The sequence below is a fragment of the Symphodus melops genome, assembly GCF_947650265.1.
Source record: "Symphodus melops genome assembly, chromosome: 7".
In the NCBI taxonomy this organism is placed as follows: Eukaryota; Metazoa; Chordata; class Actinopteri; order Labriformes; family Labridae; genus Symphodus; species Symphodus melops.
The window spans coordinates 18,583,391-18,727,569 of NC_136697.1; the positions used below are offsets into that span (position 1 = coordinate 18,583,391).

Consider the following 144,179-nt stretch of genomic DNA (forward strand, 5'->3'; position numbering starts at 1 on the left):
ACACAAAGACTTAGACAATAGAAACAACAAACACGGTGAGCGGCATTAAATTATTATTTATTTGGTTTTTTTTTTCTCCTTTAGTCAATAAGTGTTTAGGTCATTTCTGTTTCATTCTCTATGTTTTGTTGTACATTGTTTATTTTATCTGTATAGTTTTATTGGAACTTAAGAGTTGTGTGTAAAATAATGTACTTACCAAAAACGTATTTCATATTATCATGTTTTTGGCTTCTAATGTAACACTAACACCTCAATTTGTCTAGATGGAGAATTTGTACTTTTAGTACATTTTGATGATGGTATGCAGGAGCACCAGCAATTTCAGGAATTATTGGATGACCAAACATAAGCCTCAGTGTTCAGAAGACACAGTGCAGGTTACTGTAGCTGGGGTGGTTTGGTTGGCAGATCTCAGTGCTCAGCCCTGTGCAGATATTCTACATCTAATTATCATCAGCATGTGGATGGGAGGTCCCCTCCTTCACTGCACCAGCTGTCATATTTGGATAAGGTATCTGATGATTGGTTTTTCCTATTTGAATTCAGAATAACTGTGTAGCCTGCCTTCCTCTTAGGTAAGTTAGAACAGTATTCGCCCAGTCAAAAAAAAACAAAAAACAACAACTGGGTGAAAACCAACTGTTAATACACTTTATGGATACGTTTTGTAGACTGCTCTTGAAAATATCTGTATAATTGATTTCTTAATTGTGAACTAGTTATGGTCTGTATGGCAGTTTTGGAGAAATCCCACCAGAATCCCAAAGCTTCCAAAGCATCTAAATGTATTACATTAAAAAGACAGAAAACCACTGGAGAGTGTTTGGTATATTTACTGAGAAAGTTTTATTCAAGTGGCAAGTTGTTGTAGATTAAAACCTTGGTCTGGTAAACAATGGCACATTTGTGAAAAGACAATATCCGTTTTGTCATTATGATCATATGAACTATGAAATATGCTAGTAAGTACGTGCTACTTGCATACATTCACTCATGAACTTTACTAATAATCCTAACTATCAGTACAGATTTTTTTTCTCAGATCAAAAAGTAATGCCTCATGTTGTGTTTTAGAGAAAATGCATGCTAGCCTTCCAGTGAAGAGATATTTTCATTGTTGAATGTGACGTTCAACTGCTTTTACTATTGTATCTCCTTATTTTCCTTTTTTTTGAATTTTCACCCCAACAAACAACATGTCATGTTCTTCCCAGCTGACCAGCTGCTCTCAATATTCTTGTTTTGTTTTGTTTTTTGCCGTGAACAGGCCCTACAAGTACTTGGGCTTTAACTGAGTTTATTTATTTAATGCAACTGTACTTAACCAAAATCATAAGGGAAATATACATTTCACTCCATTACAAAGAAACAGTTACTGAATGTTTTACAGATTTTGATTTAGTACACACAAAAATGAAAAAAGTGTAGAGATATATACATTTATAAATGTAATTAAAAAAATCTTAATATTAGCTCCAATTCAACCATCTAAAATGGTAAAATTACATTCAAACAATAATGTAAGAAATGCAATGCTATTCATTTGAATACTTTTGGTTTTTTAGTTCATCTTGCTTGTAATATTTATTTTTGGAAAAATAAGTATTTGGCACAGTAAAACTCTGAGAAAATTATATAAACAGTTCCTTTTCCGATCTGTGAACTACACAGGATGCCAAGCTTGACGTTGTGATGGAGTGACATTTTTCTACACAAGAGGGCAGCAGATCTCTGTTATATAATGCGAAACCTGTTCCACTTCTGTGTGTGCTGTTATGTCCGTGCAATGACCACAGTCAAAGGGACTTGATTTAATTGTGGTCAGTTTTTCCTTTCTGTTCGGTGTTATATTGCATTTGGCTGCTGTTGATTGTCTACTTTTTGATTTTTTTCAAACAAGCCTTAATCTTGTAAACACATTTTTTTTAATAAACGTGCAAGTGCAGCAAGCCCTGTTCGAGCTGTGGTATATCTGATGGTAAAAGTATTGTGTGTATTCATTGATAGCCAATATTTTTTTCTCCCATCAAAGAATAATGGCTCATGTTGTGTTTTAGAGAAAATGCATGCTAGCCTTCCAGTGAAGAGATATTTTCATTATTGTATGTGACGCTCATCTGCTTTTACTCTTTTATCTCCTTATTTCCCTTTTCTTTGAATTTTCACCCCAACAAACAACATGTCATGTTCTTCCCAGCTGACCAGCTGCTCTCCATATTGGCTTTCTTATGTTTGCCGCGAACAGGCCCGACTGTGCTTCAAAGGGAATGATTTATGCACTTACGAAAAATGAATGAAAAAACATAACGTTCCTGTTTCCTGATTTGGTCTTTTAAGAGCTTTAACTTTGCTGTAATATTTCAGCCTGACACCTTCATCTAGATTTAACAATTACAATGAGGATAATTGAGATTCCCCTCCACCCCCTAAACAAGACATTTCCACTTGTTTACAAGACTGATCAGAGTAAAATTTGTAGCAATTTTAAATGTTAAGACTATATTTATCCAAGAAATTGAAATATTGTGTAAAGTGGCTGTATATCAGACACACCCTGCTGCACATTCACACAGGAGCTGCTGAGTACAACCGCAGATTTCCTCTGTTGGCTACTGACCAACTCCACTCCAGTGGTTGGGGCTTGAGTGCTTTCCTCCACAGCACATCAGCTGGATTTATAGGGAATGGGGTGTGCGATATTTGCAGCTCTCCAGCTTCTGGTTGTCACTGGATCCCTAAATTTCCGTCTCTTGTACAGATTCAAACCAAAAACATTGCAATTGCAAGCAGACATGAATCATTTAAGGATAACTGAGACCTGAAGTGTAATATTTAAATTCTTTCTGCTTATTTATTTGTTTGTTTGTGGGTGTGGCATGTATGACCAGTTTGACAATGCTTATTTTAAGATGTTAAACGTGATTTATTGCAGCTAATAAAAAGTGCATAAACTGCATGAACTTTTGTGTGTTAAAATCAAAGTTATGTCAAGGATATGTGCTGTTAAACGTAGAAACAAAAGGTTACAGGTCATAAACAGACAGAGATAATATGGTTATCTCCTTCTTATCAGCCATCAGCTCCTATTAGGATGTTACCATGTGGTTCCAGGACATTATCCATTTCCTCCTCTGTATATCAAAGCCTCAAGGTCCACCTCCCTCCCTCAGCCTAATTCATTCCAGATGAGCACAATGGGACATTTGATTTAGTGTGCAAGACACATGTATACAGCTGTGTCAGCCTGCCTCAAACAGCTGGCGTAGAGCTGCAGTACAACTTTTAATCATGCATTTGTTTATGTAATTAAGCTTTAAAAAAACAGCACACGGCTGTGTTGCATTGTCCTCAGCTGTGGACCAATCAGATATTTCAGCATGATGTAGGTCCTGTCTTTGTTGTAGATCACACTGCTAGCAAATACTCATGGTTTTAATGATATGCAGGTGATACAAATCATGTGCAAACTGCACAAGGTCTTCCAAATGCGTGTCAACACACATGACAGCTCTCCCACTGAATATATTCCAGTTCAATATGTACTTTGGATCAGGGACAAGAGGTTCAAATAACATGTTGCAAAAGCCCAAAGACTGAATGTTACCAAGATGTAGTGATATTTTATACTGCTTTTAAACAGTGTTTAAATATTAGGGAGGAACAGAAAAATGAGAGACTTAAAGTATGCAGAACATGCCTTATTTTCACTTCCTGTGTATGTTTTGTTGTATTGGTGCTTGTTCATGAAGCTCAGTGTGCCCTTTTGCAGCTCCAAACAGAGTAAGCTGCAGGCATCAAGAGGTATCACATATATACAAAAAGTCTGTCTGGGAATGTTGATCTAAAAACCAGGAGGGCTTGTCTTTATTCAGTCTCTATTCATTAAACCAGGTCTCCTTTGTGGCCTTATGCAAGGGGAATATCCACACTTTTTTTTTTTTGTCCTTTTGGCAAGCTTAGTGGTGCACTACATCGTAAACGCCGGTAATATCACAAGCACAAGATAATGTATTCTTCCTAACAGAGGATGGTCTCAAAGTGCTCAGACAGTTGCACAGGCAGCTAATTTGGGATAGATGCACAATATCCCTTTGAAGTTGTGCTTTAGTGCTGGTTCTCTGAAAATCTCCGTTTGAAAACAGCGCATAGCTGCTTTCTGTTATACACTGTGTTTGTTGCTGAAGGGAAGGTAATGTTGCGTTTGATGAAGAGGAGGGTTAATTTATTAACAAATAAGGGCATGCATGAGGAAGTTTAAAGTATGGCAAGAAAAGTGGTCCAGGTCACCTTGGCAGAATCCTACTTGTGTATTCCATTTCAAAGAATGTCTCTGTAGACTTTTTACTAGTAGATAAGGTGATTCATGCTTACTGTGCCAGGGGTGAAAACATTGACCAGACAGAGAGCAACACAGTCAGTGTCATTTTCTGCTGCAGTGTTTCAAAGATGGCAGAGATTATGGAAGGATAACACTGCACAACATGGCTGCCCCAAACCAGATCAAAGCAAAGACAATCAAAGCCAGAGTGAAAGCTACAGCAGTAAGCTCTTTTAAATGTCTGCCTCCCGCCTGCCCGCCCCAACCCGAGCTAGAGTGTTACCCACAACTCAACTGTTTCCATCCCAAGTCTTTCCACTTCTGGGATCGACATAAGCCCCCTTGTGCCTGAATACTGGACAGTGAGTAGGCCGGACATAAATCCTTCAAAGCAATGCAAACAGAGCAGTCAATGACCTATGATAATATTAAACCTGAGCCGGCGTGCTGTAAAGCCTATATAATGCCAGTGCTGATAAGACATGACACTGGTCATAATCATTTATGTTTCTAGGTTCCGGCTAAAGAAGATCGTCATGACAAACCACATGTCATGACTCATGTATGGTTTTTACATGAAAGGGTTGAACCACAGGGCGCTCACACTGCACGGTCATAGCAGACTCGGAGTTTTGACCCACTTTCTCACGTAGGTTGAAGCGCAGCCTGTGGAAACAAATGACACCTCACCGTACATCTGAGAAGTCAAGCCACCTTGACTTTTCAGCCTCCGACCCTTTGACCCCTTTAACGTGCACCCATATGTTTTTGGATTGATGAATGCATTTTTTCTACCTCCCAGACAGCCGCTCGTTTCAGTTCAATGCAGTATGGTATGAAAATCAACATCAGAGAAGGGCTTGAAAAGGGTAATCCATCATATCGGACATTTAGTCATCATTATTCTACCTCGATGTTGATGGTAACGCACATGAAAGGCTTGGATTGTTTTTAAAAAAAATGTTTTTTTTAAGTGCTGATAGGAAAATCCAACAGCTGGTAAACTGCAAATACACTAAGCTAAATCCATATTTTCATCAAGCGGCAGGGCTTGAAAAAACTTTAAACACTGAATATTTCATCTTTAGAGGATCTAACTCAAGATTTAATTTCATTGTCTTGGTTCTCCTGAAGAAAAACGTGTTGTTTGGTGAAGTCTGCTTCAATTAACCCCTCTTAAAGAACTAAACAAAAGAAAAATGTAATCACAGGCAAAATAATTGTACCAATGTTGCTAGATTTTATTGAAAAGTGCTGAAACCAGTGCTGGAGGAGAAGTGAAGCAGATTTTAGCATGCTTTTTAAAAGTGCAGCAGTATAGTAAGGGTGATTGAATATTGAACCCTTGCTCGACAGGTTATGTCCATGTTGCTCTGTGTTGACCCTATCCTGTTAGCACAAAATAAATAAAATAGGTTTTTTGGGTTGAATTGGTGTCAGAGTCAATTTGTGCTCTCGTAGTCATAAATCACTTAAATCATGATGAGTCTTTTTATTCTAGGCATGCATAATATTGCTACTTTGAAGAAAAATGTACCCCTTAAAATTGCCTAAATGCCTATGACTTGGATAAAACATACTGCATTTGTATTTTTCTTATGCAGCTGAATTCCTTTAACTAATGGGGTGCAGGATCACATGAACAGATTATTTGTACATTTGAAACGCAAGGAATACCATTATTTTTATTGAAACTTGAATGCACAACCTTGAATACTTCTTTATGCCAATCCATAGTTTCATTTGTATTGCCACGCTTGGTAACTGTTAACTCAATGATTCAAAAAGAATGTCTATTAATATGAACAACTATTGATTATCTATCTAAGGCATTTTCAAGCTGAGCTAACATTAAACAGTGGCTCACAATAAGGTCAGAGACACAACAATAGATACAACAACATATACAATGCTGCATATGGGAAATGTTTGGCAGAAACACAGAAAATGCACAATTTCAGGTAATTGGGCAGTGTGGAGAAAAACATAGGGATAGTACTGTGGAGATATCCAAAGCTTCTGCCTGTGACTCTGCTGTCTCATATATTTGATTTTGCCTCAGGGACAGAGGTGAAGGGCTGACAGTAGCACCTCCAGGGGACAGGTTTACTTGAGCGAGTATGGATCAAATGTTTCACCTGGACCTGCAGCAGTAGGGCACAAACTTGCATCAATTAAGAGCATCGTAATGATTACGACTGAGATCAAACACCCGACGTGGCACTGCATGTCAATTCCACAGACAGCCGCTTTCACAGTGTCTGTAAAGTGTGGATGAGAGCAGGAATGAGCAGGCTGAAGGGGGAAACTCTCATTCTGATGATGTTTCGTCAATCTGTTTGAAGTTCTTTTTTTGGTCCTTTTTTTCCTTTTTGGCTGCACTCTTGCTTGGTTTGCAAAAGCCTTTCTGTCTTCATGACTCATAGGTATGTTTTGATGCCCTTACTATCCCTGAGCCTGGATAAAAGTTAGCTGATGGCTTTTTATGATGTTATCAGAAGTGTTTTATAGTATAAATGTACAATAAAATTAAACAAAGCTGCAAGGTAAGTGGTTTGCTGGCTGGTTTGTGAACAAATGTGCAGAGATAGGTCACTTTGAAAATGACCATCTGGATGTCTTTTTAGGTTCATCTAGTGAAGCTCTTTGATTTTTACTATGTTATATATCAGTAGTGCATGAGCCTGTCAGCCATTTGCTGTTTGTTTTAGCAGTGCCTTTGTATCATTGTTATTATTAGTCTCAACAAAAAAGTTTCTGTTTATGACAGCTCAGTTTATAACTTCTTGAATAGTTCTGTTTTCCCACTCCGTAAGGAGCCTTTTTGGCATCAGCACAGCAGACTGTGGTGATGTGTTTCAAGCAAATAAAACAAGTTCTGCATCTGCTCTAAATATTTAGCCACTGCAAACCTGCAGTTCATGCACGATGTCAGACTTAATACAACATGACTTAGTCTGGACTGAAACTCCTTTCACGTTAATACGATTTTCAAACAGCCCTAAATTTCGCCTCGGACTTTGGAGATACATTTGGCGTTTGGTACCCGTGTTCAGCAAGGGAATGGAGTTGTTAAATTTCTTAAAATAAGAGCAGAGAAATCTGAACAGGCTTCTCACACATACTGCTTAAAACATTGACGATTCGAGGGCTTCTTTCTGATCTTTTAGTATTCATCTTGACTCCAACTTTCCTTTTATAAAGCTGGAACGTTTGAATGGTTTTCTTCACTCATCTCATTTTTTTTTTACCTCCCATGAAAGCTCTGCTTCCTATGTTCTTCATCGCCCAGGTCTGCCTGCTACAGCTGCAATTAAGACCGAGAAAGCTCAGACCTGAAAGGCACATAAAACATAGCTGTATTCAGAATTCAGCTGTATTCAGAGTGCAAGCGACCTGCTCTGTTCCAGACTTAATTCATATTCCCTTTGTTCCACTCCAATCACACACAGGCCCAGAAGCAGGTGAAGGACTGGTCGGCCTAGTGGCAATATAACAGGTATTAAAGAGACCATTTCCAGTGTCACCATGTGGTAACTGGAGGCTTCAAAGAGCCAACAATTTGCTATGAAATTAAACCAGGGATCAGTCTGGCCCACATGATACCGTATCTCCAGCACTGCAATATGAAGGTTTATGATGCAGACATTAAGCAAACCCACAACAGAGACCCCTAAACAACATTATTTTCTTGAAGATACAAGCCCACTGTGGAAATCATGTGAGAGACTTATGTTCACTGGTACTGTATATAAATCATGATGTGTTTCCGGAGCATGTGGTGCCGACTGGAGTGTGCTACATCATCTGTTTTGCGTTTTTCTTTCTTTCTTTTTTTTTTTTCTGTAAACATGGCAGAAATTATGCCTCCTAACTTCACAAATGAACTGATTTTGTTTGTGAAGCCTGTTTGGTATTCCAGTCATTCCCAGCTGAGCCATCTGGTGGCGGTCTTTGCTCTCTCCCTGTGGAACATTACTCTTAGTGATCTTGTTGTCCTATCACTTGCTACCTCATTAAAATGAGTGATGATAATAAATCCCACCGGCCACGTGCAATGAAATCATATTGATCTGCAGGCACACATGCATATATGCATACTTTAACAATCAACAAACAAGCCCCTAAAGAGGCAAAAAAAAAAAAAAAAAAACACTGGTTAAATATATTTCATTTCACATTTTAACTCGGTCCAAAGCCTCTGTTGGCGCTCGGAATACTACAGACACATATCGAAGGTTTTTTAGAACAAGGAATGTTTGATCAGCCAAGGTCACTGTGTGCATCCACTGTTGTTGAAGAGGCTTGTGGGAGAACAGAGGGAACATTTCTCATCTGTATTCTCTTCACATCGCTTGGGTTAGGATCATGCAGATATGGGATATTTCTCCCAGAATTAAAACACAGATGTCATGCTAACAGACACACATCCACCAAACACAGTTAAAAAATATTTATGGCTCTACAGTCAGCACATCTTAATGCCACACAAGCAGCAATCACCCATTGGGAACAATGGGGAAAAAAAATAGTCCTCAATTTGAACTCTTTGGCGATAATCCATTCCCACCCATGAGCCACAATTTATCTGCCTCCCCACCTCTGCTCTCACACACACTTCAAACATTAAATTGTTTCACCGAGAGCAACCAAAAAGTGCTAAATTCACTTGATCTTAATCTCACAGAGGCCTCTGTCATTTCTGGTTGATAGCATGACTGCCAAACGCATTGAGTGAAGAGACTCTTACTTTCAACAGATTCTTCTCATTAAACATTGGAATACTAACTCTATAATGTTGAATGCACAGAGAACACACAGTCTATCGCGTCTGAATTTTTCATGTAGTGTTAGATGTGAAAAGTGTGAATCTTAAATGCAGTTGATTAATAATTTCATAGTGAGGTGAAACATTAAATCCAGCATTTACATTATATATGCAATATCAAATTGCCTTTTCACTATATAGACACACACACACACACACACACACACACACACACACACACACACACACACACACACAGATAAGATGACAGGTTGAATATCAGCGGTTTCCCTCACACAGAGACTTTTTAATGCATTTCCCTTTATTTAATGTTGTTATGATAAATTCATGTTTGCAGAGCATCACGTTTCTGCAGATAAATTTGACAGTGTGACATGTTCATACATTTTGTTGTGTGGTGGAAATCCCAGTTCCATCCTGAAGTGGCAATTGACTACAGATACGAAGCTGCTGAGAGCCTTTCCGCTGTTTTACATACAGAACAGAGGCTTTGATGTCCCCCAATGAATTGTGCTGCAACAACTGTGTCTCCACAGAGGAAATAACATCGACACATCGCAGGTACAAGCCAATATGACAACTGTGTTTCATTCAGTATTTGATTATGCTAATTTACCAAACAAATATGAACGAGAAATGAAAACAGAGACCAAAGAGAAGTTTAATATGTCAGTTCTTTATCCTTTCAGCTCATGTAGAAGCAGCAATATATTCCTGGGTTTTTTACTTATACAAAGAAAACAAATATATTGAGTATATACCAGCAAATACCCACTCCTTTTAAAAGGCTGTATGGGAGAGCAGACAGCCTTACACACACAGTTAAGTTAAACACAAGGGTTGAATGTTTTAAGACTGGCAAAGTCGAAAGATACAGAAGGATGTATCTGTAACTGAATCTTTAAACGATAAGAACCTCCATAATGATCACAAAATGCAGATAGTACTGTATCCTTGGTGAACTATCACATGATTTATAAGACATTGTAATTTAGATTTCTTTCAATTCACTACTACTACTTTTTTCAAACAATTAGACTTTATTGTTCTTAAGTACAGATTATCTCCTGAATTCAGACCATTTAAGTATTTGCCATGAATTTATGGTTGCCAAAATAAAACCAAACAAATCTGGTTTATAACTATCCTCTTGCTTTGCTACACAACAAGACCTTAGCTGTTATTGTTTCTCTGTAATCATCCCTTTTGTTTACGAGGTCCTATATTACTGCAGAATAACTGAATCATCAAGTTCTCGGAAATTGGATAGCATTATATTACAAGCAAGGGAAAAGTAGTAGTTTTGTGTTGTGAGGCTCTGAAACTTTTCTCTAAGGATTATATGTTTTGGGTGAGCAAAGTCAAGAGAATCATTTAATGATCTGTTCATTTCTCTGTTCAGTGCAATTACACAAAGTGGCAGCCTCTGGGGCTGACGAATTATGCCAAAGCTCTAGTGACAACTGTACTGGGGGGGGACTGTTATTAGTTATTTAACTCACCTGTTTAAAATGTTACGGCATTCAACATATTTAGGCGTGTACTCCCTATGAGTGACAGGTGGGTGCTGCTCGCTGTCTGTGCATGAGCTAATTCAGTCACTAAACTTGACATCTTGGCTTTTGTGTATTTTTAAGAACTTTTTACTCAAATGGCAAACAAATGGGCAGGCTTGCTTTGCAGTTAATCATACTAACAGATGATGTGAGAAGACTCCGTGGATGGATGAATTCTAAGGAATTAACTCGTTATCACTATTACGCAGGCTTTTGGTGACTCACCTTACCTGGTTTGTTGGCTTGTCAAGTGCTTGACATACGTAGATTTATTCATGGCTTTTCCTTGCAGAGAAGGTAGCAGGCCGTAGTGATGTGAAGAATGGTTAGCTAAGAAGCTTCCTTCTTGTATTGTTCACCCTGCTCACTTTAGCGCCTGAGTAGCTGATGTTTGTACAAGCTCTCTTAAGTTTTCTGGTAATGGTGGTAATGTTTTGAATTTGGACTGTAGTACCAATTTAAAACACCACATTTCAACGTTACAGATTGCAAAACAAAAGTGTACATTTAAAGCATATATTCTTTGTAGCGCAGCATCATGTAGAGTAAAATGCTAGGAGATGAGGGTCTTTATCATATTTTTGGCATGACCTGACATTCCTTGGCGAAACACACAGTTCTTATGGTTACCTGTGAGTGAAACCTTTTTTGAGTCTCTACCCATATCATTCCTCTCTGTCCTGTCATTATAATTCCTTACAGCGGAAAAGCAGTCTAAGCCTGTGCCAGCCACCTATACTTAGAGCGGAAGACATTAAACGGAGACATACCTGAAGTGACACAAACTTGGCAGGGCCCAAATAGTTTCCAGATAGTTAATTAACCTTAGTGACTGGTACAGCAGTCATGCGTGGCTGGTCAGTCCCAATCTGTGCTGGGATAAATACTACCAGTCATGTTGACATGTCACAGTCCATACATTTCATGTGTGTACTGCTAGCCTTATACTTTGTTTAGAGCTGAGCTCACAGGGTATTTTTATCAAGTAGGGGAAAAGGCTGTATAGCTGTGAAGTTATGCAAACACACACCAAATGTCTTTTTTTAATATGATTATCTAAAGTAGTTCATGAAATGTTGTTTAGATATCCTGATGGTAAATACTTTATTTTTTTTACTTTTTTATATTTGTAATAAATTGATATAATTCATTATAATATAAACTTATTTAATCACCTTTTTTTATTGTCTCTGGCGAGAAGAGCGATTTTTCTCCCACCAGCTATCTCACTCAATTTACTATATATCTCAAAATATCTAACTCAACCATCCACCGACAATATATCCGCAGGTATTGATACCAAAAGAAGTAAGTGTTAAAAGGTAATATTTTGGTTATTTGTGTACACTTGACACCAATTCTGTTATTTCCATTTTAAGTGTATATCTGAACCTTTATCTTTTACAAAGGGCTAAGGGGTAACTTGTATAATCGGTAGGAAAACTGGATTTGACAGAAAATTTAACATTTTCAATAACCATTTTAATATTATAGTAATAGCAAAAGCAAATACTCAACATGTTGTCTGGTTAAAGGTTATCTTTTTCAGTGTCTCCTTTCCACCAGGAAGTGATATCAATTGAATTAAACACATTTAACCTTCACTTGACACATTTCACTTTTATTTATGCTTTAAGGTTGTTGTTTTTTTTCTCTAGGATGCTTCTATTCCCTTTATCGGTCACTCTTGTACAACTGTTTAGGTGCAGATAGTAGGAGAAGCCATTGTTACGTTTGAAGAATTTTTGCAGCAATGTGCTGCATGAAGTCCAGATGTCACTCTGCTGCGATTTTATAGAGAGAAAATGTCAGGCTAAGAGGTGGCAAACCAAAGTAACCATTAAGTCTACAGTGCAACATAAAAATTCATGTGAGAAACTCTCCAGGTTTTTGAACAAGCCCATGTTTCTGAAAACCAACGAACACAAAGCTACATTTCAACAAGATCTTTTAAAGCATATGTCTCCAAATCAAAACATCTCTATGAGTGGAGTAAGAATGAAACATCTGGTGGATAACACCTCAGAGCTCCCACTGAAAGAGATTGCATGTTTTAAAAAAAAGAAAAAAAAAAGATATAAAATTGGTTGAGTGAACTCCATACTGAAATGAGGGTATGATGACACGTACATGGCTGCAATTGCCAAAATGAATAGAAAACAGGTGGAATTGGTATGCAGCCACCAGAGACATTTCATTTTACTGGTGTTAATTTGTTGCAGGCTGTCTTTCAACCATCGTCTTCTCTTTTAGTTGCCATGAAGAATTTACACATGCTTTCTTAGCAGCAGAGTCTACATATAGCTTGTCACTGTTACAGTTTCTCATGCCAGGCTCATCCTCTTCATTCAGCCACTGAAGAACTTTTCTGCCTTTACCTGAAACAAAGCTATATCAGTGCAGGTTCGGCACACAGCTCTATTTAATTCCTTTAAATAGAGGCCTAAAGACTTTTGGTCTAGACAAACCAAACAACAGCAATATTTGGTAACAATTTGTTGGGCAGACCCAGTCATTTTGAGAAGTTGTATTAGCATGGTATTGATGCCAAAAACAATCATGGCTGACAATTTGGATGTTCCAACTTCTTTCCTATACTCTATAAGCTCTATGAACGTCATACCCCCACGTCCATTGACTGATGTGTCCCTGTCAAAATGAGCTCTGATATTTTGCATTAACAGAGCCGAGGTGATTTAAGAAACCCTAACAGAAGAAGACATGCGGTTTGTATTCTCATGGCTGTCTCAGCTTAAATGTCTCCAGATTTTTCATGGAAGAGATTGTAGGGGGTTGATTTGCTGACGTTATTTACATGGAGGAGGTTTTGCAGTCTCCTAGTATGCCAGAACATCAGGATTTTGGAATTTTTTGGCAGTGACCTACATCTGGATTTCTGCACCAGAGGGTGCCCCACCCCCTGTCAGCTTCTTACAGAGCCGCAAGCCTGACTTTTCTCCCTTTTTCTGAGTCACACTGCAAGCCACACCACTGTGAATGCAACCCATGGATGTTCGCTGTCACACCTATCAGAGCACAGTCCAGTTAAGCCCTAAATCAACACTTCCTAACTGTCTCGTTTACAAATGTGAGGCGAAGAGGAACGAGACAGAAAGCAGCGTCCTTTGGGTCTTATTCTTTATGCTGTATGTGGATCAGAATGTGGAGCACCCAATCTGGTTTTCATCCATCGTGCCCCACCCTGGCTGAAATACAATGGATTGAGAGCAGGCCTGCGACTTCTAACTCACTCTGCAGATTCTATGCTCTGCCGCCAGTCTGGTCAATCTGCAGCCCAGAAAATTCCCTTGATGTGTTGGCCAAAGCAGCTTTGAATCCAATCATAAGGCCATAGGTTTCCTTGTAATAGTTCATCCATGTTCTTTCACTTAGACACAGGGGAATTGCGTTTACGGTCAGCAATGTGGAAAAAGATTGATTTTAGCCATGAATTTCTTCTCCCAAAGATGTATTGTAAGACACACAGTTTAGAAAACCTTCTCAAGAGTTAATCAGGAAACTCCTGGGCATTCCAAGGCTGGAAAATAGTTAAAATCAAATTTTTTCCCTCAGTTGTTGAAAGTTTATCGTAACTTCAACTTACAGTCAAATATACCAATTGGCATACCGCCCAGGGTGTGTAATCAAATCTATATTTGCCTTTGTTACTTCGGGTCTGTTATTGAGGTACAGTTTTCCATAATAGATCCAGAATGCATGCTTTAATTAAAGAAAGCTGTGACGGGTGAGTGAATGACTATGTCAGTCTTTGAAAGCCCAGTTGTTCATCCGTCAAACTTTAAACCGCTGTACTGCAGACTGAAGTGTCACCACAGTGGGTTTTGAATGATTTTCTTGTTGTAGCCACCGTACAAACAAAGGCACCCCTGTAGATTTATGTCTCATCCCTCTCTCTCATATTGGACTCTGAGGGCTTTAAGGCTGTAATTAAATTCCAATCCCCACTCTCACTTCTTCACCGACTGTCCCCGTCTCTGTGGGAGGCTGAGAAGCTGGGTTTTACCGCCTGTTGTGGTTTGTTTGAAAGATCCAGAGTTCTCTGGAAACCCAAGCCCATTACGTTAGAATTCACACATGTGGTGCAGTGAGAGACAAAGAGAAAAAGGCCTTTGCTCATGCACAGAGGCAAGTCTGGTGGGACATCCGGTCTGGTCGATCAGTTGAGACGTGTGCGTGTTTCACCCACGTCGCCATCTCTGCCTGTGAACTGCAAGATTTGAGTATTCTCACGTCAGAGTCAGTGATTGCCATTCCAACACGCTGCTATTTCATGCACATGATACAGCTTGTGGGGCGTTCAGATGCCCATACCAATAACTCCATCTCTGTACCTATCAAAGCTTTTCCTTACCAGACGGCCACCCACTGCCAAAGCACAGATTGCTTGCATCGGGCCATAGCAGGGCCAGCAAACTGGAATCAGCTGCAGCAGCAGGCTGTCAGTTGGGACTCCTGACAGCGATATGAGGGGCTAGACTGAGCGAGTCCAGTCCGGAGGGGACCAGCGGGAGAGGAAGGATGAGTTCTGCACCACTGATCCAGAGTGACAGTGATGGACAGGTTCAGAGAGGAGAGCTGATGGCCAAGGTTTTTCTCCTGTCTGGACAGTGTTTGAAAAGATGGACATGACGGTCGCAAGGCTTCAAAGTCCAGCAGGGCATTTGTGCCAGAGTCTGAGTGTGTGTGCGTGTTTGTGTGAGTGAGTGCAAGCGTGTTGATGTGGGCGTGCATGCATGTCAAACGGTCAAGCAGAGCAATAAATGTGAAGAGTGACACTGAAATCTGAGATAAAAACTTGTTTTGCTCATTTTAGGTTCAGTTTAAGACAGAGTGATGTGTTAAATACACAACAAAGCAATGTACAAAAACAGTATTCAGCATTTGTATTCATCCAATATTTTGGGGAAAATTGATTATTTTAGCTTATACAATGTCATAAAATTATCGAAACTTCCCATAAAAAAGAACTAAATTCCACACTAATATTGTTTGTTAAAGTTTGGCTAACTGAAGACAGAAAATCAGCAAAATCCAACCCAACTTTATTTGATTTAGCACTTTAAAACAGCCACAGCGGATCAAAGTGCTGTACAGCAAAAAACAAACAAACAAAAAAAAGCAGTTTTTAGCGAAAGCAAATTGTCAAAAATTAAAATCTGCAATAAAAATGTATACCCATGAAACACAGTTACTATCAGCCAAATGAAATAAGATACATATATTCTGTTTTGGCTCAGCCTAATCGGGAACTGCAATTACTTTACAAAAACCAATAACAGAAAAACATATTTGAACTTTATAGTTTTGGGAATAAGCTCTCTCTTGTTAAACTTGAATTATTTGTCACAAACATGTTTCTCTGCAGCTCATACTTCATAGAAAGTCAGGGTTCCCTCTGACAAGTAATTACGTCAAGAGCAAATGTTCCCAAAGGCGGCAATTAATGCTGAACTCATAACACACAATGACGCCCCAAGGCCCTGGATCTAATATGAAAGCTGGCACCCCTTGTTGTGCAGTTTACCCAGTTGTCTGCTTTGATGACTCGCATACTTACACAGTTTTTCTTATTAAGTTGCGTGCATCTGTGTGCATACACATCTTTCTCTGTGTCTTGTATTCTGGTCTGATTTCCTCGAGGCAAATTATACGTGCTATCATATCCAAGGACAGTATTAGAACTCATTTTTCCCCTAGAGAACTGATTTCTTTTAGACACATACATTATCCAATGGTAAGACTTCCAGATGCAGCCAGGCTGTATATCCTCTTGATGTTGAAATGAATCTTTTTTGACTATGCCTTCGCCTACAAGATTTGCTGTTCCTCTAGGAAATATATGCCCAGTACATTCAGGACAGATTCCTCTTTCCCCCTCTGGAAATAAGCTATAACACAAACCCTGTCCTCCTCTTTTCTCCTGGATGCCTTCAAGGTCTCCACTATATCTCACACTCCCTATGTCCGAATTTGAACTATGTTTATCACAATTCAACTGAAGTCAGGAGATTCTGTCAAACTCAATACTCAAAAGGGGTTCAGTCAGAAAAATGAAAGTGAAATGACCATAGTGTTCTGGCCCATGAGGAAGATTGACGTGCAGCATTTGGAGTCTGCAGTATGAGGGACTGCTTCCTCTTTTTAGCGTGAGGTTGTCAGAGGCAGCTCCGGGTTTAAGCTTCAGGGGCTTTGTGAGGTTGTTAAAATGTTCCTGTTCACTTTTCCAGCTGCAGCCTTTTAACAGTGCATTAAACGATGGTTCCCCCCTGAAAAGTCACCAGGGAAAACAAGAAATGCTGTTTGAAAATCAAGGGAGGGTCAAGAACAATCCTTATGCACCATTAAATCTTTTTTTTCTTCTTTTTTTGGAAGATGTTGAGGTGCATAAAGAGGAAATCCAGACACATTTTTAGAACATATTATATAGGAAACGATTATCAGTTTAAGATTTTTTAAGTACAAGTTAATGTACAGTATTTTATTTATCATAACATCTCCTATAAATAATTTTTTTCTCATAAGCAGTCCCAAAAAATTAGGGATTGATATTAGTTTTACAGTTTAATGTAGCCATTCGGAGCAAAATAAATGAAACTCAATTAAATGTAACTATAGAGGTGACAGAAATGTATTTAAAAAAAGTTATCAACTGGTAACCATGAATTTCTGTACAACTTTTACATTGAAAATCCTCCAATAGTAGTCAAGACATTTTAGTGTGTGTATGACCTGAAGATAAAAGTCATTCATTGGTTTATATGTCTCTTATTCCATATATATTAATCTTCATTTTGATTTGTAAAAATCCAAGAGAACTAGTACTTCACAAACTGTGTAGTTTCTCACTTTATTCTCCGCAAGGTTGCATTAAGCCAGGGTCACAGCAGAGCATTCACATTCTCAGCACTCTTAAAGCTGTGTTGAGTCCAGATCCTGTCTCAGTGTAAAAAATAAAAGTGATAAGTAGACTAACAGAGGGCACACAGCTCGGGCCCTTCGTGCAGTCAGGAATTTTGTTTAAAGCTAAAGCTGTGTCTTTACCAAATATACCTCCTCATGAGATGAGAGAAAATTGGTTCTGATTAACCACCCCCATGCCTTGCTTTGTGCTTGCTTATGATGTCACTTGTCTGTTTATTGTAGCTTATTATTGTGGTGCACTACTTTCAATTTAAAAGTGTGTACAATAATAAATAAATATTTTGCTATACCTTTTGGCAGGTTGGCACCCCATCTGCACATCCTAATGTCTGACAGAAGATTTTGCCCTTGGCTGGGTCCGGGTGGGCAGGAACAAGTGTTTGACTCTGCTCTCCTCAGACTGAAAATGTGAAAGATGTATGGAAATGTGGGGTGAAAACTTGGAAATTCCTCTGACTGCCTTGAGATTTCCTCGGTCTGATCTCTCAGAACAGAGAACACAAAGCTGCAGCTCTGAGTGACTTTATACAAGATATCATGGATTCTCTACTGTTGCTTTGTGAATGTCTTTTCTTTGCACAAATGGAGCAAGAAGAAAGAGAATTTCTTCTGAACAACACAGAGGAAATTTCCCCTGCGTTTATTATTTATTTTGTCTTAAATCTTTAAAATGTTCAAATCTTTTCTTTCCAGGAAGTCTAACAAATCTGCGCTCACTTTTCACCAGCACTCTGACTCACATTCATACAGTCGTTCACAATTGGAAAATGATCTTTTGAGCAGTTGGAGGAAACACAGTCCAGCTGTGAACCTCATGTCGGTGAGCCACTGAGAGAGCAGCGTCGAGTCCCCAGAAAGTTAGATGTGACACTTCCATTAGGAGTCTGTTTGTTTAGTTTCCTTTTACAAGGCTCGAATACTCACATTTCTCTGCTCAAGACTTTAAGTCACATTAACAAAAGACCATTTTTTGTGAGGGAAAAAAATACGGGCAATCGTTCTGGTATAGGGTGATATCATATGCTTAATTACCCCAAAATACACCCTGGTTGTAACATTGTGAGAAGGTAATTAGCTGCTTGAGCGGCTAGCATTTATGTCACTTCTGACATAAAACTGGAAACACATGCTAACAGTACAAACAAAAAAAAAATCATCAAATTAATCAAAGCTAAAGCCAAACAGCCGGTTAGCTAACTAACAGCATATCACATCATTTCATCATCTTCATCATTTTATTCACTCCATGCTGCTGTGAAAGGCTTGTGTTAGTAAATAAACGTTTAAAGAAAATCAAATATATAGACATATGTAACTGAGGCCTACAAAATTAACATACAACCAGCATATTAGGGACAAATGTTTTTTTTCCACAATATTTTATAAATTGCCCAACAACAATCAATTAATAAAATGGAAACAAACAACAAGAAAAATCTGGTTTATTTGGCTGGCAAAAGACAATTAAATTTCAGCCCATCATTTTATTCCTATGAACTCATGGATTGTTTCTAGCCTGTATACCTTTATGATTACTCAGACCTTGCTTCTGCACTCCTTGTGTAAGAGCAAAGTCTGTTTTAAGCTTAAGCTAGTGAGCTAGAGCACAGACATATAGAAAAAGGTAGTTGGATACAGTTAGCATTAACCTTAAAGTGCCTCTTTTGAGTCATCCTTCACCAGTAGTCAAGATGCAGTTCACTTCATCCAAACTTCAACTGCATTTAAGCTAGCTCGCGAGGTCTGATACATTAGCATTCAGTTGACCCTGCTCTTTTTAGCGCACCTTGCTTAGTAAGTTAAATTGTAAAGTTACTTTCAAATATTTTTAATGACTCAAGTTAAGTTTAAATATCTCAACCATGTTTGTGACTGCCTTGATTTTAAACTTAAACATTAGAGCAGACCACATATCATCCAGAGGAGTTGGAATTATGTAAAGACACAAACAACAAGCTTACTGCTTGTATACTTTTATGACAGAAATCTAACTTTTTCACCCCTTTTTTTTTTAATAATTTTTTTGCACTTTTCTTTTCTGCTGATAGATGTAAAACAAAGAGAAAGATCTGTTTTTTAAAGACGTCTTTCCCCTGGCTGACAGAAGATGTTGAATCAGCTGTGGGGCCTCAATAAAAGTGTGAGGAATCTTTCCAGAGCGATAAAGTAAAACAATTTTTTACACAGTTATGAATATTTAGAAAGTTATAAAATATTTTTTAAACATTGTTTACAGAGAAGGACTTTTCCCAAACAAATGTCAGAATGAAACATTTTGGGGATTTTGTTTCAGCTCTTCGTTTGAGTGTGTTTGTGGGTGTCTTAGAGCTTGTGTGTCTGTCTCAATTCTTAAAACAAATATTATGAAGAAATTTGAAACTTTGTTGATTTAGAACTGTACTAAAGGTCAGTTAGTGACTACAGAAAAGTAATAATAAAACATATCACCATGTGTACAATCTCATCTCATCACAGCCCAATATTTTCAAAAGCTGAACCTTTCTTCAACTTTCTTTTCATGAACACATCACTTTGATTTTCAAAACCAACGGCCCCAAAAAACATTGCTTTGAGAATCTTTTGAATGCAACCTCAAGCATGACATTGATTATCTTAGCTTCATAATTATCTCCACATGGGACTGTAGCACTGTATTTCACAGTGCAATGAGGCTCTGTACATCCTGGGTGAGTGATGTTAACAACTGTAAGTAAATTAGCTGTGAATAAAGGCCTTTTAAATACAGCATCAGTCAAAGACACCCTGCAGTTTAGTGCTATAAACGTTCTCAGCCATCCAACAGTGAAGTTGTGGCAACAGAAGAAAAGTACACAGCCACAGAGAAAGTCTAAAAATGAATTACGGTCAGTCCTGCAAAAAAAAAAAAAATCCATCATAACATTAATTTTCAGGTTTGCTTGTTAAGTATGAAGGAGTGCCTCTATTTTATGTCTTGTCTCTTTTACTCTACATCGTTTTGGCATTTTTAAAGAAATGCAACAGAGGTCAGATGTGTTTGGAGTGATTTGGTTTCAATTCAAATAATGGTTATACAGTTTCAGAGCTAATACAATAAAAGTCACCAAGAATGATCTCTAATTAGCACTTTGGAAAACTGCAAAACATAACACAAAAGAAGTATAGTATTGCAAAATGTATTTTCTGTGCTGCATCATGTTTGAGTCAAGAAAAAGATCTTTCTCTTATTTTATTCAAGGTTTTCTGTCAGATCTAATTTTGGTCTGATGTTACTTTATATTTGATTTGACATATGAAGCCTCACATGGTTTTAAAATGGTACAGTGAAAACAATAATACTTGACGCCAAACTGTTTTTTTTTTTTTTTTTTACATGCAAGCCGTGCCAGAGAGAATTACAATTGTTTCATTTTTTTCCCCCTTCTAGTCTTCCATCTTTGAAATTGCAATCATTACATTTAGTCCCTAATGGCCAAAAATCTGTGGGACCAATCGAGAAAAGTTTGGGAAAAATTCCTCTCTTGAGCTTTGGCTGATACTAGTCACATGCTATATTTGCGTCCCGGAGGAATGCATTGCTATTATTTCAACAGAGACAGCCCAACAAAAACACAGGCCCCTGTTGAATGTTTACTGTATAATGGGCGTGACAGCCTACCTTAGCCCAATTCCGAGGTCTCTGCTGGTGTTTCCTATGAGGTATGACACTTTTACAACAGCCGGGCTTGGACTCGGATTGTTTTTGACATTTTCTGACTGCTACTGCTCTCCATCCGTCTCACAATCTCGCTCCTTTTTTTCTCTCACTTTCTCCTCTGTGGTTTCTCTGACGCTCCGTCTCAAACACTCTCTTTTTCTCTATTTCATTTCCTCACACGCACACAGGCCAGACATTTTATCACGCTTTTCTCAGCCGGACTCAAAGAGGACTCTTGAGTGTATTTTAAGCCCAAAGTCTTAATCTCTCATAATGGGATCCTTTGTGGACGTCAAGCAGGAAAGCCATATTTCTTTTTGAACCCTTTTTTTAGATTGGTGATAGTTGTGGTGATATACCAACGAGCAGTAAAACAATAAACTACAATGCTATTAAGCTAAAGCTGTCTTGTTTTGCAGTAAATTTAAATTGCAATAATCACATTGCATGCAAAGAAGCACAAAAGCTCCTTTAAACAGTGCAGCCGGATTTTTAAGCCAACATTTTGTGGTTTACATTAAAGTCTGTGGAGCTTTTTCTTCACACACACACACACACACACACACACACACACACACACACACACACACACACACACACACACACACACACCTCTAACACAGTCTAGAAATGCTACATGAGTTGTTTGCAGAGACTGGGAATCGTTTTCTAGCTTGTTTTTCATGCTGTTTTTGCATTCAGGAAGTCTCTGTCTTCACTGGAACTTTAAATGCACATGGGGATGCTGAGTCAGCCAAGGAGATACAGTGTTGTTCGTAGGGACAGTGGCAGCGGAGTCGGAGCAATTCAGATGTTCTTTATCTTCCTGTTGCAGTGAAATGTAGAGGGAACGTAAGCTGTACATTTACAGAGGCCCTGAGGAAATATAATACTCCTTCTGCATTGTGGCTGTTCTAATGCAATTATGAATAGTTCCTGCACAAGCTAAAGAAAAGATTACTATCCAAGCATATAAAGACTTGTTTGCAAGAACACCTTTTCATTTCAGTAATAAAGGGATTAATATGAGATGATTATGTAAACAAAATACTCATTATTGTTTGACAAAAGCGTAGACACATTCATGAGGAAAATCATGTATGTCAGTGTACACACATGTATAAGTGTATATATATATGCTGCATGGAGTGTGGACACACACACACCACATTTTTGCCCAGACTCTGTGATCTGATTTTGAATTTGGCATCTTGTTTGATGTCTTTTTGATGATGGACATGAAATAATGTCCAAATCACCAGAGGCTGGAACATCAAACAGATTCAAATGAAAACACGGTAATGTCTTCTTGGACCGAGCGTTATTGCACCTTCATTTGCCACTGCCCCATGGAAAGCTGGGCTTCTAAAAGATGAGTCGATAAATGAAGGACTTTCATCTCCAACAAACTTCGACAAGTTCTCTCTTTTTTTTTTATAGGCAACACAAACACTGCATAGCTAATATTTTGCATCAGAACACAATCAGATAAGAACCAAGGGTAATGTTGGGTAATGTTGAGGACCGGTCCACGTGGAGAGATTATCTTTGAAGAGGATGAATGACCAGAAATCATCACTGGAGAATGAGGAGAACACGAGATCTGCTGCTCGTTGTATCAAGAACTAACTCTATTCTTATAAGAATGGGACGTGATCATCTATGTATTTTACAATTTCAGAATCCAATGTTCTTTAAAATAATAGGGTGAGATAGCTAATACAGAGCACAGGTGACTTAGTGATAATGAACCAATATATATGCATCATGCAAAAGTGATCCTTATGCTGAGCAAAAGGAGCTCAGCACATTCATTCATCACGATTTGGTATGTTATGAAAGAGCAGATGAGGAAACTTCTTCTCCTCAAAGTAACATCACACGAGGCCTGAGGGCTTTGACTCCTGATGTAAGGCAGCTTTTTAGTGTTTATAATAAAGACGCTTTCTCAGATGGTGCTGGCCAAGGCGTGAGCAGGTCATCAACTTTGCATGTCATTTGAATTTATAACTTGAGAAGAAGCCAAGTGTGTGTAAAATTCACACACCCGTTCTGGAGTCTCTCTGGGCTTCTGGACTGCTCTGTGTAAACTGAGAGGATGATGTTCAAACAACAAGGCAGACAGCCATGGTGGACTCACAGCTTTGCTTTGGCCTCCGTGTCAGTCTCCTGACAGCAAACTGGCACCCAGCTACAGCTAATAAAGTGCACCACCCACCCACATCATGTACTGAACTGAACGTGTGTGTGTGGTCAGCTGGATAGCAGCAGGAAATTCCTGTAAAGCTACGGATGAAAGACATATTGAACGCTAAATCTGCTAAATCCATGATGTGTTAAATCTACAATCTTTCTCCTCCTTGTGTGATGGGGTACGTATCGACACATTTAATGATTTAGACGGGCCTGATTATTAATAATTATTGCACATCTTGTTAGACCTGCATAATAACTTTCATGTTGTATTCAAACAGTTACTGTCATAGCTTAAAGCAAGTCATATTGTACACTTTCATCAAAATGAATGAACAGAACAATGTCAGCTCATGATCTGACAAAGAAGTGAAGCTAAAGCCCAAAAGAAAATAACAGTGTTGTCAACTTTTTGTTATTTTCATACACTGCTATGTGCCTCTAAGATTTTTTCAACAATTAAACAGTTATTTACAGATGTGTTCCTGAAAAGATTCAGTGTCTTATTATAGAACTAGTCGAGCTTATTGTCATTAACTTAAAAAAAAAAATCTTTAATTTGATTGCATTTCAAAACTTTAAAACATTTGTAATATCTTAACTCAGTGTATCTTTTTTACATAGTGTCAAAGTGTACATTTGTGTTTGGTCTGCTGAAACACTCCAGGAGTTGAGACTGTATGCTTTATATTGATTATTTCTCAGTGAGCACGCTGAAGGGCTGGACGTGATATAAAACACATCATACTGGGTTTAGTAATCTCTTGATTGTAATCTGGAGCCAGAACTGTTTTCCTGTGATTATATAAATAAACCTTCATAGAACTGTCATTACCTCCAATAATTACACATATGTTAAACAAACTTAAAGTCACAACAACTGCAGACAGCATGGTCCCTTTACAATTCCACCTCTGGATACCATACTGAAGCTGGTTTGATAATGGCACTTTAACAACTTGTAGTTGTTTTTGTTTTCTCATAATAATCTCGTCCCTCCGCTCCTGAAATAGTGGTTCAATGTTCCAGATGACTAAAAACTGTGTCCCGACAGAGCCAAGCATTTATTTTAAGTCAATTCCACAGACATCATCCTGCTGCTTTTAATCCTCACTAGCACACTAAATGTGTGTAATCTACAGCTAAATACCCCCCCCCCCAAAAAAAAAAGAAAAAAAAAAAAGACCACAATTTGTTCCTGTCCAGACACTGTGAACATTGGCTAAAAACACCGGAGCTTTGCTGTTTAAGGAAATGATTCTGTTTCTTAGCCTGACTTTATTGATAAGCAGCTATTAAAGATAAATGTCTTTTATTAGGAAGAGTTTTGAATCAAAAGTTCGAGACAGGCTGGATTAACACTAAAACATTGTTACTTTCAGTCGTGTAATGAACATTTTAGACGGTAGTAGAAATTGTTTAATAACCTCCAGCCTTATCATGCGTTTCTCAGAGTTCATACACAAAATGAAAAAGCAGCCAGACATCTACGAACAAGAAAAAAATTCACATTTATTTGATATCAAACAGGAGTTGAATTAAATATCAGCTGATGATGGGCTCTTACAAAAGAAATAAAATGAACCTAATCAGTGCTGCAACAACTTTTTCACACTTTTCCAACCATGTTCTTTTTTTTCTGAATAGTTCAGTTAATAAATTAATTAGTGTCAAAGGATGAAACAAGTCGGCAAATGCTGCCCTATCGCGTTGACACGAACGTAAGTCTTTAAAACCTGACAATTTCTTTCAAGTAAAATAAATTACACAAGTTTCCAATTCACTCCAAATCTGTGCATGGCCTGGTGTTAACAAAGACTACTGGCGAAAAAACTCATCATTCATGAAAGCAAAAAGCACTTCACAAGCAGAGACGTGAGCATGATTTCATATGGTTGTAATCTTTCAAACTTTTTTTTTTTAATATTCAAACATACTACAAGAGTCAAGTGTGAGAAGGAAAAAGCACATTTCCACCATTTGATTGAACTTATCTGAAGATTGGTTTTACCATCGAAAGGGCATGACTACCGAGTGGATGCCTTTTCTGATTTTTTTTACGGCGTTTTTTTTTTTGTCAACTTTTTACACTAGAGGTACAGCAAAATATATTTTCTTTAGCTGTAACTGGTACAACAGTTAAATGTGCAACAGAGAAAATATAAGGCCTGAGTCTGAATTAGTGGTTTCTTAACTTTACAGTCCTTTCTGTGTAGTGGAGCCACACTAGTTCTAGTTACTTCATGACTAAAAAGACCCTGGTCCTGCAAAGACTCCCATGAGTATGTCAGGAGTTTCATAGTTCTTTGCTTTAAGTATTTTTATTTTTTATCCCTTATTCTTCGACAGCACAGAACAACAGCCAGACTTTTCTCTGACACAGTGTGTGTTATCCTCTGCACCGCTCGAGTCCAACAGCAGAGCTTTCACAGTCCACATTTGTCCGGCCTCGGATTGGACGTGTGTTGTGTGTTAATGAGATCTTTGTGCAAAAAGTCAGTTCTTCATTTCTTTTCCCACCCAACAACATTTCACTTCCCCTTCCAACAGAGAGGGCTCGTGGAGCGCAAGGCCAGACTGGTCGGCTCTCTCAACCTCAACCAGAAAGCACCCATCTATTAAACCCTGTGCAAAACAAAGACTAGCGCTCAGAGGCTGGTTATGAGCTGCATCTGTCCATCGCTGGGCGCCTCTCCCTCCTGTGCACACTCTTCATTATTGGGTGGGATAATGCACCCTTCGCTGGTGCCTCGGTTTATGTGGTAATAGGACATGGGCTGGGGGGTGTCACCCAGCTCGGGCATGCTTTTATGATACGCATCCTCACTCTCACTTTGAGGTGAGGGGGAGAGCTCCTCTTCCTCCTCCTCAGGGGGGAACGAGGAAGCTGAGGGTGATGGGGAGTCTCTTAGATTTGGCATGCTGGTGTACAGGGAGTCTCTGTTATTGTTGGGGGAACTTGAGCCCGTGTCCTCCATGGCAGTTACAGTTTCAGAGCCATGGCCGCCCTGCCCCTCCAGACGCCGGGGGGCCTTCTGGGCACTGTAGAGCAGGGAGTGAGTCCTCTGAGGCAGGAGGGGGGCTTCAAGCGCCTCCTTGTGATGGGGATGCAGGAGCAGCTCCAGGGTTGCGTGGCCTCCTCGTCCACTTCCTCTCTGGGGGGATGAGACCTCAGTGTGGTCTGCCACAATGGCGTCGTCCTCACTGCCGCTCCCGCCCCCACCTCGGTCCACTGTCACTCTGGTCTGTGGAGGCGGGGCTCTGTCCCGCTCCCTCTGGGCGTCACGACCTTTAGGGGCCCCGCGGGGCCTCAAGTTGTTGTGGACAATCTCAGATATGATCATCTTCTCAAAGGCAGCGTCGTCCAGGTTGAGGCCCCCCAGGTCAGCTGGGGCCCTGACGCCCACAGCCTCATAGTCTTCGTCTCGCAGAGAGTAGCTGTTGTTGAAGTTGCCGTTGAGGGGGAGGGTGTCCATGGCGCTGATGTCCCTGCTGTTGCTCAGAGAGTGCTGTCCTGCAAGGAAAGGCAGAGAGAGTCGATGAGCTGTAATCTTTTGCATTGTCATCAAACAAAACAGTCTCCACTACACCATCAACATACAACTGATACTGCTCAGGACACTGCACCCTCGTGCTCTTTGATCTCCAGGTTAATTTCAATTTTATGCAAATACAAGAAACTTTCAAATTCAAAGGAGAACCCAATTAGCTCCCCATCATGTCCATTCTCATCAAGGCTGAATATCATTAAAGCCAATCTAAGATTATCCTGAACAATATTGGAGAAATGGGAACAAAAGATGACTTCAAACTGAAAAACTACAGCACAGCAACACGCGTTATAAAGTAGCTTATGATCAGGTAACAACACAGCAGCACACAGGAAGCAGCAGGATAGGATATGCATCCAAAAAATAAAAACAAGCTGATGAGGAAATGGTGTGACATTAACAACAAATAATATTAATAAAGGAAAAATAAAACATTCCACCTGTTAAAAGAAGGCAAGACAAAAGAGTAATGTTGAACACAGATGGCCGGCCCCCTCTGAGCACCGGGGGCCCCCACAAACACAGCAACAACCCCCACACACTACAACACAGAGGCACGGTGCAATGACTCACTTTGCCAACACTCACATCAAGTGTGTCTGCTCAGGCTATCTGGCCTAAGAACAGCTGATGTGCAAAAAAAGTAAAACAGATGCTTTTTTTCAATTGCAGCAGAAACAATAAAATCACAGAAATAAGACAAAAGTGGAAGCTTGTCACATCCAGTCCGGATTCAGTCAATCCTAATCAGATAATGTCCTTGTAATTATCTATAATTTATCGAGTGTGATGCTTTTTCTCAAATTGTTGCAGGTTTAAAGGAGAGTGACAGTGAAGTTATGAGTTTAATACTTTGAGAGAGCTAAAGGACAAACCAAGGACAACTGAATCCTGGACTCAGCAGGTGAAAGGGTTCAGCGGCAAGCAAAGTCTGTTCTCAAATAGTCTTCAGTAAAAAGAAGGAACATTATTTTTCTTTGAGAGACTTTTAGAAGTGTACATCTATCACTTTTATGTGAAGAAAATGCACAGGCTCCCTCGCACACACACACACGGACACAACAGCCGAGCACTCTCATTTTGTGCGGCCCTGTGACTAAGCTCAAGTAGAATGATGAAAGTGAAGAGGGCTTGTTTGATTTGATATGAGGATTTTATTTACTGGGTACACCATGAGCCCGCAAGTGAAAGGCTTGACATTTTGTCAGATGAGAATGTCGTCACAGGCAGTCTTTGCACACAGAATTATATATTAAAAAAAAAAAAGTAACGGGAAATTGTAGTATTAGCTTTCAAATGAGCATGTCAGAAAGTGGATGATAGCAACTGAGGAAAAAAAGGTCTAAAAACAACATCAAAGACTTTCTCTGGAAGAAAAAAAAAGTGAACAGAGAGCAGAGAGCAAAAGGGCAGAATACGGGAAGGGAGGGGGGAGATTATTATACTTTTCTCTGAATAGACTCTACTTCCAAATTTGCATTTGTTTATGCCCAGGCAGTGATTTTTATTGCAGACAGGTATTGTCTACTGGGAGCAGGGGAAACGATGTGAACAGAATTCAACTGGACACGGCGACAGCTGCACTCTGGGAACTGTTCCAGCAGAGATTCATCCAAGATGTTCTCTGTACAGATTTTTTTACTGCATCAGAACATCTGCAGAGCATTACTTAGTATTAATACACTCACAATAGAGGACACGCTCATCCTCTTCCAGGAGCTAAATGTAATGACTATAGCAGGCACATTTTTGCAAGAGCTCATGTTAAACTTGACAGTCTCTCTTTGCAGATTTCTACTGGGTCACTGATCTTCACACCCCTTTTTAACATTTGTGTGTCATACTGTTGCCTGCCATACAGAAACAAGTTTCCATTTGTTAAATCTGTGAGATTTTGGGACTTTTAGCTACTGTTGTTTGAATATGAGTTAGTGCAGAGGCTCTCTTCAGGGAGAGAAGAAGTCTACTGCAAGTAAAGGAGATGTTTACGTCGTCGATAGAAAGGATCTGCTAATTAAAGCTATCTCCACTTTTAAATCTGTCTCCAGTGCTCCGCTGTTAAAAGGCAATTACCATGCGGGGATTAAGCAGGTAAACATTTTAGGGCAAATAATGCAAAAGCTCTATGTACACACACTGACTTCTGCGTGTGAGCTGTTGCCGAACTCATAAAACACAAACATTATTGTCACAAAATATCCCATTTTTCTGACAGTATTTGGTCCCGAGCCTGCTTCATTATGACTAGATTTAAGCATTAAACAAGACACTGACGACTGCATAGGGTCAAAGATATACGTTACTTCAAATCCTCTCCTCACCCATTTTGGCCATAGAGCTGTTTTTCTATATTCTCTTTTATCATCAAATGCCTGTGAATATCTGAGAGCTATGACTCTGTCCGCATTGCGTCATGAGCTTCTGTTTTTTTCCCCCGCCTTTGATTGGGTTTCTTTTGCTCTGCCAGAGAGGGAACTAGGTCACCATAAACACTGAAATGTTTTAAATCAAACTCACGTCTAATTCAAAGTAAGAAAGTTAGAAAATGTACAGAAATCATCCGCGGGTAGAGGTTAACAACATAAAGGATCAACCGGCATGTGAAGCTCTTTGAACATGGAAGAATTCCCATATGACTGCTCTGAAGATGCGATAGCACTGACAACTCTGAGTTTATCTCCATCTGTGTTTACAAAGGAGAAATCCTGCATAGATAACAACTAAAAAATACAAAGACGGTGTGACGAACAAACTGTTAATCTACATTAATTATTCTCAACATGTGTGCATGCATGCTGTGTGCTTCAAGTCTTCTCATGTTGTTAATAAATCTGCCACACTTACAGGAGAGAGTAGGATGAGAGGTTTAATATCACACTCATATCTCTTCTGTTTGTTTAATATATAGCTACAGTTAGGCACTGGTAAGCTTAGATTTGCTAAAAGACGGGAGAAATAAGCTTCCAAGCAACTCGACAGTTTTCTGAACTTCTTCAATGCAAACACAATTTGAAGAGTTAAAAAAAGATAATGCAGATTGACATGGGGTTGTTTGCCAGACTTTTTCTCGGTTATGACCTGTAATTTTTTAGGTCACAGTTTGTTGCCTGGCAACTACTCAGAGGTATGCAAATAACCTTACAAAAAACCTCTTAAGAAGACAAAAGTATCCGACTTTGTACGGATTAAACAAACAAGATGCAACATTTGTTAAGTGAATTGAAATCATAAAGTAATGTGGAGTCTAGTTCTTGTTAAAAAAGGTAGTTGGTATTAATGTGAAAACAATCAGGTGCTCTTTAAAATAGGGATAGAAATTAAAAGAATAACTCGAAGGCTATTGAAAGACAATAGTGTTTGTTGTCTAATAGTAATCAAAAGCATACTGATTATTAAAAACCTTCATCACATCATAGCTGTGCTATATTAAACAATATAACAAAAAATTATTTTTGATATTTTTACTGATAAGTAAGTTTGAAAATTGTTTGGTAACTAAAGCAGCAAGCATAAATTGAGATTAAGGCTAAGATAGTAGTTTTAGCTTGTTTGAACAAAAACAAAAGCCTTTTTTTATTATTATTATTTATATTATTATTGTTATATAGTAGCCAAGCTTTAAAAGTTGCTAAAGAGCAGATTTAGTTACTTAGAGAGCTAGCATGAATCAAGACCAAGGCTAAGCTAGCTGCTTTCAATTAAACCACAGCAGGTTATTCTTTATTGTCGGGGCCCATAGACTAGCGTTGGCTTAAGTCCTCGAGCGCGGGCTGCCAGAATTTAAATCTGACCTGTGGTTCATTTCCCACATTATCGTTTTGGTAAAAATTAAAAACAAACATCAAGCAGTAGAGTTTCTAAGCTTTTATACTTTGTTAGCGTTTGGTCAGGCTAACTATTGGTTTTTACCTATTTTCGGTTGTTGTACTACGCTAAACTATGTGGATAATTAGCTGCAGGCTAAAATAACAAAAGAACATGAGAGTGATAGCTCCTTTTTCTCTCCACAGAAGTGTGTTTTACAAAGTTCAAACAAACAAACAAACACAAGTCTATATAAAAATAAAAGTGAAGGGTGGATGTGCACCTGGGGAGTGAAAGGCCGGTGGAGAGGGGGTGTTGCACACCACAGTTTCTGCCAGCAGGTTGTTATAGGGGTTAGTGTCGTGGGTTCGGAGGAGAGGGTTAGTTAGGAGGTAGTTGCCAGTCATCCCTGAAATAACAGGAAGAGAAAGAGAGAGAGAGAGAGAGAGACAAAAGAGAAAGAGAGGGGGAAATCAGGAGGGGAAAAACAGTTGAAGAAAAAGAGCTCGAGGTTCTGAAGTTCATGGTCTGTGGTGGTATGCTGGGTCGCTGTCGACATAAACAAACTCTGACATCCGCTGTACAAAATCTGACACCACAAAAGATTTATGACCTGCAATCCGTCTGCCCTCTATTATGGAGCAGCCATAGAAACGACAGTCGAAGCCAGACATTATCCAAACAATCGGCTGATGTTACTGACAAACAATATTATCACGACAAGTGTTGACCAAAGCATAGCAACACAATCAACTCCAGTGTTTATGTAAAAAAAATCAACTAAACAAACTCATCCAGTCGAGACACTAGACAAAACATGCCTAAGTGGCCTGCCATAAATAATGCAGTATCCTTATCGTCAGCATGCTTGTGTATATCCTCAAGAATGTAATAAGTACCTTCAGTTGTTTGGATGGATCGTGGAGGAACTCTGAGTTGGCATGTGTGTCTTTTAAAATAATCTAAACTAATTCAGAGCTACAGCTTAAATCTGCGCTGGCACATTCTGGAGCCACAGCTTCCAGATGCCGGGATCCCACCCAAAATCAGCTCTGACCTCAGCCTGACTTTGCTCATCTCTCCTCACCCACCAACTTCATCCTGATGATCACTCCGGGGTGAAGATGAGTTAGGTGGATGCACAGGCCGCCTCTCCTGTCAGGGTTGTTTAAAATTTGAACTCAAGTCCTCATCAGTATCACTAAAAACTCACAAACGCCCTTTTCTGTCTTCATTTCTTCCTTTCACATGGACCTAATGAAGCAGGAAAGTACTGAAATAACACTTCACAGGCTGCTGTTTTTGTTTTGATTGCTGAACACTAAGAGAAAACATTAAATCAGGCCTCCCTCTTTTCCCGAGCTGCAACCATTGAAGTTTTTATTGTGAATTCAGAGCTCCATGACAAAGAGAATTGTGTATGTGTCTCGTCTGGTGGTGGCGGTGGAAGAAGAAGAAGAAGAAGAAGAGGAAGAAGAAGAAGAGGAAGAAGAAGAAGAAAAGCTTGCTCACCCTGGTTGAGAGTGGAGGTGCTGTTTATGTCTCCTGAGATGAAGGAGGACTCCGACTGCTTCCTCACAGTGTCGTTCCACATCCTCCTGATGCGGCTCTGGGTAGAGAGCAAAGCAGCCATTGATCAGGACTCAACATGGTACCACTAGCTTTAAAGGCTTCTGGCCTTGAGGATTGAGTGGCTACAAAACTTTGTAATATAAAGCTGCATTTTTAAACACGATTCAGCGAACCCAAAGCTTGACGACACGATCATGCAATATGAAGCAGGGATTATTGATCCCATTGATGCAGAAAATGGATACTCCAAGAGTCTTACAACCTGTAATGTGAGACATGAGCTTCTTTTTTCTTGGTAGTATGCCGGCAGATTCTCAGAAGTGCTCTTAAGATAGATCTCACAGTCAGAGAGTCACAGAGAAGAAATCAGTGATCTGTCAGATACCACTTTTTTTACCACTGTCAGATACCACTTTCTTTCCCCTGATATATTCTTTTACTCACTAAACTTTTTCTAATACACTCTCCTCTGACCACGAGAACAGGCCTAAACGTTTAAAAACATGTATGACGACACTCAGCTCGCTACATTGAACTGTGACATTTTCTTGTATCTTCAATTTGCTCGACAAAATCACAACCTTTCACTCTCTGATCTTTTTTTCATGTGTCAAGCACAAAGGTTCAGAGCGACCGAAACGTTGTGATTTTTCCTAAATTTGTGTTGCTTAGTAAAAGTGATGTGTGAGTCTTTTCAATGTGATGTAAATGTTTGTCTCATTAAGACATTTACTAAAGTAAAACTTATTTACCGCCTCTTTATATATGACCTTGGTCTTTCCTGACGTTCAAAAGCAAAGTCTTACGTTACATAGTGAAATTAAGTACTGTGCTCAGAATTTCTACTTCATTTTATCCATTTAGTTAAAGGAACATTTGGGCTCCACTTAACATTGATCAATTTAAAGTCAAAGTTTCAAAATGACAAAAAATGCCTTTTCTAAAGGACAAATCTGTTCATGTCTCATTTTTCATATCGTCAACAAATCCTCTGAAAAGCTTTAAACAAATAATGAGTAAGTGCTTCCTCAATACATCCTCGACAGTAGCTGATTCTTCTGCCTGTCCTGGCTTTTAACATTAAGGCCATTTATCAGTGATGAATGTAATCTTCGGTTCACAAGTAAATACTTTCATTTCTTTAAAAAAACTCAGTAATTACCTTAATCATCTCTGTGATATTACAGTGGATAATTAACAGTTGAGGATTAAGACTTGGTGCTTTACTTTGTATGTTTCGCACTACCATGGTGTATGTGATCGACTTTTTGGAAAAACTCCAGCTCCCATGTTTATCACAATGAGGACATGCTAAGCATTGCAGCAGTGACGCTCATGTATGGGTTTTGTAGCTCCATTTTCAAAACATTTATTTTACATTTTAATCAAAGACTCTTTTCAGAACTGTACTTAAAAGATGTAAATAAGAGAAGACAAAAACGATTGAAACGATTAAAATCCTAAACGATCCACATAACAGAATCCACTGACTGAGTGTAATAACATACAAACCTTTCCACACTTTTTATCCTATACCTTGACATATCTGCTTGCTGGTGGTCTACACATACCTGTGTTGCGGATGAGTAGCGAGCCGTAGATCGAGACGTGGCTGTCTTCGCTGAAATGTGGGGGCCCTCAGGTGGCAGCGCGCCGCAGCATTGAGACTGACGGAAACATTTGCTGTACTCTTTGCGGACCTGCAGACGAACAAGAGATCAGGACAGAGTGAGCACAGGCGGCTGCACAATCCCTTGATACAGACATCCATCTATCAATCCATCCTTTTACTCTAGCCTGGAGCTGGAGCCAATCACAGCTGTCAATTGGAAAGTGGCAGGTACGACCTGGACACATTTCCAGGACAGACAGTCAGTCATTAATGCCCACAATCACACCTACGGGCAATTTAGAGTCACTAATTAACCTGCATATCTTTGGACTGCACAGGGATGCTTATGAACAAAAAGGGACATGCTAACCGCTGCTCCGCCTTGCTGCTCTCCCACTGAAAGATGCTTATTTCAAATCTTTATCAAATGCTTTCCAAATGACAGCAGGGAAGATGCAGAATATGTGGGGAGGGATAACAAACATATTATAAGGATGTTGAAATACTGCAGAGCTGAAGCTCTTTGATATGGATGTATCTAGGTGAGAATTTATTAAATATAGAAAAAAAAGCCTCAGGCTAAATCCCAGTATAAATATTTCCAGGTTGATATCTGCAGTACAAGGATTGTATTCATTTGAAATGTTCTCTGTCTGCTATGTTTGACAGTAAGGGAGCAACTATTGATCATATACCTGCAGATTATTCTGTCTATAAAAAGTGAGTATGCTAACATTTTTATAATAAAATAGCCCTCTCAAAAAAACAAGAAACAAAAAAAACAACAGCAATCCTAAAACTCCAACTCCACCATTTACTCAAATATAAGGGACAATAAAACAAATATGTAGCATTACTGGTTGTTACATCTACATTAAAAATGGGATTAAAGGGTGGCTGTTCAGCACTGGTTGGAGTAAAAAGATGTTCTTGTAGAAGAATTGCTCATGTTGCAGAAATGTTTGTACAAAGTGGTGGATTTATTTACTAAAAATGCACAAAAGAGCAAAACTCCACAGTCCATGGTACGTTAATAAAAAGCAACTAGACTGAATAAACTGAAAACACGGCCTCACAGCAAGATGCCACAAACAATAGTATCCCCCCAGACCTTGGCTCAATCTAGTTTTATTCCTCTCTTGGCTCCACCCTAATTGGAGCAAACCATTACAGGAGTGAAGGGAAGCCAAAGAACAAAATTCCCCCTGAAACAAGAGTAAATCATTAAGCAGCAACATACTATGACAATTATTCAATTGGGAAGCCGAAGCTGAATGCAAACAACCAATAATGAAAGATGTTTTATTTTGGTAAAACAAAAAACGCTACACAAACTGAAGGCTGTGCTTTGTGTGCAATAAGCCACGGATGGAGTCCTTCATTCTAATGACTCTGCTGGCTGCAGGAAGTTTAGGGAACATGGTAAAAAGGTGAAAAGTTAGGGAGAAACCTTTTCACAGTCAACGTATCCTGTGAGAGATTTACACAAACAACATATTGGTCTCTTTGCTTCAAAGGCGACTTTAAACATTAAGGAAATACTTGCTAACATACTTTTTCATTGAACAAATGTAACTTATGCTTTCAGCTAAATCCCATTTTTTCGTAAGATTGGATCATTTTTATTCTAGTCCTGTTGATTTGTCAGAAAATACAGATGCAAAATGAGAATCCTCACACAAGCTGGAAGAAGCAAATGTGTGGTATTTTCTAGCTTAATGACTCACTCGTTGATGAATTCCATTTTCGAGATTCAATTTCTTCTGTTATTTGACAAACCAGTCGGACAAGCAGTAATCAAAGGCGACATTACCTTTTTCTGGAGGAGGCAATGGAAGATGAAGATGAACATCCCCTGTAGAGTGTTGAAGATGGTGAAGAGGTAAGCCATCACAATGGACGATTCATTGAGGAAGAACAAGCCGAAGGACCACGTGAGCCCCAACAAACAAAGCAGAGCGAACGCTCCCAACACCCACGACCTGCAGAGGAGAGAGGAGAAATCATTGACCTTGTGAAACGGAACGACTCGAGGAGATTTCATCACCATTGATGGTTTGCATGTTTCTTCTGGATGGTCACGGCAGCTTGTTAAAAAATAAAAAAAACCCTCATTTGCTACATTCCTTTAGATTGCACTTGTGGCATTAAGTTCAAACATTATGTGCTGATTCAAAGTTTTGTGCAGAAAAAAAAAAAATCTTTGGTTTTCCCTTTGGGTTTTTAGCTCAAGAGACTGCAACTAACAGCGTTTATTTCAATGGCAGCTTCCTGGAATACTTCTGAAAATAAGACAACAGCACAGTCACTTTCAATGATGACGGCTGGTCATTATTGATACACAAGAGAGAAGTGAGCCATCCAGAGAGAGAGAGAGAGAGAGAGAGAGAGAGATGCAGCGGGTGTGGAGAGGAGAGAAGAAAAGGGAAGACAACATGTCATCGACAAAAGAGCCACAGAGGTATCGCTGCTGAGAGTGAGAGCTGATTGGACTAACTAGACAGTTTTGGAGGCTTTTTATACAATATTATCAAAAGCAACATTTCTTGAGTGTCACCTAGAACAAATCTGAATTATTTCTCTTGATTGTAACAGCTTCTCCGTTTGACAGAGAAACCAAGTACATGGCAGATTTAGGTAGACCTTTATTGAGGACAGTTGATGAGTTTATTATTTATGCAGCTTTCGATGCCACATTTTTTCCCCTTTCTCTTGAGACCAAAAGAGAGTCATCAGAGTGTCTGCTGAAAAATCCAGCAGTCGCATACATATGCTGGCCTGACTTCAAACATGTTGTTAAACAAGCAGAGAGGCACAGAGATGTGCAGGACATCATCTTTAAATCAAGCATATTCAGCCCACTGAAAGCGGAAATAACGGCTGGCGTTCCCTGTTTTTTTTTTTTTTTTTTTACCAATCTCTCAATCTAGGAGAATGTGGGCGAATCTGTTTTTCAGAATACGCGTGTAAACTACGCAAAGGTCAAAAACGCAGTTATGAAGGAATAAAATAGGCAATATAATGCAGGACAGTGCAAATAATAAAAGCATAAGATGAACTAACAAGGCACCTATATGGGAAGAAATGAAAGGGAAAGATATTGGTCCAGTTTTAGAGAAGAGAAAGTCAAATAAACGTTGGCCAAATGCAGCTTTTCAAATCTCAAGAGGGAGGAAATGGAAATAATGGGGCTTATGCTCTTTCTTTTCACATATAAGTGGAATCCATCCACACACAACTCACCTCAAAACACACACACACACACACACACACACACACTCACAAACACAGTCTCAGAGCATGCAGGCAGTGTAGTGCGGCCACACAATCTCCCAGAGTGACATCCTCACCTGATTCCCCCCAGCCGGGACGAGTCGGGTTTCATGGAGGTGGAGTGCTTCACCATCTTGAACATGGTCACCACCAGGAAGATGACATTGACCTGTCAAAACAGACGCAGGTCAGGGTGAACACACTGCGCTTTCTTGTAATTCCTGATGCTAACAGTGAGAGGTATTCTGATCCTTTACTCGAGAAAAGTACTAATACAAGCAAGATGGAATACAAAAAAAAAGTGAGAATAATAGTAACAGAATTTAAAAAATGTATGTTTTAACAGGAAACTTTAAAGGAGGGAGTCAATGTAGAAAAAATGTCCATGGGACTGTTTTCTTACATTTTGTTACAATACAAACATTTTTTTTAAATTTTCATTTAACAACATTTAATTCAATTTAATTTTGTTTATTTATTCCGAACATGTCAAAACATACAATATTCACAGAAAAAAAAAGAAGAAAAAAAAAAGTATTCACAAACCAATCATGTTCGGAAAGGAGCAGGGAGAAGAGTAAATCTTATTTTTACTTAAAAAATCAAAAACAAGAAATATCGGGGTGGTCTGACCAATTACGACTTAGCGAGAAATTCCGTGGCAACATAAAATGATTCTGACAATTTTGAGTCTTTGACTTCACTTCCAAGTTTATAAGAAGAAAAAAAAACACACAGCAAACACACTAACTGCCAATTTCATACAGTCTAAAAACTATGAGAGCAACATGTTTTACTTTTCTACTTGGCGGAGGTCGATGTCATTTTAACGATGTGTACAGGACGGTCACTGAGGAATGGATACTTTTCTTGTTTTGTAGAATTCATAAAGTAAAAGTGAAAATAACAACAAAACATTACTAAAAGTTAAAATTTTCACAAAGATTTGTTTGTTACTGAAAGAGTTCAAATCTGGACCATAAATGTTTGTTTGCAGGAAAACAGCTGTGGATAAATGTTCACTTCATTATGTGTAATAGTTTCTGCTCTGGTTATGTATCATGCTTCATAGTTCATTCAGTAATGTCATGTTTTGTTCATTCTCGATGTGTTTGAATGCATAAATCTTTCTTTTGTGAGCCGTTAAATTACCTTGGAAGCTTCATTCAAGAAAAGAAATATATATTTCCTGTAAGCTGTGAAGTAGTAGAATTAATTAAATGGTGGCATGAAAAGAAAATATTTTATAGTACATGTTACTTTATATATTAACTCTAGGTGCTACCATCTGTTACATGCTGTCAAAAACGCTGGGTTTGACTGTACAGTGAGCGCCAGCACCAGCATACCTTTACCAGGAGGAACAAGAAGCCTCAGTGCGGATCATAAAGTACACTGACTTCCACAGATAAAAAACACAGTGAGAGCTCGATGCTATGCTCTACTTCACACAGCTTTGGCCTTCAACATAAAAGCTGCACAGAAACGTTTCTCCTCCCTCTCGTGTTTGACATTATAGTCAGTCCCAGAGTGCAAATCCTCATCATCAGTATCAAAACGTATATCTGACCAAGTCCAAACAGATCTGATGTACTGCGAACAAAAGCTCCACACGAGCAGAGAGAGAAAAAGAACGGAGCCGAGTGCCATATTTTTGAAACTTTTTTTTTTTAATTTTTTTTTTTTAAGTGAAGCCAGGAAAAGGAAAAAACATTTAAGTGATTCAAGCCATACATCCAGGACTGTTTCCATTTTCTCAGGATGTGTCTCCGTAAGCACTGCAGGGACTTGTGGCCACCGAGGGAGAGGGAGGAGATGTGCTTCAATTTGGCAAGAAACCACATTCAACCTCTGAAATGCATTATTGTAAATATTCAATGAAAAACATTTGGAGTTTAATGTTATTTTAAAAGTATATCCTTTATCTGTTTTGAGCCTGCGTGACCAATTAACTGTACATCAAGGAAGCTTAATTTTTAAAAAAAAAAAAGGTTGGCAAGAACACAAAGCACAATCATCCCTGCGTAGTGCTCTCGAACACTTCATTCACAAAATAAGCAGCAAGATCATTATTATATCCCATATATGGATGCACTCTAAAACTGAAAAAAAGGGGGTTCATGAAATGGAAAAAAACAAGAACGTGAGTGTAAAAACAGATGGACACCAACAAAAAAAAAAAGATGGAGGAGAGGAAAAAAAAAAGGAGTGGCTAAGAAGACAGAAAGAGGCTTTTAGATCACAGCTTAGAGTAATGCTGAGTTTTGTCTCTCGGCCACTGGGGCCGAATTTGCGTTCGTCTGAGTCGAGTGGCTGGAGATGCATTTAACACAGCCGCGAGAGATGACACAGATCCGATGAGACAGACACACACATGCAGACGGACAGACTGACAGACGGACAGCGAGGCACTCTGCAGAAAGCTGGGGTAAACTACATATGCACCCCCCCCCCTCCCCTCAGCCTGGTCTCCAAGGGACCAAGCTCTACAATATTCAGGTCTCTAACTCCTTCACCAAACACAGTGCTAAAAAAATCCGCCATGCCGACACAGCACTTTCTGTCTTTCTTTCCTTTTTACTTGTATTTACAGCCTAAAGACAGATTTACGTGTGTGTGTGTGTGTTAAGCATATGAGCCTGTATGGATACGCAGAGTGTGTTTGTTTTAGGCGAGCTGCATGCATTCCTGCCTGCATGCATTCTGCGTGCAAGTGTGTGTGTCTTTGTGTACTTTGAACACCAAGAGCAGCACATGAAATATTAAAAGGTGAAGATGGAGATGTCCGTGTGCTGGGATTGGCTGGGGACGTGTCATGATCCTCAGCAGGGCTATGAGCTGTGGTAATGGTTGTCTGGCCCACCCACTCATTACTTCCATGTTCGCCCCCACCAGCATCACCCTTGTTTTCCCACTGAGCAAATGACCTTCATGCCTGAGACGATTTCTACTCCTGATAGCGGGAGGGGAGGGGGGCGGGGTATTCTCTCGATGTACGGCGAAGAACCAAACAGCTTTAAGTCGTTGCCGCTCACCAATTCTGATTTCAGAGGATTTCATAGCTGAGTGGACACTGATGTCCTCATGTCAGCTATAATGGGACCACTTTCCTTTCATGCAAATTGATCTGAGAAAGCAGAGCTCGAAGAGGCTGCCAGTACACAGCGAAGGAAAATCTATAACTTGTTTCCAAAGCGTTTCTTTGAAGGAAACGAAAAAAGTTGCAACGCGCTTGCAAAGAAAATTACAACTTACCACAATTATGACGGTTACAGGTCCGATGAAGCTCCAGATGAAATGGTTATCAACTCTGAGCCAGCATCTGCAGGGAGAAGAAGATGATTCTAGGTTCATTAAATCATCTCATTGCCAAAACAAAGTTGTGTCTCATCGATCAGGGGCTGAGCAGCACCGGGTTGGGTGAGAGGCGAGAGAAACAGATGAGAGACCGCTTTGACCACAGAGAAGAAAACCGACCTTGGGGGAGCGTTGGCCTCGAGCCATGAGAAGCTGCAGTCTCAAAGACAGTGGTTATTGGACTCATGACTTCAGAGTCTGCAAATGTCTACAAATGTGGGCTGTGTACCTCAGACTCGGAGTGGTAAACAGTGAATCAAAACGAATTGTATTTTGCTCTGTGTTTATCGCAAGGAAAGCGGAATGAACTGAAGACTGCAGCGACAAAATGAAGTTTACTTAAATCCCATATATTAGAGAACTGCAGTCTTAAGAAATCATAAAGCTTGCTGCTTGGTTGAAGACCAGCAGCAGCTGAAGAAGCGCATAAACTTTTAACTGACAAGAGCAGCAATTACCCACACGCAAAGAATAAAAACCCAGCAGGCCGGTGCAGCTATCCAGCACATTCATTAGTGTAGCAGCTTTATTCAGAGTCTCTTCTGTTAGCAGTGACAGGGTGTAAATTTGCCTGGGGTTAGAGGTTGACTACACTTTGTGATATCACTATCATTAGCACCATACATGCAACTCTGTGTGTGTGTGTGTGTGTGTCTTGATGGAGAAGAAGGGATGACTAATGCGCTCATAAAAGAAGAATCCCTGCTACACTTACGCTCTATGTGTGCCGTAGCTCCTGTAGTCGATGGCTGCTGAGATTCCCACCACCACAGCGGGGATGAGGTACCCCGAGACATAGTAGTACTTCCTGCGCGAGAACTCGCTCTCGAAAACCTCCACCAGCATCAGGTACAGCTGAACACCCTCCAGACACATCCAGGCGAACGCAGCCAGGAAGCAGAAATGGAGGAGACCGGCGATGATGGAGCACACCAGCTGACAGGGAGACACATGTCGAGACGTTACACACAAACGTAGACCAGTTGTTGGAGGAGGAGGAACCAGGGGAAGCTGAATCGAACTTCCTCTTGTTACTCAAAGAAACATTTCATTTCTGCCAGTCCAAAATATGTGAAGCTTTTGCTTAGAGCGTTTTAACCGCTGACATTAGCCCAGCTTACCTGGATTACAACGTTGTCTGAATCAATAGTATCTCTGCTTAAAGCTGCTCCAATCGACATTTCTGATTGGATCAAATTACTCCAAAGAGTCCAAAGAGATTTTAAGAATCTTTTAGGCACAGTGTACCCAGGTAGCTGACCGGCTACAAAGTGTTTAAAATAAAAGATTGATCTGCTTCAAGACCAAATACCTTTCAGAAAGTCAAAATATTCTATGTAGACACAAACAGAGCTCTAAACGAAGGCTTACTGTGTATAAGAGGAAATGTAGATTTGTCGACAAAATCTTCATAATGTTGAAGAGCGGTTTGATCATGATTAAACACATTTTTAATACATATCTAGATTTAACAACATTTGAGAATTTGTGATTGAATATCTAAAACCAAAACATATCCACTACTGCACTTAATTATAGGAGTTTACTGTGTGTTTTTTTTTAAATGCAAGTACAAGCGCTGATTTCGCTCTTCCTTCCTTACGTGGAGCAGCTCCCATTTATAAGCTATGTTAAGAGTACATCAAGAGTGGAGAGATCACTTACAATATTATTCACACTAAAATACGTCCATTCGCTTTTCTCATTGAGCTTTAGTGGAAGAGGAATAGTATGTAAATAAAAATCCACTTTCTGGCATTTTATTTGAGATCATATTGTGTAACTTTGTGTACATCACTCTGGTTCTTTATTTTTAGTAAAGCTTTATTGCTTTAGAGAAGTTTGCAACATGTCCATGGTTAGTAGAAATAGTAGTAGTTGTACTGCGTCTGAACCTCATGCTTGGAATATTTGATAAAAAGGTTCAGACATTACCAGAAAATATCTATCTCCCTCAGTAGTAGAACAGATGGTAATGGATTTATTTTGAATTTTCTTGCTTACTGTAAGGACACTTGACAGAAAAAAAAAACTGAGAGTAGATTCCCAGTGTTAAAGGGTATATAAAAGCAGGGGAGCCTATCCATCAGTATGCCATTCCAAACCCGCTGCTGGGTCATTTCCTCGCTACCTTTGGTTCGGTCATGTTGATGCCCACGAGGTAGACGAGCTCCCCGATGAAGAGGTTGAGACAGAGGTTTTTGTGGATGGTGTTGCGGTCACTCTGCAGACCTCTGAAGAAACAGAAGGTGAAGAGGCTGATGGCGAGGCAGACGAGAGACACAGCGATACCCATCCGTGTGATGACGGTGAGAAGGAGCTCGTGGACGCCGCCCTCCCCCTGCAGAGGAACAGACAAAGCACGGACTGACCTTTAACTCCACACTTTTTTATAATGACTGGTGGCATTTAAGCACATAATGGTTGAAGCTATATTTGTTGAAGTGCAAGAGCTGACCCCGTGGAAACCTTGATGTACCGTATATGTGGATGTTAAAATGAAAATGGCATAAAGGGCTCCAGCTCTTCAGGGATAAATTCAGAATTCAGTCTCTTTTGGGGAACAATATTCACCCACCAATAAAGGCACGGAGACAGGTTCAGTTTGCATAAATCACAACTGGCTATGATCACAATCCCTACCATTAATTATGTACTGTGGTCACAACAATTTGTCTTTACTTTGTTATAAAATAGGATGCGCGGCTGAAGATCTTGTAAAACAGCAGAAAAATCTGCATTAAACCAAAAGTAGGGGGTAGAGATTTTCATCAAACTGCAACTGGCCGAGAACTTTTTTGAAGCCATTTTCTTGGTCTGTTACCAAAATCTATTCTGAATTTTATCAGAAGCTAATGTGAGGTTATTATGAAATGTGTGTCTTTCAAAAGGAGACATTTTTCTTCAAATAAAAGCCCCTTTTGTGTTACCACAGTCGGGCTGCAATCGGAGGAAAGCAAAAGGAAATTGTACTGCGACTGCAACTCTGGAGAGATACACTGTTTGAAGCTTCGCAGAAGCATCAGATGAACTAACTTGTTCATTATTATCGCATTAGAAAAGCACCTTGTTTGTCAAAAGCCCATTAGAAATTGTAGCTGGCAAGTATGATGAGGACAACTGATCTCAGACTATTCAATTCAATTCAAAAAAACTTTTTTTGTCCCCGGGGGGGCAATTGCTTTTAGAAAGACATTGAACTTAAAGACTATATGCTTCAAACCCTTGGATTTAGAGCTCTCAAATTGAACAAGCTTTGATCGCATTTATGGGGTCCACATTGCAGAAATTGATATCAGCAAGAAAAATAAAAAAAACACTCGATATAACGCCCATGTTAGTACTGCTTCTGAAGTCTAATCACAGTGTGTTTTCTTATTTATTTATTTTTTAAATCTAAAGTGAGAAAACTCCAGACAGTCCTTAATCAAATGTGAAAATAGCCGACTTGACCATACAAAGTATCACTCAAGGACATGGCGGCCTGAAAGTGAGGCAATGCCTCCTGTGATATTTGTAACGTTATTGAGGGCAGGAGTTGCAGTTGAGGTGATGTGGAGGGAATTGGTGTGAGGCTAAGCCCGGCCTCAGGGCTCTGGTTTCAAGCTGTGGTTAAGGTTGAGGTTAAGACAGATGACAGGGGACAGAGTTCATGAGTGGGGACGTATTATTAAGCGAACCACAAACTTATCCCCCACATTTATTACTGGCAAGGTCTTTGCTCCACATGCTATTTATCATGTAATCGAATTGTAATTGCATTTCGCGACCAAATGGATCCTTCACCACTTCAAGAGGGTTGGAAGTGGAAGTTAAAGCAGAGGTTGTAATGTTTCCCATGATTCTCCGGGACATATGCATGGAGGAATATTAGACACGGACCACAGGTAAAATATAATTACTTCTTATAATGGTAAGGCACTTCCTCTCCTGATCCACTATCTCGCTCTTTTAAAGTGACAGCCTGCTTCCTTTTCTCCACCTCTCCCACTCCTCCACCCCCACCCCCTTTACCTTCCCCTCCAGCAATAATCTAATTATCTCCACTGAAACGCTGTTCTTGTTCATGCCGTGAGTGCACAAATCTGTCAGCGAGACCGAAGAACAACTAACTGACACAGAAATATAGCTCGTGCCAACCACTTACCACGTTTCCCCGGTGAGCCATGAGGATGGCGAAGTTGGTCAAGTGACTGCAGGAGCAAGTGGTGTGGCTCTTGTTGGTTTCGAGCAGTTTGCAGCCCTGAGTGGACCAGTATCCCAGCATGCTCCGCTCTGAGTAATTCCAGAAGGAACAGTTGGGATTGTAGTAGTGCTCCTTCTGCGAAAAAAGAACAAGGAAGAAAAACATTCACAGAGAGAAAAGATGATGAAACATAAATGAACAAGTGCTGCAATATGTATGATTGTACACCAACACACCTTTTATTTTTCATATGCCTCACTGTTAAACATCGACGTACGTGATGTGCGCGCTGGATGTGTTTGTGCGTGCTTGTTTTACTTATGAGACGTTGGGTAACTAAAACAAATCTTTAAATGTTCTGCTTTCTTTTGAAGAAAGTGGATGGAGGTGCATTTAACGAAAAAATAATCTCACGTTTGGATGACAGAATGCAAAGCACAAGGCTAAACTCTAACTCTATACTACATATCTGATTACTGCAAATCAACACTCAGACACATGTGTATGATACGGATGCATTCCTCCAACTAAATATGTTTCTCTATAAAAAAAAATAATAAAAAAAACCCAGCATCAACTGTAAAATGCCATGCAGCTGCACCAGTACTGTAAGAGCCAGGTGCTACAGCGTGGTCGAGGGATTGTTTTTGTGTGTGTGTGTGTGTGTGTGTGTGTGTGTGTGTGTGTGTTGGGGGGGGACTTACATCCAGGTGCTCCAGTGTGAAGATCACGGGGTCTGCGACAAACACGCGGCTGGACTCCTTGGTTATCGAGGCGGACAGGATGTGGGAGTTCACGGTGAGGGAGAGGTTGCGTTTGTTATGGTCCCCCATTCCCCTAAGCGTGGCGTTCTCAGTGCTGAGGAACTGACCCAGGTGTTTGTACAGCACAAATACCAGCTTTGCAACACCTGCGGCACAGAAATAATAAGATCATCAGACATAGAGAGGGAGCAAAAAACAGCAAAAGGACAAATGATCTTTACAGTGAGAAGAGTTATATGTATTTTTTGAATGGTCCCAACTTTATAAAAGAAGAATACATATATATATATATATATATATATATATACATATACACATATCTGGCTGTGTCAGAACACCAGTATAAAGAAAAAGAAAATATCCAGCTGAAGCACGTTCTCAAGTTATTGTATTTTTCTTACCATTCTTGCTGTTGACTTTGACCGTGTTAGAAGAAAGCTGAAGAGTCGCTCCTCCTTTGCTTGTCTGAGGAAACCTGAAGTCTTGCACCTGACCGTCTGTGCTCAACACGTACACATCCAGCACTGAGGAGAAGGTAGGAGGGGAAATAATTGAATGGATTAGGATGTTTAGCAAGAAAGCATGATACTTAATAGAGCAGGTTCATGGTAGCAGTGACATGATCCTGTCTTATTGGCAGTGAGAGCATTGAGTGTCATTTGCTTTAAAATAAAAAATAAAAAATGTCACCAAGCTGTTGGCTGGCATTGTGAAACCCTCCCAGGCAGGAGCAAAAGAAAAAAAAAAATAACAACAAGGGCAAAGATAAAGGATGAGCAATGAGCAAGCGCAGGCACACAGCCTACTGCAGCATGAATGTCAAATATTCATAGGATCAAAAATATCATTGAGCTTTTTACTTTTACTTTTTCTCTCCCCTGTGGGTTCAGATAACTCGGGGCTCGACGAGCAAATCTCTAAAAATCCTCCAAATTCCTGCAGCCCCTCTCTCTCTGGTATGCCAGCTGCCGGGTGGTGCTCCCTTTGATGTGTGAAATTACTGAGGGGTCAGGAGGACACACGTATCAGCGCACTCTCTCCCATCAGAAATGGCCTCACTTCCTCAGATAGATGGTTTCTGACAGACGGAGATGAGGAATTGTTCTCTTGTTGCTCTCCTCCTCTGTCTAGTTTTTAGCTCTCCCATTCCCTTTGCTCTCCCGGCCCCCTCCTTCCCCCCCCTTCTTGCCCTTGATCCTCGCCTGGAGGTGCCATTCAGGCTTCGACAAACTGCTAATTAGGAGCAACAATCATTTTCACATTCTTTAACTCTTTCGAAGGGAGGTCAGGTGAGCTTTTCTCAGTGTGTTTGTTCATATGGCTGTGTTTATGTTTCTCTCTGCTGCAATATAAGTGCTATTGCTCCAATAAGTGAGAGCTGCAGAACCTTCGTGAATGGCAGTGATTAAGAAGCCAATATATAGCGTATTACACACTGTATTAATCAGTGCTTTTGGAACAGACAGAGCAACTAGTCCTTATCAGTTCAGCTAACTACCACTTAATGGGAAAGTCTTGGAGAGAACAGATAGAGTGCTGTATGAATGGAACAAAGCCATTCAATTGGTTTTCTTTGTTTTCCCACCCAGAGGTCTGGACAGTTCATCTTACATCGCAAACTCAATGAAGCGCCTTTACTATGCAAGAAAAAGATTAAAAATCAGCGAGGTATAAGACAAAAGGGGTGAGATGGAGACCATAACCATAGCAACCACCGAAGAGCTTTTAGGAGAAATATGACAGCACAAGGAGGACTTAAATGAATGAGCTCATGTGGCTAATAAACTGCCTGTGAGGACACATAATTCTTCAGTCAAATCTTTGATAGCGATGTCAGCACCGGGTGGCTATATTTGAAATAATTCTCTCCTTGAGAAATAGCTGTCCAGGCACACAAAAAAAAATCACCCAGAGGACAATTTTACCAAACACTTTAAAGCAATTGTACTGATGTGTAGCCCAAAAATACAAATACCCATTAGTACCATACATGTTGGCTGACAGATATGCATGTGTTTTTTTATCTGTTTTATAGTTATTGGAGAGGAACTTACTTATATTCTCTGCAGGCACTTTGACGATCGCTGGCTCGATCAGGTTTTCGGCAAGGACAAACGCGCCCTCCTCCAGGGTATCCAGTAGCATTGTGGCGGCGTGGCTTTGTTCTGTGGAATTCATGTCTTTCCAGGATTTCAGAGCTTCCGGCCTCAGGAGGTTGTCAACAGTGTCCACAATCGCCTATATCCACGGAGACAAGAGAAATGTCAGCTGGCTGTTTTCTCCTATCATAACTTCAGTTTTAAGGAAACAAGAGGGGACTGGGCAGCATATGATACAAAAAAATACAAAAAATAAAATAAAATACAAAAAAAAAACAGGGGCATGCATGGCCAACATTGATAGCAGAATATGAATATACAATTATAAGGATAATTTTTGCTGGAGAAACAGGGAAGTGAAAGGGTAAATAAAATAAACATGACGATAAAAATTGCAGTATACACAGTCTGATTAATATTCTGTTCGGGTAAAATAGGCCTAATCTAAGGAAGCCTTTTTCGACCAATTTCTTTATTGAATAATGTAAAAATGCTTGAGGGGGAAAAATAAACCAAATGTTTTTCCCTTTATGGGATGAAGCTGTCTACAAAGCTGCATTCTAAATTCCTGGTTGAAGGCAGCTTTTTTTAAACAAAAAAACAATTATCATGAACAATACCCTTATTTCCCACACAGAATCTATACCCCTATGGCCTTGAATGCTAGACTCAAGGAGGAACGGGGGGCTTTACCAGGAAATCCATGCCCAGAGTGGGAATCTAAGTCAAAATTGGGGGAAATTTCTGCTTGTTTTAAATAGAAATCCTTTCATTTCCTGCTTTCTGATAAGCAGTAAGCAAGCAAAACATTCCACAAAACCCACACAAGTATCATATGTTGATAAAACAAGAGTTTCCTTTGACCTCGGTAGGGTGAGTTCATGACTCCTGCGTGACACAATCAACAACCAACATCGCTAGCGTTCTAAAATCACAGATGGAGCCGGCAGTCTTTTCAAAGATCCAAGAATCTAGAGCAAACATTGGTGTCATAATTCAGAGTGACAATTTAACCAAAGGTGCCATTAACCGCAGCAAGACCCACCACAATAACGGTAATTAACCATAACAAGCCCTTGCTCACTGTACCAATTAGTCACAGCTGTGATTATCCAAAACACTAATTGACCACAGACAGGATTATCCGTTTGCCTGGAATAACGAGAAAGGGGATAAAACCAAAGTCTGCACCAATATATGATTAAACGCATAATTTAACCACTAAGCTCATTTTAACCACAGCTATGATGACTATATCCAGACACAGGGCTCACAGCGTGTCTTCATATCGCAGGCTGGAGCACAGAAATCAATCTATGTGGCCCTGACCTTGCAGGCTACTAGAAGCTTGCGAGCTGTGACTATGATGGGAGCTATAAGTGTGTGTGTCTGTGTGTCTTGTGTGTTTGAGCAGGAGAGACAGTGGTGGCTATTTCAGGGTCGGAGCCATTACAACCAGACAGGCACGAAATCCCCCCCCCCCCCCCCCCCCCCCCCCCCCCGCAGAGCCATCCTCAAAGGGCTTTAAAAAGGGGAAGTGGGAAAAAAAGCGTTGGCTGTCTCTAATTTGTCTAGTATAGGAAGGATGTGTGTTGTGATTAAATCCCTTTTAATTCTCGTCTGGGTAGAGGTCATTTTTACCAATCACAGGAGAGCAACCAGAGGAGACCCCCTCCCTGTGGAATGATAAACAACTCACATGGTGGGAGGGTAATAAGGCCAGAAAACCCTCGACTTTTGAAGAGAAACAGCAGAGGATTAGCAATGACACAAACCCAAGCACAAGCAAAGTGGTGGCTAAATGCTCACACTTGCTTACATGCCGACGTGAAGAAGGTGTAATGTTTACCATGTTCAACTTCTACATGTAGCTGATGGAAAATTATTAGTTCTGCATTTTAGACAAGTTAAGGTGTTGATGTGTTGATGGCCCTGGGTGAAGAGTTGAGGGATCAACATGACTTAAAGGGAACTTTACTTTTCTTTACTAAATATGCTAATTAAGTAGAATGCTTTTTTTGTTGCTTGAAGAGAGGTTGGGAAACCGTTGATACTCTTCTAGATGTCATGTCTGCTAACCAGCATTGGTTGGGACTCATGAAAACAGTTTGATAACAAACAAAAAAAAAGTTAATTTGCAGCTAGCTAATCAATCATTTGTATGTTATTTCAGCTTTAGAAAGGAGGTTGTAAGCTACATTAGCCGCTAACAGGACATACTTGAAACCCTAAGTGATCTTCTTTGCGTAGCTGAGTTACATTGTGGGTAAAATAAACACTTGGTTTTCACAAGAAAGAAGTATATGGGGAATCAAAAGACAATATCTGTAGTTCTGCTGCATTGATTTTAATCCATTTTAAAACTGTCCACTGTGGATAAAACAATGTCATCGGCGTGAAAGTGTGAAAAGAGATGGAGGAGGCAGAGACAGAGCACTATTTTCAAACCACAGATGTCGGCCTCATGGTATAACAAGAAAGTTTTGGGATAAACAAAGTCATTAGGATTCATCCTCTGGGCAACATGCATGCCTATATAAAATGTCATGGCAATCCATCCAACATAACTCAGTCTAAACCCCAGTTGTATACAGAAAGAGCGGCTTATATTAACTTCAAGACAATGCCATCCATAGCATCATGCCACTAGCATGGCTAAAATGACATTTCTAAATCTTCCTTCTTTCTCTGTAAGAAAACAAACTAGTAAAACCGACCCAAAGTAGTCTGGAGCCAACAAAAACTACAAAATCAGATCATTTGTATTATGCCATGCAAGGCGTCTGGTCCCCAGTGTTTACACTGTGCCCTTGTCTTTCAGCAGAAACCCAAAAACAAACTCAAGAGGAAAAACAAAATGTCTGGGGAAAGACAGAACAATCCGAATGGAACACAAACATATTAATGTGCTCAGAAATTAATCTCACAGACGAAACACAACTGCGACGTGAAGGGAGATTTTTTTTTTCCTGCAGGGACAAAGGAGAATAGAAATTGTACAATGTAAGCAAGTGAAAATTGAGCACGCTGCCACTTTGATCACACTTCTGGCTGACAGGGAGGTGCAATTACGACCGTGGGAAGGCAATTATTCACACAACGTATGAAAAACCGACAAGAGAGACAGAGAGAGAGAAAGAGAAAAGAGTGGGGGAGGAAGCGGAGGAGAGAGAAAAAAATGAAGGATGTACAAGTGATAGCACACAGAGGAGGGGAAAACAGGACAAAGACAGAGTGATATTGACGTTGGCATCTTTAGATGGACAGAATGACAGCAGAAAAGACAGGCGAGCCGGATGAGGAAGCAGCTATATCTTGTACAAGCGGGTCACCAGGCACACATACTGTAACGAGACAGCCAAGGACATGGAGACAGACAGTGCTGCATGCCGCTGGTCAGGCATCAGGGATGGGGGGGGTAAAAAAAGCAACATGAAAAGCCTACAGTAGTAGTTATACCTTCATATACGCCCTGCAAGTCTTCTCTCTTTTTTGACGCTTTTCAACACAACAAGAAGATCAAGCACAAAAGACAGATCATAAGAAAAGAGGAAGCATTTAATCATGCTACTTACCATAAATTACAGAATTAGTACAAAGAAGAAAAGGCACAGGTCTGTAAAATATGACGACAGAGCAACAGCTCTAAATGGTTTTCAGGGGAGCGTTTTTGGAATGCTTAATATGAATATGGATCACTTAATAGATGAAAAATGCACAGCAGTGAGGAGGAAAAAATGCTGAGACTAGACTCCGATGCTCCCCATTAGTGATGCTTTGAAATACTTGGAGAAGATAAACAATGTGGAATGGGGTCATTTGTATTTCATGCTATGGAGAGAATAATGTAGCGCTAGCTCTCGTTAAAAAAAAACAAAAAAAACCTTCCTTGTGTTTGTTGGCATTAAATAAGTCGCCTTGTCTTCCTAATTGAGTCAAACCGGAGAAAATCACATCCTGAAGCTCTCACACAGAATTGGAAAACAATGAGACCAAATGTTCTTTGCATTCAGATTATAACCTTCACATCATAACTTATTACAAACACGGATAACATCATTTGCTTGTTTATTTGTTGGGAAGGGTGTCATAAAGGTAGAGGACAATACCAGTGTTTTTGTTAGCCTAAGCTTCTCTAATACAACGGCTCTTTTGAATGCATTCTTGCTTTTTTGTATCACAGTTTCATGTGTTATTGAAACCAACCGTTAGCTTGCACTTGTGTTTGGCATAGAGAGAAACAAGTTCTATAATGAAACCCAGGGGGTTAGGAAAAAAACTGATTTCCTACACTAAAAATAGCAGATATTATGTTGTTTAAGTATAATGTCGACTTGGATTCCAATCACCTTTTTACAAGTACAGAAGAACAAAGAAAACAGTAGAAACTCTGAGGAAATGTTTCATTTTTCATCTTTTAAGAAAAAGTCGGAGGTCAGGGTTTTCCTCAAAGTATGTGTGGACTTAACCTAGTCTTTGCTTGACTGCTTCTACAAGTGACAAGTCTACATTCTTTTTTTGTCAGGGATTGTATTTTTGATCCCCCCCAAAAAAAGGTCATGCAAAATGTTCAAGTCAAATTGAACGACAAATACATTCAGCGAAAAAATACAGTTTTGACAGAAATAAATGCAGACTTTATGTTTACTGCTGTGGCCTGTGCTAACACAAGCAAGTCTTCTTATACATTTGAATATCATACATAAATGAATGGAACCATAAACATATTGATCATAAACCCTCACAGTATAATTTAAACAAGTGTAATCTGACAGGATTTCTAATTAAGACAATACACCTCACTGTAATCCCTCTTGTTCTGTCCCTTAACTTCAGTTATTTTGTCGTGAAATCAGCTAATGTCATTTTGTTGTTGTGATGTTCAAGTTTCTGTAACAGCATCTACGCTGCAGAGAGAAACTTGTTAGCACTTATTTTTAAATGTGTGATGGTAATATGTCTCTGTGAACATTGGGGCACAAACAACGGGCGTCATTTTGGGGGAAATCACCTTGTTTACGGAGCAACTGCTGTGTGCAAAGTCTGAATAACAATGTAATTTTTCAAGCTGCCACTCATCTCTCCATGGGCCTGCCAGCAGCTGAGAGATGTAGGCACATTTTAGGCCTACTCTTTTTTTTTTGCACAGTGCTAGCAGGAGCTCTAGGGGAGAGCAGCTTCACACTTGTCAGCAATGAGGAGTTATTCTTTGTGTTGGTAGGGGGCTCATGGCCATTAGCTTCTTTAAGGTAGAACTGCCAGGTGAGCCTGTGTTTCCAAAGCCGGTAATTACCAGGGAGCCGAAGAGGAATGAGCTTCCCCTCAGGGCGAGACCTGCCTCCCTAGCCCCCTCACCTGACACTGTGTGTGTCCATGAATGTGGGTGTGCGTGGATAAAAGTCGGAATGTATGTGAAGGGTTGTGTTTTTGTAGGTGTACTGCTGAAGAATGTTTCCGAGTCCTGCCTGCACACACTCTGGACAAAAGGAGGGGGGGAAAAAAGTGAAAGCCAGACAGGAATGTCCACAGTACCTTGTTGAAGCTGCGTCCAGCTGAGTCCTTCTCGCTAGGCCGGAGTTCCTGCAGCTGAGCATCCAGGATATCCACGAGCTGCTCCATCAGGCGCACAGAGGAGCTCACGTCTCCGGCAAACACCGGGCCCTGTGTGTGCCGTGCCAGTTCATTGGCCAAATTAGCAGCATTTTCGCCACTTCGGATCTAAAAACAGCAACAGGGAAATCACAGCCGTTTCGGTGAAGCAGACCTGAGATGGTTCTGTGATGTGAAGCTAAAATAATCTATAACAGACACACCTCCGAACAACAATCCATATCAACAGAGCTTATTCAGAAGAAGGGAAAAAGGTAACAATGCGCAGATTGCAGAACGACTGTAAACACAGAGCTATATCAGTATAACTGTACACGGTATATCATTCATTTATAACAAAAGAAATAAACAGTCTGATGTGCAGTATTGAAATAGTGTTTAACTTTTGGCCCAATTTGTTGCCCCATTTTAAACTACATGCTCATTTTAATAATATAGCAACCTTAATGGTGTAGTGCTTTGGCACCTCATAAACAAGAAATCAAGGTACTTTTCCATTATGTACTAAGAGGAAATGAAGCAATATACACAGAGACATAAATCCAAAATGGGACGATACAATTCCACTGCCAATTAAATTTCCCAAAGAAATAGCAACAGCAGCTAATGTCTTATCATAGAGACTCTAATTAGGAGTGGCAGAGAGGGAAAAACACTCATGCTATGCAGCCTCCAAGGTGTAATTCAGAGTCAGAGATACCAGAAATTTCTGTCAGCCGCGATATCTCACACAGTTTGAAAAGAACTACAGGAGTGTCAACTAACTGCAGGAATAATGGCTGCAGAACCACTATTGTTGGCAATTACACTGAATTAAAATTCAATAGCAATGCGAATAGAATCAGCACAGCAGATATTTACTTTTTGCATCTGTTTTTACTTGTTAATGGGTACATATGTAAATGTAGAACAGCTATCTAGAGTTTATTTTTCTCCTGTGTTGCACAAGACAAAGGGATTGGATGACTTTCTAGTCATCCTGGAATAATGGCTGAACATTCCTTCCCTGGAACAAAATTGGTGATTTCCCTTTCTGCAAACAAGGCCTGGAAATGTCTTCTTCTGGCAAATTTCTGAGATGACTCACTATAAATGTTTTGCATCTGTGAGTAGCTGCTATAAGTTCTCTGTGCGTTACATTTTGGGGAACAAAATGTCAGCCGTGCACTCAAATACAGAGCTGATTAACACGAAATACTGTGTTAAATATAATTCTTAGATTTTTCTATAAGCTGATTATAATAGCAGTCTGAGATGAAAATAGGACAGAGTTCTTCACAAAGTTATGTCACAATTTAGTTAAATCCCTCCCTGCAAACACCCAGAAACCCTGACTTGAACTTGCGAAAGGAAAGTATATTTTTTCAGGTCAGAAGAAAAGAGGCAGTTTCATCCTTAGAATAGAAGATGCAGTGCATTTGTGTTGCATTTTGGTCGGTCAGGGCTACTCACAGTGAGACTGTGTCTGCAGTTGATTTCAACCTGCATGGATGTTGAACATCAAAGCAGACGAGCCTGTGGTGAAAGAAGCTCTGGCTCTTTTGATTCTCAGTAACTGACTGCAGAACTTGGCATTTACTCCTGATGTTTTGTGATGCTTGATAGCTCATTTCTTTCCTCTGCAACACTTTTACATTTTAGCTCCAAAGCTGTCAGTAGTTTTTTTTCTGATACATAACCTATGACTAGCTGGTGTGCTGGTGTAAGAAAAGTAAACCAAGCAAGCAAAAAGGGTAAAGAGTTGCCATTAAACGCTCGACTTTCACTCTGTAATATGTTTGTTTGCTGCTGGGTTTTTTTGAATGACACATTTCTGTTTTACCTTTTGCGCCACTTGAGTCACCCAGTGAGAGGTGCAGTTGCTGAGGTCCGGGCCTTTGGAGCACCAGGTCCCTGCCACAGTGCAGAGGAAGGAGGCGATGCCTGCAGAAACCACAGAATAAACACCACAGTTGGAGAGAAGCCAACACTTTGCTCGTGTACAGTTCTTCCTGCTGATCCCTCATTCATGCTCACTCTGCTGCAGGAAACTTTAGCTGTTAGGCAGAAACAGCCATTTTCCCAAACAATTCGAAAGCCTGCAAGCCGCATGCGAACAAAGAAAAACTGTGCAGAGGGGGGAACTCTATCCGGTTTCTGCATAGCTCTGGCAAAACAGTTTGTTTTCGCCTGTAAACATTTTCAGAATGGTAAACACTTCTATAATATCATATAGTTGACGATGCATGTCTAAATGAAACGCAGGATTATTCCTAATGAATGCCTCCTAACTGACAACAGTGACAACACAGACTAATTCCCTTTCACCCCCACAGTCAAAACATTGTCTCGTTCCTGCTTTCATCCTCCAATAGCCCTGCTTCATATTTTGACAGATCTGCCAGTCTCTGTGACGAGGTGTTAAGGTAACTTGTGAGAGATTCCTGCGTGAGAATCATTGTCAGCTGAACTGGTGTAACGACCAATCAGCACATAGTTCTCTCAGCTGATGACTTGTTACAGTAATGATCCCTGTGAAACTGTGAAAACAGGGTTTGAAAGTAATGAAGATAGACAGTCGACATTGAACTTTGGTAGAGCTTTGTTTGTTGTAACTTTCTTCATGCTGTCTTTGATCTTCATTTCTTTCAGATCATTTATATAGAGGGGAATCTTCATGTCTACATGCATTCATGATTATAAGAGCAATTACGTTTTTTTTACACTACACATCATGACATTATGTTTAAAAGGAGTCTTATTACTTATTTTTGGGAAAGTGAAAGGCTCTCATCCTGCTAGATTATAGTTTCAAATATGACATGCCCCCCTAGCTAAAATGTCACACATTGTTACATGGTACCAAAGATGGAAATAGCATTAAGGCCTCAGGCGTACATTTAGTAACAGGGGCAATTTAATGTCTTTTTTTAAAGAGCTTTGAAAATGTGTTATCAGTTCTTTATATACTGAAGGTCGGATTCTGAAATTCTCTTGAAAAGGTTGATAGAAAAACATAATCCTTGATCATTTCAAACAGAGCTTACTAGTAGATAATCATGTGTTTCAACTCATGGTTCAAAGTCATAAACACAGAGCCTACTCCAAACTCAAACCACACAGCTTCAGTCTGAAAGGACTTATAATATCACTTAATTATCATCAGTGCAATATAGATCTGAACTCCTGTAACTTTACTATTTTGTCATACGTGTAGTTTTAAAGGCTTAATATATCAGCTGCACTCCTGATGGTATGTGGCTTATAGAAATCAATAGATGAAAACATAACTGAAATAGAAGTATCCTTATTATTATGTAAAAAAAAAAAAAAAAAGAAGATGTCGATATAACTGCAATGCATTAAGCTGTTCATAACTTTTATCTATTTAATATCAAAATCATACAGGGTCGTTTCTGCTGGTTTCTCTCGCTGCTCCAAACCAATCAGATAAAGAGATCTGATTGGTCAGTGGGCTGAGTTTCACACAGGTTGAGATCTTATCCAAAACATAACCTGCTCAAGCTTAAGTTACCATGGTAATCAAGCCCGGTAAGGAGTGAACCCCTTTGAAGTAATTAATTCCTACAGTTAACCCTGAAGTGACCTCGAAAATTGAAAAACCTACTTTGCTAAGTCAAATGTTGACTTGTCTGATATCAGGACAGTTTTAAACGTTGAAACCTCAGTCCATTTTAAAGGAGCATGGACCCAGAGAAGATGGCTCTATTTCTGGATTCAGTTTTCATGTGCTTTCCTCTTTGCATGGTAGAGTTTCAGCAAGCATTTTAGAATACAGGAATGAACTGTGTTCACAGACAATAGTTTTTGGGAGTTTCTTGAGACCATGCAGAGATGTTCAACACAGGGCTGTCTGAGGGCCTGAAGATCACAGAAACTCAAAACTGTTTTACGTGTTTGAAATATTTTCTCCTACAGACAGAGAGTTCTTCAGATACTGTAGACCACATAATCCTCAGATCCTTTGTATTGTTATGCTAAAAATCTTTATTCTAAAAGTGTTGCACTACTAGACGTGCAGTTGTTCACAGAGTGGTGAACTCCTCCTCATCTTTACTTTAGAATGACTCACACTGTCTGGGATGCCCCTGTTTCATACACAATCACAATGTTCCAGCAGGTGTTTTCAGATCCAGTGTGTTTTTTCTTTCCACTGTCACAACCTTTTTGTTGCTGGCATTAAATTCAAATTGGAGATATCAGTTACAGTTTCAGCTTCAACATTTTATATGTGGTCTTTGTGGCATTTTAATTAAATATGTGGTTTTAATTACAATTACAAATATGTGGTCTTCAATTACCGTTTTTATTGACACAACATCTCAGCTTTCAGGAAACTTGGTTCTCATTGAAAATCTACTATTCTTTATCAATACAGCACAAGTTTAAAGAAAATAGAAGTGAAGTCGAAATGTGTGTCAAACAGTAACAGATGGTCAGCTCACCTCTGGTCCCCTTAGGGCAGGGCCTCTCCACAGTGTTCCCCGTGTGGGTCTGGGGCCAGTCGATGGCTCTCCTCCTGGTGGCTTCACAGAAGCGTCTAGGTGTAGGAGGCATCTCGGGGACGGTGGGCTCTGCTGTACTTAAGCCACGATTGTCTTCAAAGGGGTCCCTCCCATCTCTTGGGTCTGCTCCTGCCACAGTCGTTTCACCCTTCACAGTGGACACGGCAGTGGTGGTGATGACAGAGGAGGTCTTGGGTACGAATGATGAGACGGAGAAATCTTCAATGGTTGGCACTAGAAGAAAAACAGTGAGGTTGTTAGCTCCTGAGTCATAAATGTCCTTGCTTTGAACTCCCATCCTTTCCAGCAGTGGGGAAATGCAAGCATTTGAGTCCTGTGTCGTGTTGTTATTGCCAGAGATACGGATGCCCATAATTCTTTGAAAATAGAAAAAAAAACCTTGTCCTGCTTGGGGTCATAACTCCAACTCTTTTCTGCTCCTTTACTAAGCAAAACAAAAAGAGACCTGACAATGCATCCTTCTGTTGCTATATTTAGTTTACTTAAGCCCCATAAATAAGACAAGTAGGGGTGGTGGGGCATCGTTTGACACATCTGTGATTTCTTCCCTAACAGAGTCAGTACCTTGGGCTGATTAAATGTCAACAATGAAGACAAAGCCTGTCTGCATTTGATTTTTTTTTCCCCCTGCCTACTTTGTCTCCCTCTTTTTGATAAAGCTGCTGAGCGGAGGGAGAACTGCACTGCTCCGAGCGAAAAACATACATCAGCAATAATGCGACTCCTCTGTATTCAATCCACGCCTCCCCTGAAAAGTGAATCTGTGTGTGGATGCCCACATGCACGCGTGCAAGCGCACTTGTGCTTGCTCCATTGCTCAGGTGTGTTTCTGTTTGAAGGCAGTGCGTGCACACAGATGAATATTTGCTGCAAAGAGCCCGGAGATAAGTAGGAAATGAGAGAAGAAATAGGAAATCTATACATTTTATACAGCATGAATTGCCTTTGTGGATAAAGAAGAAATAAACGACTGTGTGTATATGCGTGCACCTACACGGATGTACAACTCCTACCGCCTGAATGACCATACATTTTCCCTCGCAACCACCTGATTGTATTTGGAGATAAAAGCAGCTTCCCGCAGTGAGGTCTTCTGTTGTGAAAGGCGCTACAGTGTTGTGTTAAGGTTCCCTGGGTGCTTCAAGGAAAATGCAATATCATGCTATCTCACACACCATCATCAGACACATATCTCCATTTCCTGAGAGGGAATAGTGACAAAGTCCTCATATTTCAGGTTTCACACTGATCAGCTCGTCAGGAGACATCTTTACCTTTTCATTCCAGTGAAATATCTGACTTTATTACAAAGCTGATATCTCGTGATGTGGTCAGAATCCCACACGGGGAGGGAGGGGAAGGGGGGGGGGATTGTGATGCTCAGTGTATCAATAATATAAAACTCAGACCATCCAACAGGGAGGCTGAATAGTGACATTTTACTTAGTGACCTTTTCCACAGGCAGGAGCCCCAGCTAATTACTTGACACTCTTTCATTCATTGTGTGTCTGTCACACACACATTCACAGGTCGTGCAGGCCAGCAGGAGTAACAGCTGACATGTGCTTTAACACCCACAGCTCGGGGAGGTGAATTTACTCAATGGGGGGGGGGACTAAATATGACCCAGAATGGTAGAGAAAGCATTCAATGACATTGCATTTTAGATGATCAAAAAAGGACATATATAAATATATACAATACATTTTAGCAAAGCCTGTGAAGTTTTTTTTATTGACTGAGGAAAAGTGTGATGATTCATATTCTGACTTGGCTGATTCAATATTCACACATAATGTAATAGTAGGGCAAGTGTAATTGGGTTTTATGAGATTAAACCTCTCCATACCTGAGTAAAGGTCTGCTTTCCCACAGGCTTTTATATAATCTCTAATATGCATGCGCCTGTTACAGCATGCAGGCAACATGTGATTAACACCTGACTGTATCACTCCAGCTTCTCTTGGCTTCATTTGAAAACTTGTTATTGATGTGTAAAATAATTGGTGATTAATTGAACGTAGCGTTACTACAAACAATTGGGAATCTCCTTATATGTATGTCCGCATCTATTAGAGCCCTTTCAAACACAATTTTGTTTGATAAATGTTAAAAAAAAAACTATATATTTATTTTTTCCCTTTGTTGTCATTAAAGGCTAATTTAGACGCAGACTGCATGGAACAAACTTTGACTTTTCTGATATTTTTGGTTAAAAAAAAGTAACAATTAAGAAACCTCTTACTTGCCTTTAAATAGAATTAAACATGTTCTTGCTTACATAAGCAATGATACATGTAGTAAGAAACACTATACAGTGTTATTTTTTTTTAAGTCTTACAGTCCAAATTGCGATCCAGTCACAGAAAATAAAAAACTGAAGAAATACGCAAAAATGGCAACGACTCTGACTATGAAAAGGGATGCCACCTTTTTGTCATTATCAAATGAATCTAAACGTCTTGAATAAAGAATTTTGTCATGATTTCTTACATGTTCAACCTTTCAGACAGACTCATGAAATCATTTCATTCTAATTAGAAGTCGTTCACCGGTGGGATTTCTAATAAGAGAACAGATACAATCTTTGTGCGTGTTTTCAGTTAGTAAGTGTTGGTTATTTAAAGTGTGATTTTGAAGATCATCAAACAACAACATATCTATTAAGCACCACATCAAGCAGTGTGCTTGTCAGCCATCAGTTCATTTTTTTACTTGTTTTGATGTCTCTGCACCAGCCGCGCAGCTATTTTCCTTTGATTATGAGGAGCAAATTCCCGTCCAGAGCTGTGTCCTCTGATAGCACTCAACCAAGAGAGGGCTGCACCAATTAGCTCGCATTTCTCTCGAGAGGCAGTGAAGTCACTCTTTATGTGCAATCTGACACCGAAGGCATACCGTTGCCATATGCTGAATAATACCTCTTGTAAATAATGGACTAGTCTGAGATTGAACACTTGAAGAATAGCTGTCACCACAGTGGGGAACAGACTGTGTAAATTAAAACAGAGCTAAAAGGAAGTAAGACCATTTCACAAGATCATCCATCAAATTATCAGAGATGAAGCAGAATTAGTTTATCGCTTTACGGCCCCCCAGAGTCATTTATGTATCGAGAAAGAAGATGGAAAAAATATAAAATCGTAATCACACGATCAGAGGACTACATATTCTGTTTGTCATTGCTTTTGCAGATTACACCACTGCACTTAGAATCATGTTTATCTCAAATTACACTACAACAATCAAAGCATTTAACGCTTCTGATGTACCTCTCCATACAAATGCCACCATGAATGGATCATAAGCCGACTAATACCTGCTATTAAGGAAGAGGAATAACAACTTGCCACCAAATCAAGCTGTATAAGTGGTTAATTTTTTGAAGATGAATCACTTACAAGGCTAATCATCCCCGCACAATATCAAAAAGACACATACAGTTGAAAGGAAATATGGAAAAGGCAGGAAAAATGAGCCCTGTTAAATGCTGCTAAATAAATCAGTGTGCTCCAATTCTCCCTTTTTTTTGGTAAGTATCTAACACAGCTGCATCCTGCTGGAAAACGCTGTTTCAATTAGCAGTGACTCTTTCCAAAATCAAATGGTAAATAAGAACATGAGCAAATACAAGCAGAAGAAAATAAGCATTATAAATATACTAGAGGAGGAAAGTAAGTCAACATTCACTAAGCATAGCTTAACATCATACTGGAATTAGATGTTATCAGCAGGTTAGCTTACTGACTGCTCTATCAAGTTTGATTTCTACATGAAACAGTTTATAAGGGGAGATGTATGTGTCACACTATATCCACAGCAAGATGTTCAGAAATTGTTCCTAAAACGCATTGTTTACTATATTATGGAAACAGTATATTTCCTTTTTCCTCCAGGCTTAGTTTTTGGGAGATGTGTATTAACTGGCAGCAGCTAGCTTAGCATTAGCCTTGGTTACTGCACATGAGGAGGTTGTTGGCTTCACACACCTCCAACTCTATACAAAGCCTTCCTTGTTTCCAGTCTTTGTGCTAAGCTAGGCTAACCATCTACAAATGGGAGCAATAGACAGAGTGATGCAGGAATTGGTCCATATTTAGCATTTTTCCACTCCTAATTCCGTATTCACAAAGTCAATGACGTGTTTGGGTGATTATATTATTATTTATTCATTTGTTTCGCCTGGGCTGAAACAGATTTTGCCTTTCCTACTTCTGAAGCCTCTACGCTTCTTTACAAAGGCAGTTGCTAACTATGACAAGAGGGACATCATGCAGACAGATTGGTTGGTGGAGACATTTGTGGTGCATTTTTCTTCTAACCTAATGTTAATATTTTACTTTTGGCAATTGCAATAAACACTTGAAAACTTAGTCAGCTTTTTTGTGAGGACGATCATGTTTATTAAACATGTAAGCATCTAACATCTGGATGCCACCAAGATGAATCACTTTCATAGTACGATTCAATAGGTAAAAATGTCCCACTGGCTTTTTGTTCAAAGGGACTTGGGTGATGATAACATAGCCAATCACCCTATTTTATAGCCATGAGGTTGGTTTTGAAATCTGATCTCATTCTCCCCGAGAAATCAAATCACTGTATATCCTGGAATATGTAACTTCAACTTAAGCCATGTTTCCATGCTAATGATGCCCAATAATACAATGAGTAATACAGGGTGTGAGCCTGTGAGTGTGAGAGGCGGTATTCATCTCTGTGTCCTTTCTGTTGTGCATTGAAGCTTGACTCAATAACAAGCCTGTCTCAGAGGATGCGAACTGTGTAGCAGCTAGAGTTGGTCTTTTTGCCTTTTTACCTAGAGCCAGTGCAGGTAATTAATGACAGCGCGATGAATCCCACATGACATGAATTTTGCATTAGGCTGTTTATATGCACTCATGCTGTTCTGCTTCATTCCAGCTTACGTGATGGGAGCACACAGCTCGGTGTGTAAAGGTAACGGGCCACAAGACAAGTCAAGTTCGATCCTATCCGAGGCTGTGTGGAATATGTCATTATTTCAACTAAATGAAAGAAAACTCAAGCTGTCAGGAAATTGTTCCGGGGCTCACTGTGTTATTGTCACTTGTTCTGTGAAGGGCAGTAGACAGAAAAAGCTCTGCCGGACATTTCCTGTGTCCATGTGGGGTAATTTATGAGGCCTGAAGCAGGGTACTGTGAGGTAAGTCTAAACTAGACCGTCTGAGGCAGAGCAAGGTGGCAAAGCAGCTCACAACACAGACACACACAGAGGCGGATGATATACTGTAGGTTCAGACAGAAATACACTGAGAGCAGAAACGCTCTCGTCGTCTGTGTTTATAATATACACTTTTTTTCTGCTATAATTCTGCCCGCGTTGATCCACGGCGAGACGCAGAACAATTAGAGCTCTTGCAAATCTCCTGACTCCTTCACTTTAGCCTCTATTTCTGTTGCTTCAAAGAGTGGAACACAGGCTTAGTGCATGATACATCTAAAAATGTCCTCCGTCTTTAAGGCTCACCTGGAGGCGCCTTTCAGGGATTTAAAAGCAAACTAAAGTGCACTGAGGTGCAGAGCTGGGTTTAGCCACAAAATGGCTGAGTGAAAAAAATAAAAAGCAGCTTTGAGATGATATATAACCATCATGTAGCATACGAAATACAACACAGTTGTTTTACTTGACATTTCAATCCAACCAGAGCCCACTTGTGCTCACTGCTAGCAGATTACATGGAGTGGCAAAGCCTTTCGGACAAAGCCATTAATTTTATGCCTCTCGTCTTTAAGGCATTATTAGATCAATGCATCCTTGAAGACAAATTAATTTGCTCCTTTCTCTCCCTGTTAGTCTTAAAATGCTCCTGGCAATTACTGGTTTCTCTGATTAGTTTTTTTGAATTCATTGGACTTAAATCAGTTAATTCCTTTGCACATCACAGAGAATGTATTCCAGTTGTCCCTCTAAGTTTTGCTCCTATGGGCACTTAGGTGTGCTATTTATTGGCATGCACCCACTTGAGAGAGACCTCTGAGGGGCTGGAATCTCTAAGTATTGATCACTGCTGTTTCGTGATCACAATGAATTAGCGGAACACAGACATTTTCTTTAAATGCGTGTGAATTGTTTTAGAACAATAACTTGAAAGATCAATGATCACAGCTAATCACTTCAACCAGGGCCAGACTGGAGAAACCTGCAATGTTGCAACACATCTACACAAAGTAAAGGAAAGACTGTCAGGTTGCTAACGTCAGTTATTGCCTGCTTTGATCACTTTGCTCAAACTCCCTTAATATAAACCCCTAATCCTGCCAGCACTTCAGCACCTTCCTGGGATGAGCCTCAGAGCCAAGGTTGACGCGTCTGACAGAAAAGGACGCAGACGCTCATTGTGTTACACGAGTTCTACAAAGCAGAGGAATACACTGCGTTTGGTGGTGGAGTTAACTTCACTCTGTGGTCGATGAATCTTAATGGGCACAATTAATTTCCTTTACGCCTCAAGTGCCCCTCAGTTTCAGAGAGAGAGACATTATTTCAGGACCATTAGATTACCCTGCAGAATAGGTTGTTTAATTCAACGCCATATCATGGGCAGCAATAAATCCTAATAGCTACACAGTAAAGAAGTTAAAGGTGTAGATCCCGAAAAAAACCTAATAAACAAGAACCAATTATTTTCGAGTGCCATTTCCGGAGCCCGACGTGCGGCTGCTGGCTCTGGAATCTCGAGATGCCTCTTGAGCGCACAACATTTCGAAATGTTCGCATAAAACACACTTAATGATCCAAAGTGACAAGTTCTGCTGCGAGGATGCATTTCTGATTGGATCCCAATATGGGCACGTGGAATAATGAGGGAAATCAACAACTATGTTCTGTCGGGGTTCCTTGATTATGTGCTGTATTCCTGCAGCAAGTAGCAACACCAAGCCTATGTGGTATTTATGTTTACCGAGGCATTACAGTAGCTGAGAGAGAACATTAAACCCTTCATTGAAAAGGCTCTGTGAAGGCCACTTTCCTCTTCTCCCTCAGCCTCTTTCGACACAAGGAGGGTAATTATGATAATTCAGCTGTTAATTACATTTACATACATCGGGACGTGAACAGTCGAGCAGGCGGTTTAAATGCATGGAGAACTCATTAGAGTTGGAGTATTTTTTCATATCTCCTCTAACATAGTCCTAATTGGGGCTTTGGTTGTTCAGCAAAACAGACACAAACTCCAAGCTCCCCCCCCCCAACACACACACACACACACACACACACACACACACACTTCACCCTTGGGTGTTGAGTTATCATGCAAGGCAGATTCCAGGAGAACGGCAGGAAAACAAACAGACACGTTGACAAGAGGCCAGAGTTCAGGAGCACACAGCCGCCATTGAGACATCAGCGCTAAGCTCCCTTTAACAGCTCAGGTCAAGAATCAGATTCACCCCACCCCCCCAGCAACCCCTCCACGAATATCCAGAAGTTAAAAATCATAACCTAATCCAGACGGGCGCTCGAGGGCAACCCGAGTCTCTAATATGACATGAAGTAAGGTCAAGCTCCTTATTTCCCCCGCTTCTAACAGGAGACTTACCAAGGATCTATGGTGGTAAGGCGGCTGCAGTCAGGTAATTAAGCCCATCATCACTATAATGGAAGGTCCCTGCCTGATGACACATATGTCACCTCTCTACACTTCACAGATTAATTTAAGCCCTCTAACAGCCTGACAAGATCCTTCACTGTAATTGATCTTTTCTAGCAGCTATTCTATGACTCTGATTCGCCATGTGGCACATAACTCACTCACACTTCAGCCCGGTGGCTTGAGAAATATTATGCCACAACAGAAAGGCGATTATCTCCTGATCTGAAGATAAAAAAAAAAGGAGCTTCTGTGAAATTGATGAGGTAGCCATGGCAACCCAACTTGAAATCCAGGCTCAGGGAGGAGAAGGGAACCATTGTCATACCGTGCACAATACTTCTCAAACACATTCAAAGATATAAGAAATATATATCTATAAATTATCATAATGGTTTCTGATGCGGCCTTAGATTAAATAATTTGATAGGGTCCAGGCTTCAGATGGAGTGAGTGCCTCAGCTCGCCTCATGGCAATAAAGAAACAGGCTTTTAAAGCAGCACAGTCCCAACGGGGGCTATGCCTCATTCCAAGGTGAATCTGTAATTTCTGTTTGCAAATGAGCCCTTTCCCCAAGACTATCACAACCCCTTTTTGCTCTTATCGCACCTGAATTGCATCCAAAATTAAAAGGAAGCCAACTGTGACCCGCCACGCTTCCGCCAAACAATACACGAAATACACAACGATAATGAGGTGCAGCAGCTCTCACCTTCAGCAGGATCCGGTGGGCCGAAGTCCAGGTCATATCGCAGGATGTAAAAGTTATTCCACACATAAAGCTGGTTGTCCCTGGGGTTGTAATCCACAGCAGTGATGTACTGGTACTGGTTGGGGAAGAGGATGTCTGTGTACTCGCCCTGGCTCAGCTTGGTGTTGTAGATGTAATCAATTTGGCTCCTGCTGGCCTCGCTCTCATTCTCCTCGTAGGTCGATCGCACCACATGCAGCACGCCGCACACCATAAAGGCGTTGGAAGCGGAGCGCTTGTCGTACGCCGTCTCCCATGTGGCCTCGAAGCGGAGAGTATATGGGTTGAGCTGGCTTACCACAATGCGGCCATTGTTTTGCTCTGTGGCATATATCACCCATAAGCCCCTTTCATCAACCGCCAGATCGATGTCCGTCTTGCCCCCCCAGCGGTAAGGTGAGGTGTCGTGATAGTTGGCATTATTAACAATCGCCTCGCCGCTTTTGATGCGAGTGCGAAGATCAAACTTCACAATGTTTCGTGTGCGTTCTTTGTTAAAGAAGATGGCGCCGTCGTAAGCAACGAAGCCTGTCCCGTCAACACGATGCGGCAGTTTATAGGTGGTTGTCTGGCGGGCGTTTTTGAAGTCTTCCAGCGAGGCGTACTCAATGAGGGTGTCAGTGCGGTACGGCGTCCAGGGCATGAAGAAGACTTTGTCACCTGCCTGCAGCGGGTCTTTGCACCACGACCCCGCTTGCTGCTCTGCCTCAAACAGGAAAGTGGCGGCTCCTACACCCTTCAAAGTCCCGGGACAAATGAAAACTAGTGACAGAAAAGGGAGTGAAAGAAAATATATTAACAGAAAAATATTTGAACACACGTGACTCATTTGACACACTTTATTCTCGCTGCTGTGCAACTCAAGAGTAGGACAAAAGAGATCAGGGACTGTGAATTTGGAGGAATTTTTAAACTAGTGCTTTTGTTCTATTGCTTGTGAATTGGGAAAAGGAGAGTGAATGAATGTGTCAAATGGAGTATTCCGAATGAAAAATGGGAGAGGACTTGCATCTCAAGGGTCTGCTGCTACATCCTAACAGGGACAAAACAAACAAAAACGTGAACAAAATAAAGGTAGAAAACCTGCAAATGAAAGACACGGGGAAATGGAGGAAGAAGAGGTCACACTTTCTTTATGATTGTTTTTTTTTTTTTTTTTTTAAATACCAGCCTGTCTTTGACATCAAATGCCACATGAACAGGTGGGTATACGGACACACACTGCACATGCATACCGAGGTTGTAAAAACTAAAATGAAAGGGAACAGACTTCACATCTTGAGATAAGAGTGAACAACAGGTTGTCAATGATGGTGGTGGCAGCAAAGCAGAGGTAAAAATGAAAGTGGAGGTTGGAGGATTTGATCTGAACAACAGCGGTAAAGGGTTTCCACTACTTCTGTGGCGAAAGACAAAAGTAACCACTGATGGATGAGGGAGGTAGGCCATGGCAAGATTCCCATTTGGACGCTTCAAATTAATTGGTTTCGGATTAAAAGGGACACACTGAATTCTTGTTTTCCTTTCAAACTTCCTTTTTTTTCAGTCTGTGCCAATCTCACTCAGCCATCACTGCTATTTTACGTCACGTGCAGCAAAGTTGGGCCAAGCAAACTAAGACTGTGCCAGATAAGAATGTAGTGTTTATATATTACTCAAGGGTTAACACAGTAATAGGCTGGAACAAATCAACACCCAACAGTTGGTGTTTTCTTTCACATTGGGAGAAAAAAAGGCTACATTCGATGATCGAGGATGTCATTTGCAATTCTGTTTGGAAATTCATTTGGACTCCATGGGTGCAAACAATCCTCCTATGGGGGTTTAGCATTTGACAGGAGAGGCAATCAGGAGGGCGGGGTGGGGGTGGGGGGGGGGGGGAGACGTGAAGGGAGCTCTACTCAACAGCACAGAAACAAGGAGCCAGAAGGGGGGGAAGGGGAGGACCAGACCACTCATTTACCTTTTTGCTCCACTTCTATTTCAGGCATTGGAAAAGAAAGCAAAAAAAGAGTGCAAAAGGGAGAGAAGGTTATCATGAGTCAACTACCAGGTACAAAGAGAAAAATTAGTCGGAGGATATGGCCATGAGATGAACCGCAGAGCTGCTTTGGAAAGAAGAGCGAAGGGGAAGAACAAAGTTTTTGTTAGTGAAAAGGCCTCTCATCCTAGGATATAAAAAACAGATGAGTTATGGCTGGAGACGAGATATGTGCCATGCTTTCCAGGACATTAAACTTTTCATTTCTACCCTGTTTAACTGCCAACAAAATAATGCACTGGCCACTGTGAAATCCGAATAAATCCCTCGAAAAATGCTTCTCCTAAGTGGCAGAAGAAATAAAAACCTCCTGCTCATATTTAGATGGATAACATTCTTAGGGAAACAGCACATGGGTTATTTTTGGCATGTATTGAAGGAGGGTGGAATTTGTACAAACTTTATAAACACAAATCAAATCTCCGTCCCAAACTTGCTCGCCCACACACGAAAAACATGACACGGTGCTAATGTTACAGACCAAACTCTTAAATGAGCCAAGGAGAGCAACAGCACATGGAATGACTGATGAACAGTCGGCCTAATATGGAGTTTCTGTCGAGGACTGTCGAAGCTGCTTTCACTTGGGAGTAGGGGGAGACGCTGGAGACAATACATGAAAGATTTGGGTTTTAAAAAATGAGAGTAAAGAGGTTAGTCAGGGGGCAGAGGGGGGGGGGGGGAGCAGGAGGTGAAAAGGAGGTCTGTTTGAAAGGAGAAAAAAAAGAAGTGAATATTTCTGAAAGTGTTTACAATTCATCAATTTAAATACTAAGTACTTTCACAGGCAGGGATAAAGCCTTAAGGTGCTCTTGTAAACTTCTCTAAAACACCCTTTAAAGGTGGATTATCTCAAATCAGGCAGTTTCAAAAAGAGATGGGTTTAAAAATCCACTTTACGACGAAACTCAGTAAAACCATTCATAACAAAATACTAAAACAGACCCATGACTGAATACGTCAAAACAGCTAAATCATCGCAGCCTGTTTCGGACTTTTTTAATTTAATCTTGGTTTTATTCTAGCCTGTTTCCATGTCATTCTTTTTTCATTCCACTGCAGTAAAACACATATTATCCCCAGCCGGATATTCCAGGGTCAGTTGAACCAAATTTTAAGAACAAATATTTTCTCAGTTACCCCTAAATGGAGTTAAATCATGCAGATAGTTTTGGTTTAATTGCCCAGGTTTGAAATGTTCCCCGAGAGCTCTTCCATTGCAAAAATACAAGCCAGATGAATGGAAATCTGTCTGTGTAAGCACAACTGTGAAAAATCACTTTTCCTTGGTAAAAAGCCCAAACAATCCCAATAGAAAGAAAACGTTATTGATGTTACTACTGATTTTTTTTTTACTGTTAATATTTTTTCAAGACGTTTTAATTTTGTAAACAACACAAACATCAAAACATTAATTCTATTTACTGGGGGCAAAATTATTTCCCTATCTGTGATCAGGTAAGGAAACACTATATCGAAACCAAATCAAGATTTAAATGTGCTTATTGAAATAAATCCTCATTTATCCCTCTTCTAATTGAACTAAGCACTGTTCAGACTGCCAAGCCGTGATATTCGAGCCCTTTGACGTTTCGCCTTCAGTCTAAATGTCGAGAAGGTGATCCTTCCTTTGTTCTGTAGTCGGAGGTAACAGGGGAGGCGTTACAGAGGCGAGACGGTATCAGCGGGGGAGCACAGCACGGTGTGTGTGCGCATTTGACTGTGTGTTTGTTTGAGTTTCTTGGCACAAGAATATTACGTTGTGAGAGCGATGACAGCTGACCTTAGTTAAGGTTGAAGTAGCCTGAAAAGGCCTTTAGATTAGTTTTCAACATTTTTAGTAAACTTGGTTTCGTTGCAGTTATGTTTAACTACAACAAAAATCTTGAGAGAAGATGAATTCAAACGAATTGAATGTCACTAATTTTCCGATGAAAAAAAAAAAAAGCTTTCATCAGCTTCTCAAAAGTAAATATGCACTGCAAAGTAATTAAAATACTTAATGGAGAGTCTTTAAGTGCTTTCACACTTTTCTTAAAACTCAGGATCTACCCTTCCATTCGACAGGCATCATCTCCCACTGTCAGGAGCGAGTGTGAGCAAACATATTAATTCATATATATATATTTACTCCTACCATACGTAGCCAATCTTACCTTAATTAAAGTTACTTTTTTTATCTTCTTCTTCTGTTATTTTCTTTTTAGCTGTGTGCACTTTAAGGTGAAGCTAAATAAGGCATTAAAGGCATTTTATTCTATTCTATCAGGAAGGTTTCATAGGTAACCCCCTGAAGTTGTTACACATTTTCAATGGTGCACATGTGGAAACAGCTATTGCGTCTTGGATTGTTGGTTGGACAAGCAAAGGAATTTGAAGATCTCAACTCGGGCTCTGGAAAATTATGATGAGCAGTTTCTACAACTTTCTGACATTTACTGGACATTTCATTTAAATATGAAATAATGTTTTGTTACAGCCCAAGAATGTACTTTTTCACAGCTTTTTTTAATACATGGTGCTTGGCCTTAAAACAAGAGATCCTGTCACGCAACTATAACATTGATAGTTTTAGCATATTGACAAAATGTGAATACTATTTGGTCTGTTAAATGACAAAAGCAGCTGGGCTACTCGTGGTCATCGGGGGCGTTTTTACAGTGTGATGTATTTTTTCCCCCCACATGGAACCTACGGATGGGTGCTGACACTGGCTTGATAAAAAAGACCTCAGAAATGTATTAAAGCCTTGACAGAATTAACATGAATTCACATGTCCAATGAGGGATTCATGGGCCACAGAACGTCACATTTACTGGTATTGGTCCAACTACAGACAGGATCTAAAGCAAAGGCAGCTATCAATTCCTTACCCTAAAGACAGCTTTCTATAACCAAAACTATTTGCATGACTGGACTCCGCTGGAAGTAATCGAGAAGATTTTTTTTTTTTGTAGTTTTGTCGAACCGACCCTTTAAATGCCTGCCAAACTTAGTGTTTCTACTTCGTATATCATCATTAAAGCTAATCTCCTTCCAAATACTCCCAGTGTTCCAGCTGACGCATCATTTGTATCATCTGTAAACAAACAGGGTTACAGCACATCTGTCTATTCTACAGTCACTTTAAAAACACATTACAGTAGATAGATGGGTGTGAGATTTGGATGGCGATACTTACTATAGGGAACACACTCATACTGGACCTCTAAGTACTTGTAGGTGCCAGGGCATGGATCGGGAAAGACATCAGAGCCAGTGACAACCACACACTGCGTACGGTTGTTGCACCTAGAAAAAAGAGATTGACCAGAGATTTCATCATGACTACCCACAGCAAGAGTACTCGGCAAAGACAACATTAATAACACAGAGGAGGAAGAGTGAGCTTTACAGCTACAGCTAGAAATTGACGAAATCCCGGCCTGGACTGTCACATGTGCATTTTAATTTAAACCTTGGCAAACAGAGGGAGGAATTAGAGCATTAAGGACGAGTTAAATGAATGTGACAATGAACAACAGCGACAGAGAGAGAGAGAGAGAAAGAGAGAGAGCTGCTGCTAAAGGCATGTTAAGAATTAGGGATGGCATTTCCTTTAACAGCGTCTTCATACTGCTATTGAGAGGGAAGACATTCATTAAAACATACACGACAGGTGGCTGTGACATGCAGTGGACTGGAATAGTGGCCTCTGGTGAAACCGATCCGCTCCTCTGCATGTGCGCAACAAACACGATGTGAATGTGTGGTTTCTATCAGCGGCTCTATGACTTCCAGTGTGAAATAGCGTCCCTCAGCGAATTAGCAGCCTGATGTGTGAATTGCAAAGATAGCTTGTTGTTTGCAAATGTTTTTGGGAGCTAAAAAAAGTTCAAGGAAAAGCGGGAGAAGGAAAGAGACGCACAGCAAAGCAGAGGACGACATCTGTGTAAATACTGTGTAGGGTGAAATTGGCTCCACTTCAATCAAGCTCTCTTGAGGTTGAGGGATTGAGAATAATGTCAGCGGTAACGGAGGCAAACAAGAAAAGATTGGCACCAAAATAGGACGTTCAACAATTTGCAAGCCTGAGATAAATATTTCAGAAGGTCAACGGCAGTCATGCAAGTCGGACATACATTTCAACATCGGACTTGACTTTCAGAAAAGCATTAGTAATTAAAGAGGCTCTCTGTAGCTGCAAAATGGGATAGTGCTGCCCAACAAAGCACACAAAACCTTGACTCTGCAGCATTCAATACACATGGTGTTAAAGCAATGAATAAATAGGCAAATGCATGTACATTAGCTAGAAATAGATGTTACCTTTCAAGCTGCACTCAAAATCCACCATAACAAAACACTTCCCTTCAAACTAATGGGACTATTTAACATCATATATGAATAAAAAAAAGGTGCAAAGTCCATTATGAAAAGTAATGATGAGCATACTCATTACCAGTGGTTGTTTCAACATCAGTGGTGATAAGACGCTCGCTGCACTTTAGAGATGTACAGTACTTGTAAGGTGTCTGTGCAGAAAGAGTTGTTGTGATGGAGAAGAGTCAGTGGACCAACTAACAGCAGATTCACTTCAATCACACACTGTTTACACCTAATAAGTCTGACTAACACTTGTTACTAACAAGAGACAGCACATTGATTTAGCTCTGCTTATGTACAGGTTTTTAAACCCACCACATGTCAATGAAAGCTAGAATTAAAGTGAAGATCAATAAACTTAAAAAAGGTCAAATGAGGCGCAGTGATCATGTTGAACTGCTTTGTTTCCAGCAGCTATATTAAAAGGCTGCTTACTACTTGATGCATCACTAATAATAATAATAATAATAATAATAATAATAATAGGCTAAAGTTGTTTAAAATTTTACTTTAGTATTTATACTGATAAGTTGAAGTAGATATTTTGAGGTGTAACACACTTTTTTTGGGGGGAGGGGGTATTTCTCTTTGAATGGATCACTTCCATTCATTGTATGTCCTCCATTCAACACCTTGTTAAGTGACTTCATTGAAATGTATTTGTGCATCCTAACACACTGCTTATTTTTTTCAGATTGAAAACATCAACTTTGTCATCGATTGCAATTCTATTTTGATTGTCCTGCTTTTTTTTTGATTACACACTGCATGTGATCTCGAACACACTGAGCACATTTTCTCGGAGCAAAGTGATTAAACTCTGCACACTTCATCTGTACAAGCTGCTCCTCTGACCAGGCATAAGATTGAACCATTAAGTTTCAATAGGTCAAAGAATATATTGCCGTAGCAAAACATAAAAAAAAGAAAATTATATTCTAGCAAAACGTCCTTTCTGCAAGTAGCTCATTTTATATGTGCACATGTAGAAACCCGAGAGGTGAAGAGAACAGAGCAAAGACAGACAGAGAGAGAGGTCAGACGTACCATCCATTTACGCTACATCTCGACAGAAATCATCCCCTAAATATTAAAAAGCCCCAGTAACCTGAGATTCCATCAGTTCCTTCATACATTTTTCATTCAGACACTTTCTTTGGTCGACAACCAAACATTTCTGCATGACAAAACACTTGAAAAAAGAACGCTGTTTTGATTTCTGTCTTGTTGTTTTTGTTGTGAAAAACAGGGCTACTGATAAATACTTTTTGCCACAATTTTCTTCCCAACAAAACTGCCACTCTGTGCTGCAGACATCCCACTGTTTCTATCTCCTCAATCTTTGTTTATCTGTCTGCCGTGCTATTGCCTCTTGTTAATGTCCCTGTTATTGGGAGTGCATTGTGTCTTGATGTGAAGCAGATTCTAGTTTCTTAACTCTGCTGCAGACTGAGGGAATGATCAGAGCCTCCCAAAGCTTTGTGACTGCTTTAACATCCTTGGTTAGCACATCAGCCTTAATTACGGTCAGGAGCCCATTTCCTCTGATCTGATTCATTAGAATTATTCTGGTTAAGGGCTTGTGGTGCAGGGAGTCTTCTCAAAGCTTTTCGCTTGCACGCTGCCTCTAGGGAATCTCGGATGGAGATAAGTTTGAAGTGCTGCTCCAGCGAGTGAGGGTCTGACTTGTCAACAGATGTGGTGCACGATGTAGCAAGTAGCAGTCAAACCAAAGGGCATGGGTACTGTCAGCGGCAGTGTTACTGTATGAGTGTGCAGGGAGTTGGCTGTAAATTTAGAAAGACAGAGTAAGACGGGTGGACTGATCTATTCCTGAGATATTCTGGAGTGCTGCGTCTCAAGAGAGTAAATAAAGAAGCAGTTTAGCGAGGGGGTGAAAACCCAGAGGTGTAAAATGGTGGGCGATGGTGTTCAGAATCTAGCTTAAGGGGGGCTGGGTTAGGACAGCGCAGTGCATTAGAAGATGAACTGTGCTGGTTACTATTTATGAATCGTTCATCCAGTGCCCTTTAAAAATACACGCACCTCTAGGGGTAGGCAGTAGTCAAGCTGAAGTGTTGCTGTGCTGCCGTTTGACAGCAGAGCAGCCTCCTGTGAGAGAGGGGAACCAGGATAAAAGGCAAGATGATGGGCATTGCTCACTACCTGAGGCAAAGCCACTTCAAAACAGTACAAGTGTTTGAACAAAAGCAAGCCCACTGTTCCAGATAGGAAATTAAGAGGGTGTTCATGTGACTCGCAGTCTCTCGGAGCTACGCTGATTATGACTCAAACAGCAGCAACAACGTGCAGCTGGTGTGAAGAGCTCTGCCGCATGTCAATTCCTGCCTGTCAAGAATGAATCGGTTTCCTGAATTTCAAAATGCCACCTACATTATGCAGTCAATGAAAGGGATAAGAGAAAATAAATTAAAAAAAGGTGTGAAATGTTGATTTATTGTCCAGCTTGTTGGTTGCTACACAATCAGGAAGAACATGTACTCTTTTGTGCGCAGGAAGGTTAGCTCAATGGGGGGGGGGGGGCGGGGGGGAGAGGCCCATATTTTCCTTCCTCGGCTCCTGGTCATGTTTGTGAAATAAGATCCCTCCTCTCCCCAGAGTTTTTACCTTTGTGATATAATCTTGTAGGCATCGGGGAGGTAGCAGTTGACGTTCTCCATCTGGAATGGGTCAGCGTCACAGATCTTGTCGTCAGTGCGGCCGTAGTTGGCCGTCTCGATCATAATGACATCACTCCCCGGGCAGCGGAGATCAATTGCATATCCCTCGCATGAGAGCTCTCTCCTGACCAGCCCGAAAGGCAAGGCTGCCCGGCTGAACCCTGCGACACAAACACAGAGAGGAAACTTCAGACAAATAATAGATTTAATGGGAGAAAAGGATGGTTGCTTCAATACAATAGGACCACACATTTTGCGGTAGAACTCCACTGGTATAAAATAAATAGGCAACAGCAGTCGAATGTTTACCCCAGTTTCAAACAGACAGGCTGTTACATGCGATACAGGAATGGGGAAAAAAAGAAACAATCCATCTCTCCATCTCTCTGTGGTCTTGGATGTTGGCTAAGGCTTCTAATCTAAGTCATCGGAGACCAATGGTAACCTCATAAATTCTTAAGCAAACACAAAAGGCTACAGAGCATCAGAAAGGCCTCCACCTAGAGAGAAGGTCCACCTCAGAGCCAAACCTGCCTGGACTGAGAATAGTTTGTTTTACAGTCATACAGAGCCCCCTCGTTTGTTTCTTTTGCTTTACTTGCACTGTAAAGGCAGATAGAGAAAAAGGCCGAATCCCGGCAGAATGGAGTGTAATATAATCCATTTTACAGTGTCGGCGATCGAAGAGTCTGGAGTCCACACAGGAGGAAAAATCTATACATGGAGCGGAGCAGATGGGAGCGCAGCCAAATAGCTCTACTTTTGGGGGAAATTAACTGTTTCACCCAAATCTGACCCCTCCCCCTCTCTTTTCAGCAAATTACAATGACATAGATTACTCCTTCGCATTTCTTTTCTCTGTTCAACGCAACGTTGTTTGAGAATTGTGTGGAACAGTGCAGATATGGAGATTTGCAACAAGAGGAAAAGCCATAAAAATGAACGAGTAAGAGAGGAAAAATCCGTTATCTGAGGATAGAAAGATCCAAAGTGGGAAAAAAAAGTATCTGTCTGCAATTCTGAGAAAACAATTAGGCAAAATCTAAGGAGTACATGCAAATGTGTTCCATTTAAGAAGTGCAAGCAGAGCGCTGCATGAACTGTCAATAATCGCCGTTGTTTTCAGCAATCGTGTGTCCCTGAGGGGGCAGCTACCATTTGTATTTTCTGCACTGCTCTGGTCTAATTAGCCCTCTTTGCAGCCTGTTACCTTTTTCCATGCTCCCATTGGCTCACGAGCATTGTCATGTACTAACTCTTACCACCCCGGGTTCACTTTGCCCCCTCACTCTAATTATCCGCACACGTTTGACAGTCAGGGCCTGATGCAATTAGCATTGTTTGAACTGCTTGGAGTTGAAGTGATTCCGGCTTGAAATTCCAACCCCGAAAGAGAAAAGAAGAAAACCAGACCCACATGTCTGCTAGTCGTTTCAGCCTGCTGTGCCTGGCTCACTCATAATGATATTCTATGTCAGTCGGCACATGTCACACTAGCAAACAGAAAAAGAAAACACACACAGACATCTGTGAAACATACACTGTTAAAAGTATAATGCTCATGTTATGGGGTATTAGGAGGAACTTCTGCACTAGTAGTGGTAGCAGTGTAACAAAATATGAAACTAATGGTATAAATTCTCTGGCATTCAGCCACGAGACATTTCATTATAATACCATGATCTATCTAATGGCCAGTAGATTCTGCTTAGCTGGACTGTTTATCACCTCATTAGGAGACGTCAGTGTAGCCGAACCATAAGTGGAGGGCTGTGGGGTCACTCCATCCATTCCAATAACCACGACAATTACCCAAGCCTTTCAGAAATCCTGTCCAGAATGGTGGATGATAAAACCCAGAGTGAAGTCGCCGGCTTTACGGCGGAGACTAATGATCATCCCGCCTGCCATTGCTCATGGAAGGAGTGACGGCTTTATCGCGTCAGCTACAGAGAGCAGAGGGGGAGAGAATGCATTTCAAGGGGTTTGAAAAATTCTGAGCGGAGACACCATCTTTGGACTAAAACACCCTCACAGACACTAACACACGCCAAACGCCATCTGCACCCTCCCTTTCCCTTGCTGTCCGCTGACAACTCTGCCCATCTATCACAGCACTATGGCATGAAGGCATGCTGCTGTCGACACGGGCCTCAATTGATTAGGTCTATGCCTGGCCGGCCTCCTCTTCCTCCTCCCTCGCCCATATAGATCTCTCTGGTCATAGGCTAACAGTACATCAATTAGGGGGAGTACCAAGACTGTACTGGCGGCCTTAAGAACAAATGGCTTGTTCACCAAACTGCGGATAGTCTCTGTCTCATTAATGACTGTCTTGTCAACTGGTAATAGGGCACATAAAGACAAATCTATCTAACACTTTAAAACATATAGAAAGGTTGTTTTTTTTTTTGCTCTGTAGGAGGGGAGTTGAATTCAAGAGAAAATATTTTTAGTCGCTTTAACTGAGTGTTGCTTAAGATCTTCAGATTTAAGCACAGCTAAGAAAGAAAAAACCTTGTGACAACAAAGCTCCCTGGCTGTAGGTATTCTACTCTGTTGATTTTTCTCGGTTTAAACAAGTTTTGCAAGATTTTGGAAAGAGAGGAGGTTTGTTTGTGTGCACAAATGTCAGTGTCTTAGGAAGGTATGAAAAGCTTTTCATCTCACGTTCTGTGCTTTGTTTGACTGCTCAACTTGCAAAAGTTGAAGACTGCGACAGAAGGGCACCAGCTGCAGGGAAAATGGTGTCAAGAAGACTGCAGGAAGAAATCCATAACACAATCCCTGAGTGTGTTTAAAAGGAAGAAAAGAGAACAGGCTGCTCTCTTGTTGTCTGTACCTCAGATTAACATTAAATTACACAATTAGTGAAGGAATTGAATAATGCTTTATATAGAACATGTAGTCAAATTGCCATGGTAACCACTTTGACTTAGCTATAATTGGCTGTGATCCTTTTTTCTGGCCTTGTTGACACGCAGCCTTATCAAGCATTCTGGTCAGTGAGTGACTGCGAGGAAAGTAGCTTTTCAGATTCCTCCCCCTGACCTGCCTGCTAAGCTGTCTATTGAGCGCCACAGAGCAAAGCATGGGCAGAGACTGCTTCTCAATATGTTGTATGCTGGGAGTTTATTCTTCTTCTTCTTCTTCTCCAGTTGACAGCCTATTATTCACTGGCGACATTCCCCCCCCCCACCTCATAATACATATTTTGTTTTCTATCAACACCCTTGAAATTGGAAGTGGCACTGTGGCTCAGATGGGTGCGTCTGAAACCATCCAAAGACTTTTGCTAACTGGCTTTTAAAATCCCTTGAGATGAAACTAAAAGATAATGGAGGTTTGGCGGCGGGTAGTGTCAGATCAAAACACAAAGTGTTGAGGTTTATCTTTCCTGTTCTGTATGTTGGCTCTTAAGAGCACAGTTGAGAGCAACCTTTAACCCTAAAAGCTCCTCTGCGTCTGCACATCAGACCCTGGGAGAAAGAACTGGGGGAGTGTTTGATCAGTCAGAAAAAAAAAGAAAAAAAGTGGCCCATTTTTGGGGGTAGACAGAGTGGCGATGGCTGGCACAGACACAGAGCAAAGGCGTTGGTTGACGCTTGTCATACTCTATTAAGGTTCCTTTGATTGGCCTTTGTGGTCCTGGAAACGGCAAACAGCTGCATGCAAATGGCCCTGTTTCCCTGAGGCTGGCCCCCATTGTTCTGGGCTTGGATTTGACGGGGACGCTTTCTCTGCTGCATAAAGGAGGGTGTAGCCTTTAGTCAAATAAGAGTGCCCCCACCGTGGACACAGCAGGAGTACATCAAGATTGTTTGTCTTTTTAGGTTGTTTCGTTCCTCATATTGCTGGTATAGCCAACATCTTTGGAAGAATGAGCAGATCTTAGAGTCAAGCTTTTCCTCCAAACAGCGGGGGATGCCTCTGTAATCCAATATCCGGAGTGACAGAGTGGTCATACAGCATGTTTTGCTCTGGTGGACTAAAGATTTTCAATGGAAAAATCATAAACTAGGACAAAAACATATTTGAATTGTTAATTTTAGGGTACAAAGAACCATCAATAGTTTGCCTCCTTTTTTCCTGCTTCATTGTTCTTTACTGCAGCATTTCTCATCTGTTCAGGAGAACATTTTGAGCTCTGGCCAAGGAATAAAATTAGCCGAGAAACAGAAAAATACAATGCAAGAGACCACTGGGGTAAGCCTTTTATGCATTAAATAGAACAGAAGCACCCTTCACTGTCCATGCACATGCCTCTAGAGCCAAAAACTAGATACTTCAGCAAACTCATTCCGCTTACACAACACAAGGACAGCTTTTAAATGTTCCATTTTCGCGTCCCTCAAAGTGTAAGGCATCTAGTGTCATTGCCAAAAAGTCGCGACACAAGTTCACAAATTCTGCACATGGCCGCCCATCAGAAGTGAGACACATGGGAGCAAGATGGGTGATGAGAAAGGAGATTTGGGATTTGCAAAATAACACCTGCTTTTTCAAATAACAAACACCCCGAAAGCTCCACACCCCGCCACTACAGCTCGTATTTCATTTCAACTGTCGAAATGCGGTGAAACACTGAAAATCTAGTTGGACATATGGCACCATTTCCCATGACACTTTAGTCACCGCTCGAGTCCAACTTGCTGGGAATTGTTTCTAAAGACAATGTCAGACAAGACCACAAACCCTGGGGCTACACCCGCATTTCCCAGACAACTGCTATCAGACACTCTTGATTCCGATATGAGTATTCTGAAATAGAAACTGGCAATAAAAAACTGAGTCCATTTGTGGTTTCACAAAGCGCTCTAAGTCATATCTCTTTTCTCGTGATACATGAATTCCATGTTGCCACCTCGAATTCCAAAGCACCCATTTGTATTCATGGCTATGGTCTTTCCTTTAATGCCTCTCATGAATTTCTCCTTGACTTAAAAAAAAACAGTAGGAAGGAGGAGAGAATCACACGCTCTGTGTCGATGCATGTCTCGTTGAAGGGGTTTAGGAAGGAGGATTTGTCATATTGCTGTGGCTAAGCGTGACAGACCCTGCTGCTGCTGCTTAACTCCTCAGGTGGGTCCATTGAGAGACCGCTAGATCCCATCACTCCAGATGCAGGCGTGAAATCTTTTTTTCTTTAAGGTAGACTGTTGAGGGAAGTCCCTTTTTTGTTTAAACTGGGATCTAAAAAACGTGGCCATTCTGGCGACTGGGTCTATCTCTACACTTTGAATTGCTTTGTTGTTGAAATTTGCTGTAAACCTTGCCTAAATAATAGATTTTGAAAAAGACTCAATAGACTTCAGGTTTACAAATCACTTGACTCATCTAAACATTTTTTGGAAAAAAAATAATTTGCCTTCTTGTTGAGTTACATGATGAAATGGATACAACTCTTATGTTCTTCAGCTGTCGCTAAACATGAAGCTAGCAGCTAGTTAGCTTTAATAGTAGAGGAGCTAGTTCTGTTCAAATATATCAATATCTACCTGTCATAGTTTTAGAGTTGATTGATAATAGCAGTGTATTTAATTTGTGTAATCTATGATCTAAAAAAAACCCTTTTTAACCTAACAGGTTATGTAGCAGACTATTTCCTGGACTGTTGATATCAATGTGAGGCAGCAGAGAAACAAACAACAGTTTAATAAGTGCTAGCATCTTGCCAATAAATAATGCTGAAGTTTTGTTATTTCCTTTGCCCTCTGTCATAAATTTAAAAGAACAGGTAAATTACTAATTTGCTAACCAAACAGTTAGCTTCAAATACTGGCTAGTAAGCTTGCTACATGCCTAATATACCCATAGCTAGTCAATTTAGCTGGACTGAAGGAGAAGCATTTGGAAATCACAATGTCAAATTAAAATCACTGAGAAAGTTGATTCAAATTGAAGCTGCATTTATCAACCAAACTGTGTTGTGACCAAGATAAGATTTAAGGAAACTTTTCAAAAGAGTTTGCAAACTACAGATTTTAGTTGTAAACATTTAGAGAATTAACAAAACAACACCTACACAAAATAATTGAAATTCAAAAACAGTTCTATTTAAATGTTTTGTATTCACAGTGAGGAATTACACAGCGCACAGAAAATGTTGAAGTTTGAGGTGAAATTGATGCACAGCTGACACGGTGGATTATTTTGCTTCAACAAAACAGCCGGCTCAGCTGCAGAAGACTGCAGATGAAGAATTTCTCCCAAGGGAAAGAGTACTTAGGAAAGAAGCCAGAAAGTAGAGGTTATAGAGACTGTCTTAATTTGGCTGCGAGAAACAAGGTTTTCTCCTCTGTCGATTGGTGGGATGATCCTTGACCCTGTGGATGTACATCAAAGAAAACCAGCAAGAAAAGAGGGAAGCATCATTACATTACTAATGCATATAATCCCTTTAATGCAAAGAGGGTCACTGCTTGATATAGCTCGCATGCAGAAGTGACAAGAATAGTTCAGTTGAAGACGCATTGCAAGATTTAATGCGCTCTTTTGTTTGGTCCATGGACACATGACTCGAATTAAAGCAGGGGTATAATTCGACACCTTGTACGGTCTGCCGAGAAAACAACCTTTTCATGTACAAATAACTATCACAGAGGCTAAACAAGTGAACAGAAAGAAAAAGCTTCACTTGGAAGATGAATTATACCTATATGATCTCAGGAGAGTGCCATTTGACAGAATTAGTTCACTGCATGTTCGATATCCAACACATTGTTGCATCTCTTCTTGCAGGGGAGTTGATGAAACAAGCAGAAAGAGGTGAGTTAAAGAAGCTCTCCGAAGTGCAGCAGAGGTATAGTTTCACAGGTTTGATCTACTCTGAGTGATGCTTAACTCCTCTCAAAGCCCGTATTCTACCACTGCACTTAAACCCCAGCTGGATTTTCCGCTCAAGAAAAAGTCTCAGAATAAGTCAGGTGTCCTCCTCAGGGTGGGATGGAAGTGGGGGGAAAACAGAGAAAAACAGGAGGAGAAGGATTGGGTTTTGCATCCGTCACGTTCATGTCTCTGTTCTTGTTTGCTGCTGTAGAGTCTCCAAATTTCACCCTCTTAATCAACCCTTCCCTTTCTACAGACAGGAGCCCAGGAGGCTTACTCAGTACGTCACATAGACAGGGTGTCAGGAGAAGCTGAAACTGGAACACGGATTACATGAATAATGAGCCGGAGCCTACAAGGATGTCTAGGAACCGAGATCAGGGCCCTGAGACGATAATGAACAGACAATTCTGATAGGAGACGTAGGCTTTATCTTTTAGCTGAGGCTGCAGTAGCCTTAAACACAGCGGCGCTATCACTCGCTTTGGGCATGAGTCTGTTTTGGTTGTTCTGTGCCTCTAAACAAAACCACTTGTGCTGAAGTGGATGGAGCTGTGTTATGCAGATGAGTTGGTGCAGAGTAACTTTGGTACTCGCTTTGGCATGAAATTAAGTTTTTATGTTTCATCATGACCCAAGACATTTTTGTGGCTTTGGTTGGTTGGTGCACAAACAAAAAAACCTTTCATGTGTTTTGCTTTTCTTCTATTCTCTCATTTTTACATATGTTTCTCATTGAGTGTAGATTTTTAATGTCATTAAAAGATGATTTTTTTTTATCGGACATGTCTTCAGGACAGAGCATGTGCTCTGCCTAACAACATTTTTCCTGCGCTAGCCAATTCAACATTGCTTTCACTGCATCAGTACTACTTTAGGACAAAGAACATTGAAAGATGAATTGGAGGGAATCATTTTCGCTCACACTCCATGTTTGTACTTGAGAAAATAAAGTTGATAAATACAAACTGGATACAGTCTTGCAAATTTTACCAACCATAATCTGCTTAGCAAGGGTCACATGCCAAGCTAGCATGACAACTAGCAAGCTTACTTGCTAGAATACCTTCTGCTTTCTGTTGGATACCTTAATGCATACAGGTTTTTTGTTTTATGCATAGATATTTGGGGAAGAAATCACGCTAACTAGGTTTCTGGACACAGATTCAAAAATGTAAGGGTACCCATCAATTTACACAAGAAGGAGACAAAGTCATGTTGAATAAATCTGTACCACATTTTATAATCCTCGAGTGCATCAGGTACATAAAGAGAGAAAGACTGAGCAGTCCTGCAGCCTGTTTAATTCACAGTGCTTTGGCTTTCTGTGTGAGACACAGGACCACATTCTCACGCTATGCCCTGGTGACAGACAGTGACAGGCTGGAGATTGTTGGGATAAATTTGGGTTGGACGATGGGGGTGTGTGGGGAGGAAGTATATTTTTTGTGGTATGTTGATGATTTTAAATGATAATGTTTGCTGAATAAATAAAGTTAAAGTTAAGACTACTATGTGTCTTTACAGAGACATTAAAGTACTGTAAAAAAATACTGCTGGATGCCAGGTTTCATCATCAGTTTGGATATGAACCCATCCAAAATGAGGCTTCTTAAACATTAAGATCTTTCTCAGTGGCAGGCTTTTTTCTGTCCTTTTTTAAGTCCTGCTGAATAAAGATGACGATGATCGATAGTGAATGGCAATCGGACAAAGGACACATTAAAACATTTGACAATTCTTTCAAAATAGAAAAAAATACTGTAAGAGAATTTATTTGGAAGGCATGCTCGATTGTGGTTTGTTAAATCTTTTTATGTTTAGATGAATATTTCAAAATGGAAGTTGTTGGCTTAGGAGTGGAAGGGCGGCCACTGCTTCTTTAGACAACTTTTTTTTTAAGATTTCAGATGAAGTGGATTTTTAAAAATCAATTTTCATAAAACACATTTCCTCTTTTTCTTAAGTAGTTGTCAAGCCAACAGAAGCTCTCGGCTTTCTCCTTGAAGCATGTGATCCTAGTTTTGCAGGTCAAAGAGGCCTGTCAAGTCTCCCATGCATACAAACGTATTGCTAGCCCACTGTGCATCCAGGCTACCCATGGGAATGAACATAGCTATGTGCAACAGGGAAAACCTTTGTTGGGTGGAATACGGCTCTGTTTGAAATCTCTCGGAGATTTACCAGGAAAGTCAGTGAAAAAAAAAAAAACACATTTAGACGCATTCCTTGCCAATAACCCCCCACTATCTCAGGAACACTGACCACTTTGATTGGCTCGAGTGCAATGACCTTGCCCCATTCCCTTGCACTAGCATTCCGGTCAATGCAAGCAGAAAACAGGAGCACTGATAAGAAACTCACAGATGGGGAGATCTTGATGACAGACAGTTTCCTGCCCCTCATCTTCGATGAGTCCATTGTGTCCTGCGAACTCGATGGGAATATTCGCTACAAGAGAGGGCCAACGCTGATAGCGTACAGCAAACAAAAACATCCTTTGTGCTTTGCTGTCTGACTTTTTCTTGCTGCGTTCTTATTCAATTTCCTGCGCGGCAGGAGAGGGCTTCCTTATCTTAGACTGTTTATACCTGCAAATCGGCTGGTGGCCTTTTGTTTGCAGGTGACCCACCCTAAGGTGACATTTAATTCCTGGACAAAAAAAACGTGTGGTCATGCTCTATGGCACAGCCTCTCAGCCTGAGGAGATTACTAATACAGTGAACGCAACAGAGCTGCATTCATGGCCTGTCGTGAGAGCTGGCAAACAGAGACAGTGAGAGCGATCCAACACACATTAATACACTGATTTAAATCATACATGACCCCAAGTCATGCAAGAGGAAGGGAAATGGGCAAGAAACCATCGCTAGGCGAATCAAAGTGGAACCAGCTTTGTTCATATTTACACATCAATCACTCTCTGTATTCCCTTCATAAGTTTAAGAACAAACACAGCAGAACATCTGTGAGCACACTACAAGGCGCACTTGGGTCACAGACGGCATATTTACAGAATCCATCTTAATATCTTCTATTGATTGAAGTAAGTCTATTCCCTGCTGTCACCATTACTTTAAAAACCGGCATTTCCTGTGGAAACCATAAATGAAAATGAGAAACATGAGCTGTAATGACATTTCTGAGACAAATGCACCATTCTGTGACACTTATCACACCTAGTTACTATAATTGTAGCTTCACACTTTTGTTCTTTTTCTAACTGCTCGCAGCTTTTCCGTTGAAATGGCCTTTATGTTGTCTCATGAACATGCTCTGTTCTCCAGCTCTCTTTCACAAATTAATGTTTAAAATGTATCTCTCTTAAAAACAGATAGATCGCCGCAGGTATTTCATCAGAACAACAATCTGCTTTGATTACATTTAGCACAATGTCCCTTTAGTGGTAAATGTTACATGCGTTTGTTTTTGCACGTTTGTTTAGCTCGCAGGCTTTTTGTACATCTGAAATTACTAATGATATGCCTGCAAGCTATTAGAAGTATTGGGGGAGCTCTGAACCTCACAAATACTCAGACAGGTTTCTTGTTGCCTCTGTAAATACTTTTGACTCTTTTCCAGACCTGATTTATGTCGTTGGCAAACACACACACACACACACACACACACACACACACACACACACACACACACACACACACACACACACACACACACACACACACACACACACACACACACACACACACACACACACACACACACACACACACACACACACACACACACACACACACACACACAGAAAGGTAAAACTTCACATATTTCTGTAGTGTTGACTGGACTGTATTCGAAACCCGTCTGCTTCCTTTCAAGATTAGGTGAATGACTTTGTTATGACAGCTCAACCCTCCTGTTATGCAGTGACTTACACCGAGCACATTCAAAAGTTTAGATTCTGAGGCAAACTGCTTTGTAGTTGTATGCCAGAGTCATCTATTATTTGAAATAGGCAGCCTGGAGAAAAAAAGAAAACAAGTGTGGACAGCAATTAAGAAAGGCAACGAGTGAGCTAGGCATCTGGTCCAACGTTTATACAACTTGTTACCATAAGGGGTGTGAATTGAGCAGCTCCAAAATGAAGCGAGCAAAGTGTGATTTAAGACTTGCTTAACAAATGAAATCAAACTGTCAGAGAACTGCAGCTCCTTGGCCTAACGTCTTTTCATCAGCAGGCATCCCAAGCACAGTACAGCAAAGTTGTCTCTCCTGAAGGGAAAAGAGATTTGCTCTCACATTCCCAGACTGGACGGTAACATTTCTTACTGCTGTTTGCTTCATTCAAAACGCTCTCAGGAAATCACTGTTGCAATAAATCTAGGATGACCCTATCAAGGGTGATATTGCATTTCATTTCCTTCGAGTGAAATACTGATCCTGGAGACACATGTGACTTTGGCTCGTTTCAAATTCATATTCTCTTGTGGTTCCAAACTGTCCAGGTCCCTAGTTATTATTAAAACGACATATTGTTACGCAATGTTAAGCAGAAATATATCTAGTGAGCTTTGCGCAGAAACTGAAAAGATGTTTTCTGAGGGGATTTTTCAAAATAATGACAGAATTGTATGAGAAACAAAGAAAAAACAGAGCATTTCTCTGTCTCTGTATGGCTTCTTATCTACTGTAAAGTCCATTAAATCCTGATGAAGAACCCCTGATTTAATCCTTGAACTACTTCCAGTTTGGCAGCATTTCCATGCAACACTGAAATATCTGATTTTTTTTCTCTTCCTGTGTGCTTGTTCTCACCACACAGATTGACCAGTCATCTGTGAATCTCCCATGGTTTGGCTGATAATTCATGATCGCCCCGCCACGGACCCGGAGCATTCAATATGAATTATAAAATGGCAAGCCAAGCATATCAATGGATGACAGACTGGATGTGTATGGCCCAGGGCCAGTGAGGAGTTGGAGCACAATGGCTTCCCCGATTCAGTCCACCCCAGAACTGGAAATACCAGTGTGGCACGAGGGAGGATCTTCCATCAGCACAATGTATGGCACTGCTTGAGTCAAATGATGTTCTGAGACGTATTGATAACCTTTACGACCTTTAGGGAGAAACACCGGTATGTTCAACTGGGAAATATTTCCCGATTAAAAAAAAAAATCCTCCATAATATGTTCACCAGAACAAGTCCAGACCTTCAAAAAAAAATTAGCAGAAAGATAAAAAGAGAGAAATTTTCAATTCTGTCATGAATGATTCTTTTGCCTTCAGACTTGATTGCTTAGAAATCTGCATGTTATTATCTCGCATTATGCCCATGCTGGAGCGCTAGGACCTAAACAAATAACTGCCTCTTTACTCTGATCCCCTCGCTGTCTCTGCAGATATCACACTGCTATCAAACACAAACCTCTTGATCTTTTACATTTCTCCTTTGTGCGGTATTCCGATATAAAGGCTGAGGTTCCTGCCCTCCTTTTAGCATTTAAGCACAACAGCCAACTTAGAGTGTTTACCCTGCGACTGCACAACATAATCCCTCCCTAAATCTGGCTCTCTTTGCTTTAAAGAGTCAGATAACGGCTCTCATTCACTCACAGCAGGTATGTGCTTGTGCACTTGCTCCACCTTTGTGGCAGCCTTCCTTTGAATCTGGTCATCCTCTTTCATATGTGCAGACTGGGCGGTCTGAAACAAGTAAAACAAATCCAATACCTGCATGACCTAGTTTTGTCCAGCACAAGCCTTACTTTATAGATCTCTTATATAATGACAGAACTTGGAAACCCTTTGTTTTGTAGTGATAGCCACCAAATGCACTTTTACACATCTGGCAGTTACGTTATCATTCATTTAGAGTTTCTGGTTGCAGTAACTAGCTACTGCAAGTCATACTCCATTATTCACTATACCTTAGCTCCATTTTGGGTCTCCACCAACTTCTTGCAAAATGTGATATTAAAAGTGCTTAGATTTAGCCAAACAGATGTCACATGTCAGCTAAACAGCAGGCTGAATTTCAAAGTAAAGCTCCTTGAAGACGAGAGGATCTGCAGATTCAGGAGCTAATCATCTGTAGGCTCTGTAGTGTATGCATGCAAGTGTTGCAACGTTAAAACATTTTATTTAACAAAAAAAAAAAAAAAAAAGACCAAACTTGAATTCATTCATTCAAACGGGGTGAGAAAGTCAATACCAGGAGAGAGAGAAAAAACACTTTCTTTTCAGCTGTGTCAATGAGCATTTCAAAGCACAAGGAATGTTTTGGATGAAAACGATAACCTGATTATACTTTCTCCTGGTGAGGGACAGGAGGTAATTATCAAGTGGAGTTTTTGGTAGCTGAACTCTGATGGAAACGTAGATCATAAGCGCTGGGATGCCGGCCCTCAGGGCTGGACAGGCTGAAGGTGAGTGGCATGTGGATAGAATCAGATATTGTTTTCAGTAGGAGCCGCACACACGCATACATACACATTCCTTTATTGATGGATGGGCAAATATGCATTCTTAGGGCCTGAGAGCACTCACATCAAGTGAAACCCAAAACCTGAACTTTCTGCATACCAAAGCAGTATTCCTCTTTAAGAAATTCAACAGAACCATTCAAGTCAATTCCAAAGTGAGGCCAAATCATAGGGGCTATTCTTTGAATGCTGCAATAAGACCCTCCATCTCATCCAAAAAGTGCTACTCAACGAACAAAAGAATGCATCACTGCTTGAAACACTGCTAGCAAAGTCCACTCTTTATCAATCTGCACAGTTTTAAGGAAATGTGCACCACATCCAAATCGGAAAAATAAAGAGGAATATATCATAAAACAAAACAGCAAGAGATAGAAAAAAAGACAACGGGCAAATTGAAGAGGAAGCCCCCAAAAATAATGTGCTTCAACATCTATCTGTAATCATTGCTTGGCACACAAGAGTATGATTTTGGGTTTCTTTCTTCCCCGATACAATACACTACAATAGGACTGAAAGGAGGAAAAAAGAAATGATGATCATTAAGCAGACATACCAGCATTGGTTTCGATGAGCATGCAACAGACAGGAGTGTTATGTGACAATACTTGTAATTACCGCCAAATGTAATAATCAAAATTGGGGGAAAGAGCCCAAAAAAGAGCCTTGGGATGTCAATGTAGACAATAAAAAACACTGACACATTCTTTCCCAGTTCCCTAGTCTGGCACTGAATGAATCGCCCGCTCTTGAAGACTTTTGGTGTCCTGTCTGCACAGAAAGATCTGATTAAAGCTCAAATAAAAATGTAATCTCTTCTCCGCGGCTCTGCGTAGTACACCCAGACAATCTGTCATGAAGCTCATTGTGCAGAAAAAGATGCAGCAGTGAACCTTAAGGGGAAGGTCTCTGTAACACCGTTCTGTGTTTTCATTGGAAAAAAAAAAGTGTCAGTGAACGGGTCCCTGGTTTGCCAGGAATATTCAATGTGTCGGTACAAAGTGTTTGAAACATCTTTTTTTTAAAAACTCCAAGGATAAAACCACTGAAGAGGAACTATTAGCCCTTACTGAAGAATGTTTGCTGATAAATTCAACACATTCATAAGCTGAATAGTAAGTGGCTTCTTGAAAGGTTGACCAGAATCACATTAACACTCCTCTCAGCCACGTAACTCCATGGTAACTCACCTTCTGAGCAGTGAAAGAAAAGGAGAAAGAGCAGGAGGCAGCGAAACACAGGACACCTCCACAGTGCAGAGGCCATTGTGCGCTGTATGCAAACGATCCAGGAGCCTGGTAGCTAATTCAAGTGGTTCTGTGTGTTGCAGTGGGAGATCAGGGAGCTGGGGCGATGTCAACGGTCAGTGGTTCTCGGAGAAACATCACCAGTCATCGTTTCATCTGGAAGGAAGAGCAGAAAGAGCATAAAAGGGCGGAAATACAGATTTATCGTTTGTACCAGGGTGCTGTTTGAAGTGTGATTCTTTTATTTGGGTTATACAGAGATTTGATATCAGCACCAAAATAACCTCTGATACGGCTTCACTAGTTTTCAGTTTTCCCAGTCAAAGAATCAATCTGATATCTTCATGTATTAGCCTCCCCCCTCCAACAAACGTGTGCATTTCTTCTACCTAAACTCAGAGGGATACATAGCAAATAATATATGTTATGGCTGCTCGAGAAGATACAGTTTGAGAGCAAAAAAGGATAAACTTGTGTTTTGGTAGATTATTCAGTAAATGATCCTGTAAAGATAAACACTACTATTGAACTGCTAGCTTGAAGTCTAACGTTAAGCTAGCTAGTAAAACATAACCACTCCAATAAGTGTTTTTCCATCACATATTTTAAGGCTGTTTTTTTTTTTAAGTCTAATATGATTCAAACTTAAGGTTAACAGAGTTTTAGGTTATAAATCTGTGTGTGTATAACACAGGAGGTCATATATATATTTATATTATCACACTGGTATTATTAGGGCTTCTCAGTGTCTGTTTAGATTTTTGAATTCATATCAGGAATTAAAAAGTTAATATACTTTATACCTTCACTTCTATTATTTGATGGGTTAACAGTCAATAACAAAATAAGTGTAGGTTGCATATGTACAAACAAAACCTCAATTTAACTGAATTTTTGAAAGTCCTTTTTCACAATCCATGTTGACAGAAATATGAAAGCTGTTCAAGCAGCAACATGAATGGAAAGCAGGTAGCACTCCCGCTGCACTCATTCACCACCCGGCAGAGCGCTACAACAAAATGTTTACACTAACTCGTTCTCCCACTCTCCCCCATTTACTCCTGGATCCCTGCGGGAGTGAGAGCTTGTCGCTACGGCAACACTTTCACATAGGACGCCATTGGAGATACAGCTGCTTCTTGTGCTACTTTTGTTTCCTTCCTTATCAAGGAAGACAGTTCTTTGTTTGCAAAAAGCAGCAAAAGGTTAGAGCCCGAGACAGACGAACACAACCAGACAGATAAGCTGCTTACCAAAGTCAAACACCAAGGAGGGATGTGTTGTGTCATATTTGAAATGCCACACACAAACAATCACAAGCACACACAAAGACTAGCATTATGCATGCCTGCACAAATATATAGCAGAGGACATGCACACTCCTGTTGACATGGACACACATTCGCTCACTCATGAGCACACACACCACACATATTGAAAAGCTATCTTGTTTATTTGCCATCTAGCATCTCTCCAATCCAGCATCCAGTGCCCACCAGATACACAAAAATCAGCATTAACATCAATAACGGGATTGGCTACTTGGTAGCAGTCGCTATGAAATTAAGAGCTTCCTGCATCTGAATTCTGTCCCTCCAGAGTCACCTGTCAAACACCCAGATTATTTTATAATGAAGTTAAATTTGAGCTGCAGAGCAGTCAGCTCTGATCGCTCTCTTGGCTCGCTAATGCGCTCAGAAATTTCTGGCAACACAAAAAACCCACAAAGCAAGGGGAGCTTTGACATTAGCAATCTGTGTAATATAATAACTACTGGATTCATTCTATACATGAGCAATGCTTTGTCTGGGGATAATAACGGAATGAAAAAAAACAACTGCATCTGCACCTAGCCTGAAGCAGTCTGAAAGAGTTTATTTTCATTTGAGGTCACCCTGGCCGAGCCAAGGAAACACACATACAGAAAACTTATAATTTATCAGTAAAACTTGGGTGGTTTTTATAGGAATTGTGGTTTTATTGTCTCCCAGTTGTTTATCTGCCAGTGGCGCCGAACCAGATCAGATAAGGTAAAATAGGAGGGAAGGAGTTCTCCTGTGCGGGAAGTCTAACACCGTGTCTATTGAGGCTGCGTACGCTCTCAAGTCTTTAAAAGTACTGCCACCAGTTCAATATCGGGCAGAACACCAGATCTCCAGAGACACATGACCTCGTCCTCAGCCATTTATCTTCTGCAAATATGAGGCCTGGGGCCATAGGGTAACCATAATGGTGGCTGACAGGAGGAGATTGGAAACTGTTTGGGGGATATCCCCCCTTGCCCTTCTGGCCCGCTGAGCCACTCCGCCACTCCAGACACCAGGGGGCGAGAGCCTGCCAGGCCTTGCGGATGCAGTTTTGCCCTCACCACCCCGGGGTTTCTTTCTCCTGATCAGCCGTCGCCCTGCTGGGTAACATGTCCCCCTTTCTCCTTTAAGCCTGTGGACAACACAGAAGTGCTCATCTTCCCTAAAAAACACTGTTTTGTTTGGTGGGATTTCTGCACTGAATCGTCCCGGACTTGAGATAAAAGGATTAGGCGGTTAACATTAAGACGCTTTACACAAGTTCTGACAGACGTATCATAATTTCCCATCAGGGGACTGAGAGGGGGGGGGGATGGTCATGGGGGGCTAAGATGTTCTCAAGCAGAAAATGATTTTAAGAGTTAAGCGAGGCATCGTTAACCCCTCAGAGATGGTGCTGAGGAATTATCTCCACAAACCCCCCACTGCTCTGAAGCCCTGGAATTGAGGTTACTTGTTTCTTGGCCAGCAGTTTACGCATAATGATCGTCTCGTTCCGCTGAGACCTATATGTATATATAAAATGTGCACAGTTATGACTAACTGTCACCACCTACACTACATTCAATGAGCTCAAACATATTATACACAGCAGAAGACCACTTACTGAATAAAAGTTATTCATTTTCATCTGCGCCTTCAGCTCCTCTTCCTAGAAAAATACAGCTATACAAATTCCCCTGGGTTTCTCTCTCTATTAACAGTATAACTTTCTGGAAACCAGACAAGAAAAATGAAGAATGATATACAAACATTCACGACATCTGTTTTTCTTTTGTCTCCTGTACATACACAGTGGAAACCCGAGGAGAGAAATCTATCATCAGTTAAGATAATGGAGAAAATCGCAGAGCACAGCCAATTTTTCACATCAGCATGATAGAAATAATAAGCAAGCATTTAAAAGAGGACGGCGAGCAATTAAAAAATAATTAAAATAAATGGAGAGAAGGAGACAGCCCACATGTCTTCACATGAAATACATGGCTGTGTGCAACAGCCGGCGCAGTGAATGTGAGTCTCCTTTGACAAAGCTTGTGTCTGCCTCACTCAAGCTGGAGAGGCGTCCAGTGAAAGAGGGAGCGAGGGGAAGGGGGGAGTTACTGAGTTTCTAAGCCGGGAGGGACTAAATGGATGGGAGAGGGAGAGCAGAGGAGGAGAAGAATGGAAGGGGGAGAAAGGAAGGGGCGGTGGGGTCACAGAGGAGGATTGACAGCCTGTGAGTACGGCCTGACCTCCTGGGTTTGCCTCCAAGTTTTCTCCACCAGCTTAGAGAAGACAAAAATAAAGCCCAGGAATGTTAATTTATTTTCAATTGTCAACGGCGAGAGTAGAGATAAAGAGCGCATACATACATATCAAGTACGAGTGGAACAAAACTAATGCGCAAGTCCAAGTGTAAGCTGAAAACCTACAAGTGAAATAGAGATGTGGCTCTGTTGAGCTGTTCTCGCCTGCACAACGATTCTTCTTTCACTCTTTGAATAAGTACTAATTTGGAGAACTTTTGGACCCGCCCCCCTGCCCTACATTCAAAGACGGGAATTTTAAACATCACAAAATGGTTGATGGGCTAGAAGTGGGAGACGGGAACCACAGGAACTAAGAAAACACAGCCTCCAGACACTTTTTTTTTCAGTCCTCAGTGCACCCTGATGTTCCCAAGGAACTCTTTTGTCATGACAGTCCTGTCAGGGCTGCGCTCGCAACCCCTGCAGGGACATGATGTCATTTCCTTGGCTCCACCAGTGATGTAGAGAACCTGCCATCAAATGCCAGAAAGCGAGACGGGCCGACACCGAGCTCAGTCTGCAGAGAGTATCTCTACTCTGAGCTAATAAGATATATGTCTGAGATAAACAGGTTGTAAACAGCAGTTTACAGCTTCACACATCGGTTTCTGACCGAAAGCTTATCGACAGATTGAACGACTCTTTAAATGATGACAAACTTCCAGCCAAATAAATCAATCCTTCCCAGCTTCTCAATGTAAAATTTGAAGGTATTTCGTGTGGGATGAAAAAGCAAGCAGTTTGAAGCGTATGGATTCGCTTCTGAAAAATGTTGCTTGACACATTCAAAAATGTCTCTGAGCCCAGTTTAAAATTGCACACATTTTGGGTTATCTTAGTTTGATGTGAAGTCAAAATATATTTATAGCCTCCGTACATGGTTTTTGATCGAACCGCTAGGCCAACTGTGTCCTAAAAATGAATCTATATATAAGAGTTTGAGAGTAGTTTTCGCACGTAAAAAAAAAAGCAAGCATCTTGAATAAAACTTTAGTAACTCTGCGTTTCCCTCAGCCACTTCGTGCTCCCTTCTCCATCCTCATTACAGCTTAATTGTGTGCCTTTAAATCTTTTATTTGCCACCAAGTGTTGTTATGTTGGTTAATACATCAAAGGACGTCTCTCATCTTCTGTTCATGTGAGGGTCAGAAAAAGATCATGTAACATTTAATTTACAAAGCTTTGATTTAAGGTCTTCTTTTTTCTTTTCTCAGGTATAAACGGCTCAAAATAAAAAGAGGACATCTCGAAAAAACACAACAGCCAAAATCTTCAGTGCACTAAAAGCCTGAGCAGAAAGCCTCCTGAAAGGTGCAATGCTTCACTATTTCATTGAAAGCACACAACAGTTGGTGTGTCGAGCGGCTCCTGGCCAAATGATTGAGGCAGCAGATAAGATAGAGCGCCAGCGGGCAGATGGACAGAGTGAAACAGAGAGGGGTGAGCAAAGGAGCTTAGTAAAGTGAAGAGAACAAAGACGACCCAGACTGAACAACCAGGTTAGCGTCAAGCTAGGCGAGGAGAGGCTGAGGTGTACTCTTCAAAAGGAGCTGTGTGGAGGAGCAGACACTTCCAAAAAGGCTCAAAGTGGATGTTTCTCTTGTGGTTTGGAGCAGAAATAGAACTGCAACGATTAATCAATAATATGTCAACTACTCAAACTATTCAACTGTTTAATATGGGATTTATCTGCTATACATTTGAAATAAAAAATAAGGTTATTTTCCTCCATATTGGAATACTTGTTGTCTTCACTGTGCTATGAAGCAGACTGAGTCTCTCTGGGTTATGGACAAAAGAGGAGCTTTTAGGATGAAGCTTGGGAAACTTTTTTTTTTGAACATGTACAGGCCTTATTTACAGAAAAAAAAAAGCACAAATGTCAGCACATTTCTAGTGAAATATAGATGAGGAATAATACCAATATTAAAGTATCTATACATTCTGACAGAAATTAAGTCCACAAAATTTGAAGAAATTCAAAATAAAAAAGATAACGATAAATGAAAAATAAGTTCTGTGAGTCCAAGGGCTTCTTCAATTGGCTTTTATCTTCCAACCAAACTTTCAAACAATCCAAAATAGTGACAAAAATATCACTCAAAACGCAGAAGAAAAAAACCTCATAGAATATAATCATGTTTCAGAAGCGGGAATGGGTGAATGTTTGTCTCTACTTTCCTTCAGGTCTTGACTTACTTAAACTGCCTGCCTCTTGTTGAAGTGTTTGACAGCGGAACACATTTTTACATCCTCCGTCATACCGTAAAGGTTACTCTGGCGTATTAAGCACAAATGCATTGTGCAACTCCAAATGTAAAAATGTGTGATGTAAAAAAAATTAAATAAAAGAGCCAAAAGATTCTGTGCTTCAATCTCTGATGGGTGCCATTCTTGCAGGGCATGGTGTCGAAATGAATAGGCTGACCTCGGAGCAGTTGGTTAAGCAGTGGGGTCATCCCCATTGAGGAGCACGGATCGGCTCGATGCCGACACCGAAGAGAGACGGTTCTCCTTCAATCAGTCTTTTCATAAATGTACTGACAGCCTCACTTCTCTTCTTCTCCACACATCATTCTAGCACTCCCCTGCCTGCTCTTTATCCACACAGCTCACACCCACGCACACACTGCTCACCTCCAGCTCACTGCGGCATTAAAACACTTTTGTTTTTTTACGACAGACGCCATGATTGGCTTGGCATCATAACCTCCCCCCAACACAAACCCCCTTTTCCCCCCCAACAGACACAACACACACACACACCTCCCAACACGGGCAACACACACACACACAAACACACACAACAAATCCATTCATTCCATCACAGAGATTTGCAGCAGGTGATGTTTGTGTTCACACCTTCTGGGGGGAAACACATCGTCACAATGTTACATTTTTTACACACTATAGCCCCATTCAGACCGGATTAGTATTACCGCTAAAGTAACTGTTAATACAGAACATCTGTGGGTTTAATGATCAACATGCAGGCTCACAGATTTCTGTGTAATCCGCCTCTACTATGACAGAAATTCAATTCATGTGCTGCCATCGCATCACAAACGTATCATAATAATCAAACACAGTTTCCGCAGCTGACAGCAACTTGTTTAAACAAAGACCAAAAAGAAGAAATGTCGCATCTGGAGCCGAGTGATCTCATATTTGGAGGATAAAGCGCAGAAATGTGTGCAAAGGGAATGACGTACTATTTTGAAAATCTCTCCAGGTTGTCCTTTCAGAGAAGACTGGTGGAGGTTTTTATAAGAGGTTTATGTTTCCCGGGGTGCAGGAGGTCCCAGATTTTAGACAGACCACTAATGGGCAACATTCAGATGGGGGTTAAAAATTTTACAGACATCCTCCATTTTCAATTACATTTGATCCCCCTCATCCCCTGTAAAACTAATCCCATCCAAATGGGGTTTATGACAAAGTGGTACAATGACAAAGGGACATGTTTGTTGCCCACAGCAAAGAGTTTGTTTTTACTAAGAAATATTATGCAAATTGAGCAGACACCATTACTGCTGGAGGGAAGAAAAGTAAAACTCATTTCGAGTTGTATGTGAAGGAGTGATAAAATGAAGTCAAAGGTGCATTCGATTTTTTAACTGTTTATATTTAGGTTCCACATCTAGTTTAAATGAAGGTTCATATCATTATTACAACAATCTGCAACAATTTAGAGACTATATTAACAAAAAGCTGAATATAAATAAACTTCAGATTTATTTCGCAGACAATCAGATGAGTTTTAGTAATGTAGCCCGCCTTGAGTCATGGCTGTCCACCAATCAGATCGCAGGGAAATTGGATTCTACCTCACTGACTTATAGAACCATCCTGCATCTATTCAACTTATCGAATCCTGCATTAGGTGGAAGTGAGGGAGTGAACCTCTATAAATGTGGTGACAGAATTTCACCACATATGACCAGTACCTTAAATCCCAGGATGCACAAAGGTCAACTTTCTTTGTGTATGTTTTCCTGTTTTTATTTTTTGCATTTGTAAAGCACCTTGTAACAAATTGTTTTGAAAGTGCTATATAAATAAATACTTACATACATGTAATTTGGAGGGAAGTGTAATAAAGATTATTTTTTCTATATTATTTTGAGATCTTGAGGTTTTTAAATTGAAATGTATGTCCTCATTCAATTACTTACAAATACAGATACAAGCGAGTAATGTACTGATATGACTGACTGTTATATCTGTCTCCTTTTCTGGGGCCCATTTCTGGGGACTTCTCCTGCACTTTAAATGTGCATATTGTATCTGTTGTTTCCTATGTAACAAATGTTTGTGTGTGTGTGTGTGTGTGTGTGTGTGTGTGTGTGTGTGTGTGAGTGTGTTATTGGTACCTGCCTCAGATTAAGGATGAAATTAAGTTTTTTTGACATAAATACGTATTGCTGATTTGTTTATTAGCGTGTACTTTCATAATTCAATAAATAAATAAATCTACTGGCAATGCTCTCGAGCTCACATCTAAAAAGTGACAAGCAGAGCATTACTTCCAGCTTTCTTTATTCAGAGCGAACACAAACAACATTTGAAAGTTGTTCCCGTTTAAGTAAGCTGTGGTTAAACTCAAATAACTCCTCAGACAAAAAACTCTGATCCGCTCGGTGAACAAGCCTCTCCACTCCAGCCTCGGCTCTGTAAGAGTTTATCAGAAGAACATTAACTGTGAATCTGACATTTCACATCATTCAAACAAGCTGCTACGTCTGCCCAGCCATTCTGATTTACGCTTCATGCTCACTGCATCTTCCTATTGATTGTAAGCTATTTAAAGTCCTACAGCTTCTTCCACATTGAAACTATTTAATGTGGGGACTCGTTGCCACAATGACAACTTCACGGCTGGCTTCACATCCACTGTTACGTGCATCCATCCTCCTGGGTTTCAAGCCGTTTTTTGGAGTAAATTTAATGTAAAGATAAAAGTTTTGCCCAACTTAAAGCATGTTTTAGTCACAGATCTGGTCTGCTTTGCATTACCTCTGAATGCTCAGCACATGGGCTGCATTCTAACTGAGGCAGGTTGTGTGGTCTCTATTCACTCACACACACACTGTGATTCACACACACACACACACTTACGCTAACTCAGGCGTGTAGTGATGCACGGTGACAACTCTGAATGCTTGTTTGAATTTGACATTTCTTCAAATCATTAAGGATGTTATTTGTGAGAAGATACAAAATGACCTCATCAGAGGTCGATGAATTAAACTGTGAAAATTTCAGTAACTTGGTGTATTTCCTGATATGATGTTCAAAATGATAACAAAAAGACAAGTAATATAATTTAATAAGGCAGAATCAACAAGTCCCTTAATCAATTTCAAATCTTTGTCACATTTTCTGTATTTTGGTCTGAAATATTGTTGTTGTTTTTTTCAGGGGATTTAATTTGGGATCTTCATTTGTAACTGTTTGCTGACTGGTTTAACAGGAAAATAGATACAAATTACAGCTGATGAAAATGACGGCTGGCGTCAGCTTTTTAATCACAGATATTTGGTCAGAAATAGATGTTGTGATGCATCACACTAACGCTCTCATTAGAAACTATCATTTATTTCATTCGTTAATTTAGTAGTTTTTAAGTATTAAACTAACATCATAATATTTCAAAACAGCATGACAGTATACCACAAATCACTGATTCAAGTTAGATTTTTTGCACTTTAACAATACATACTAAACAATCTGTTTTGAATACATGGAACTATATCAGGCTCAATGTAAAAAAGCTATAGTGAGAAAAAACACACTATACTAATGATAAAGAAGTTAACCAACCAAGAGGTAAGTAGAGCTATTAAAATCCTTTAAATGTAATTTCCTTTCAGAAAGTGACTGAGAGCTGAAGAAGGAAGTCTACTCCATACTTTGCTCCGCAGGGTTCCCCTCCATGTTAACCATGTTTAAATCTGGTGACGGAGGAAACCGCATCAGGAATTTGATTTAATTCATGAAACCGCTGCAGTACATGGTACAGCTACAGTAGTCCTGTAAAATTACCTCGTATACTATATGGCCATTACACAACCGTGTGGAGTAATCGACAGTCCTAATGAGTCCCAAGAGACGGCTGCCAATGCTATTATGGACCCACCGCCATGTTTTACAGTCCTCTGGCTCTTTTTTTTTTTTTTCGTCGAAAGGTAAACTCCGAAGAAAGTAGGAGAGAGTGTCTGCAATCTTTGCCATCGCCTCGTTATTTTCGGTTTTTGAATGTATATTCGACGTGTTTGTTTCTTGGCTTTGGTGTTTTCTGAAGAGTGTTCCCAAAGCAATTTGTGTATTTGTAAAGGCAATACTAAAGCTAGTTTGTCTGTGTAGCGCTTATATCAAATATGGAGCTGTTTTGAGGCTGCAGTTCTATTGTGATTAGAAGCTTGTTGATGTATGTATCCATACTTTTTAGTATCAGATTTAATACTCTGGTCCTGAACTCACCAAACTGAACGCCCCTTAGACTTCCATCAGAAAGAAGGTACAAAATAACACAAACAGTCCTACATGTTGGTCTTCCCTGGTTGAGTGTTCTAACTCTGTTTTTTGGCATGTAGCTGAAACAGCTAATATCCGTGTGTATTCTGATAGAGGAATACGGAACATTGAAAATCATTACTTTCACAAAAATACAACGTTGTTCTGGTTTCAGTGCTTAGGGTCAAGGACAATGGAAAAAATAAAACTCATGACCTTCCTCAAGTGTGTGGTTTGGACTCAGACTCTGATTTTGTGCTTTATAATTTCATGTCATTAATTAAAACATGAATGAAAATTCTTTATAATCATGACTGAACACGTGTTTGTGCTGGCTTGTGTGAATGAGAGGGCCTTTTCCTTTGCAAGTAGATAATTGTGAATTAGAGCTCTTGCTCAAAAATAAATATTTTGGATTGATGTAATTTCCCTCCAACGCTTCAAAAATATCAATGAGATATGTCTTAGCCATGTTGTTCAATCCGTTTGGCTGTTCTGAGCTGGATATGAGCCAGCATTCACTTAATATGCATACACACACTTTAGGCCTGGGCGTGTTTCATGCTTGTTTTCCATTTGAAGTCGTTTTTCTTCTCAGAAATGTTTTTTTTTTCTTATTTGTCCTCCTACTCCGTCTCTTCCTTGAGAAACGAGAGACAGGCACCATCAATCTGCAGCATTTCCACTGGGAAAGAGGAACTGGTTGGACTTGTTTTTCATGTTTCCCTGTACATAATTACTTTTTGTTCTCTTCCTGTCTTTGCTGTGACACTTGCAGGGTCATTACTCAAGATTTAAATACTCATGATTCAGCTATAAACCACTTAATTCTGATTTTTTTTTTTTTTTTTTCCCAAACAACAGATCTCTTCACGATTACTCTGGGAAATAAAAAGCCTTCTCCTCAGCAGATGAAACAGGAGCTTGTCATGGATGAAACTTAAGCTTTAAAATGCCAGAACGGACAAAAACACAACGTAATTACACAACAAAGCTGCTAAACAACTAGATACGTTTCCAGAAATTTAGGTCCAATCTTGGAATGCACATTTGGCCAGACTTAATGTCTTAAAAGCCCCAAATCTGTTATTTTTGACACAAGACACTTTGCCAACCGTTGTTTTTAAGGGCAAAAAACGTCAACATCCCTGTTGCTCAAAGGACAACACGATTGAGTTCTAGGGCGCCAAATGATAGGCTCTCGCAGTATTTCAAGAAGTTGATTCTGCTCGCTCCTTTGTGATGCAAACTGAAGGGCCATACGAGTGCAGAGAGAATGAATTGGAACAATGATGAATGTGCATGCTTTAAGAACAGGACAACTGTCAGGGCGTACAGGTCGGATGTGCATTCAGCACTTTAAAAGAGATTTGACTGAATGCCTATGTGGCTACATTCAGGCAATTACTTTGCAGCTATTTCTCCATCTAGTTTGTCACCCAGGGTCAGAGAAGCACTGTAAAAAAATAATAATAAATAAGAATTGACTATTGGTTATGTGTTTGATGGTTTATGTAACCTTGGACCAGGGATATACAAATATGAAGAACAAGTATAAAAACATCTATTAAAAAAATGTTCAATTTTAAGATTATTTTGCTTTGGACAAAAAAACAGTTGATCAAAACCACATGAAGTCTGATTTGTCACTGCTTAACTGGCTCCTCTGAGACCACAGCAAAGAATACTTTCATTATTCAATCATCTCTTTAGTCCATCAAACATCAGAAAATTATTCAAACATTTGACACAAGTTTCCAGAGAAAACTAAGTTGTGCTCCTTTTTTTCCCAAACAGTCAAAAACAAAGACCTTCACTTAACAATGATCCACCTCCGACAAATCCATGAGTTATGACCTCTGTCCACCTACGTTCTTTTTTTTTTTTGTGCTGGCGGCGCCCACAACCTAAATTTTAGAGCGCTTCTCACCGGCACTTACTGTTGCTAGGTTATGGACGGTCGCTGACAGCACTTCCACTTATCCTGAAGTTCACCATTAGCTGTTTGTTTTTTAATTGCTCTGTATGCTTTTTGCTCAGACACATTTCAAAGAAACATATGCAAATAATATGCAGCGGAGGAATGGTGTCCTAGCATTAGCAGCTTTAAACGGGGAAATGTGACCCCTTTAAAGACATTTTAGTTTCTCCTCCGCCCATGTTGTCGACTGAGTTCCTATCTGAAGTCCTGCGCCTTCTTGATTTTGATTGGTTGGTGAGAGAGAAGTGACATACTGTACATGCATGGGCGTGTTGCCAAAGTTAATTTTTTTGTTTTTTAATTTGAGTGCTGTGTATGTGCAGTGACAAAAAACAGCTGACACTGACAGATTGTTTGCTCTAAGAACGCTACATACAGTCCCTTTAAGATTAGGGTGTTATTACTTAAGAAATAACCTGATCAGTTAATCAATAACCAAAGGGATTCTGATTATTGGCTTTTCTTTTGATTGCATACTTCATCCACTAATCCTTTCATTTCTACTGGCCTCAAAGTGTTGTCTCTTTTTCTTTTACCTGACAGCTTTTCATCACATCTGAGCTCTCTGTGTTAACTAAAGTACCTAACTTAAAACATTTGTTCCTACTAAATAAAAGCAGCAGAGCCAAAGCTGTGTGTGTGTGTGTGTGTGTGTGTGTGTGTGTGTGTTCTCGTGTGTGAGTGTGTGTGCTTTTCCATAAAAACCAACAAATAAAAGCAACAAACACACAGCCACCATACCATCCTCAGTGCGTCAGAAACAAAGACAAGCTTCTGTAGATTCAATTCTTTTCTCTGCTGCCAAGATTCCCTTGTGCTGTGGCTTAGCACGACGCGATTGTAAAGGATGCATGCTTCTTTTATTTTATTTTCAGCCCCCTTCAGCCTCCGTTGTTTTTCTTCTTCCTCTCCCCTCTCCTCCAGTACATCATTCCTTCGGGTGTTTGTGCCGTGTCCCATAGTTACAGGATAAGAGTCCCAGCAGCTCACAGAGTTAAAAGCCTGCCCCGTCCTGCTCGTACGAACAAGGCCATCAATAATTCACCCTCATCGGGAAGCATTATCTAACAGCCTTATAAAAGTTTGAAGATTTTTGGGTGACAACATGGAGCCGTGAAGAAAGCGCCCCCGACAGAGGACACTCGAGGTGGCGAAAATCTGTCTAAAGTGCAGGCGGTGTGAGACCTGTCTGAGGCGGATTTAACCATTACACACAACAAGACAGAGGGCTGTTTGAGTTAAGGTGTGTGTGTGTGTGTGTGTGTGTGTGTGTGTGTGTGTGTGTGTGAGAGAGAGAGAGAGAGAGAGAGAGAGAGAGAGAGAGAGAGAGAGAGAGGAGAAAGGAGTGCAGCTCAGAGGTGGAAGCATTTGCTCGGCTGTATTAACGCCCAGGCTCTTTCTCATTGACGGTGAAATCCCTCTAAGCCCGGATCAATTACATCCAGCTCTGCTGTAATTAAAATGTCCTAACAAAGGTCTTAGGAGCACGGTGAAGAAACCTGTCCATTGAAAATAAGCTCTATCCAAATTATAGCACCATCTCCAAGAAAACAGTTCAAGATTAGACTCGGGCTTTCTCTGGTGTTAAGCACACGAAGAAGAAAAAAAGTGTCCACACATGGCTGCTGTGCTCAGTATAAGTCTTTTTTTTTTTTTAAATTATTATCAAACAAGGTCAAGAATCTGAATTAGGATAATGAAGCTCCCATGAAACACAATGATGCTGATGTATTTCTATAATTCAACCACAGACTAATATGCGCTTGTTTTTAAAGCAGTCGAAACTAAGAAAGCTAATTATGTGTCCTTTAAAGTGCATGTGATGCTCTGCTGGGGAATGACACAACGCTTATGAGTCTCCTAATTAAAACTCAGCAGTGGAGTGATTAGCAATCACAACTTTCACTCTTCAAATATCCAGATCTGATTTGCTTGGATGATCAACATCGAGCCTCCTTCCCTCCCTGCAGCCTGCGCTCCCTGGTTTTAAGGAGGCTTTTGAAATGGAGGAAATCAGCACAAGAAAGGGTGCAGCTGATATTTTGAGGCCTTATCTTACTTTTTTTCCCCTTCTTTGGCAGGAAGTCATTTACTTCGCATCACTTTTTCTTTTTTTCTTTTTTTTTAAATGTTGACTGCCAGTGATCATAAAACGGATTACACGCCGCTGTTGATGAGCGCTGAAGTGTTTTTTGTTTTTTTTTGGTTTTAACATGATAATTCATCACAGTGTGAAACTCGGCTATAAAACATGAGGAACATTACTTATGGCAGCCACCAAAATCAAACTTGAAAGCTGCTCCCTCGCTGCAGCCGAGGGAGGGACTCTTCGGCAGACACAGGAGGGAGCAAGATGGCTGCCTGTGCTGACACATTGTGAAAGCAACGCCTTGCTGTTCTAGGTAATAGATTCTGTTTGCTGTGTGACTCCCACCGTTTTCTCATCGCCTGTGACAACGCCTGCCAATCAAAGCCCGGGGAACATTCAAGGGCTTTGACAATATCTCGTCAACCTTGAAACCACATTGGCCTCATCGCGAGACACACAGTGACATCACTTAGGCATCAAGTAGCCTTCAGACCAAAGTTTATGGCGTACCTCTTTTTTTTTCTTTTTTTTTACACAGGAGAAAAAGCTCTCCAAACATTTGCATTGAGATATTCTCACTGTACACAAAGACACAACAAATGGCAGCAGAGCTGTAGGAGGTGAGAGGGAAGTGTTGGGCAGAAATATGCACCACACAAGAGTTGTTCTGTTCTGCAAGGAGAATGTTACAAACTCTACAGGAAATCTGTCCTGAAACACTGTATTAATTTAATCTAGCCCTTTGATTCCCTGAACAACTGATTTACCAGGAAACAAATGAGCCGGTGCGATCCATGTGGAAGCATTTAATAGAAGACTTCTTGCGGTCTTTCACATGGGAAGACCTTGCGGATTACTCATTCGGAAAATAAAACATAGGCTTTGGTTGATACCTGTGATATTGTCTTCTGTTTCCATGCAAAATGCGAAATAACAATGTTACACCACATCAGTCGAGTGATTTACATTTTTATGTGATTTCTGAATACCATGGAGGAGGACAGGAGGAGGTTTTTCTGCAGGGAGGCAAGGCCTGAACCTCCATTTTCTGGGATAATTATATGATACTATTTAGGAATCTGAGAAAGAGAAGAGCGTTTCCTCAGTCGAAGACAGATGACCTGTCAGATGCACCTAATACCAAGACAAAGCCCTCAGCCTTTAATCCACACACTTCCTCTGACCTATACTATGACAGAACCAAATAAAGCACACTATCTTTGAATCCCCCTGAGACGGAGGAGCGTCCTCGTATGCTAATGCCAGCCCGGTGTCGGAGAAGAAGCTCCGAGGGCGGCCCAGACAACTCACAGGTCAGTGTTAATCTTCTGATATATGGTGCCTAAAGACCCGGGACACATCCATCACATGCCACCGACGGCTACCCAACCGGGACGGATCTGCACACACTGAAGGGGTTAACACCCACAATCCCCCCCCCCCCCCCCCCCCCCCCCCCCAAAGAGACCTCTGATGATCCATCACTCAGGAAAGCAGCTACTCTTCTAAGCGATGCGTCCTTTAACAACACCGAGGGGGGAGAGTCTTTTTTTTTTTTTTCTTCGAGCAATGAGCGAGGGCAGAGCCAGCGTGACTGCTCGATCCTCTGTTGATCATTAAACATCCATTTTAAAGCAGTGGGGGAAAGTTAACTGTCATTTTAAACACAGGAGGTGGTAGCATGGGAGATGACTTCTCCCCCCCCCCTCTCGTGTATTCTGTCAGTGACATGGAGCAAGAGACCGTATATCCATCCATCGCGTTAACTACCCAAACGCATAATCATTCCTTCCAGTCATCTGTCTCTTTATTTTTAAAGGCGAGCCGCAAAAGAAGCTACGACGGGCTTTTGCAGCTGAATTGAGAAACTTACCCTGAAGCACTTCGTTCAGGGAAGAAAATGCCCTCTTCTGCTCTGTGTTTTTTTCTTTTTCATCCACTGGCTTCAGCTCTGGACTCTGAACCATTTTGTAGCTACACTAACCCAGGAAGAAATCCATGTAAGAGGAAGCCCTGGTGCCAATTTCTCCACCAACAGCGGCCCCGACAGAGCAGAATGCATGTACCTCTCCTCCTCTTCAGCTGCTTCTTTTTTTTTATTTTTTTTTTTATAATTCCAACAACCAGGCTCGGCCTCAGCTCGCAACAGTGCAGAGCCCACTCAACACTAACTTTTTCTCAACTCGACAAACTTACTACACATGCTACATCGCCCCTGCCCTCTCCTCCTACACATATACAATCCAGGCAGGGGGGGCACTGTTCTCTGGAGGGGTTTTTTTTTTTCATTCTCTGAAGTCATAAAAGGAAACCTAGGAAATAACTAACAGGAGAAGAAGAAGAAGGGTGAAGTCGGTACAAAAAGGGAAGAAGAAGTAGTTCGGCAGCAGAAGGTGATGAACATCATAAATTGATTATATGTAACTGACGTAAAGGGTGGCTCTCCTCCATTGCAATCAAATCTGTCTTAACCACCATTATTCATCCATCCCTCTTCCCCCTCCCTGCTCTCTTTCTGTCCATTTGTTTGTTCAACATTTCACAGCGAGCGTGTGAGAGGAATTGAACAAGACAGCTGTCAAACCCCGAGCGCCATGAGTGAAGATGGCAGGTGAAGTCTTCTCCATCCTGCTTTCTGGGTTCAAAACGCTCACCCTTTTCAGTTTTTTTTTTGTTTTTCCACGTTGAAATAAAAATGGACGTAGAAGTAGAAGCAAGATCTCTTGAGCTTTAGCAGTTTGAGAAAACGTTCTCATGTTTTTACCCAGGAACATGATGACCGCACGAAAAGGCCACAGACCCCCACCCCCCCTGCACCGCCATTTGACTTATACATCCCCTGTGTCTGGGTAAAATATCTCACATGCCGCACCTTGTTGTATCATTAACTGATACTGAGCCGTCTTTCAAAGTAAAAGCACGCCCAAAGACAAGGAAGCACGTTTTTATTTTCTCTCTCTTTTGTGTCTGATCAAAACGAGTCTTTTTACTGGATTCAATTCGTCGACAATTGCAGAGAATTTTATTCCATGTATCACAAGGCAAAGAAGAAAAAACACAAAAGGAAGAAGAAAACCTTTAAAAACTAAACAGCACCATGCCGCATTCTTTCTCTGACAAACAACAGCTGCACAGAATGAGAAATAAATATTATCTCTGCGACAGAGAAAACACTCCGACACAGCAAGGTAAAGTCGGAGCCCCACACAAAACTTGAAGATTCTTCGCCTTCTGCATCTGCACTCAACATTTCTTTAGCAAGAGAGGACTTGGAATATAATTGGCAGCGCTTTAAGTGTAGACAGCTGTGGACAAAATACGAGTCAAAAATAAGTATGCTGATTTTATACAGAGTCAAAAAAAAGTGTTTGTTATTTTTCTTGTAATTTCTGCTTAAAAATGAAATAAAGAACTCTGTTGACGTTTGAGAAACTCAGAAGGAAAATATTTTAAGTGCACAAATTCCTCCGAACGAGACCACGTCTCTGAACTGCATCCAACATGTTCACTAAATACGTGGCTTTTGGTGTGAGATTATTGCCAACAACAAATGATCCCAAATCCACACTAAATCTGTTTCCAACACTAACACTTGCTTCTCACAAACACACAAAAACCAACTGCAATGACCAGCAATTCCGTCAGAAACCTCGTCCACCAGCTACAGAGGCAGCACAGACACTCCATCAGAACAAAACTGCTCAGAGGAAAGGGGGCTGGTAGCTCAAGTTCTCCCTATTGAAATGCAGAGACTTTGATATGGAAATTGGCAGTTACAAAAACCCGCTAGAATTCACACTAGCTTTGCATTGAAGCCATTTGCGCAATGTGAGATGAGATGGCACTTCCTCCCCAAGACAACACAGACAAATGGACCCAACCGGCACGTCTGGGGCGGGTGAGAGAGAGAGAAAGAGATGGGGGATGAAGGTAGAGAGAGAGTAAAGAGCAGGGTGGAAAAAAAGAGGCAACAGAACATTTGTCCCCCCCCCTCCCCTTCATCTTTTTGAATTCCTACAATCCAACGCCCAAGCTTTGTTTCAAGAAATCCTGAGAAATTCGTCTGGGCTGATGAGCAGAATTTGAAAGTGAAAGTGCAGTATGTACAATTAGCAGTAACACTTCCCATTGTTTGGGCCTTTTTCTGGAGAAACTACCTCTTCTTCTACAAGAATCAACTGTCGGCCATGTCAGTATCATACAAGCATAGCCGACATCATCCCAGCCAGCAGGACTTTCTTCACTTCTTTTGTCTAGTCCTCCAAAATGGCTGAAAAACTTCCCCGCCGCCGATTTTGTGTGGTGGCAAGTCAATTCCTCATGCTGTGCATATGGATTATATTGTTTCGGCTCTCTTTTGTTCATAAAAATGGACTACAATGACGCTTGGATGTGCATTCATTCTTGTATATCAACTGTGTTCAAGAAAGTCACCATCCATACTTCCCTGCATGAAAGCTGTTATATAAGTATATGCCTGGGTAGCTCTCTGTTCCCCAACTTGTCAGTATGGCTTATATAATGTTGCACCACTGTCCTGAATTTGCATCGACACTATGGATTGTAATGTAAATGTTATTTAAGTTTCAGCCTGTCACAGACGTGCTCTCCTGGGGTTTCTCTCTGAAGTCTATGTGGCCCATTCTCTCTAAAAGCTTCACGTGAGAATCAGATATGGCTTTCTCAGCCTGCAAAAACTCTCGTGAGTGAGTGAGTGAGTGAGTGTGTGTGTGTGTGTGTTCCATCATCACACATGGCTGGCTCAGGTCTGTGAATTATACATGCTCTGTGAAATGATCTTATTTTATAGCCGCAAAATGGAGAAGTAAATGGAGACAGTATCTGACATCTAACTACTTAGCTCCTGGTGTCCTGGACTGGGTGGAGATGTGAGTGTGAGCTTGTGCGTCTTTTCACACCATTCTCACACTGATTATCATTCCCCAATACGATTTAATCTACTCATGTTTGCTTTTCCTGATGTTTTTTTTTTTTTTTTCATTTATACCCAGAATTAACTCTGTTTACAGTTGATCCAAATAAAACATATCTGATTGAATGACACTTTCCACAAAATGTAAGCATTTACAAAACAATGAATCTATGACTGGCCTTTAAATTAAACTACACCCCCGAAAATCCAATTTTAATGGTGATGAAAATTTAAAATGACAGGCTCTAGTCACCACTAAACTATCTCCAATACTATCTACGGTGTATTGATCTCTCATCTTTACTGTTTTAAACTGCTGGAGGGGCTCGTATAGGCCCGTTTTCAGACATTTGCCTTATCACATTCAGGGAGTGTAAATAAATGGTATCGATCCAGAAAAGCATAACCCGGCATCTCCCATGAAAGACTCAAAACATCCGCTCTTTAAGGGGCTACTTACTGTGGTACGCCGTGCCAAAATATGGATCCCGGCATGGAGCGAGAATTTCAGATCAACACCAGGAGCCCCCCTCCTCTCCGTTTTTCAGAAGAGGCCCCCAGAAACTAAGCAGCGGGTCACACAAAGACGGCTCGGGCTCGGCTGCATGCTCCACTTTCCTCACAGCGGGCGGATGGTGGTGTTTCCCATGGCAGGTATATGTTCTTCTCCCAGCCAACGCGTCCAGGACCGGACGGATATCTCCATGTTGAGTGGCTCTATTCAAAAGTGATAATCGTTACTTCTCCCCCCTCCTCCTCCTCCTCCGTCTTCTCCTGCTCCTGAGCGTGCACCCAAGCTCTTTCCTATGGTTACACTGCATAAAAAAAGGGAGCACTTCAAGGAGACGAGATGCGCCCCAGTCTCGCTACAAAATCTAACTCCGATCGCGTCTTTTCTCACGCACGAGTCTTTGCGCGCGTCTCCAGCGGCCCAATCCAAGAGCTAAAAGGCCGAAGAGGAAGGGTTGGACTTCTTTAGTCTAGGTTTCAGAACGCTCCCGGTTCTTCCCCCTGCGTCTCCTCCACACGCCGTGCAGACAGTCGGAACTACAGCCGGACTGGAGGCAAACAAGGCGAGAAGAAAACGGCGCACCGGTCCCCGCTCTGCAGCAGCTGGCTGTGGAGGAACGAACACAAAACACGGAGCGGACACGTTGAGCGCGTGGACCGGATCCTCGTGCTAATTATGACAGCCCCCCGTTACGGCTCATAACGAAGTCTTATCTGAGGTGTGCGCTCACTTGTCGCTGCAGAAACAAGTTCAGCTGTATTTTCAGAAAGCTGTATTTTCTGAAAGCGATTCCGAGCTGCAGTTTTTAATCAGGTTTGCCTGCAGGTTAATCAGGAGAGGTGTGAAAAGGTACAAGGCCATTCATTATCCAAAACCTGTTACTGAAAACAGCTCATATAAATAGCATGCTAATTTTTATCCTAATGGAATTTCACTATTGTTGGTAGCAGCTAGGTTGCACCTGGCTCATTAGAGTTGAGGATACAAAGAAACACAAAATAATGAGCCATAATGAGACTTAAAACTTGTTTTTAATTGCAGGGACTTCAAAAATAAAGTAGTGAAAGCAGAGAACAGGAAGGTCATGAAAATATTTTCAAACAAGAATTGGATTTTTTTGTTTTGTTAATAAAGATAGAATGAAGGCTAAATGTGTCCTCAGTTCTGCACAATACTTGAGGTAAACATAACATTACTAGATTCAACTTTAAATACCAGCTTAGTAAAAGAGAGGACAGATCAGCTATCTAGCCCACAGTTAAGCTTAATGGATGAGTCTGCTACACTTGAGTCTACTGATGCATTTATCTGCAATAATTTGGATTTTCTATAAATCCTTTAAGTCTTAATTTCATTTGATGGCACAAACAGTCTGTGGTTTCAGCTTCGCTTGACCATCTGCTTTTTTGGGCTCTTATTCAATAGAAAAACTGAATATTTTGGCTTTTTGACTTTTGAATGACTTTGGAACATTTTTACAAAAGTTTTCATTATTGTAAACTATCTTTCAGATTTACTAAGTAATTAAGACAGTTAGCTGGTAGATTAACTGGTTGGAAGAACAATCAGCAACTTGCACCCCTTTATTTGACTAAATGAACAATTTAATAATTCAAAGGGATATCACAATGCAAAAGAACAACACTCAATATGTAAAATGTCATAAAAATAAATGAAGACACATAGTGTCATATTTAAGGTAATGAAAAAATACATGCGTGCAAAAGGGTCAATCCAGCTAAATTTAATAAAATACTCAGAGTAACAAATGTTGCTTTTTAATTCATGTTAAATTTTTAAACTGAAAGTCTCAGACTCTCAGAGGGAAAACCGCAATGCACATTGAACCCTCAAGTCTCCCCTTGCATGGGAAAAAGAAACTGTAGTCATGGTCATGTAAACATGCATCCACCAAGACACCAGAGCGATGTTAAATCAGTCCCCTCAAGCAGATGCAGCTTTACATTGTGTGCAAACATTCAGTCCATGTGTTGAAGAGCGAGAAATGGCAACATTCAGGACCTGCCTTTAAATCTTTTTTTATGTTGACATGGACAAGCAGCTGGAGAAGGATTGAGAACATGAGACGTTACAATGCCTCACCGAAATCTCAAGGATACAAATGTTGAGTTAATTCAACTGAATTCTGCAATCTAATCCCAGTTTTAAGAATATCAAATGGAAACATAAAATCCCAATCCTAAATTCAAAATACATGTCCTTTTTCACAGTGAAGAAATCATTCACAATTACACTGGCTAGGCAAAATGCCTACTGAATAAAATGTTCATCGGTAAAGCTTGTATAGCTTTTAATATTTATGAATGACAGCTAGTTTGACATGAGTGTGAAAAAAAACAAGCTTTTCTTATTACAAATCACAATCAGCTTTGTTGGCCACGCATGTGTGCACACACAGCACATAGAGGAATTTATATCAGTTAACTTTGCTTTAATGTGTTCATTTTCCAGAGGTGTTTTCAGGATTAACATTAACGACTGATGTTTACAGGACTAAAAGTGTGTCCAATAATGAAGAAAAATCCCCATTGGATTATTTCCTACAGTTCAACTCATGTTCACTTCAGAATGTTGTAGGACAATTATCTAATGCATTGACTTTTCAATTTCCATTCATTTCAATACTTTATGTAAATCCGGCGACTACCTTATATCATAATGGATGAATTGAAGTGCTGAGTGGATGATATATATTTTAACAAATACTATTTGTATCATTAAACAAGCATTTATGTAAAGATAATGCCCTATTAGAATAACATAGGAATGCTGTCATAATACAGTATAATACTTATAGGGATAGAAACACTTAAAGGCATTAAGTGTTAACACTTAAAAGTATCTGACAAGGAACAATACTTGAATATTTAGGGAATAACGTGTGGATTTTCACAATGCAATTAAGTGTATCGCTTTTTATTCTAGGGAAGAATGCTGTCATGCATTTTATGTGTGTATATACATACATATATATTATCCCTACAGTTTCTGAGCTATATACTATCCAATGAATTAAGACATTTTTAAAGATGCAAACAGAAATGTGACTGAATTGACCCTGCCTCCATTTTGAAAGCACGCCATGCCTCCTCCATTGGTTACAACACAGACGGGGCAAATTGAATCCTGATTTTACGGTCGTGAACAGAGGACTGTAACTGACTTGGCACTCCAACATCATGAAACTTTAACTGAGTTGACTGGTAATGATTCTTCTTTTGTTGACAAAATTACACTTCAAAGCTGAAAGCCCATTAGGATTTGACTGTGAGCTGCAAACCATTCACATTAAATTGTCATTTGTGAGCAAATATGATGTAATCTTAATGACAAACTGGACAGCTGCATATTTGTGCATGGCAGATCCTCAACTATTGAATTAGGATTTGTTGACTGCTTTGGATAAACCAGCTGCAGGCAATATGTTTTTCTTTTGGGCAAAAAGAGAATCAAAACAGAAGGAATTAATGTATTTCATAATGTTCTGAAAGGCCGGGGCTATCATTAGAACCATTACAACACAGCAAACAAATAGTTCCAGAGATCCGAAACCATCAGCTGTGTCCACGCTGTGAGCAGAGGTGTCTCTGCACAGCCACCTTTATGTTTGGGCGATGTGCCATTTTTAATATGCTGCTTGAGCTCTGTCATTTTGACTGTAAATATCATGTGAAGTCTCTGTTGTCATTTCTCGACAATCGATGGACTGAAAGGAAAATGATCTGCCCAGTTGGAGGCGGGTTTATGGTAACATTTTCCTCTGGTTTTCTAAAGTTCAGCCCCATGTGGCTTTCTTTTGAACGTGATATTACACCGTTAGTGGGGAGCTTTCAATCTTCCCCAACACCTCTCCTATTTTTAGATCCGTACTTTTCAGCATCGTAATAAAAAAGAGCTACCTCAGTGGTGCAATGGATATTTTTGCCTGAGAAAAGTCAGACTAAGAACAAACACTCCAACGCCAAGTTTGGAACCCTTAATGTCCGAAATATCACTTTGCTTCTCTGCCTCACATGAGCCAAAGAACACAGCCGGGTCAGTGGTCTCCGTTACACGTGGCTTCAATAGAAAAACAGCCCCCTGGTCGCACAAGGGAAATGTGAATTTGGGTCAATTCACCAGGTGGAAAGTGAGAGGATTAGTGCAGAGCTTGCATGTTTTCTGAGGCGTAGTTTTACATAATAAAGAAAAAAGGAGTAAAAAAGAAAGCAGATGTAATGATGCTGATCCACTGGCACATATTATTATGTTGAGAAACAATGTTTATGTATGACCTATGACTGAAAGTGTACACTCTCTATTTCATTTGACCAGACCCAGGAGGGACGTGTTTTATTCTTTGTGGTCAATGCAGTATATATGTAAATAACCACAGCCGGCCCTTGTCTCTGTTTTCTCTCCTTGTATTCTTTTTTTCCAACTTGATGAAGTTGTCAGAAAATGCTTCGGTTTGCTTTTTTTCCATTCCAGCCTGTCATTCTTGCTTGCATTTAAAGTGCAATCAAAACAGAACGTAATAGCACAAAGGGAGTTACGGCGAGATGCAGTTTTGCTGCTGACTCGACAAGTGTAAACAAGTTTAACAGTGACAGATCAGGCTTTATCAAAAGAAAAGTCTTTGTGCTGTAAAATTAAGGTATTTATGAACCTCTCGTTTAAGCAACTGTTAAAGTTGAGAGTTGAACTTCCTCTAAGACCACGGTTTACAATTTGTTTTGATTTACACTGGAGAGCATAAATACCACCCATATATACACATTACCTTGCTTCTCATTGCTACTGCTTTCTTCTGCATCATATTTGCTGGCATATCAGTAACATAAATACTACACTGTAGTTGTGTAGAGGTATCTTCTATACATTACTTCTATATGCTATGTAGTTGGTAATTCTGTTAAAATCCCTAATTCACTGCAGTTAGATGGCCATTGCTATACAATATTTGCCCTGTTGCTGATTGAAGTCCTTCAGAAAAATCTGCAGAAATACAAAAAAAAAAGGAAGGAAAAAAAAAGTAGTCCAAATTCTTTACAAGTCCAAACTTAAGATGTTCTGTTGGATTAAAAAAGTGATGATTACATTTTCTGGGGTGGCAGATTCTGTGCTATATTAAAGCTGCAGAGACCCCAACAGAGAGAAACAGTTTAGAACAAAAGTCCCTCAACCTCTACTTGTTGCCTTTGATTTGGTCTTCGTAATGCGTTGTGTGTGTTCCCCCCTCAAAGTATGCCGTTCACATTATGGGCAAGAAAACCTCAAGTAATAATGTCGGGGTGTTTCGACAAACATGCATGCGGTAAATGAGAGGGTAGCTGGGAATGTTGCGGTAAATATGTCCCAAGTCATTATTTGGTGGTTTTACTCATTAAGATCAAAAGCCACAAATTCAAAGGCAATCTGAAACCTTAGCCATACACTGAAAGAAGAAAAATCAAAGGATTTCAACAGTTTTCTGAGGATTTTCTACAGGATTTAAAAAACGCTCTTGTTCCATAAGTCAGAAACGATCTCTGCTCTGCTCTGAATGGAAGCTACTTGCGTCATCCATTTCCCAGCTTATTGTGCAGGATAGCTTTCTGTATCTGTGTTATCATGGGGGAATGAAAGAGTCAGAATTATGATCTTGATGGTCATGTAGAGGCAGTTCCCATGGTGGAGCAGACTTAATTATAAGGCTCAGCTGTGAGTGAACTCTACCATATTCACGACAATGCAATGAATATTTTCCACGAGGGCCCTAAGGAATGGTTTGCATGCCAATCTTTCCTACGTTCATTGTAACATGAAGCTAGATTCAGACAAAGCGGAATGTTTTATTATTTTAGGTTCAGGAATTCTTTTGTTTTTCTATGTAAGAAATGAAGCCTTCCAATTTATAATGTTACTGAATAATATTTTTCATGTGTTATATCCATATGTTGATCATGATGTTATACTGTATATGCTCAATTTTGCATCAAATAACTAATTATAACAGAACTACTATGAAAAATGAACAATGGGAAATAGATCCCAACTTACAACAGATTGAGGGTTTGACAAAAAACATTTTTTGACTTGTATTTTAACATTTGTAGTTTGACAACTTTTATCTGTTAAAATGGAGGAGGTGGTCTTTGTGACCCATTGTGCAGCCAGTCAGCAGGGGAGCTCCAAACATGTTGGTTTCACTTCCATTCAGCTGTTAATTCTTCCAGCTTAATACACAGCTTGCAACAGTTACATTTGGCAGTCATAGCATGGGAAATGTTTTCTTTAAAACTGGTCTCTATGTGAAAACTTGTTTGTGTGTCACTGCAAGTTTTGATTAAGTGGTTTGTAGATCCCCAGGGTTAAAAACACAACAACATTTTAACAAAAAGGAAAAAAATAAAAAAAGACTAGCCCTGCCCCAAAACATATTATCAGCCCTTCAATGTTTAACATAAAGCTTACAACTCTCATTTTTGCATATCAAAAATATTTCAATGACTACAATTCCTTGATCACAACACAAAAAAATTAAGTCTACATTACTTAGGAGAAGTTGTGTCACAATCACAGGAGGGACTAAGGTCTCTGTTCCTCTGCAGAGGATGAGATTTTCAGTGAGCATTCTCAGGACAACATGATAATCACTAGCCCTTGAGGCATAACCAGGGTCAATCTTGAACCAAAAAAATAAATTAATACACAAACCAAATGTCACAAAATTCCCTCCTGGCATTGCTGAGATATATTGTTGACAAGTATGGATTGTAGCGTGGGCACAGAGACCTTGACTTTTGACTCCTGACCACCAAATCTGATCAATTCATCATTGAGTCAGAGCAGAATTTCAAGATTTTCTCCCTTGACAATACTTCGATATCATGGTCGCATACAGTATATGGGATTTAAATTATTTCCAGACAAGTGTTTTTAATAAAAATGTCATAGTTGGGTTTGTCTTTGGCTCTGGGTTAAAACATGATTATTTCATCCTTTACCCTATTAGACATTTGTGTGGAATTAAGTCATAATAAGAGGGTTCATTCTTGAGTGAAGGAAACAAAGTGAACTCCACCTTTAATGCCAAAATTGTCATTTTGTGCTAAAGTGGACAGACAACCTGATAACATAACGCTCCCAACACCTGACTGCTGTCGCTGGTGTGGAGGCTTCAAATCATTTTTCTGACAAACCATACCAACCATACCATTACCAATAAAGTCATTTGAGAGATACTTCATGTAGGCCATACAATTATTGTCACTCTCTGTTATTAATGTGAGTTTTAAAAGTCACTTCTGTGTAGGTTTAAAATAGATAACCACATAGTAGATTCTCCATCCTGGACATTTTGCACTTTTTTTGGCTATGAGACTTGCACTGAGCACAGACTCCACTGAGAGAAGTTAGATCAAGCACAGAAAGCGAATTCAACTCTCTACGATAGATAAAATCTGACAAGCAACATGGATCCAGGCTTGTCTCCTTGCTGGATCTGTTAGGCTCCCAAAACTTTGCCTTTGCTTCGTCCTTGAGACGTCTGTAAAAATGCTCTTATATGGCGCAAATACAGAACAAAAAAATATAGTGGAGTCATTCCTTTCCGACTGTGTGATTCTCTCCAAAAATACTTCTCAGGATTGAAACTCGCTCATCTTAAAAGGCTCTCAATCTATACTTCTGTATTTTAAATACACTTGATTAAGACCTTTAGAAAATGTGTTTTGATTTAGTTTCCATTGTTGAATGTTGAACTAATAGTTACGTGAATGTTGATCTATTGTTGTGCAGTGAGTCGATCCTCTTCTGGAAAGAAGCTGAAACACTGGGAAAATGAAAACAGATGCTCATTGTTCTGATGTGAAAAGGCATAGGGACAGGAAAACAATAAGATTACCAGCATCTAATGACTCCATTCGTTTGTAGTTGATAGTTTAGTTTTTCAACACAGGGCTGAACTGTTCAATTGCCAAGAAAAAAAGGAAACAGATTGCAAAATAAACTACATAATGTTTAAAAAAACACTGGTCTGGCAGAGAGAACGGAGGCTGAATAAAGGTTTAAATGTATTTAAATAAAAATATATAGAGGTTGTGGGTTGTTGGTACCTTTAAGGAAAAGGAAATGGGTCATCTTTGCATGCTGGTGAAAGGAATCCTGTCACTCAAGTAGTTCTGGGACTGCCTCTATTTATAGTACCTGGTGCTGAGACGCATACCATACGGTTTAGCCCTGACAGCAAACACAGACGCAATAAATAATAAATCTGCCAAACACGAATATTATCTTCTCAAAGGGTTGGTTGGAAGTCATTAATTTTCAGAGCTGCTCCCAAGCAAAATTGGGCAAAGTAAAGCATTTATGTAAGAGTACACACTGGAATACATGCTAACGGAAAAAAAGAAATCTTTAGGGTAAGGTGGGATTTAGGCTAGCCTCTATTCCACTTCCCTAACATGCTTCATTTAAAAGGTTTATTTAATTGGTCTTTCTATAAGAGGGAAAACTTGACACACTATAGGGATGGCTTCCTTTGCTTTATTCTGCTCCTGTATTGGATTAGTTATGGTACAGTGTTGTCAGTAATGGCTGATAAACCCTTTTCCTTAATACGATGTGTAGGTGGGACTGTGTTTAATTGACTCTCATGTTAGTTGTCTTGCACCTGTTTGGGTGGAACAAATGATACCACTTCCTTCAACATCCAAAAGATATCTCACATAATTCAGAGTTTGCTCCATCCAGCCTCAAAGAAAACCACGCCTGTACAAACTGTGAGTCATATGCTGGTCTAGTGCTGCAATGCTTTATGGGGTTTTCTGCCAATACCTCATTTTTTAACTGTTAAATAACTCAATCCCTCCATCTTTTCTAAGACTGTACAGAGCAGTTATATTGGTTACATTCTCAACCTTTGAACATGGAAATGCTTCATTTATACACAATAAAAGTGTACCATACCGATCCAAACTGAGCCGGACTGCTTGGTGGAACCAGGGTTTAAGTGTCCGTCTCAAGAGCAGCTTTTCGCGGTCCCCCCCTCTTGATCCTGAAGTGTTACAAGACTAGATATATCCTTTTTTTTCTATGCTTCCTACGGGTCTACCCTGGGGTTGATTCCACGTTGGATGTGCTTTAAAAAGGTTCTTTAATTTAGAGTGGAACATTTGATCTATTGGTCTTGACTGAAATTTAGCCAAATCTTTTGTGATTTAGACCCAACTTCTCTGCCCTGGACAATGAAATATTTTTCTTCCCTTTTTGATGTATCAAGACTATAGCCAAGCACTGGGACATTGAAGGAAAAATCTTCTAATGTTTTTTAGGTTTTGACTCAAATCCCCTGATGACTTTATTAAATGTCCCTCCAGAAAATATTTAAACTGTTGAGAATTACTTTTTTGCACTCTTAAAGCTCATCAGCCTATATCATAAGTTGGCTAATGGTTGTTGAATAGAATTGAAATTCTTACAAAAACAATTTATACCTTCAAATCAAGGAAATGCTTTACAAAGCCTGCAACTACTTATGCTTTCTGGAGACAATGATGATTTCTTATTGTATTTTCATTTTTTCTCTTTTAGTGTTCGGTGTGTTATTCTACTTCACTGCTGTTTGATTCACATCGATTTACCTGATAATTGTTGTTTTTTCAAATGTCTGACATTCTGCAACTCTATGTAGTTGAAGGTTTATCATTATAGGCATCCTAGACTTGTAATCTTTCAATGGTTACACAACAAACGTTTGACTTTAAGCTTTGTAAAAATGTTCTTCAATGTTTTTATTTACTAAATACATTTAGAAAACGGACATATGATCACCATTTTGTGCTTTAACTTTCAAGGGAAAATTAATCAAAGAAAGCGTCTGGAGCATATGATGAACGTTAGCTGGCTTGAAGGTGTGCCGTCAGGTCATCAATGCCTTTACAAACACTTTGATACAAAACACCACTAAACTCTGCAGTAGACATGGCAACAATGGGACATAAGACGTTTTTACACTGTCACAACTGTCAAAGATTGTGGCTTGGAATCACACATCCAAACAATAAGTAAGCCTAATTGTTTAATCAATAACAGCACAGAAAGACATCACTGCCATCTTGGACTTTGAGAACTTTAGCGTAAAAATTACCTTCACGCTTCGGTGAATACGTTCAGAATACATGACTCATTTTTTGACTGCCACTCAGCTGCTAGAAGCCATCATGTCCTCACAACTCCTTTCTAAATAGCATTGCCTGAAATGATAATCATGGCATTTCACATCCACAGGTATGTCAGTGTGAAGAGAGGTTGTTGTAGCGTTAGTTTCAGGCTGCGTGTGCTCTAAGTGCAGTCATCTGAAATGCTATAAATTGATGGAAAATACAGGTAAGGTGTTCTACTCGGTGGGAGCAGAGGCAGAAGTATTGCATGATATGGATTTGATAGGTCTAAAATTGTGTATGTTGGTTGCAGAAACATACTGACTTATGTTTCTTTTTGAGAGGCTTAAAAGAGGCTTTTCTTTTTGCATAAAATTGGTGCTATTACAACTGCGTGCTATAAGTACTACTATGACTATAATGGTTAAATGCTAAGAAATGCACTCCATAAACAAACACAACTCCATTACTCCTGAGGTTGAGCTGTATAGATTTGACGGAGTTACAGGGCCTATGACAAAGATATAACTAGCAAAGGTGTCCGTTTTTTCATATTGTGCATGGAAGCCACAGCAACCTGGGCTGGTGTCAAACATGATTCAAGGACGCATTTGCCATGACATTTGTCTTGAGACCACATTGAGACTGAACAGCTGGAGGAATAAATGCCAAACAAGGCACGAAAACCTCATTGTTTTTGATAGTTTATGAATTATGCCTCTTATGTGGTATTGTTCAGATATCAGTTTTTCTATCTCCTCTTTTCACATGCAGGCCATATGTGGAGGTCTGAGGACGCACTACGCGGGCTGTATTCAAGTATAAGGCTTCATGACAGATACTTTACACATGCCAGACTGTTAGACGATGGAAGACTGTGAGACAACGATAAAATGTTCATATTAAAAGCATTTACCCCTCTGCAGGCGCCAGACTGTCTGACACTGGCTCAAATTGATTCTTAATTGGGTTTGTATGGACCCTGGATCTACTGTTGATGAGCACACTGAAAGTGGACATCCACGGCTTCAACTCTCCCTCCACAGAAAAATGATAACACAACTGATCTACAGCAGAGAGAGAGAAAATGACTTCTCAAAGTTCTCCTTTTTAAAAAATAGTAATTATTCAGTGGGTAATCTGCACATCTTGAAAACGGATTCAAGAGAATGATCCATCATCCAGACATGGCAGAACAAAGCTACTGACTCAAAGGGATGTCATTACTCATCACAAGTCACAACCAGTTGGCATTAACCAGCTGTGTAGCTAGATGTCTTTTTGGGAGGCTTGTATTTTTTTTTTGGTAGTCATAAATCACTCAGAGTTGCACTGGAATGCAATCCAGTCCTCTGGAACAGCTCGGTCTTGGTAGAGGTGATTTTCTGTTTCTAGGCTGACATTCCTCATTATCTATTTTGGCTTGCCTTGCGTGCACACTGGGTCGTGGAAAAGGCTGGTTAAAAAACTGAGGAGTGAGGGGAGGGGAGAAGGGCTTGAATGCTCCCCAGTGCCCCACTACCACCAGCCTCAGCAGTGAAGCTCAGCATGCCTCTATTTGAAGAGGAAGGGAGGGGGAAAATTTGACTCTACCTTTATGAATTTTTTCTCCCCGGACACAGGAGAGGCTTGTTACCAGAGCAAGCAGACATCGTGGAGAGCAATGCTGCAAAGCTTTATTCAAGCTGAGGGGAGAATCTGCTGTGGATTAAGCCTCGTCCACAGTCTGGTCTGGTCTTAATTTCACTCCTTTAGAGTAGTCAGACTCGACCGGTGCTTCTTATTACTGTCCATAGCTTTGAAGGCTCACTGCAATTTCATCAATTTCAGGAGTCAACGATGATGGAATGTCTAACAACAACGATGATATTACTAATAAAACTATAATAATCATGTATTCCACGAGATATTCAAGTGTAAAACAACTCACTGATTTAGAAGTTATAGAGCAACAGCTGCAAAACTCGATAATTCTAATAAATTGTTCACGTTATCATAACGAGTGTATTAACATGACACAAGTTTTTATCCACATTTTGAGACTCAAATGGCCAAATAATGTATACAAGTCTATTTGAGTAATCCAGTGAAATAGCCCTTAATTGGCCTCTATTGGCCTCCACATAAAGAGTTATTTAGCTCTTAATTACTCAAAACATTTTATTATTATGAGCTTCAGAACACACTTATGAAAACTGTTCCAAGCAGAGTATTGTCAAAATTGAAAGAAGTGTTTTTAGCACACTAGAAACAGATGAGGCCATAAAAGGTTTTATTTAACTCAATAAACTCTGCACGTGATCATAATGAACTCCTCTACAGGTGACCAATGCTGAGCACTAATTCTTGATGGCAGTTGTAGTAGCTCTGAGAAATTTTCTCAATGGCAATAAATGGAACATCAAACATTTTCAGGTTATATATCCTTTTTTAAAAACTCATTCATTTTACTTTTGATCATCAGGAGCATGTGGGTTAATCTGTAGGGACTCAGGTTGAGCACTGGAGGGTCCCCAGCTCAAGGCCCAGAGCAGACCAAGTATGGAAAATGATCTGGTAGCTTTAGATGGGAGCCAGTTGACTTACTGAGCACTTCCGAGGTTCCCTTGAGCAAGGCATCGAAACTCCCCCACCAGCTGAGGAGTGATCGTTGTGGGCAGCCCTGTCACTCTGGCATCTCTAAAGTGATGCATGTCCATAGGATCCTGTTGATGCATGTGTGTGTATTTCAGCCTTCATTGCATGCGCTCATAATACACTGTTTAAAATGTTATGAGAGAGCAAAACTGAACTTTGGATAGAGGATGTGATGTGTACAAGCACTAAGTTGTTAGTAAATGGAACTCTATATCGACTTAAATGTAATATGAATCCCTTAGAATAATTAATGATCTTTATGTGTTATCATTAAAATCCTGTGTGTGTAAAGATAATACGTGTTAAGTAGGAAAGCTGTCACTGGAGAGAAAACAAGTTGTATATTTTTAGGAGTAAAACAAACGAAATAGAGCTTCAAGGAAAAATACAGGGGCTCATAAACTGTACACATTATCATAAAAGAGCACATGTGCTCTTGATTAGTGTCAGATACTGAGTTTTCTAAAATGTGAGCGTAGAGTTTTCTGTGTAATGTGGGCTGGGATTTAAACATGTATTAATATGTTTTTAATCTATATAATTTATACTATGTAAAAGTCTTGAAAAATGAAGTCATCTTTGGCTTGCTGAAGACATACATAAAAAAAAAAAATTCACATCTTTGTGAAAACAAGGAGGAATCATTTCTGCATTCATATATCAAATGTAAACTGACTCAAGCCAGAAGAATAATGGTACGCATGAAATACAATATTATTGTGATTACTGCAGCACAGCAATCACAGTCACATGAAATATGGTGACAAAGGGATCTGTTGGCATTATAAACAATCCTAAATAAACCCTTGAGTGGAGGCAGGAAGGAAGCAATGGAGCAGGTCTGTGACTAAGCCACTTGCTTTCTAAAGTGTCTACAGTGCAATCTCCCCTAGTAGGTGTCATAAATTGGTCTAAGCAGCCTGCTGGGGTGGTCCTTCACCGGCTTCATCCCAGGGTGGCCTAACATCAGCCTGCAGGCCCAGTCTGCTCGTCAATGTCGCTTTGCTTTGCAGCTTCTATTCTGGTCACAAAGTGGAGAGTAGTAAGTGGGTGAGTGGGAGTCAGAAAATGAGGAACCTGTTGTGAGCCAAGGTATGCTCCAAGCACATGGTGGTCTCTTCATTTTCAAAGCAGTAAAATGCAGGAGGAATACGTGGGAGGAATTTACAAGGTGACATTGCAAAGAAGACTGGGATTCGCAAACCGATATTGTAAGAAGTGTCACGAAACAAAGCGTCGGATATTTGGCAGGAGGAGGCGGCCGCAGGAAAGTCAGAGCTCGTAACACTGATCCCTTAAATCAAGACTTGCATCCAACGCGATTGTTCTGTCTTTGTCTTTTTAAAAAACATCTTAGTCATTAATCTTTGAGACAGACATCCAAATCCATGATGGTTGCCAAAATAGTGAGGTTTGGGTGTATTCCCAGCAAAAGGGATTTTTGTTATATTAATCTGTGCAGCGTTTAAGCTATTTTTCATCTGTGTTTAACAAAAGGAGCAAGGTGAGGCCAAGCCAAAAGTCCAAATAGTTTTTGTTGAAAGACTTCCATTAAGATTTGTTCAGTTTGTAATGCAACAGTTTTTAAAAGCTGGCTATTGTGTTCTAATTATGCCCTATTAACTCATATGCAAAAACAAGTGGTGAGACTCCACACTTATTAGTTTCCATGAGCAGTTCCAAAGTAGGATTAACAATTGCTTTGATTTTATGAGATGCAGATCTTTCTTCTCTGCACACAGAACATTCTTGTGTTATGCGATAACCAAAACCTTATTGCAGGATGTGACCGCCCTTTTCTTTATATCCCATAAATAAAAAAAGATTGTGATCTATTTGTTCCTTTATGTCCCTTGTTTGGTTTTGCGACAGTCTTAGATCCTTTGTGTAAAGTCAAATTAGGCGTTTTTATACTTTTTATTGCATTCCAGCTCTAACCAAATTCCTCTTGTGCTTTGATGGCTTGATGTTGCTCTGTATTTTCACTGAGAAAAAGCTGCTGCTGCCAGATTTGTGGCCTGTTGTGGTCCATATGAACAGCACCACAGGGAGCTTCAGAAAAACTCACTCAAATTTCAGATTTTGAAATACAGTCAGGCCTAGGAGGCAAAAGAATCTCCCAGCCCAATATTTCACATCAGAGATGGGATGGCGCTTTGTTTCGAGATTGTGGAAGAATGGCATCTCGCTAAATAGAACACTACAGTAAAATGCACCAAGCTCCATGTGTGATAGTCTGGCTGCATGTTGCTAGGTGCACATGGTCACATGCTGACACTCAAGTAACCCCTTAACAGGTGCTGAAGTCCCATGCGTCTGGAGGACAGCTAAAGAGTTTTCAGCATTTTTACAAGCCCGGCCTTGGTGTGTCCACCCCACACATGGCAGTGTTTTACAGTGCTCAGGCAAATGGCATGACGCGACTGCTCTCCATAATGCTACAGTGTCCACGTAGTGAATGGAGCCATTGTGGATTTCTGGAAATACATACCCATTTACAGCATCTATTGTGCAGCATACCATAATGTGTAGTGTTATGTCTTTTCATGTTTGTGAAGTTTAATGGGATGTCAGGGTCTGTGTATATTGTGAAAAAAAAGAATAATGTAAACTGAATTGCAGCTTGCGGAGACCTCAAACAGTGCTACATTTGTGTGCAAAACATGACTCGCTTTAGTATTTCCATATTTTGGAAAATAAGCTTGTTCACTTTTTTCTTGCCAAAAAGTTGTGATGAAGACCTCAATCCATCGGGTCCACTTAGCTATAGCACAGTTCACCATTCCGCAACTCTCAAGCCCTTTTACAAACTTTTTAGTGTGTGTATGTGCTGGTCGGGTTCAGTGAATTCTAATGACCTGCAAACACTGAGTGAAGTTAGACTTTGACTTAGAAGTAACTTTCAATTTGATTTTTGTTCAGATTAAACAACAGAGAATAAACAAATAAAGGGGTTTCAGATTGCAGGTTCTTTGTGAAGTTTTGTAGTTTCCTGCTTTTTATCCATTAATGTTGTTTTTGTTTCTTCACTTTTAGGCTCCTAGATGTAGCTTCACATCTCACAAACTCACACAAGTATGTGTTTGTATTGTATGTATTAATCTACTCGTATAAATCTCAGTAAGAACGTCACTGTTTCCCAGTATATCTCACAATGTCTTAAACAAGTCATTTCTATGTCCAAGTTGAGCTCTTACAATCCTCTTTGAGGGCTCTTCACTTTTCATAGTCTCCATTTCAAAACATACACAGGGTCTGGAATAACATAAAGGTAGCTGGAAAGATGTTTATGCACAAGTTAAACGGAAGCAATGGATGTAGCAAATGCTTGTGGATATCAAAAGATTGAGCATGATATTATTCACGCTTCTCTCGATATCTGAACTTTTCAAAAACAGAAAACAAGCCTTTGTATGTTGTTGTTCACTGAATGTGAAAAGAAGAAAGAAAACAAAAATAGGGGGCTTGTTGACAACGAGAGTTTGAACTGTGGATCAAAATATTTACATTTATGTAACACTCCCTTTACGAGTTTGAAACCAAAGCCCATCACACACGTAAAGAAAATGAGGTATATGTAAGCAAGGCTTCCAGTGGCATGTATACACAGTAAACATTGATTAGTTCCTGCATTAGATACAACTCCGACTCCCCCATCTCTGCTTCTAATGTTGCTCATCGGAAATATGCTAATGAGATCCGTCACGATCGCTGATTCCCTTTGAACTTTTTATTTCGTCACGGGCTGACTGAAATCACAGAGGTAGAGAGCAGGAGGTTTTCTGCCGCAAGCCCACGGCCCCTCTCCCACCATCTGCCGGACCTCATTTCATTTGAATAATAAATGAAAGGCCCTCTCTCCCCCCCTTTGCTGCACAGAGGCGCTTCGGCTCCTCATATGTTTTCACAGTTCAAAAACGGCCACCAGCCATGACGGAGGATTGTTGTCTCTCACTGTAAAGCTCTGCCCAGACCAGCCACACCAGCCTGTAGCAGCAGAATTTACGCTGTGATTCAAAGCTGAAATGTATTCTTCTAAGCCTTGCAGAGAAGGGATTGGATTCTTCCTGAATTGAAAAGCCCAGGCATCCTGTTTTCCTTTAAGAACAAAAAGATACCGAAAAGTATTTTCATGCTGGTTTAATTCCCACAAATGAAAAAAAGTTCCGTCCTGAAGGAAAAGAGCAGAAATAGATTTTGAAAACAGGATATGCCCATGTGGTTGCACTCTTGCTGTCGATGGCCAGTAGATAAGAAGAGGAGCACTCAATCATTGATGGCCATTTTTACAGCATCGTCATTCAGGGTAGAGGGTAAAAATATGATAAAAACAGAGCTCATGGTCGAGGCTTTGACTATTTCTTTTACAGATAAGACTCCTTACTGTCAATTTACATAGTTCTCAGCTGGAGATGTGCTGAAGCAAAGCTAATTCAACCTTTTCTAACCTCAAAGACACACAGCAGTGATCCAAATAGCAGTAAAGCCACTGGCCTCTGCCCTCTGGTGTACTTCCAATCGCCACACTTTGTAACCCCAGCTCTCAGTGTTGAGATTGGAACATGTGCTCAGCAATGGATTCAAATCAAGTCAATGGGCGCCTCTTTCCCCTTCAGCAGTCAGCATGTGGATCTCAAACAGCCAAGCGGCGTGATTAGCATGCACATACTTGGTTAGAATTCAATCCATTATAATTTCCACTTCATATGAAACAGGAAGAGAATATAAATGTTAACAGGATGCTAATCCTGCTTTTGTCAGAAACAAAACAAATGATGTCTGAACCTTACATTTACTTTGAAGAGAATATTTTATAGGACTGTAAAAGCCGTTGGGTTTTTTATGAAGTACAAACGCCCTGACCATTCTCTGGAAAGGGGATATGGGGAGAGTACGTAAATCTGGCCACCTGCTGTGCCCCTCTACCAGCTTTTAGAATGATTGTCCTCTGCAGGTTTCCAGAAGCCCGGTAGACAGGGAATGCCCTTGACACACTAGGTAAGAGAGAAAAAAGAAAAAGCTGTTGAAACCCGAGGGATCAGCAGGGGCAGTGAAGCAGGTTGTTCCATTTCCCCTTCGTTTAAAAACTACTGCCAAGCGCTGCATAGACTTGGACCCATGTGCCTGGCCGGGAACAATGGGATCCAGCCAGAATTAATGAAACAATTATCGTCCAACCTTGCAATTAACCAGCCCTCCAAATTCTACTCTGCATGACAGAATATCAGTTTGGATAAAATGTACAGAGGTGCCAAGATAGAAAAAACACAGGCTGTAATAGCCTTAGAGGGTCTTCAGGGCTCCTGGGATGCAGAGTTGGGCCTCCTTTTCTCCGTCCTGTTCCCTTTCCCATCAAAACTATTAGGAGTGATAATGACTAAGCATGCATCCCACCTGCCGCCCTGCGCCGGCATTTCAATTAGCTGGATGTTTAAAATATTTCATTATCATAGTTAAAGTGTGATCAGTGGTCTATACCATCAGAGTGCAGTCAACACTCCTGACGATAACATAGTGCTAATCACCAGGATAAGCCTGAGCCCCACTGTGAAAACATTATGTTGTGTCACCTTTGATCAAGCACTCAAGAGGAAATATCACTAACATGAAACTGCAGGGGTTTCAGCACATTGCAGCATTTGGTAATGTTTTGATTCATTACTGATTTATTGATGAAAGGTGACATTGTGGTGCAGAACCTTTGTGTAGCCCACTTGTTAGGTGTATTTCAATGGGGAGTGTGAATCGTTAGTGGTTCAGGTCCATGTGCTAACTGAGCAAACATGACAGAATCTATTCAGCTGAACAAAGCTAACACATTAAACAGGGTTAGAATTAAAAAGGAAAATGAGTGAGCTTACATCTATATTGACATTTGTTTCAAAAAATACCCCAAACAGCAGTAACAACACTCAAGCAGGAATCCAAGCTTATAGAAAGCAAATGCCAGCTTAGATAACAACAGCTAACGTTAATGTTGCACACTTATACACAAATGATCAAGCGTGCATGGGATTTTTTTGATTCTTTAATTTGCTCTGAAACACAGAGACACAAACACATCAACTGGCTGCACACTCTCGGACGTCTGGGTCGACTGAGCTACGCATGGCACCAAAGACCCCCTGTGCTGCCCTGAGCTGCCCCAAAAGTGCCTGTGTTTTACACTTCGTACTTCTTCAATCCACAAATATACCCACTACAAATATCACAGCACCTTTGTGCAGATATATTTAACAATATGACTGAACAACTGGCAAAACAAAAAGATTTAAATAATATGTGAGGGGGGTGGCTAGTGTCCACAAACATGCCTGACATAATACGGGCCTCACATTAATAAACGTTTGATGAACCACCACATTTATTTTTATTTTTAATGAACTGACATGTGAGTTATTAAGTGAATTGTTCCACAAGACATAATAAAATAAGGCAGTAAGCTAAATCCACTCACTATGGAGAGGAATAGCTGATGAGAAGTTAACAAAGATAGCAGAAGATCTGAGTTCATGGCTGTGTGTTATATGAAGTATGACTATGTGAGAAATCCTGGAATATACACTAGGTAAACAATCATTTTAAAGTATGATAAATAAGTAGGCTATGATGGACTTCACTTGTCCTACGCAACCGCCCCACAATGCATTGTGACTCTTCAGACTATCCAACAAGCAAACAAGACGCATACAAATACAAGTAACCACACTATTATGTTCTACAGGAGGTCAAACAATATTGAAATAACTACGCAGCTGTGTAAGCAATGAACTTTACAGTGTTTTATGGATGGATTCATGTTTAGTGGAGAAGATGTGTGTTAGTATGTTGAAAATGAAATGTGCCTACATAACTGTCAGGTCGAGGGTAGTTTGCGATATAAACTGTTATAGTCTCAAATAGAACACGATTTATTAACAAGACTGTGAAATACTAATTGTAGGACAGAAATACAAGGGAAAAAATGTAACTCATGAGGACAAATATTTATACATATCATATGCTCTATATATCCAAAATAGTTTGGATTTGCTAAAGACATAATGCATTATTACCCAAGGATTATGTATGTTTTTATGACAATGAAAAGCCAAGGCAGTGAAATACGTTTTTTTTTGTACAGTTTTCCAGCTAGTCCAAAAAGTTCGGGAAGCACTTTTATCTGTACTTCACTGCTTCTCTGAGTACCATAAACCACTTTTGTAGGGCAGCGCTGTCCATGACTGCTGCTTCATTTTGGCTTTAATGACAACAAGTACTTTTTGTGAAAAAAGTAAATGTAAGGAAGATAGAAGCATTAATATATAACCTCATTTTTACGCAATACATTCTTCAATGATGGCAACTAGCGGACAAGCAGATGTTACTGCTTCTATCGGGAAAACAAATCCACAATAGATGTTTTATGCACAACTGGTGCTCTATCCTCTGGACAAAGCAGCTGCAGCAGTGGTTACACCGACCAATAAACAAACATAAGGACATAATGTTTCATGCTGTGCAGTCAAACAACTGTTCAGGTGATTGTGTTTTAACTGTCCTCTGGAGGCAAACCGTTAGTTTGGCTTTTCATCTAGCTTTAGTATTTTCCACAAATTTGAATTTGTCTGTTGTGCTGCCAGGTTCATGGTTGTACAAATGCAAATGCAACAGAAAGACTTGTGGTGCATTGGCGCACATTTGTCTGACAGTCCAGAATTATAGTAGGCAGACTGGATCCGGGCCGTAAGCGTGTGGAGAGAGACAGAGAGAGAGAGAGAGAGAGAGGAGCGAAGGGCCCCCGGCAAGCTACCCTGGCTTTGTTTACAACAAAAAGCCATTGTTTGATGTGGTCGCGCAGCCGGCTCCAAAGCTCCCGCTCCCACAGGATGTGCTCTGGGTAAAATGCCAGACGGAGGCCACTGCTGGATGACTTCAACCTCGCCATTCTGGGAGTCTGAGCAAAGTCCTCCTGAGGCCTCTAGAGACTTAAGGAAACGTATAAAACCAAAACAGTTTGATGAGTTTTTGATTTTCTTTTTGTCTATGAGGGGAGAAGTGTGTGAAGAATACTTGACTGTCTGTCAGAGTTCAGGTGTCTTGGTTTACCCAGAGAAGAGTAGAGGTAACATTACCAGTTGAGCAGAGAGTAAGATGCCGAAACAAACAGCAGTTTTTAGGCTTTGGTTTTCTTAACTTTTCAAACACTTTTATTTTCTAAAGTTCTGAATGCGTCAAATGTCAGGATTAATTACATTTGAGCTCTACAGTAACCCCTTAACACATATCTTCTATTCACAGTCCTCACTCTCCAGAAACATAATGAATCTATCTGGGTTTTTTTTCCTCACTGGAAGCTTTCTCTCTTCATTTACGCTCTGCCTGACATTTCCTTCCTCTGCCAAATCGTCAGCACAATTAAGCCACACACCACCAGTTTAGAAACAACTGCAAACCCAGCGAGTCCCTCATTCTGTTCATGATACAACGACTCAATCGGAACAAAAGTGGGACATGTAAAGGATGTGCCGTCAACTGAGTTTGATCACGTGGTGTCCTTAAAGAGGTGTCCAGCTCCATGTCGGGCTGGAAATTATAATAATAATAATAAACAGTGAGAATATCCGCTTCCTAAATATCATGACATCAACCATGATGTATGATATCAACAAAGGAAATGACGCTGTTTTAATTGTCAAAATATCATGCAAACAATTTGTAGAAGTGAAGCATGTCCAGCTAAAGCTGTTTAAATGGCTTCCAGCTCTCCTTTGTGGATGTATATCTTGGTTGGAAAATCCTCTAAGAACTCTTTACATTTCCTGATGTTTCTGTATACTTTTATCAGTGAAGTGAAAAAAAGGGCTTTCAGTTGCATAAATACGAATGCAAAGCAAGAAGGCGAGTCTCCTGACACGCCAATCAGGATCTGACGTGGCACACATGCCACAAAGGTGGACTGTAACAGTAGCTGGTATACGGTGCTAATCTGTGCCTAAAGCGAAACTGGGCAGGCAAAGAAACATACGGAGGAGAGCCAAGCTTAAATCCCATCTGACCTTGCCCTTTTCCTGCAGCCAGGAGGAGATGAAAGGACGTGTTGATGCCTTTACTGCCCCCAAGAGGTGCCGGCTTCACAAGCAGGAAGAGGAGTCATCTTCAAGGCTAATCATCAAATATGTCACTAATAGCTTGTGTGTTACATAAACTCCACTTAAGGTGACGGGTAAATGGGTTTAGGCGTTTTGATATACTTAACACAAAATTCAGCAATGATTTACTGTTTTGGGGACAAACAAGGAATATTGGAAGAAGGTCCAGCCAACTCTGAGTCCCCCTACTGCTTCATGCAGTATCCATTTCTTTAATTTTTCATATCAGTGGAAGTACAGAACAGGCAGTAAACCGCAGAAAAAAGGCTACCTGTAAAGTCCTTGAGGAATCCTGAGTAGCAGTCCTAAGTGAACTGTAAGGGAATAGAAAATGCTCTCTGTCTTCCCTCCTGTGAAGTGATGGGTCTAACAGAATAGGAAATATGTAGCACAAGGGACGATAGAGGAAAGAAAAATCACAGAGACAAAGACAGTCTCAGTATGACAGTTCTTTTTTTTTTGTATCTACACAGAAACACACAAGTTTGTCAGGATAGTTTATATCGAGCTGCTTCATCTTTCAGCAGTCGGGGCTGGAATTAATAGACCTCTAAACACAGACAGCTGTGGATTCTCTATACTGTGGCTTGTGGCATTGAGAATAACTGTTGTTTTTCCCTGATAGGAAGAAACATCCCCTCTACATAACGGTTCAGCTGTGTTGTTCATATCAATGAGAACATGTGCAGCAGACAGACAAGCGAGATATGCAAACTCAATCGGATAATCAAATTGTTCTGAGGTGGCTTTGATAGAAGGTTGTGCTCTTGCATTTGTTTTGTGTAGTTATTAAAGGAATATATTGAATAAATATGAGGCTACGCTGACATATGATTGGCATTTTTGTGTGGGCGCTTATGAAAAAAAAGGAGGATTTATAAAAATGTAAGCAATGTGTGAAGTCAGAACTCAAACAAGAGTCTCCAGTGTCACAACCAGCTGTCATATGGAAATGATTGATTTGCTTTCTGTTCCCTGACATCACTGACAAATAGCATAAGCAGATTTCTTTCTTCTAGTGATATGCAGCAGCACTCTTTAATACATCCTCCTGCACCATGATGAGTCAGGGTAAATCTATACACTGAATATAAATAAGATTGTGCCTGCAGAGCTCATATAGTCTCTATCTGCTTCTCTGTTTCGCTCTCTCTCTCTCGCCACGGCGCAGACTCTCCACGCTGCAGGACCAGAAATCTGGGAGCCTGAACTGTCAGTGACCCGAGCAGCGAGCAGCTCCAGCTGAATCTGCTTGGTGCATGTGTGCGCAGAGGGCTTGTAAGCCTCTCCAGGAGCCTGTTTTGCTCAATGCTGTCAGGAGAGCTGCTTTTGAACTTGACATGACAACACGTACCATCTTGAGCTTTTTACGCCAGCTGATCGATAAGCCGCTGGATGCTGCATAGGATCGAGCATCACCCTGTATGAGCAACCACGCTTCAGTCGACACCTGCCATACCGCCGACTATATCTCTGTTCATGAATTTTAATATAAAATATTTCAGTTTTATAATTTATTTCTGGAGAAGAGGCAGGGGTAGGTTTGGAAACACAAGAATATCTATGCAATCGAGGATTGAGTAGATGGAAACACATTCTCATAGATACTTGTTGAATCATCTCTCTTGTAAATGATTCACTTTCCCAAATCAATTTGATCAATTTCCCTTGTAGTAGCAAAACAAATCTCTTTTAACCGAGAGGTCAGGTTTACATGACTATCTTGTGAAACTGAAACAATGGGTCTCCATTAGTACACAAATGGCTGTGTGAACACTGATCGAATGCTTCATGAGAATTTTTGGGGGGCAGAAGCTTATAGAAGGGCTGATACACAAAGACATTAAGTGAGAGATTTTTAGTACCAGGGCTGAAAATTGATTCAAATGTTTCACTGACGTGGATCTGAATTATTTGTAATAGCCAACCGGGGGGGCGATTCCAGTTTACCATGATTTGATTAAGAAAAACGTACCTCTATATGGATTCATTTCACAATTTTTTAATCAATTACTTGTTTGAAGTCCTCAAGAATTCTGTCATCGAAACCAGAGGAAAACTGCACATTGGTCCTCTTATCCAATATCAATACCAATTACCCAATATTTTAGCTCCACAAATGACAAAAAGCAAGGATGCCAAACCAATGTGTGATGCAAAAAGGGAATAGTCAACTTCTAACTTAAAATCTGAAGCTTTCTGTGAGTGGAATTAATTATTTTCATTCTTTGACTATAGGAATAGGACCAAAACAAACATGATACTCCAAACAAGTAAAGAAAAAAGAGTCAAGTGAACATATGTTAGTAATTCACAGCCTAGGATTAAATTCATATAGATATAATATCAGCTTCAATAATTTTGTGAAAAGACATTTATGCCAGTCTTTAACGCACAGAACAGTTGCCTAGAGAAGTCTGAGCATGTCTGTTATAGTTACATTGTCCCCAAAAGGTTTTACATTAGTGCAACTGCACAAGACATGAGTACTGTTGACCTGCGGGTCACCATGGAGCTCCAAACATGGTTTCTGGGTGTTTAGTCTGCTTTGGTTCTGTTCTGTTAGTGAAGCAAGAAAGATTCTTCCTACATTGAGACAAATTTCTCAAGGTTACCTAAGCATAAGAAATGTTTATTCCACATTTTGGTAAGCTGGTTTTTCTATGTGGCATGCAAACATTTTGTTTTTTTTAAACTGTATTTATTTCAATGTTGTCTAAAGATGAAAACGAAGAGATTATAGACCAAAAATAACATCTTTTAGAGGGCAAAAAAACTAAATTAGAAATACTATAGTCGATTCATTCGCATATAAATTTCCCATCTAAAATGTTCTTTGAGTGCCTAATTAGAGCTTGTCTGTTTAAAGGTAGCTACAGGTGTCACAGAAGAACATTAGAAGGGTTTTTTTGTTCAGCGAGTGACATTTTTGACACATTGTTTCGCTTGTCCGAACAGCTCATTTTAAGCCACTATGTGTATTATCCAGCATTGGAGTATTTGACAGCTCTGGTGCTTTCAAAACTGTGATTAGGTTAATTACAAGGGACCACTTTCCAGCTAGAACTGATGACAACTTTGACTGTAGCACTAGAATATCAATCAGGCTAACACACAGGATCCCACCTCTCTACACTACCAGAGGAAACTTTGAAATGAAATAAAAAAAAGCCCTTTCATATGAAATATTTCTGAAGTTAGCATCACTTTGCAGTCAGAGTAAACCAATGTCAGGAAGCTCAGAAATACAACATAAAAAGAATTGATAATTCACAAATCTCAATGGAACTGCATTCATATCAAAGGCAATGGTTACACAGGCGAAGCCTTGTCTGATTGCAATAGCAGCAAGAGAGAAGATGAAAGTACATGTTTAGTTTGTAATTTCTACCTTTATGCCTTTGAAAAAGCCCCACGAGTTCTATAGGGGGTGGATTGCTTTCACCTTTAAGTGGTGTCAGTGGCATTAAAATATCAAATGGATGTCTTGGCATTATTTAGGTGGCAGCACACCTTGTGATAACTCCCACTGGGCCCTGGCTGACAATTTTACAGGGCGGGAGTAAGGCATGATGGTTGATATATTGAAGATAGGGGTGTAGATAGGTGAGGACTAAAAGCACTAAATCAAACTTTGTTTCTGCTGCCGTAGGCCTTTTAAACTCACATCATATTATTTCTTAACTGGACTGCTGACACTATCAAGGCTTTAGACGTTCCAGAGAAGTTGGGTGGGTCATGGTGGATATCTCTTTTATCTTTTTTTTTTTAGCACTTTCAGGAAGGCCTGTAACTGTTTCAACATGCTGGTTTTCCCATGCAAAAAGGCAAGTCCCCTAGAAAAAAAATGACTTTCTGAATTTGTGCGGTGGAGGATACTTGACTGGCCTGTAGACAGTCTGACCTCCATCCCCATTCACCACCTTTGGGATGAATTGAAACACCCAACTGCGAGCAAGCCATGCCTTATTGTCCAACACCAATGCCTGACCTCGCTAATGCTTTTGTAGCTGAATGAAAGCAAATCCCAGCAGGCTGCATTCAAACTGTTGTGGAAAGCCTTCCCAGAAAGGTGGACACTAATATAGAAGCAGATCAAAGGAGTAAGATACTTTTTAAAAGGTATAAGACTGATTAAATTGTAATTCATCAAGTAAAAAACTGGTCACAACAACAACTGGTCTATTAGCGTGACATATCACAAAAAAAACAAAAAAACAAGCAGTGCTTTTAAGTGCAACAAAAACACCAGATGAGGTGTGAAAACAAATGACCCTATTCAAGGGATTTTAGGAAAATGAATGCTGCTCTGTCGAGAACATCACGTTCATTAAATGGAAGGGCTTGTGCTGAAAAAAATTCAAAACGAAACAACAAACTGTTGCACCACAATTGCAAGGGCAAAATCATGTGAGCATTAGCGGTAGACAGAAGTAGTAAATGTTTCGTTGATGCTGTATCAAGGTTCTCACAGCATACAAAGGGAAAGTTGTTAGTGTTCATTGGCCCAGCAGCTCTGCAGAAGCCGGAGGATAAGCCTTAAGCCAGAGCACAGCAGATAGCCAGGGGTGAAGTGAAAGCTCAGACAATATGGTTAGGCTCTGAGGCAAGTATCCTGCTGCAAAGGGAGACGACAGCAGATAATGTGTGTATGTTGGGTGTCGCAAACAACGAGACCCTCATTCACAGTGTCAGGGGCGGCTTCGTGGAAAGAAAGAGACACAACAGAGGGAAGAGCTGGAGGGGAACAAGAGAGCAAAAAGGGAGGAATGAAAATCTCTTGAGTGAGAACTTAAGAATAGGTTAGTAAAGGTGTGATGCTGCTGCCATGGAGAATAGATCTAGATTTCTTTCTGTCCCTGCCTCTGTTGGAATTGAAAGGGCTGGCCGGATAATATAATTGGTTCCAGGAGCGGTGAATGATGCTGGGAGGGACTTCAACGTACCCCAAGAAAACCTGACAGTACATGCCGGAGAGAGAAAAGAAAAAAGGAAAACAAAATAAATGCAAGTTGACAGGCAAAATGGGGGACAGTTAGGCTTAGTGTTATTACCATGACAAAGAGAAAAGAGCACAGTGTCTACTCCCTGCATGGAGGGTGAAGAGGTTTAAGGACAGAGCAGCAGGAGATGAGGAAGTGGCACACTGAGCCGTGTGTGTGTCTCTGTGTGCTTGTATCAGCCTGCGGGTGTGTGCGTGCTCCCTGTCGCTCTTCGTCTCTCTCTGTCATGTGTACGTATGAAATCAAACCTCTTGCACTTGGTAGCACTTTGTCTGCTCTGATATTAATACTCCGCAGCTAGAACATAACAAGGAAGGATTTTCCCGACTTCTAACGACAGCAATGATTAAGTATGTTTGTTATATGTTCACACAGGGCCCAGAGTGGTGTTGCAGATTGAATCAACTGCAATAGAGACAACTATCAAAGACTGATAACTCCTAAGGGGCCCTTCAGGCATGCAGGAGACCGATTACTCCTCTGCAGGGCAAGAAGTGACATCATCTATGACTGGAAGCTGTTAGGAAGAAGGCTAGCATAATGCACGCTTCATGTAACATCTTCCCGTGCCTTGAACACAACTCGCAGCATTTGCATGGAGATCGGCTGGTGTATCTCCACGCAGTTGACGCTGCAGCTTTACATCAGCCAACCACATCAAACGGCAGAGGACAGAGTAAATCTCTCCCTGTGGTAATGCCCAGAGGTTTCAACAGAGATGCAACTTTCCAGTCTGCAAGCAATCCTCAAAGTCAGATCTAATGACATGAGCAGATGGAGAGCATGTTCACATTTTCTTCGTACAATATTGACAAGAGCTTAATTTAAACAGATAAACAGGAAAAGTAAAACGGGAAAAATAATTGGATAAATCTGTATCAAGTGAAGGGTTTCACTTCAAAATGAGATTTTCATAGGGCACAGACCACAACTGTTTCAGTGATTACTAAAAAACAAACAGCACAAGGATCAGGTTTTTGTTGTGTTTACCAGGGTGTGCTGGGTTTAAACTAATTTGTAAATGAATGTAAAACAAATTCCATTTAATTACCAATTTTGTTCTTGTACAAGATAGGCTAGTTTTTTATTTCCAAGGTATTTGAAAATTAAAATAGATTCATATGCACTTTAGTAGCTTCAAAAGGTACTGTACAGTATGTTCTGTAACACAAAATGTCAAACCAGTACTTCCTATCACTTGAATTCTATTTTTATAACAATTGCTTGTCAACTAAAATGCTTCAGCCACTGCAGGAGAGTACACAGCGACGCTAAACACGTCATGCATCAACTGGTGAAGGTTATTGAACAATTCAGTTTTAGAGCTACAAATCCTTGTGTAACATGTGTCTGTAGGCTCCTGTGTTTTCAGTTCACACTCACACACAGACAAACACACACACACACACAATCACTGATACACATGCTAATTAACATACACGTTTTAGGAAAACTGGAATGTAGTTAGGAGAAAAATGAAATTCTCTGTTGGTGAAAAACAGAGAACATATCAATGATTAAACATATGAAAAAAGATGTACTGAAGAAGTGGAAAGGCAAAACAAGCTAGTTTTTTTTTTTAAATTGGTGTCTTTTTTATTTGAATGCAGGTTAAAAAAAAAAAGGTTGGCTAAATTGGCTAAAATTTATATACAATTGTATTTTTCATATTTAGCATATATTTCATTTTTAACAGACATATTTGGTCCATTTTTAAATTGAACTCTTATCAAATTAAACTCAATTTAATAAATTCTTCCTTCATTCTAAGTAATAGCAGCAGATTGGCCACTTCTTTACACATTAACTTTTCCCTTGGTTATCAATTATGTTTAATAACATGCTGCATTCTTGAGGCTTGCACACCCCAGCTGTTAGATTCCTGCAGACCCTGGAAGAAAAGAAAAAAAATTGTGATGTTTTTAAAAATTTAAATTGCACGGTTATCACCAGCTGTGACTCAAACGGGAGAATAACTTATTTGGCCAACTTCTGGACCCAATTATCGAATTAGGCATCATGTTTTCTTCCCCGACTCTATTGACTGCACTATATAGAATTAGACCACCAACGGGTGTCATTTTCTCTCACTGGCATGTCGTTATTTTCTCCTTGTTTGTTTTCTTGCACTGGGAATTAAGAGAAGCAGCAGGACCTTCCGCAGCAAATTGCCCCAGACAGGCAGGTTATGTTTCCCTAACCTTTTGTTTTTTAAGCACCATACAATGTGACAAAATTCACTCTTCAGCTCCTCAAATCCACCATTAGTGAAGGGCAAACAGTGAAAGAGATCTGCAGCATCACAGCTTCATAGTTTTAAAATACTGCCCAGTTGTACTTTTTAGAGACTGACCTATCAGTATTAATATGATAGTAGACACAAAATCAGCACCTCAGACTGTTTCTGCATTGATTATAGAGTGGATACCAAGAGTTACCAGACACCTATTATAGAAATTATGTTAGTGTGTAGACGACGTGGTGACAGCATGCAGCGATGTGATTTTTTACATAGAGTCTGCACTCATAGCAGTTAATAGACCACCGCAGTTGTGTTAACAACAGAACCTGACACTAATATCAGTCAATTGGACAGTGTTTTTGTGTTACACCATCATGTTCCAGCTCCTTGTGGCCACCTCTTCGACTTGCTAAACAATTCTAAGTGGCGTTGTGCACATTGCTGCATGAATATCCCGTCACAGTTTACAGTGTGGACAGTTGTATTTCTAAGTGCCCAAATGTTTATCCAAACAAAGAAGGATGGGAGCGACAAACTAGATGCTGTGAACTGACAAATAAGTTATGTCATTACCAGCATGACACGGAACACAGCAGTGGCAAGGCGCCACTGTGATTTATACAGCAGCGAGACATTTAAAAACATAAGCAGAGCATGGATGGAAAAGCTGGAATCCCTGGTTGCACAAAATATGAGTGTCAAAAATGATTCCAATCCCAATTATTGTGTTTTACAACCACAGGTAAAAGTCCAAGTTCTTTATAATTCTCTGGGTTAAGATAATGACCATCACCAGGAACTCAAAATCCTTTAATTTATCATGAAAAAAACTGCTCATTTTTAAAGCCTAAACACCTTGATCTCAATGAATGTGACAGTTATTAATAATAAATGAATTAGTTCACTTTAATATTTCATTCTGGAGTAGTATAATTCTAATTTTGTATCACTTAATATAACGTGTAAGAACCAAAGGAAGATAATTAATCTAACTGTTGGGTTGTTACAGCAATAATATTTATCCTCTGATTATAATTAAACAGTCTACAGCCTGTGATGTAATTATTTAATTAATCAGTTCATGTTTTTTATTTTATTTTAGACATGCTGTCTGTAGCTATATTTCATTTTGTATTTATTTTTTGCCTTTATTCAGGGAGAACAGCTGAAGGTGGACAGGAAACATTGGGTGGAGAGAGCGGGGGATGACATGCAGCAAATGGCCACGGTTGGATTTGAACCCACAGCCGTTGCAATGAGGACTGAAGCCTCTGTACGGGGCACGCGACGTAACAACTAGGCTACCAGCGCCTTAATCAGCCCATATTTAAAAAAAATCTTCATGTAACAAATACAATTATATACAGAATGATGTACATGATTTTCGATTTATAGACAAATAAACTTTTGATTTTTCAATTATCTTTTTTTATTTGATTTCTCCAATGTCATTGTGTGTTTGTTTGTTTGTTTTTTGTTTTTGTTTTTTAGGAAACACATTATGTCATGGCTCTAATCTAGACGTTTGCGGATGACCATACTCATTTTTATGAAGGTACAATTGCTATTAATATTGCAGCTTTATTTTGATGAACTATGTAACACAGTAGGAGCTACAGTGGGTGCTGAACTTCATAAAAGCTTTCGGAAAAAAGCTCCAGACAAAAAAAAAATCCTCAATAATAAGGGCAAGAAAAAGAGTGTTTTGTCTATTTTGGGAAGTTTGTCTTATATTAGAAATGTTAACAAGGAGGCATGCAGAGAGATAGAAAATGTTTTTTTCTTGTAAAGCAAAGGTTAACCTTCATGTGTCTAAAAGGGAGGTTACAGCTGAAATATACAACGTCACTAATTATCTGAGAACAAACATTTAGATTTAGCTGTAAAAATTATGAAATGTAAAAATGTGACACCGAGGTTAGAAAAAAAAGGTTTGACATTGTTTTGGCTTTCCTGTCAGTTTGCATTAGCTTCGATCTGTGCTCGGTGTCTAACTTTGAACACAGGCAGGGAAGCAGCTTGTAACCCTGAGTGACAGGGAGCAGTCTCACTGCAGCCCAAATGAAGGAAGCGACAACTCAGATCTCACTTGTGAAAGCTTTCCAAATGTAGTTGGAGCAGCCAACCTTCCCCCTGTAATCAATCTAAAATAGTCAAGCTTGTTCAATGCTCTGACCACCACCTGCGTGCTGAGTGCATACTGGCATACATTTTCAGCAAGGAAAAAGGCTTTACTTGCTCTGCCGATTTCTTCTTAGGAGCCAAAACCATATAGATACAGTGACAGCATCAGTCGCAGCAGTGGCCGTAACTCTAAAACACAAATTATGTGCTTAACTCTGCGCCCACCATTTATTGAATTATATTTCTTTACACTCCTGCAGCAGTGTTAAATTAAATCAGCATGACTTGATATTTCTGACCATGCAGAGGAATGATTTTTTTTTTTTTGATTTTTTTTTTATGTCCCCTCTTGAGAAGAAAAATCACTCTCTCTTTATGCTAGTTTTCTCTGTATTGTTGCCAATGAATGGGATTTCCATGGAGTCCAAGGTTTCTTGTATTTGATTCTTTGGCATTGTGCCAATAGGGATACAGGCGGTGGAAAAATGAAAGAAATGCAAGCATGTCAGAGACTTTAGTTCAGATAACAAAAGAAGGTGTTTTTAACTATGCATCTATATTGTAAACATTCTGTAGCTACTGCAGAGAGAGACCATTCAACTGAACTTAGCTCACATCATCTCTATATTACCCTCTTTATGACATAATGCTGACATGTGAATAGCTGTACACTTTCCAGAGAATCCTCTTACATCATTACTCAGATAATGATCTATATAGTACAAGCTTTGTTGAGTGTCAGCTATGACTACAGCTGCATCTCAAATTAAAAAATAAATCCAGCATTTTGCTCTATAAACTCATCAATGACCATCTTGTCATAAATTCCCGTTAGCTGTCATTCAAGCTTGTACAATCATAGCTTCCTAAACTGTAGAACAGCATATATGTAACGCTTACTCGTCAATAAAAAAATAAAAATAAAACATTTTAGCCATTTAGCCAATTGCTTGTTAACTGCCAGTTATGGAAGTGTCAATGAAAATTATTTAAGACAATTCATGCAGATATTTTTTGATCGACATTTCTTGACATAATTAAATCATTGATGTAATAACTTAGTTTGAAAGATGTGTAATAATCATTCTATTCAGTGCACGGTTTGTTTCAGTTCTACCTTTGATTTCATGACATATAGGCAGACCTGTGGACTTTTGCAATCCCGGTAACAGGATGTCAGAAGTTGGATGCCAGCAGGAGAATTGGCAGGAGTATTTCTATTTCTACTTGTATTATAGGCGAATTAGATGCGCCGCAGGCTCCTTTTCCCCCCAATGGAAAGGACCCGCATAGTGTAATTTAGGAAACATGCAGAGGACGGCATAAATGCTCCTCCTTCTCTCATAATCCCTCATGCAGAAGATTTTCGGTGCAGACTGTGCAAACGGTCTGCAATCCTACATGGCGATGAGGTTTCTATTCAGAACAGCAGTGGCTGTGTTTTCCATTATTTGAGGAGATTTTTCCTTTAATTTAATAAAGAAGACACTTTAACTGGTCAGCTGTAATGAGGCTGGCTTTGTATACTTTTAATTCTAGTTCCAGTGAAATCAGAGCACTGCAGTCTCCTCATGAGATATATTACCTCTTATATGAGCAACAATTTCACCTGTCTGTCATCAATTTAAATAGAGGCAGTTTTATTTCAAGACAGGAAAGTTGTGAATAGAGGGAGCAGATATGACACAAAGCATAGCTCATTATTGTGTGGCTCTCTGTTCAGCAGAAGATAAATCCAGCAGGGTGGGTGCTCAGGCTAATAAGTATTTCAAGTCCCAATAAAGCCCAAACATCTGATATGACTTAGGAGGGCTGATAGAGACTTGGCGAGGGAGCTCATACAAAATGTTGGAACCATTTTTGTCGGAGCCTTCCTGCCTCTACATCCTCACAGACATTAATAATCACCTTCCCTCCTTTTATTTATTTATGTCTTATTAATGTTTGCGGATGGCACAAGTGCCAAATCAGTCACTTGGCAGGCAGTGATTCATCGTATGTAAATATGGCAAGGGAACGTTTTTTCACCGCTCTGCCAACGACCTCATCAATCAAAATCTTTTATTACCTGAATTTGATAACAGCTTAAATGTGGGAATGGTTTTGTTTTTTGGCGTTTTTCCATCACATTTGGCTACTCTGCCAGCTCCTTTTGAGCAAATAAACATGTGTTCCCATCAGTTTACTAATTACTTCAATTGCTGAACATTTGGACCGGGTTAACCTTGAGCACGGCCGATATTTTTTTTTGGTGTGTTTGGAAAGTATTCACAACACTAGATCGCAAATAAATCATGTGCATGTGTGGTGCAACACAGCTCCAGTGATTTACAGCTACACAAAATCCTCTTTGACAGCATCGTTTCTGGGATCATTTTTTACACTTGTAGAATATCTTGGTCAATAAATTTACTTTTAAATATTTCCAAGTCATTTTGAAGCCCATCTGGTGCCTTGCTGTTTGGCCACACTGAGACTGTGATTTATAAAGAATTAAAACAAATTGGGAGGTAACGACTAATGACTTCTTTCCATTCAGATCAAGTGACGGAGGGATTTAAAAAGTCTATTTTACAAGAATATGATTTAGGAAAAGAATAAAGGATACATTAGTCCTTTCAGAAATTTTTGGCATGTATGTACAACAATTTATAACCGTCAGCACCAAAGTATTTCATTTGGTAAAGAAGCGTCACATTTTCCAAAAACACAACCTTCATCGACCAATGAAAACGCTCCGTCTTTGTCCTTTTGAATTTTGAATCTGTTGTAAACAGGCCCTTATGTAAGCCACAGGTATTCTGCAACAGGGCACACTTGTCTTAAGGGGAGGTGGCACACACACATTAGCAGCCCTAATCCTCTTATTTCCTTTCTCCTTTCAAAAATGTTTCTTTCCTCTCGACCTCATCAGAGGAGGTAGTATTTCTATACAACATGCCGCCTGGCAACTGCTGCAAGCTCTCACTTCGTTTTGCGGGGGCTCGTGAACCTCAAGGTCCAGAGAAACACAAATAACACATGCTCCCAAAAATATACAATATCCTTTTCCATGAATCTCTGCTATAGGCTGACACACACTCCAAAAAAATCTGGCAGAGGGAGAGAATGCTTTGAAGGTTTTTAGTCATACCCAAATGTGCTGGTTTTCTTCTCATGCGCCTCTTCAAGGTTTTTCTCCCCCGTGCGTCTGGATCGTAGATGCTCAGAGAGGATCTGGCACAAAGAGAATTGCAGATCAACTTGACAGTAGATGAATACAAGAGACTTAACAACATTGCATTCACCTCTACATAAGTTAAAACATGTTTTATTTTTGCATGCAGAATAATGCCCATTTGCAAATTTGTGTTTTGACATTGTCCCTCAAATGACTAATACCTTATTTATTTTGATAAATAGGACGCATCCTTGTTAGGCACATAAACAGCTATGAGGGATATTA

At 40.2% G+C, this 144,179-nt stretch overlaps 1 protein-coding gene and 1 long non-coding RNA gene across 9 annotated transcripts; one reads left to right on the top strand and one right to left on the bottom strand.

Annotated features, from left to right (window-relative positions):
- Positions 1–24,969: 24,969 nt before the first annotated feature.
- On the bottom strand, positions 24,970–110,109 carry adgrl2b.1 (adhesion G protein-coupled receptor L2b, tandem duplicate 1). 8 transcript variants are annotated; one of them, XM_079349375.1, is made up of 23 exons: positions 109,402–110,109; positions 89,768–89,980; positions 75,253–75,466; positions 71,441–71,550; positions 66,180–66,980; positions 57,751–58,044; positions 55,128–55,228; positions 53,228–53,413; positions 51,155–51,193; positions 47,651–47,834; positions 45,998–46,120; positions 45,537–45,742; positions 44,794–44,967; positions 42,778–42,987; positions 41,362–41,582; positions 40,545–40,611; positions 37,367–37,458; positions 35,830–35,998; positions 33,976–34,104; positions 32,345–32,441; positions 31,116–31,241; positions 27,602–27,655; positions 26,905–26,991 (listed from the first exon to the last, which is right to left on the bottom strand). In XM_079349375.1, the coding sequence occupies exons 2-22, from the start codon at positions 89,841–89,843 to the stop codon at positions 27,618–27,620; spliced, it is 3,657 nt and encodes a 1,218-aa protein (XP_079205501.1). In that variant the 5' UTR covers positions 89,844–89,980; positions 109,402–110,109; the 3' UTR covers positions 26,905–26,991; positions 27,602–27,617. The 8 variants fall into 8 exon arrangements, with proteins under 8 accessions (XP_079205495.1, XP_079205496.1, XP_079205497.1 ...); XM_079349376.1 differs by having other exon boundaries at positions 26,913–26,991; positions 27,617–27,655; XM_079349369.1 differs by lacking the exon at positions 27,602–27,655 and having other exon boundaries at positions 24,970–26,991.
- LOC306827314 lies at positions 97,846–100,073 on the top strand. Its single transcript, XR_013779614.1, has 2 exons — positions 97,846–99,693; positions 99,740–100,073. It is a non-coding gene; the product is annotated as an uncharacterized lncRNA (long non-coding RNA).
- Positions 110,110–144,179: the final 34,070 nt, after the last annotated feature.

Bases quoted from the DNA above. Each gene is read 5' to 3' on its own strand.
- adgrl2b.1 (XM_079349369.1), bottom strand. From the start codon at position 89,843: ATGGCCTCTGCACTGTGGAGGTGTCCTGTGTTTCGCTGCCTCCTGCTC. The intron at 75,467-89,767 runs GTGAGTTACCAT...TTTGTGTCGCAG, and splicing joins TTTCTTTCACTGCTCAGAAG to GGTTCAGCCGGGCAGCCTTG. The intron at 66,981-71,440 runs GTAAGTATCGCC...TTCTGTCACTAG, and splicing joins GTATGAGTGTGTTCCCTATA to TTTTCATTTGTCCCGGGACT.